The sequence below is a fragment of the Medicago sativa genome, chromosome 8 (genome assembly GCF_051527215.1).
Source record: "Medicago sativa cultivar Bolivia chromosome 8, Bolivia_mono, whole genome shotgun sequence".
NCBI lineage: Eukaryota > Viridiplantae > Streptophyta > Magnoliopsida > Fabales > Fabaceae > Medicago > Medicago sativa.
The window spans coordinates 53528735-53672913 of NC_140756.1; the positions used below are offsets into that span (position 1 = coordinate 53528735).

At 33.8% G+C, this 144179-nt stretch overlaps 2 protein-coding genes, 3 long non-coding RNA genes and 5 pseudogenes across 7 annotated transcripts; 7 read left to right on the forward strand and 3 right to left on the reverse strand.

The window, feature by feature from the left end:
• Nucleotides 1-734: 734 nt before the first annotated feature.
• Nucleotides 735-1488, reverse strand: LOC146899522 (SKP1-like protein 1A pseudogene; annotated as a pseudogene).
• Nucleotides 1489-21944: 20456 nt separating this feature from the next.
• On the forward strand, nucleotides 21945-22683 carry LOC146899523 (SKP1-like protein 1A pseudogene; annotated as a pseudogene).
• A 1056-nt stretch (nucleotides 22684-23739) lies between these two features.
• LOC146899524 (uncharacterized) lies at nucleotides 23740-27167 on the forward strand. 3 transcript variants are annotated; one of them, XR_015022555.1, is made up of 4 exons: nucleotides 23740-24269; nucleotides 24484-24905; nucleotides 26393-26494; nucleotides 26603-27167. It is a non-coding gene; the product is annotated as an uncharacterized LOC146899524 (long non-coding RNA). The 3 variants fall into 3 exon arrangements; XR_015022556.1 differs by having other exon boundaries at nucleotides 24160-24269; nucleotides 24852-24905; XR_015022554.1 differs by lacking the exon at nucleotides 24484-24905.
• Nucleotides 27168-39303: 12136 nt separating this feature from the next.
• Nucleotides 39304-40007, forward strand: LOC146899525 (SKP1-like protein 1A pseudogene; annotated as a pseudogene).
• A 3911-nt stretch (nucleotides 40008-43918) lies between these two features.
• On the forward strand, nucleotides 43919-45499 carry LOC146899526 (methylenetetrahydrofolate reductase (NADH) 2-like). The gene is made up of 5 exons (XM_085736801.1): nucleotides 43919-44432; nucleotides 44628-44688; nucleotides 44787-44869; nucleotides 44963-45136; nucleotides 45314-45499. The coding sequence occupies exons 1-5, from the start codon at nucleotides 44022-44024 to the stop codon at nucleotides 45497-45499; spliced, it is 915 nt and encodes a 304-aa protein (XP_085592927.1). The 5' UTR covers nucleotides 43919-44021.
• A 3771-nt stretch (nucleotides 45500-49270) lies between these two features.
• On the reverse strand, nucleotides 49271-57933 carry LOC146899527 (uncharacterized). Its single transcript, XR_015021789.1, has 5 exons — nucleotides 57647-57933; nucleotides 57409-57479; nucleotides 51311-55907; nucleotides 51073-51143; nucleotides 49271-49573 (listed from the first exon to the last, which is right to left on the reverse strand). It is a non-coding gene; the product is annotated as an uncharacterized LOC146899527 (long non-coding RNA).
• An 849-nt stretch (nucleotides 57934-58782) lies between these two features.
• On the reverse strand, nucleotides 58783-61048 carry LOC146899528 (delta(8)-fatty-acid desaturase 2-like). The gene has a single exon (XM_085738975.1). The coding sequence runs from the start codon at nucleotides 60361-60363 to the stop codon at nucleotides 59014-59016; it is 1350 nt and encodes a 449-aa protein (XP_085595101.1). The 5' UTR covers nucleotides 60364-61048; the 3' UTR covers nucleotides 58783-59013.
• Nucleotides 61049-90091: 29043 nt separating this feature from the next.
• On the forward strand, nucleotides 90092-91113 carry LOC146899529 (uncharacterized; annotated as a pseudogene).
• A 32828-nt stretch (nucleotides 91114-123941) lies between these two features.
• Nucleotides 123942-125102, forward strand: LOC146899530 (F-box protein At1g11270-like; annotated as a pseudogene).
• Nucleotides 125103-126324: 1222 nt separating this feature from the next.
• On the forward strand, nucleotides 126325-128919 carry LOC146899531 (uncharacterized). Its single transcript, XR_015022284.1, has 2 exons — nucleotides 126325-126462; nucleotides 128601-128919. It is a non-coding gene; the product is annotated as an uncharacterized LOC146899531 (long non-coding RNA).
• Nucleotides 128920-144179: the final 15260 nt, after the last annotated feature.

Genomic DNA, 144179 nt, shown 5'->3' on the forward strand with positions numbered 1-144179 from the left:
ACAGAGATAATAGTTATAATAACAGGATAAAGAAATTCTCCCACAAAATCATTAATAAAAATTACATGAAGTTTTATAGTCTCACAGAAATAGAACAAAAACTCAACATCATGATTAACAAGACCATCGGATAGCATCATATTGTTCCAAGACTCTTATCAAACAATTTTGTACTTTGATAAACACATTATATAAAGGTAATAGTTTTTTTCTTGACAGTAACAGAGGTAATAGTTATAACAGGATCCATACATTCTCCCACAAAATCATTATATAAAGAGCATAACATTGCTTCATCAAATCCATGTCCCCTTAATCCCATTATATGAATGAGATATATTGATATCATTCAGAAGCCATGTTTCAAATTGATAGATAATCACGTGCTTAAGACTAATCATTAAAGAGACAGACATATGTCTTTCTATAGAAACAGGTCTCGTATTGATAAAATCGTTCATAACTCAACAAGACGTTCTTGACCAAAAGTTCATAACTCTTAATATCAGGCTGCCAGAAGCTTGTGTAGATATCACAAATTTCACAACACATGGGACATAACTATGCAAGAAATAACAAATTTCCATTTTCACAATGTCAATTTTATAAGAATAATTTGGAACAATAAGGAAAAAAAATTAAAATTCGACCAATAAGAATATATTGTAACAAAACACATCAAGCATATATATGCTTCAAAAGATCAAATTATAACAGAGCAAATTATAACAATATGATAACACAAGAACCATTAACCAAAAACCTTCCAAATATAAAGAAAAGCAGAAATGTTGATCATACTTTGATAAATAAAACGAAACATAACATAAATCCACACATGAAAAATCCTTGACTGAAATTGTAAAATGTTAAAATATAATGGCAAATAAATCCTTGACTAATTTGATGATTTGTTGCATAATCATTCAAAAGCCCAACTGTATTCCGCACGAACTTTCGCCTCTTCCTCCGGACTGTAGTCATTCTCAACATTGAAAATGTCGCGAATCTCCTCGACCGTCTTATCCTTGATAGTATCTGCTACATACTGGCATGTAAGTTCCAGCAGGCTCTTGATATCCAAGTAGTTTGCAGCCAAGATGAGTTCGAAGCGTGTATTCTGATTAACCTTGACGAACTCAGCGTCCCAAGCCTTAACATCATCCTCGGAGGGTTTTCCTTCGGAACTCGTCGTAACCTCAACATGCTTTTTACAATACTCGATAACCATTGCCAAGATCTTGCTAGTTACGTTTGGAAGAGGGATTTCGGTTTTGGCACAGTCGTCCTCGATCATGTGTTTGATCGTCTGCGATTTCAAAGCAACAGCCTCTTCGACCTCAAAGGTCTCACCGTCGGAACTCTTGAGAGTGATCTTCCTGGTTGATGACGACATGATAACTTGGATTTTGATTTTTGTGAAAGCTAAAACCCTAAAACCTAAGTTTGAAAACGATGCGATGAATAAAACCCTAAGTTAGAATTAGAAAACGGTGAAGTGAATGAGAAAAAGAATAGGCGTCAGTACACTATTTATACTGACTGACTAGGGTCGGTCTCTTGCTTGTACTTGGCGAGCAAGAAATTTTGTTTTAGATTTGATATTATTGAATTAATAAATAAAAAAATTGAAGGAAATTTCGAATTAAAAATAATTGTTATCGTTTTCCATCTATACATGTTTGGGCTGAGCTTATCATTATTTCAGTTATACCCTCTTAATATTTTTTTTTTGTTAGTTATTGAGAAAGATAAGAATTTTTATTTATTTTTAAATAAGAAAGATAATTTTTTTTTTCATATTTGGTATATTGTTGATAAAATATAAGTATAACAAATAACATTTATAACTAATAACACGTATAACAAATAGATAAGGGAAAATTCAAATATTAAAACAAAATGTAACAAATTGTATATGTTCGATTTTTTCCTTATCATTTAAAAAAGATAATGGATCAAAGTTAATTCAAATATTAAAAAAAAAATGTAACAAACACAATTTCTTTTGTTACCACACAAAATATATCGTGTAAAAAACACGATATGAGTATATGTCAAGTTTTTTTTCTTTTATCCTTAAAAAAGTTTAACAAATTAGGTCAAGTATAAGTCACTATATATATAATCAATAAGAAAATGATCGAGTAAATGATCGTTATTTTATTATTTAAATTAGGATTAAAGAGAAAAAGGCTGACCAAAAGAGCTGAAAGGGGTTATTTTTTTTATATTTAGTACAAATAACCCCTTTAAACTCTTTTGGACTGACTTTTTCTCTTTCCAAAAACGCCCTTAATTTTCAATACAAATAACACATATAACAAATAAATAAGAATAAATTTAAATATTTAAAAAATGTAACAAACACGATATATGTGTGTGTGTGTGTGTGTGTGTGTGTGTGTGTGTGTGTGTGTGTGTATCCCCTCTTTAAATCACATCTTTGAATCGGATTGACCATGAATGCATGAACACCAACTAATGTCTCAACATAGCACATCTTTTTATGACTCGAGAATTACACATCTTTATATGGCACATCTTTAAATCACACATCTTCAAATAGCACATCATTATATAACACGTCTTTAAATCACATATCTTCAAATATCACATCTTGATATAACACATCGTCAAATATTTTATCATCTAAAACTTTGTATTTTTAAACACGTTTAAATAATAATAAAAAAGATATTCAATATACCTATCATGTTGGAACAAAATGTGTTTAACAATAAACCTTTGAGAGTTTTGATGATAACAAGGTATTAAAAATTGTCAATTGGATAAGCTAATATTTGTTCAAGTGTACAGAACCATAGACAAAATTTGACATCTTAAATAGGTTCTGGGAGAACAAAAAAGAGCTAAGGAATCAACAAAAAGGAAGCTTAAAGCGTCTGAAGAGAAGTGCTCCTGAAGACAAAGTGCTCCTGAAGTGATGACGTCATCAGAAGCAAGTTCATCAGAAGCATCTCATCAGTAGCTAGTTCATCACCATAAGCTGAAGTTCATCAGGAGATGCAAAACTTAAAGCTTCAAGGGTTGTTCAATGGATATAAATTCGTCTAAGCATTGCAGTATACTGGAAGTGTAAAGAAACAACTATTTTGAGAGGATTTGAAGGGATTGGATGCTTATTCTTCAAAAGCGTTCCCAAAGTACAATTGTACGAAGTGTACAACCACTACCTCCACTACTCTGTTTTTGTCTCTGCTACAAGACAAGAAAAACAGCTCTGCCTGCAACGATGTTTCTTCACCATGGGAATGGATTTGAAATTGATTCTTCATAGGACAACAACCATATCAGGCAAAAGACCATTGTTGATTGATCAAAGTTTCAAACGACTCTTTTTGATGTGCTGGCAATTTCACAACGTCTCTTTCACACCTCTATATAAAGGAGTGAAGACTTAGAGATTGGTGTGGACTCAACAACAATTTACGAGTGCCAAAACTCTGCTGAAATTGTTCTGCATTCAAAAGTTCACTTAAAATTTCTTATCAACTTTCATATCTTAGAAATTCTAGAGTCTTAAGAGTCTGTATCTGATTTGTATTGTGAACACCACTGATTGTATATCAAGTGTTCAACCTCAAACATTTTTCTTTGTAATTATGTTTGATTAGAAGTCTCTTGCAGTTGTGCTTGAGCAATAGAAGTCTCTTGATTGTGTTCAGGAGCATAAGAAGTCTCTTGCAGTTGTGCTTGAGCAGTTTGAAGTCTCTTGCTAGTTGTAGCAGTGAGCAGTTGTAATCAGATATTACATTATAGTGAACTCTCCTTGGAAGTGCAAGGGGGACAGGACTACTTCCGGTTTGTGGAAGGAACCTGTATAATTGCTTTGTGTCTTTCTTCTTTCTCTCTCTGTTTTTATCCGCTGCAAGTTAGTTCTGAACATCACTTCAGAAGCAGAATTCTATTTGCTTCTGGTCAGTGTTTTCAGCTTAGGAGAAAACGAAGAAAAAGCTAACACAATTCAACCCCCCTTCTTGTGTTTTTCTCACCTTCAATTGGTATCTAGAGCCTTGGTCTGTTGTCTTAACACTTAACAGCGTAACAGAAAAAGATCTGAGAAAAACATGTCTGGTGATTCCTTCAATGTTGGACCTGCGCACAACATTGCTGTTCCATTTGATTATGGTGACAACAAGAAATCTAACTTTGGAAAGATTCCTAAGTTCAATGGAGATCCTGAAGAATTTTCTTGGTGGAAAACCAAATTCTACAGCTATGTCATGGGTATAGATGAAGAACTATGGGACATACTTGAAGATGGTGTTGGTGACTTGGTCCTTGATGAAGAAGGAGCTGCTGTTGACAGAAAGAAACATATTCCTGCTCTAGAGAAACTTTACAAGAAGCATCATATTATCAGAGGAGCACTTGTCACTGCTATACCTAAAGCAGAGTATATAAAGATGAGTGACAAATCCACTGCTAAAGCAATGTTTTCTTCTCTTTGTTCTAACTATGAAGGCAGCAAGAAGGTCAAAGAAGCAAAAACTCTTATGCCTGTTCATCAGTATGAGTTGTTCAAGATGAAGGATGATGAAACTATTGAGGAAATGTACTCAAGGTTTCAAACCCTAGTCTCTGGACTACAAATACTAAAGAAGAGTTATGTTGCTTCTGATCATGTTAGCAAGATACTAAGAAGCTTGCCTGCTAGATGGAGACCAAATGTTACTGCTATTGAGGAAGCTAAAGATTTAAACACCTTAAGTGTTGAAGATCTTGTCAGCTCTCTCAAATTTCATGAGATAAGTCTTAATGAACATGAGCTTGCTAAGAAGAGTAAATCTATTGCTTTACCATCTAAAGGGAAGTCATCAAAAGTTCTTAAAGTTATTGAATCTGAAGATGAGTCACCTGATGGAGACTCTGATGAAGATCCTACAGAGAAGATGGATATGCTTTCCAACAAGCTTGAGTATCTGGCAAGGAAGAACATGAAGTTTCTGAGTAAGAGAGGTGGATACAAGAGCTCCAAGAAAGAAGATCAGAAGGGATGCTTCAACTGTACGAAGCCTGGACACTTCATTGCTGATTGCCCTGATCTTCAGAAGGAGAAATCAAAGGATAAGTCAAAGAAATCAAGTTTCAAGACAAGGAAATTCAGAAAGCAGATTAAGAAGAGTTTAATGGCAACCTGGGAAGATTTAGACAGTGAATCTGGGTCTGAAAAGGAAGAAGCTGAAGATGAAGCAAATGTAGCAATGGGGTTAGTGGCTACTGAGACTTCAAAAGCAGATCCTGACTCAGACTCTGAAGATGTCAGGTATATTCTAAAATTCCCAGAGAAGAACTTATTGAGTCTCTTAAAGAACTTCTTACACATTTTGAACTGAGAACCAATGAGTTGAAAGATTTAAAAGAAAAATATGTTGATTTAATGAAACAACAAGAATCAACTCTATTAGATCTGAAAGCTTCTGAAGAAGGACTTAGAGGCTTTGACTTCATTTGTAAAACTTATGAAGAGAAGCTCAAGTATCTTTGTCAGAAGCTACAGGAAAAGTGTAATGGAAAGTCTTTAAGCAAACATGAAATTTCTCTTGAGGATTTTATTATATCTGGTATTGACAGAAGCAAAGTTGCTTCAATGATTTACAACATTTACAGAAACATTGGAAAAGGGATTGGATTTTCAAGAGGGAAACCTAATGAAATCAGTCTCAAAGTATGTTGTGAATGCATCAAGGAAGGATTGAAAACCTTCTTGGTACCTGAAGGAGCTAAGTTTGAAATTGTGGTTCAATCAGAACCTGAAGCTTCCAGCTCTAAGGCTAAGATTACTTCAAAGCCAAAGAACTCTAAGCCAAAGGCAATGATAAACTCTGATTCTAAAACTTCAAAGATCAGGATTCTGAAGAGATTAGAATTTGTTCCTCAGAGTCTGTTGAAACCTGAATCTGACGTCCTGAAGTCTAAGTTTTAGAAGAACAAAGCAGTTACTGCTCCTGGGGAATCAAAACCAAAGGTTGTTAAACCTAAGGTAATGATTAACCAGAAGCTACCAAACTTACAGCACAAGGTACAAGAAGTGAAGAGTAAAACTTCTAGTACTAACCTGAAAGGACCCATAAAATAATGGGTACCTAAATCTGAAAATGTCAATACTGCAGATATGTCTAAGAGCAAAGGAAAAGCAAAAATCATGGTACCTAGACAGCGGTTGCTCAAGGCATATGACAGGAGAGAAATTTATGTTCCTCACCCTCACAATGAAAGAAGGATGAAGTGTGAAAATTGGAGGCAACCAGTCTGGCAAGATCATTGGTACATGAACTATTGGTAACTCCTCTATCTCAATTAATAATGTGTGGTTGGTAGATGGTCTTGAACATAACCTTTTGAGTATCAGTCAGTTTTGTGACAATGGTTATGATGTGATGTTTGAAAAGACCAACTGCATAGTAATCAACAAAGAAAACAAATCCATAGTATTCAAGGGAAAATGGAGAATGTCTATAAAATTAACTTCTCTGAACTGGTTGACCAGAAGGTAATTTGTCTTCTGTCAAAGAATGATAAGAAATAGATGTGGCATAGAAGGTTGGGACATGCTAACTGGAGATTAATCTCTAAGCTTAGTAAGTTACAACTTGTCAAAGGCCAACCAGACATTGACTATCATTCAGATGCACTTTGTGGTGCATGCCAGAAGGGGAAGATTGTGAAATCATCTTTTAAAACAAAAGACATTGTCTCAACCTCCAGACCCTTAGAATTACTTCATATTGACTTATTTGGACCAGTTAACACTGCATCCTTATATGGAAGTAAATATGGACTAGTAATTGTAGATGATTACAGCAGATGGACTTGGGTAAAATTCCTGAAAAAGTAAGGATAATGCTTATGATGTATTCAACAACTTCTGCACTCAAATTCAGTCTGAAAAAGAAATGAAAATTTTAAAAGTAAGGATAATGAGCCATTTGAAAACTTTTGTGAAAAACTTGGAATTGTCCATGAATTCTCTTCTCCTAGAACTCCACAAAAAATGGGGTTGTAGAGAGAAAGAATAGAACTTTACAAGAAATGGCTAGAACCATGATTCATGAAAACAATTTGGCTAAACATTTCTGGGCAGAAGCAGTGAATACAACATGTTATGTCCAAAATAGAATCTATATCAGACCTATCTTGGAGAAAACAACATATGAACTCTTTAAGGGAAGAAGACCCAATATCTCTTACTTTTATCAATTTGGATGTACATGTTACATTCTAAATAACAAGCTCTACCTAAAGAAATTTGATGCCAAAGGCCCAAAGAGGAATCTTTTTAGGTTACTCAGAAAGGTCAAAAGCATACAGAGTGTATAATTCAGAAACACTTTGTGTTGAAGAATCAATGCACGTTAAATTTGATGACAAAGAGCCTGGAAGTAAAACTCCAGAGCAAGATGAAAGTTTTGCAGAGATACAAGTTCCTGAAGATACTCCAGAACCTGATCAGATAGCTGAATCTGAAGATAGTCCAGAAGTTGAACCTAACTCAGAAGCACAAGATGAAGTTGCTTCTGATGAAGCTCAAGATGGCTCTCAGCAAGCTACTCAATCCAAGAAGTCATTCAAGTACAAGTCTTCACATCCTGAGGATCAAATCATTGGAAACAAAGAGAGTCCTAGAAGAACAAGATCATATTTCAAACAAGAAGAATCTATGATAGGACTGTTATCAGTTATTGAACCTGCTACAGTTGATGAAGCACTTTCAGATGATGGATGGATACTAGCTATGCAAGAAGAGCTTAATCAGTTTCAAAGGAATGATGTGTGGGATCTGGTACCCAAACCTCAGCATAAGAACATTATTGGAACAAAATGGGTATTCGGAAACAAGTTGAATGAACAAGGTGAAGTAGTCAGAAACAAAGCAAGACTTGTTGCACAAGGTTACAGTCACATCCAACATGAACCTTCTTGAGATTGTAGTCGTTTTCTTTTTATTATTTTTTTTCATTTCCTAGCCTTGCAAACAAAAAATCACATCAGTTTTTTTTAGAGATACATTATTACAATTAATATTAGTAATAATTAACTTATACTCCATCCGTTTCAAAATGAGTTTCGTTTTAGGTGTTTACACACATATTAAGAAATGCAATGATTAAAAGAAAGAGAATGATTATTTTACCAAATTATCCTTATTAACTATTGGTTAGTTTTAAAAGTAATACTTTGGAAGTAGTGTGCAGAGTATTAATTGGAGGGTACAATTGAAAAGAAAAAGTTATTGTTGCAATTGAAACCGAAAGTGACATTCATTTTGAAACAATTTTTTTTAGCTAAAACGACACTCATTTTGAAACGGAGGGAGTATGATATACTTTTTATTTTATAGAATTATATGATTTCTTGGAAATACAAATTTAGAAAACAATCCGAACAATAATGAAAAAACTCAAACACGGTGTACATTGAAAAATAAAAAACAATCAATAAAGTTTTTATAAACATGCGCATAGTGGCATGATTTTTTTTTAGGGAATAGTGGCATTTTTTTTTTTGAAGTAGAGAATAGTGACATAATTTTTTTATCACATAAATACCCTCAATCAATATATAAAAATGGGTTAGGATTAAATGACATTAAAGTGTCAAAGTTAATTTGATGTCAAATTTTAGCCATTGATTGATTTTAATCCAATGATGATATTTATTAAGTTAGTTAAGGTGGTCACGTGATGACCATGCTGCAGTCAAGTCTAAGTTTTTGTCTCCAGGTGGTATTTTCTCTTTCTCTCATATGCTCCCATCGCCATGAGTTAGTGTGTTTTCGATTTGACCACCCATCTCCTCAGTTATCTAAAAAAAAAAAATGAAGGTTATAGATTTGCTACTTGCCTAGTTTTTTAGGTACTATGTTCCAACATAGGTATATTGATAGACGAAACATGGATTCCTCAAGTTCAAGGCATGATGTTTGGAAAAAGGCAAAAAATTTATGTTATACATGACCTTGATCATAGCTCTATAACAATAAAATATCAATAATCAATAAAATTGATAAACATCATTTCCAAAAACAAATACTACATAAAAATAAATACTTCATATATATTCTAATTGATATGTGATGCATTTCTTCTTTTCTCTTGATTGGCTTCCAAGTTCAAAATAAGAATCCGATAAAAGACAAAGAACATATAAACACCAATTTTGAATAAGAAAACACAATAATCTTCACACACACAAAATCACAATAAAAAGTAACATAAGAATAAGAAATGTTAATCAAACACTAAAATAAAAAAAAAAGGAAATAAACAAATAAAAGAAAAGATAATGTGGTTGAAAATGGTTTTTATTATGAGAAGAAGAGGTAGATGAAAATAATGAAAAACAATGTCTATATATAAGAAAAAAATCATGTCATGATCAATTTTGAATGACTAATGAAAAATAAATGAGTCATGATCTATTTTGATTGGCTAATAAAAAATGAATGAGTCATGATCCATTTTGATTGGTTGTTAAAAAAACATTAAATGAGATGAGAAATTTGAAGACACCATGTGTACTTTTCAAAAGAATTAAGGCAAATGTTTATAATAAAGATTATACTGTACATACCAAACAAAAAGGCAAATTAGTCTATGCCTCTTAGAATTACGTTGCAGCGAACCTTATGACTCAACGTAAATTAGTAACTACTGTGTTCATATGCATTGGAAATCAATAATGACTTTTGAAGTACAATAAATGTAAACAAGAGGAACAAATGTGTTCAATGTATTCTTAATATATTTTTTTTTTCAGTTTCTATGAATTATTAATTTATGATTTTCTTGGGACCGAAAATTATAAAGGGATCTCCCGAAAAATTATTATCTTATTATTTTATCGAGTTTTTCAATTTTTTACATTGGCCCAAGTCGGGACCGGACAAATTTATTATTTTAGAGAGTTTATTAATTTACCGAGTATTAAATTAAAGAGTTTCTACTGTGTATGCATATTTTTGAACATGTTTGTGTCTCTATTTTACTTTTTACGACTACGTGACATAATTATGAATGCATAAAATCATACACTTGATTAAAATACATTAATGTATGAAGTGTGAGTTAACGTTCTACATATTGGAAGAAAGAGTAGAATTTGATCAACATATAAATGAGATGACCATATGTCTAGGGCTTTAAGGTTCTGTGTGAAGATGTAGTGTCAAATTAACTTGTGTGATTTCTATTGGCTTAACATGATTATCCAATCCAATGTAGGCTCCGCTGGAAGTCCCGACGTTATGATAAACTCCCAGGATTTAGTATAGTTAATTATGATTTTCCAACTCTTAGGGTTTAGTCTAGTAGTAAAAAGACAAACTTTAGATTTATAGGTTCTGACTTTTGAGCACTGCTAGTATCATTGGAGATAGATGAAAACAAATTCCACACCTTTCACAAAATCAACCTTCGTCGACATATTTTTTTTTATTAAAAATAAATTCATTGTGTTTTTTGTTTTTTATAACTTCGTTAAATATTATACCTAAAAAATCGTTATAGTGCAATGATGATTAAAGAGTTATCCCATGTACATATTTCTTTATAAAATTAGACATAAATGCATTAAAAAAATTGTTATTAAAAGACATTTACATGCATTATGCTATTAAAAGGATGCAACATACTTTAAAAAAAATCAATACAAACTTTACAAAAAATTAGTAAAATTGAAATTTAAAATATCAACGGTTGTTGCTCAAATTTAATTTTGGGAAACATTTCGATTCTTCTTCAAAACTTTGTTATTATTATTTCTATAATTATATCATTTTTCCATTTTATTGGATAATCTTTCCTAAAAAATGTTTTCGAATAATCTGTTTTTTTTATTTTTAGAATATGCTAAAATTTAGGCTTTCATTTTGAATCAAAAAGCTGAGGCTTTACAATTTTAATTTTATTTTCTAAATTTAAAATTAATAAAAAAATCATGACAAAATGTTTAGATGAGTTAGGCTTTGGAAGCTCATTGCAGTCAGAACAAATCTCATGGCTTAAAGTTGTAAATCATTCACTAAAGAAGTCCTCGCGCAAGCACCATAAGTTGAATCAATTACCTTGCAGTTAAGTCAATTCTTTACCAATTGAGTCTACCTTCATTGGTAATGCTACTATTATTAATTTAGTATAAAAAAAAAAATCAAAGACATGTTACCATATTTAAAAAAAAAAAAACATGATAGCAAATATTAATACTAATAATATCATTCAATTCTCCTTTTAAATGTTGTTGTTATTACTATTTCTATAATTATATGTTTTTTCCATATTGTTAATTTTTTTCTTTGGCTTAAATGTCACTTTGGCTCTGTAACTAATTTTAAAATTCAATTTAATCCCAAAACTTTAAAATTGGTCAATTTGATCCATGAACTTATTTTAAAATTTCAGTTTTGTCCCTTAATTTTAATATAAGTCAAATTGATCTCTTAACTTTCTAAGTTAGTGCAACTTGATCCTTTATCGTATAACAAAATCGAACTTTTTTAGTAGCATGAACAAAAAAAAACACCATTAAATAGAATCAAATTTGTATGTAGTACGAACCGATGCAATATCATTTTTTTTAAAAAGGAATAGGTGTAAAAATATGATGACATATTCAGTCTCATTATTCTTAGAAAATTAATAAATGCCATTTAGTGGAAATTATATTGTTCTATATTGTATGATTATTTTTAGGAAAAATGATAATGAGAATTTATTCCCTAAAATAATAATAATAATAATGGGTATTTATGTGTCTTTATATTTTTTGTTTGTTAACTCAATGGCTCCTAAGACCATCCACAACAGAGCACCCGATTTAAGTGCTTAAATCGGACCCTTTTGTCCACATCACTCATTTTACAATAGTACTTAATAAGCACCAATTTTCTCTAACCCAGCACCACAAAAGAAATTACTAAATAGGTTTCACAAATAATTGTATATCATTACATTTCAACAAAAATTTATTTAATTCATTATGATTGATTAAATAGGGTCCACATAAAGTGAAGAGAGATAGGGTGCTTCCATAGTCACCCTTCTCCATAGGCACCCAAATATTATACTCCACAATGAGGGTGCCTATTTAATATGGTGCTAAATAGGTGAAGCACCCACCATTGTGGATGGTCTAAGAGAAGAGTTCAACAGTGAAGTAACTAAAATTCGGGTTCTCCTAAAAAAAAAATTTGATGGAGTTCATAAACAACTTGAGCCAAAATACATGGTTTTCATATTTATTTTTTAAGTTACTATGATTACAATTTCAAAATCAATCAATTTTAATTTTTTAAGTTTGTAGAAGTGTTTTGAAAGAATTGTTTTTCTGTAGAAGTAGGGATGGAACGAATATTGTGGAAAGAATTAAATATGAAATCGATTTTAAAGCATCTGTGATTATAAGTTTAAATAATAGAATGAATGCTCCTTAAAAAAAAAGAATGAATACAAAGATATGGTGTTGTAATATTTTTTCTCTAAAAAAATATAATAATTTAATAATCTTTAATTAGAATATTGTTTTTAATAATAGTATAAATTCATTTAAATATTTCATAAGGATGAAGGAAATAAAACTAAAAAAAAAAATCAAAAACACTATATACTAACGCAAGGTCTTGTTTTTATTTTTTATTTATACGCACATCAATTAATTAACTTTGTCCACTCAAATATCTATTTTTTTTAATTATAAAATATTAGTTTTGTTGTTGTCTGTTTTAAATAAATCAAAGGAGCCATAAAAACTATTTTTTTGGTATATACAAAAGAAAATAGAAACATAAATAGAGATTCGATCAAAAACAAATAATATAGAAACAAACACCAAAAGAAAAATTTAAAAGAGAATATGCATATGCATAGAAAATAACAACATAAGAAATCACAATAAAAAATAACATAAGAATAATAAATCTTAAACAAACAATAAAAATTAAGAAATAAACAAATAAAAGAAAGGGGAACGCGATTGAAAACAATGATTTTTTATGGGAGGAAGATGTAGATGAAAACAATGAAAAATAAATTGTCTCTATATATAGGAAAAAAAATCATGTCATAATCAATTTTCATTGGCTCATTAAAAATAAATGAGTCATGCTCCATTTTGATTGACTAATAAAAAATAAATGATTCAATATCCATTTTGATTGGTTGATAGAAAAACATTAAATAAGATGAAGAGCAAGAAGATGTCACGTGTACTATCACTCATAGATGTATCCTTTTGTATTATATATATATATATATATATATATATATATATATATACTAGTTTGGACACCCGTGCCAAGCACGGGCTAGAATTTGGTTATACTTGACATAGAGAATATTATGTATCATGTATCGATTAAAGCTAAAGATTTGATAAAATAGTGGAGGTTGAACAACAAACAAATGGAAAAAAAAACACATACTTAAACCTTAAAGTTTTGAATGAAGATGTGGTATCATTCTCACCTGTGTGGTTGTTCTTTCTCCAATGTGCCGATCCACACCAGTGATGTCTCCCCTTGAAGGTCCAACGACGGTATCATATCCCGGTTCAACATTGTGGGGGAGCGGTTCTTGGTAGTGGATCACGTATACAGAGACTATGATACTTAGTGGAGAGATGTTAATTTGTCAATTGTGAGTAACAATTTCACATTATATGCAAGAATAGATGTTGAGCAGCATATAAGTATGGTGACTCATATATCTAATATCTTACGTTTGGTGCAATATCAATTTCACTTATATGACTGGTCTTAGTCTAATGTGATGATACAACCCATTGTAGGCTTCCACATAAGACATAATATTATGATGATTTTTTTGTTTCAGTTTTTGGCTGTCATTTGTTGAATTTTTAGCCTTAAATTTTAATTTTTAGATGTCATTCGCTTTCATGCAATTTTTTTATTCAACCTTTGTTACTATAAATTTCTTTACTTTTGGTGTTTGGTGGAATCATAGTGGAAAATATAGATGTGTTAGGTCACAAAATACATGTTTATTAGACAGTTTAAATTGATGTGGTATTTTTTTAATGAGTCTAATATTTTGGTAGCATAATTACCAGCAATCGCCAACACCTTCAACAAATCCATAAACTATCAGTAACTCACTATATTACCTATACTCTCATGGGTAAAACATACTTTCCTTAGTTTGTTCCCTCGTAATTTCTCTCATGTTCAAATTCCTTGTTCATCTTCTTTCTTTTTTTAATTTACTTTCTTTCTTCGCATGAAAGAAACAAACAAAAACACTCCTCTATGAAACCACCACCAACCAAATTTTTTTACGATGTTGTATCTTTGATCTGATCTCACTATATCACATACACAGAGATTCCTAACCTTAAGGGAGATATGTTAATGTGTCATGTGAGTTAAACTTCTCTTTGGATGCAATAATATATATTGAGCAACATATGAATGAATTGATAATATGCCTAATGTCTTGAGGTTTTAGGTGAAGATGTGGCGTCAATCTCAATCTCACTTCTGGAGTTTTATTAGTCAAATGTGATGATTCAATTCATTGTAGGCTCCCTTATAACTACAAATATTACGATGAATTATTTAATTTTTTTATTTTTTTAATATAATATCTTAATTTTTTAATATTCAATATATATTTTTGGATGTCGTTCGATTTCATTCAATTTTTTATCCAACCTCTATATTTCAAATATCTTCATTTTTGATCTTTGATGAGATTGAACAATAGAAAACTACATATATGTTATGATGAGTTGATAAAGTACATGTGTACATGTTTATTAGACATTTTAAATTGATGTGGAGTTTTTTTATTGAGTCTATTTTTTGGTGAAATAATTACTCATAAATCTCGTACTCCTTCAAATAACCCATCAAATTATCACTAACACACTCTTTTCTTAATATTTCCACGGACAAAACACACACTACTTTTTTTCCGTTATCATTTCTCTCATGTTCAAATTTCTTTTTCATATTATTTCTTTTTCTATTTTTCTTTCTTTCTTTTTCATTAAATGTGCAAACATAAATCTCCTTCCATGAAACCACCATCAACCAACCTTTTTTTACTATGTTTTTCCTTCGTCTAGCTTTATTTGGCTATGTCACCAGATCTCAAACGAAGAGAGTCTCACATTTAACGAAGATATGTTAATGTGTCAATTGTTAAGAAATAGATACGTGAGATGATCAATATAACTAATGTGTTAAGATTTTGGTGATGATGTGGTGTCAATCTCACTTTTATAGTCGCACTTAGCATAATGTGTTGTTCTAACCTATTTTAGTCTTCTTCAAAACTCTGAACATTATGATTAACTATTTTGTTAGTTTTTTGATGTCATTTATTTCATTTTTATATTAAATATAAGTTTTTGGATGTTATTCATTTTCATGCACTATTTTTTAATCAATCTATATTATTTCAAATTTCTTCACTTTTGATCATTGGTTGGATTTAACTATAGAAAAATTCTCACGTAGAATGTTGAGTTGACATACTTCGTGCTTATTAAAAAGATTTAAATGTTGTAGTGTTTTCTAATTAGGTATATTTTTTTGGCAAATTAATTACCCAAAAATATCAAACTTCTTCGATAGACCTATAAAATTACCAGCAACTCACTTTATTTCTTATAACCTCATCGACAAATACACAATTCTTTTTTTTTTACCTGTATCATTTATCTCAATCTCAAATTTATTTTTCATCTTCTTTCTTTTTCAATTTCCTTTCTCTCTTCTCATAAAAGTAAGAAATATAAACCTCCTTATATTTAATTACTACCATCCCATCTTTATGACAATGTTGTGCCTTCATTTGACCTTATTTGTCTATGTCACATAATTACAGACGTGGAGACTTGCACACTTGAGAGAGAGATGTTAATATGTCAAATGTGAGTTAAAATTATAATGGAGAAAAGAGAAGATGTTGAATAACATATAAGTGATATGAACTAAAAAAATTGTATGAAAATGTGGTATCAATCTAATTTTTGTGGTTTCTCTTAGCATAATGTTACGATATAACCTAATGTAGGCTACACTGGGAATTCCAACATTATGATAATTTGTTTTGTTAGTTTTGCGTGTTATTTTTTTAATATTTTTAATCTTAACATTTAGATGTTGGACGTCATTCATTTTCATGCAATTTTTTTTGTCAAGGCAATATATATTTTTATTCAACATCTATTATTTCAAATTCCTTCACTATTGGTCTTTGGTGGAATCTGAAAAAGGAAAATTGTAGATGTTTATTAGACATTTTAAATTGATGTTGACTTTTTAATGAGTTTGGTACTTTGATAGCATAATTACTAAATTATCTCAATTTTCTTCAACGTAACAAACCCATAAAATTACCAACAACTCACTATTCTCCCTTACTTTTTCTCTCATGTTCAAATTCTTTTTTTCATCTGATTTCTTTTTCTACTTTATTTTTTCTCTTCTCATGAAATAAATGAGTGAAAACATATCTCTACGAAATGGCCTTATTTGGTTATTTCACCATATCATAGATACAAAGAGTCTCACGCTTAAGGGAGAGATGTTAATGTGTCGTGTGTGAGTTAAACTTCTACACATTAGATGCAAAAGTACATATTTAGTAACATATAAGTGAGATGTGGTGTCGATCTCATCTTTTTTAGGGGTGTGTCAATCTCATTTGTGGGGTTTCTCTTAGCCAAATATGAAGATCCAACCCATTGAAGACTCCCTCATAACTTCAAACATTATGATGAAATATTTTGTTAGTTTTTATATCATTAGCTTAATTTTTTATATTAAATATAAAAAAATCATTTTATTTTTTTGCGTTATTTTAAAATCCTTCATTTTTGGTCTTTGGAGGAATCTAAAAATGGAAAAACGCTAATGTGATATGTTGAGTTGACAAAATACATGCTTATTAAAAAATTATATGATAGATAAATTAGGGAAATAATTTGATGAGTTACATATATACGCAAAACCTTTGATTAGTTTTAGGATTAATTAGAAGTTGACCCACTTGTGTTGTTTTAATTTTTTGTACTATCCGTTTAGGGTCGACCTACACTTTTGCGTGGATTTACTGGGGTAGGTTTATGTCCCCCTAATTTGTATTTGTATCTCCCCCTTTTTTTAATAATATAATATATATAAGCAAAAATGAATAAAGTCTAGTTGAGATGTCATATATTCTCTTTAAATTGTGCTTTTAATTTAGAAAAAAAAATTACAAATATGATATGTAAAATTTACATTTAGATGTCAACGTATATTGAAGGAGGACACAATCGAAAACCAAACTCTCCACTCAACGAAAAAGGGATTTGAGAATTCGAGAAGAATTTCAAATTTTAGAATGAACGTTGAATTTTGAAACAGTGTGAAAATGTTGAAAGTTAGAAACAATATTTTATAAAATAAAAATCAATTAAATAACCTCAATTACCCCCTTCCCCTCAAAAAAGAAAAACATCAATTACCCCTTTAATTTTGTGATATCATCATTGTATGGATATCTTATAGGATAAATGCATAGTTGACTAATGATATGATAAATGTCTAATCTTAAATATCATATTAATGCATTCCTTTCTCACTAAAAACTGAAAATGTACATGCTGATGTGGATTAGTTTGATAACATTTAGTGAGCTTAAGCACCATATATGTACACGTGTACTTTTGCATTCTATGAAGCCAAATCTTTATAATAGAGATTTTTTTTTTTTATATATTAAAACACATTTACGTGCATTTGTTATTTTTTTTTTTGACAATTACGTGCATTTGTTATTAAAATATATGACATAATTTTAAAAAAAATTAAGATAAACATTGTAGGAAATTCGTAAAATTGAAATTTGAAAAATTACCAAGTTATTGATAAAATTTAATTTTAGATATCATTCGATTCTCCTTTTAAATTATATTTGTTATTATTATTTGACAAAAAAAATTCCTTTAGAATCTGGCAAATAGACTTTAATTTTACATAAAAAAAAATTTAGGACACATCAAGGTCAGGACATGTCTCATGACTCAATAAGCACTTACAAAATTTTTAGAGATCCCTTGTCAAAGAGATCTTCACGCTAATAGCGGAGATTGAATCCACACCCTTGGAATTGAGTCAACTCATTATTAGCAAAACCAATTTTGATTAGGAATGCTATTGTTAGTATTAGTAGGGGTGTTCGCGGTGCGGTTTGGTTCGGTTTTAAGGGTAAAAGTTATCTGAACCGCAAGATAAATAAGTGCGTGGTTTGGTTTGGTTCAGTTGACTTTTAAAATAAAATCCAAACCAAACCAAACCAAACCAATCCGGTTTGGATTGGATCGGTTGGTGCGGTTTTTTTAGACAATAATATATTTTTTTTTTGTTTTCAACTTTAAAATCAAATTAAAAAGCTAAAACACAACATATTTTCAGGAATGTTTTAAATTTCATCCAACATTATAATTTTATTTTCATCCAACAATGTTTTCAACTACATAGACCAAATTAAAATGTGGACAAAAAGTAATCCTATTTTGTAAGAAATACAAAAGACTAAAATTTTAATCATTCTCTAAGAGTTCAAGTAGCACATAAATATATTTTTGATAGAAAAAGCAGCAAGGTAGAAACTTAATAAGAGAAAAAATATGTTCTTTTATTAAAGTTTCCATTGAATTTCTATGAGTATTGATCTAGATGATATATATTTAATTAGTTTTTTTTCTTCTTATATTGTGGTTTGGTTTGGTTTGGTTCGGTTGGTAAAATCAAAACCGCAAACCGAACCAAACCATGCGGTTAGGTAAAAAAAATGATCTGAATACATCCGAACCACATGCGGTTTTTTGCGGTTTTGGTTTGGATTGATTCGATTAGCGGTTTTTCTTTTGGATTGGTTCGGTTTTGAACACCCCTAAGTATTAGTAGCAAAAATAGTGAATCAAAACATGATATCATATAATGGTATCATTTAAATAACATTTTTTATCTGACTAAATAGATGAGACATTTAACAGAATCATTTTAATTTAAATACCACATTAATGACTATTATTTAAAGAACCTTTTATTTTTTAGTCTATTATTTGTCTGACCTATTAAATGACAAAGTTTAATATTTATTGGATCAACCCAATTAAAATGACACATAAAATATAATTATTTTAAATTATAAAAATATAAATTTCAAAATTTAATCCATTCAAAAAAAATCAAAATTTAATGAATTTTTTTTTTGTGAATTTGTCAAAAACTTTTTTATGTAAATTAAATATTCCCTTAAAACAAATGAATATAAAACATTAATTAAAAGGTTAAAAGATTCAAATAATTCATTTTTTTTATACAGATAGGAAAATCGAACTATTTGAATTTTAAATGTCTTCCATTTATTTGTTATAATATACTACTTCAATATTTGTTTGTTTCCATCTTTTTTTTTGGTTTAGTTGTTTCCTTTTTGTTTTGGTAGTGTTTAGTTGTTTCCTTTAATTAAGGGTTATAATTAACGCTATCATTTAATTTTTTTTCAGTTTCCTGTCTGATCCACCAAATGAGGCATTTTCATTCTAAATAATTAAATGACACATTTTAACCTTTATATAATCATTCTAATTTAAATGACACATTAATTACTCTTAAATTGCTTTATCATTATATTATCCTTAATAAATGCGAAAATAATTATATTTGAGAACTATATTAAATTATTAAGTATACAAAAATACATGAAAATTTTGTGTTAATATAATTCATTTTGTGTTATATTTGAGAACTATATTAAATGGATTTTTTTCTCAAAAAAAAAAAATCATTTTGGCTTGTTAAAAATACCAAATACGTGAAACTTAGAAAGAAAAAAAAACAAAAAGAAAAAAGGCATGACATTGAGACAAAAGATTGAAAATAATACAATTTTTGATTGAAATGGTGGGTGGAATTGCTTGCAAATGGATGATATTTATAATAAAGGGTAGATAACAAAATTAACAATATTATTTAATAGTCCCCACAAAAAAATTATTTAATAGTAACTATCTAATTGACAAATTAAAGGAGAAAAAGTCATATATTGATTGTCAAATAAATAAGATGAAATGACACTTAAAGGATTGTGTATTATCTCATATATGGTCAAAAGAAATAAAAAAGAAACCATGTATATTGCTCAATGATTGATTGAAGCTTTTGATACATTCTATTGAAGAAACTATGATAAGTGAAAAGCCGTCATAGTAAAACATGATGATTTAAGATGTCTTCTTATTAGAAAAGGTTTGTCCAAATTAGATGATGTGAACCAATTGTATGCAACCTTTATGATGATGTTTAACATGTCCGGAGATGTATTTAAAATCATCAATTAGGATTCATCAAATAAGAGTTCATGTGTAGGATTCATCAAATAAGAGTTCATGTGCAATATACGTTTTTGTGCAAGACAAAAATTCATAAAATAGATATAGATAAAGGCTAAATCAATTTATTGAGATTAGTTTATCGACATATAAATTCATTAAATAATATTCAATAAACCTAAGGTATCTAAACTCTAACATCTTGATTCTATATCAAATACAAAACATTGTCTTGACTAAAAATTATATTGTTGATGTTGAACATCTTGAAGTCGTAGAATGTAGACACATGGTCTCCAATGAGATCCTGGGAAAGTAACATTATCCATTAACAATTAGATACAAATAAAAAAGAAAATCAACCCCATAATCTACGACCAAGTGATTAAACTTCTATGATTTCAAAACACATAAAAAATAATGAAAAAAATAATGATTTGTTGATGGGGGAAGAGATACATGAAAATAATGAAAAAAAATTGTCTATATATAGGGAAAAAAATCATGGCTTGATCAATTTTGATTGGTTGATGATAACTTAATGAGTCATTGTCCATCTTGATTGGCTAATAAAAAAACAAATGAGTCATAATTTAATTTGATTGGGTGATAAGAAAACATTAAATGTGATGAAGAATGTGAAAATGCATGCCACATGTACTTTTGCCCATAGAAGTATGCTTTTGTATTATATAAAGATATATATATATATATATATATATATATATATATATATATATATATATATATATATATATATATATATATATATATATATATATATATATATATATATATATATATATATGAGGTTTGCTAGAACACACCCACTAGTTTTTATGTGGGAGTGTTTTAGCAAGTTATAACTAAAAAGTTAATAAATACACCTTAAGGTGTATGTTGCTATAACACACCTTCTAACAAAAACAAGAGGGTGTGTTCTAGCAAATCCTATAGGGGTTTGCTAGGATACACCCACTTACTTTTTAGAAGGAGTATTTTAGCAAGTGAATAACTAAAAAGTGGTTAAATACACCCTAAGGTGTAGCTTTGCTAAAACACTCCCACATAAAAACTAGTGGGTGTGTTATAGCAAATCCCTATATGGGTGTATATATATATATATATATATATATATATATATATATATATATATATATATATATATATATATATATATGCGCGCGCGCCCGCGCACACAAATAACGTATTTAACCCTTTTTTATTTCTCTTAGTTCCCAGGGTAAGAAAATACGCTTTGCCACACAACCGTGCTTCGATGCTCGGCCCATACGTTGCTAGTTCATATAGTGATATCTTTGCATAAAATAGTTTTAAGTGAAAGTTAAAAAGAATGAATAAAAGTTGGTCTAAATTGATTAGTTTTTTAAATATAATATTTTAAATAAAATTATAAAATAGATTTAAGTGAAAGGTAAAAATAGAATGAATAAAAGGCAGTCTAAATTGAATTTAAAACAAAATCAAATCTAAAACAAAATTTCTTGCTCGCCAAGTACAAGCAAGAGACCGACCCTAGTCAGTCAGTATAAATAGTGTACTGACGCCTATTCTTTTTCTCATTCACTTCACCGTTTTCTAATTCTAACTTAGGGTTTTATTCATCGCATCGTTTTCAAACTTAGGTTTTAGGGTTTTAGCTTTCACAAAAATCAAAATCCAAGTTATCATGTCGTCATCAACCAGGAAGATCACTCTCAAGAGTTCCGACGGTGAGACCTTTGAGGTCGAAGAGGCTGTTGCTTTGAAATCGCAGACGATCAAACACATGATCGAGGACGACTGTGCCAAAACCGAAATCCCTCTTCCAAACGTAACTAGCAAGATCTTGGCAATGGTTATCGAGTATTGTAAAAAGCATGTTGAGGTTACGACGAGTTCCGAAGGAAAACCCTCCGAGGATGATGTTAAGGCTTGGGACGCTGAGTTCGTCAAGGTTAATCAGAATACACGCTTCGAACTCATCTTGGCTGCAAACTACTTGGATATCAAGAGCCTGCTGGAACTTACATGCCAGTATGTAGCAGATACTATCAAGGATAAGACGGTCGAGGAGATTCGCGACATTTTCAATGTTGAGAATGACTACAGTCCGGAGGAAGAGGCGAAAGTTCGTGCGGAATACAGTTGGGCTTTTGAATGATTATGCAACAAATCATCAAATTAGTCAAGGATTTATTTGCCATTATATTTTAACATTTTACAATTTCAGTCAAGGATTTGTCATGTGTGGATTTATGTTATGTTTCGTTTTATTTATCAAAGTATGATCAACATTTCTGCTTTTCTTTATATTTGGAAGGTTTTTGGTTAATGGTTCTTGTGTTATCATATTGTTATAATTTGCTCTGTTATAATTTGATCTTTTGAAGCATATATATGCTTGTTGTGTTTTGTTACAGTATATTCTTATTGGTTGAATTTTTTTTTTTTTTCCTTATTGTTCCAAATTATTCTTATAAAATTGACAATGTGAAAATGGAAATTTGTTATTTCTTGCATAGTTATGTCCCATGTGTTGTGAAATTGTGAATTTGTGATATCTACACAGCTTCTGGCAGCCTGATATTAAGAGTTTGAACTATTTTAACAGCTTTTGGTCAAGAACGTCTTGTTGAGTTATGAACGATTTTATCATGTCGAAAGCATGAGTATTGTTGGTAAAACTATGATAGGTGAGTTGTTGTAGTTGATTCTTCATTATCCTATTGTGTAAGTCTTTTAGGCACCTGAGTTAATTACATTTTCGATCCTTGATTACTACCCCGGTTGCGTATAAATAAGAAGTTCGAAGATAGTTAAAGTATACTCATACTCATATATGGAGCATGATATATGGAGCATTGGTTGCATATTTGCAGAATTGCAGTTTTTTCAATTTCAGAAGCTAATAACATGTCCTTCTTTGTTAAGGGTTATATGTACACTTATCTATATAGAGATCCGCATAAATTATTGCTGGCCGGTTGTGTATATTTTCAGTTTCTTATTGTGGATAGAAACGATTGGCACTAATAGATAGAGACTGTTCATAATTTATGTTGCCTTGCAATAATAGTTTCTTTTGTTGTTTGTAAATAAGAGAACGTGCAACCAACAACCACCAAGGACGAATTGTTTCTTAAGCATGTGATTATCAATTTGAAACATGGCTTCTGAATGATATCAATATACTTCTGAATGAGTAACGAAATTTGTTAAGTTATTAGTATCCCTTAGTTCAATTGTTAATTTTGTGCTCTTTATATAATGATTTTGTGGGTGAATGTCTGTATCCTGTTATAGCTATTACCTTTGTTAACTCTATAATTAGGGGTCTTAGTCTCATTACAAATAGGAACCAGAAAATCACTACTAAAAAAGCAGTGATTTCGGACGGAATTTTCGGACGGATACAATTTTGTCTGAATTTTTCGGACGGATTTGGGACGGTTTGAACGGAGAGAAATTTTTGTCCGAAATCCATCCCAAAATTGTGTGAAAATTTGATGACAGGTTCAAACAGGATTTTTTCCCACAAATTTCGCACGAATTTTCTAAAAAAAGCAATTCCGTCCCAAAACCGTGTGAAACATTGAGACGGATTTCAGACGGATTTGAGGGTTTTTATTTTCATTTTTATTTATTGTGAAAATTTCATGTCCCGCCTGTACGAGTGAACTTTCCCTCTCGTGTACTGCTCTCTCTCTCTCATAACCAATCTCACTCTTTCATAACCCTAAAATCAATTTCACAACCAATTTAGCAAGCTCTTCAATCAATTTCTTCCAAAAATCAGTTTTATGATTTCTCAAGCTCTTCAATCAATTTCTCAAGCTGTTCAAGTTTGGATTCTCTTCTCTTCAGATTTGAGGATTCTCAGTTTCAAGCTTTTCAAGGTATTACTATTCACTCTCTCTATTATAATATGTGTTCTATTCAACAAATCAACCATGTTCCGATAAACTTGTACCTGATTCTTGTTTCGATTTACTGGGTTTATTTTGTTTTACTTATTAGGGTTTTTAGTGTGTTTAACTACCTGGATTCACCTTTATTGTTGAAATATATTGTTGGTTTTTGCTGTTCCAATTGTGGGTTTTGTGTTTTTAGGTGTTGTGTTGCTTCGGTGGAAGCTTTCTTTCATTTAAACTATTTCAGACTTCTAGAGGGATTTTCTGTTCAATTTACTCTGAGATCTTTAGCCCCTGCTCTTTCTTTAGTTAGTTTTGAATTATCCTTTGCATTTGAGTTTATTAGTTGTATGTATATTTGAACAATTATTCATTTTGTAATTGTATGCATTGCATTATATAGCCTAATAATTTAGGAAGTTAATCAAATTGGATATACTTATCTCTGCATCAAAGCTAGACAAACAAGATCAACGGGTGGATTTATGTTTCTTGTTGCTTACAATGATTATTTTCTTTGTTATCTATATTTTATTTTTTTTGAGCTGCCTGTAATTTTGGCTTTAGAGAGTTGTTCATATTGGGATGCCATGATGTACTTTGAAGCAAAGATTGAATCAGGTATATTTTTGCCTCTGTTACATACTAAAGGATTACCAACTTTTGTAAAAAGGTAGTGTTCATTTTCATGCTATAGTTTATGATACTATTCAGTGGGTTCTTTCTCTGTTGACTTAATTTCTATTCATAAATATTATTGAAACTTAGAATTTGAGAACTTGACCTGTTTTGTCTCTCTTGTTACCCAATTATATTAGATTAGATACTAGTCAATTACACATTTTAATTAAATAAAGAGTACATTATCAACATTAATATTACCAATGCTGAGCATCTTATTGAAATGAATGATTATATTTTTCTTATAAAGGGTAACAATCATTGTTTTACTAATATTGTCAACTAGGCTATATTTTCAATATATTTTAGACCAACATGTATATAGCCTAATAACCTGATCAAAGATTGACTTAAGTTGAGACTCATTTTTTAGAATTGGATGCATCGAGTCTCATTTTTGACAGAAGTGTCTATAGCTCATCCCTGTTGTTTGTGAAGTCTGAAACATTGCTTAATATTATACCCATATTCTTGGTGGATTATATTATATGTTTGCCCCCTTAAACATTTTGTTTTATTTGAAATGTGTGTTCTGTTTTTATGTGTATTTCCCCCCTTAATATGTAGGGCTTACTAATCCCATATTCATAACTTAGTGCTGACCTGTTTAAGGGATTAGCACTAATCCCATATTCTGTTAACACTAAATCTAGCAGTTTCACTTACACGCACATGAACCTAATACCATTACATAGTATTAATGAAGTATTTTTATTTAAGGGACTACTGAACCTTCAAATATATGTGTACAAATTATTTTTTGAAACGGGGTCAGTTCACAGGAACTCTCCGCTTAAATGTATTATTTCATAACTTAGTGCTGACCTGTTTAAACTCTAGCAATTTCATAACTTAATGCTCGTGCAACAATCTAATGTTTGAAATTGTTGTGCTTTCTTCTGTCCTTAAAAACCTTGTTTCTCTTCATGTTAGGTATTAGGTTAATCTGTTCTTTTGAGATGAATGACAGGGAAATTATTTAACATTTGTTTGTAATACAACTTTCAAAAAGTACTCCATATTATATTATCAAAAGGGCGTTAAAGTATAATACATAATAAATATGATATGCTTCAGTTAATTAGGTTGTAATGACATCATCATCTCATGAGAGAAATCTGCCTCTCATGCTTTTCATGAATGTGAATTGATGAATATTGTACTTCAGGCAAATTAACATATGCTTGGTAAATGAAATAATAAATTGACCTTAAACTATTGTTCAGACACATATAAAGATAAATAAAAAATTATGTGAGCATTAGAAAGATAATGTACTATAGTCCTGGTGAATTAATATAGTAATTGATTATTTGTTGATAGTATTGCATGACTTCTGGATTTTCTGTGTATTTGTGTCATGTGACCCCATTAATTTGTGAACAACATATTGGAAATTTTCTCATTGAAGTTATGGAAAATTGTAGGAGAATGAAACAGGAGTCGAGCCTCCTGTGGAGGAGGTCTTTACTCATTGCCATATTAAAAGGGATAAGACATGGGTTGATAATAGAGCTGAGCAAGCCTATGTAAGTAGTTCTTTAACATTACAAATTTAATTTATCTATTATTTAAGTTATAATAATAGAGCTGAGAAAGGATAGGTTTTAAATGATTAACAAAATTCAAAATTGCAGGGAAATTCTAAGAAGAGAAAAGCATAGCTTTTGGAAATATCTATGTCTCAAAATCAAGAGGAAGAAGCATGGTCTTCTGAAACCCAACATAATATGCCAGATGACTTGACTATTTGGAAAGAAGTAGCTCCCAAAGGTAAAAAAGGGAAATTATATGGTTTAGGTTCTATAGGAACAAATGCTTCGAAGTATACTATTGGTTCATGCTCAAATGCCTTTAAGGATAAAAACATAGAACAAGAGCTCTTAAAATGGGAAGAAATGGCAAAAGAGCAAGAACGTATAAAGGGAGGAAAAAGAACTCTCTCTTTACCCTTTGGCTATTTACTTTTTGAGGGCAGTTGTTGTCGCACTTGTCCCTGCTGGTTCAGTTGAGTGTGTAGTGTATATGTTTGTCTTGTGTTCGAGTATGTCATCTTTTGAACAAAGTATTACTCAAATTTGTGTTACTTTACTTTCTTGTATTGACTAATGAACAATTTTGTCATGTTAGTTTGTGATATATTGTGCTAGAACATTGAATCTAGTTCGTATAATTTTATTTTAGACAATGAGCATTTGTTTACTCTTGAATTATTATTTATTTTTATTTGAGTCTAGTATTGTATTATCGAATATAAATTTTAGAATTTGAATTTATCTCAAACACATTAAAAAAAAAATCTATTTGTGGCAATTCTGTAAAAAAAAAATAAGGTTATAATCTCGTCCGAAAAGCGTGGTAAATATTTTAAAGCAAATTAAATTATTAATTTTGCTAGAAAATTGTTGGAAGTTTTAAATGAATTCCGTCCGAATTTCGTAGAAAATTTTACCTTAATTCCGTCCGAAATCCGTTGGAAATTAAACTTAATTCCGTCTGAAATCCGTTGGAAATTAAACTTAATTCCGTTTGAAATCCGTTGGAAATTAAACTTAAGTTCGTCTGAAATGCGTCCGAAGTCTATTCCAATATCCCACGGAGAAAAACGTGTGAAATCCGTCTGAAATATTTTTGGGACGGAATTTGGGACGGAATTATGATTTGCGACGCGGCTTTTTCGGACAGCGCCTTATCCGTCCGAATTCCGTCCAAAAACACATTTCCGTCCGAAATCCGTGGGAAATTTCCGTAAATTCCGTCCCAAAACCGTCCGAAATTCTGTTCGAAAATGACCGTTTTTTAGTAGTGAATAACCGGCGTGTTGCGTGGGTTATAGTAGAAATAATATTAATAAATTCTATTGTTGGGGTTACCGCAATACCGGGCCTCTGTACTGTATTTGTCGTTTTTCGCCCTTATCATATACCTTGTATGACATAGGAGCTATGCATATATATGTTGTTTAAAAAAAAATTCAAGGAAGGTGGTTTCTTTTCATAACTTTTGAACATAAATAAAATAAGATCATGTTAATGAATAACGATAGAAAGTTTAACCTCTGAAATTATTGCAACAGATGTTATCATAGAAAAAATTATTGTTCATTATGCTATCACATGCACATGAGACAGAATTACAGCATACATGTCATTTTTTTTACAACTGCTCTTCTTTAAATAATGCCTCTCAAGTCTCAACCCTAGGAATTTTCAAAATAGTTGTCAATTTTTTTACAAGAGCTTGTGCCTTTCATCCAATAAATATATCCTGAGGTTATTTAAAAACTTAAATACAAATTCATCTGAAGAAAACATAAGGCTAAAAGGAATATCATGCATTACCATTAACAACTTTATAGAACATTTTCTGTTACTTGTTTCATTTTCAATTGTGCTGCCATTCTGTTCCTCATGCTTGTGAAATCGATCCTGATACTGCACATGTTATCGATGTACCATCACCATCCCTAGTAAAATGGCGCAAAGCCTTAAACAGAACAGTACTCTTTTCAGTCTTCTCCCCACAGGTCAAGGCAACCACTCTGTCGATTAATTTTACTCTTGTTGTCCTTCATTCGCAATATCAATTGAATAAATCATGTCTGGTGTTAAATTTTCTTTCTTGACTATATATATACTATTGTGTTTGTAATATCCATGTAATTCGTTTACACTTTGATTTTTGTTTGAATTGTAATCTATGTTTCTTCTCATTAGTTTATGAAAGGAAAAAGTCCTTTTACAAGGAAGAATACATTGCTATTCCCGTAAACGATGCTACTCATTGCACGATGAATGAGATGATTCTTTCTTGGAAGACGATGGTATTACGCGATTATCTTTTATTTATTTTTTGCTGAAAATGAATATGATCTATTCAATTGTGCGATTATCTTTTATTTATATTTTCACATGTGACTATGATCTAACACATAACTCTGTCTAAGAGGCATTTGTTTGAGTTGTGTGCCATTCAACTACTTAGAATAAATCATGTGTCTCAACAATGCATACATAAAATATCTTCATTTCTAGTTCAAAAATAAATTTCAGTTCGACGAAAGGATCAAAATCGCACAATTGTAATTAATATTTAGAAGATCCAATTTGATACCATGAGAACTGCATTTTGTTTGGATTGATGGAATGGGACGGAATGAATTGAAATAAAGTGATATGGAGTGAAATTTTCCATTGTTTTCCGACAAGATGGGAAGAATAGTAATAATAACATAGGAGAGAAGCCTGAATACCTGATTAGTAACTTGGCAATAAAAATGATATTCCAGCTAAAAGGACTCCAAGAATAACAATATAGTTACGCCTTAAGTTAGACTCCAGAATCAATTCATGGCTTAAAACCAATAATTTGGATGTGGGCAGTCTTAATATTCTTGTAATTTTATTCTCTTATTGCTTGCTGGCCTTCGAGCCACTTTGTGTTTGCATCATTGTATAATCTTCCCTTGGGGCTTCTTTTAATGAAATGGAATTTATCTTCATCTTGTCTTTATTTTGTCAGAATATGTCTCTACTATTTTGTCATAGTATTTTTGCATCAATGCTTTTTTAGGTTTTGTAACTTCTATTCTTCTTTTGGAATTCTCACCCTTGTGGACATAGTCCGGCGGGCTTGCGCTACCTTGATGGACTTGAGTAAGGCAATCATGTAAGGAGCCTTTTCGAGGAAGCATGATCGGCCAATTTTTAGCTTCCCTTCCTCTTCAAAGGTAAAATTTTGTTCGAGGTGAACGTTTTCTGAGCGCGACACTCTCCCTTGGTAGTGGCTACCCGTCTAGGGGGTCTGCTCTTTACAGATCCTTCCCTTTATCGTCTAGTCATCACCTTTGTTTTTCAAGGGTGAGTTTAGCCTAGGGAGTTTTTAGTGACTTTGAGTCTTTGTCTTGGCATTCCCTTCGTTTTCGAGAGAAACGACCAACTTATATAATGGTCACCGTTGTTTCTATTGCTATATGTCTTGATTTGCGTTCTAGGGTTTGTTTTTAGCTTTATATTGGAGTGTGAGCTTCACTTGTCGTACACAAATAATGATAGCGTTTCTTTTGAGAAAAGCATTTAATTTTGTTAATAGTTGGAATGGGGATATTACAGTTGGTCTTATATAAGAAAATGCAAAAGCAAAATACAACATAGAATTGAAATTGAACTAAAGTAGTACTTAGCTATATTAACGCTTGAGCTTGTCCGTGTTCTAAGTCCTCCGAATGGACTTTTTGACAAGTGTTTCCGGTGTGTATGCTCCTTTCTGAGTGTTTGTCGTGACCACGTACGGTCCTTCCCAGTTCGGGGCTAGCTTGACTTCTATGGCATTCTTCCCTCCGACCTCAGCTCGTTGTAGGACCAAGTCTCCAGGAACAAAGTCCCCGGGCCTTAGTTTTTTGTTGTATTTTATCGTTGTCGCCTGCTTGAAGGCAACTTCTATGAGGGCAGGAAAGTTTCTAGCTTCAACTATGAAATCTGTTCTGGACCGGTCAAAGACCTAGGCCCAATTACTTAGGCCCAATAACAAACCAAGCCCAAATGCTGCATTTGGCAATTTACTCGCAACACACCCCTTCTCCGCGAGGGGAGTGCTCGGAACAACTGAGATTTGTTCAAACGAACAGTAACGTCACTTTCCCACGTTCCCGCGAATATCTCACCGGTGGTTACACTTCCCCCGATTTCGTAACCGTCGGAGATATGTGTGCCATTACAATGGCTCTACATTCACCCACCTCTATAAATAGGAGGCTCCCCGCAGCCTCCAAGGTAGAATCTATTTCCCTCTCAAACCCCCCATTCTGAACCTCTATTAACTTGATCGTCTGAGTGTCTGTAGGTACACACCCCCCCCCCCCCCCCCATTCGGTCCAACACTCACGGAAGTACTCTCACCACCATGAACCACCACATTAAAGAAAGCACCAGCAACCACTTTCAGATCAGGTACGATCAAAATCCATCTTTTCAAGTAATGCCTTTGTGTTAGTTGTTTCTTTTGTAAAAAAAAAATTGGATTTGTTCAATGCCTCTGAAGTTTTGATGATAACAAAGTATTAAAGTTGGATATGCTAATACATGTTTAAGTGTTATGACCATAGATTAAAATTTATCAAGGTTTGAACATATATGAGAGCATCTGAAGCACAAGAGAAGCTAAATACTTTATGGAAGATTTGAAGAAAGGTTAATCAGAAGTCAACAATGTGATCAGAAGCGAATAGCTCATCCAGAATCTATTGAAGACTAGACTCTGGATCATTAGACTCTTAGTCACCCAGACTCTGAGGACTTAGAAGCCACATCAACTTTGTCTTCTTCTGAGAAAGGTTGCTTTTAGGATCTGATCAAGTACAGTTTGTCTTCTCAAGAATCGTGTGCTAAGTCAAATTCAAGAAAAAAAAAGAATCAAATGGATAATTCTATTGGCAGCAATAGTTTTGAAATGTCATTTCAAACAGCATTAACCATATCAGACAACATTCCAACGTTTTGATTTGATAGCTTCTCAAGGACTCTTAATGCACTGGAACTTCTCCAACGTCTCTCAAATCATTCTCTGTATTAGGAGATGAGGACTTGAAGAACATAAAAAGACTTTGCAGTTTTTACAATTGTCATTACTCTATCAAATTCAAAAGCGCATAAACAATTAAGAATTTCTTAACAATTTCATATCTTAGAAATTCTAAAATCTTAAGAGTCTTACTCTGTTTTGTCATTGTTTACACCTCTGATTGTATATCAAGTGTAAAACTAAACAATCTTTTATTTGATTAAGTTAGATTGTAAGAAGTCTCTTTCGGTTGTGATTGAGCATTAAAAGTCTCTTTCTTGTGTGCTTGAGCATTTGAAAGCTTCTTGCTTGTGTGCTGGAACATTTGTAATCTTTAATAATTGAAGTTAAAATTCCTTGAAGGTACAAGGGGACTGGGCTTTTGAAGTTTCTTGCTTGTGTGCTTGAACATTTGTAATCTTTAATAATTGAAGTTAAAATTCCTTGAAAGTACAAGGGGACTGGGCTTTTGAATGATTATGCAATCAAATTAGTCAAGGATTTATCTGCCATTATATTTTAACATTTTACAATCTCAATGAAGGATTTGTCATCTGGATTTCTGTTATGTTTCGTTTTATTTCTCCGCTGCATTTAGATTCTGAACCTTACTTCAGAAGCTGAACTCTATCAGGTTCTGAACAGTAACTTTAGTTTAGGAGAAGAAAAAGAAACCAAAACTCAACCCCCCCCCCCCCCCCCCCCCCCCCCCCCCCCCTCCTTGTGTTTTTCTCACCTTCACAAACCTCTTTAATCCTAATTTAAATATTAAAATAACGATCATTTTCTTATTGACTATATAGTGCAATATACTTGATCTAATTTGTTAAACTTTTTTAAGGATAAAAGAAGAAAAAAAAACTTGACATATACTCATATCGTGTTTTTTACACGATATATTTTGTGTGGTAACAAAAGAAAATTATTGATATATCATGCCCGTTTGTCCTCTCTTTCTACTGCACTAACGCATGTGATTATTTTATTATGTTTGTTTGTATAATTTTGATTAAAATTATTAAATATTAATGAAAATTATTGATATATTGATTTATAAACAAAATATTGTCAAAGCATATAACAAAATTATTTTTGAACTCAACATATTTTAGTTTTTTTTAAAAACTAGGGTGTTGCAAAGAGCAAACAACCCACAAAAGATAAAATAATGATCATTTATTGTTCATTCTTATAGTAATTAGTAACATCATAACATAAATGTATACATGACATGTTATGTAAAAGAAACAATGTTATGATGACGATAAAAGAATATCTTTAAAAACTACATTTTTCGTAAAGTCTTCATCTTCTCCTTCTATTTTCCCTTCTTTAATGAGAACTTTTGCTGAATTTTAAGAAACTCCTCTTGATAAAGCTACATATAATTGACCATGGCTAAAAACATGTCGTGGAAGATAGATTCCGACATTGAGAATGGCCTGCCCTTGTGACTTATTTGTTGTAATAGCAAAACTTAGTCTAACAGGAAACTGTTTTCTACTAAGCACAAATGGAAGGCATGAACTCACATTTATTTTTAATTTAATTTTGGGAAAGAATGTTCTTTTTCCAGCATTGCTTCCTGTTAGGATTTCCACATCCAACATATTCTTAAATAAACCACGACATAACAATCGTGTCCCGTTACACAGGCCATATCCAGGGTCTATGTTTCGCAACAATCAAATGTGCACCTTTTTTTACCTTTAAAATATGTGGTGGGATACTTCCTTGAGCAAACACCTTTTTTACCTTTAAAATATGTGGTGGGATACTTCCTTGAGCAATTGAGTTTAGGAATTTTTGTTGATATAAGTTATGAGTATCCCCTCAATCTCGTCAAATGACAACAAATTATGTTATTCTCCTGGAAACTGATTGATAATTAATATTTAATATAGTGCTAACAAATCTTTTTCTAAAATATTTTTAGTCCTAATCTTTTTTTAGAAGATTTAAAGTCCAATCTTTAACATTATTTTTTTCTCACGTTTGTTACTAATATTTTTTTAGAGGATTTAAAGTCCAATCTTTACCATTATTTTTTGTTCACGTTTGTTACCATTGATCAAAGGCTAAGAAAGAGTAACTTATATTAATAAAATAATATGAAAATACTGTTTTTTGTGAAAGTAATAAAATAATATGGAAATACTGTTTTTTGTGGAAGGGATGTGAAAATACTTGGCAATCTTTATCGGTTGTATTGAGGGGAACAACACAAATGTACAACATAAAATTGGCTGGTAAAAAAGTAACATGAGTTTTTGTTTTGTGCTAGTTTTTTTTTTTTTGAGTTTGATATGTGGTTAACGGAGGTAAAAGAGGGTTAACGAAGTCGATTAGTGACATGGATTAGTAATCCACGAGTTATTTTATAATTGACTATGATCTAACACATAACTCTGTCTAAGAGGCATTTGTTTGAGTTGTGTGCCATTCAACTACTTAGAATAAATCATGTGTCTCAACAATGCATACATAAAATATCTTCATTTCTAGTTCAAAAATAAATTTCAGTTCGACGAAAGGATCAAAATCGTACAATTGTAATTAATATTTAGAAGATCCAATTTGATACCATGAGAACTGCATTTTGTTTGGATTGATGGAATGGGACGGAATGAAGTGAAATAAAGTGATATGGAGTGAAATTTTCCATTGTTTTCCGACAAGATGGGAAGAATAGTAATAATAACATAGGAGAGAAGCCTGAATACCTGATTAGTAACTTGGCAATAAAAATGATATTCCAGCTAAAAGGACTCCAAGAATAACAATATAGTTACGCCTTAAGTTAGACTCCAGAATCAATTCATGGCTTAAAACCAATAATTTGGATGTGGGCAGTCTTAATATTCTTGTAATTTTATTCTCTTATTGCTTGCTGGCCTTCGAGCCACTTTGTGTTTGCATCATTGTATAATCTTCCCTTGGGGCTTCTTTTAATGAAATGGAATTAATCTTCATCTTGTCTTTATTTTGTCAGAATATGTCTCTACTATTTTGTCATAGTATTTTTGCATCAATGCTTTTTTAGGTTTTGTAACTTCTATTCTTCTTTTGGAATTCTCACCCTTGTGGACATAGTCCGGCGGGCTTGCGCTACCTTCATGGACTTGAGTAAGGCAATCATGTAAGGAGCCTTTTCAAGGAAGCATGATCGACCAATTTTTAGCTTCCCTTCCTCTTCAAAGGTAAAATTTTGTTCGAGGTGAACGTTTTCTGAGCGCGACACTCTCCCTTGGTAGTGGCTACCCGTCTAGGGGGTCTGCTCTTTACAGATCCTTCCCTTTATCGTCTAGTCATCACCTTTGTTTTTCAAGGGTGAGTTTAGCCTAGGGAGTTTTTAGTGACTTTGAGTCTTTGTCTTGGCATTCCCTTCGTTTTCGAGAGAAACGACCAACTTATATAATGGTCACCGTTGTTTCTATTGCTATATGTCTTGATTTGCGTTCTAGGGTTTGTTTTTAGCTTTATATTGGAGTGTGAGCTTCACTTGTCGTACACAAATAATGATAGCGTTTCTTTTGAGAAAAGCATTTAATTTTATTAATAGTTGGAATGGGGATATTACAGTTGGTCTTATATAAGAAAATGCAAAAGCAAAATACAACATAGAATTGAAATTGAAATTGAACTAAAGTAGTACTTAGCTATATTAACGCTTGAGCTTGTCCGTGTTCTAAGTCCTCCGAATGGACTTTTTGACAAGTGTTTCCGGTGTGTATGCTCCTTTCTGAGTGTTTGTCGTGACCACGTACGGTCCTTCCCAGTTCGGGGCTAGCTTGACTTCTATGGCATTCTTCCCTCCGACCTCAGCTCGTTGTAGGACCAAGTCTCCAGGAACAAAGTCCTCGGGCCTTAGTTTTTTGTTGTATTTTATCGTTGTCGCCTACTTGAAGGCAACTTCTATGAGGGCAGCAAAGTTTCTAGCTTCAACTATGAAATCTGTTCTGGACCGGTCAAAGACCTAGGCCCAATTACTTAGGCCCAATAACAAACCAAGCCCAAATGCTGCATTTGGCAATTTACTCGCAACACACCCCTTCTCCGCGAGGGGAGTGCTTGGAACAACTGAGATTTGTTCAAACGAACAGTAACGTCACTTTCCCACGTTCCCGCGAATATCTCACCGGTGGTTACACTTCCCCCGATTTCGTAACCGTCGGAGATATGTGTGCCATTACAATGGCTCTACATTCACCCACCTCTATAAATAGGAGGCTCCCCGCAGCCTCCAAGGTAGAATCTCTTTCCCTCTCAAACCCCCCATTCTGAACCTCTATTAACTTGATCGTCTGAGTGTCTGTAGGTACACCCCCCCTCCATTCGGTCCAACGCTCACGGAAGTACTCTCACCACCATGAACCACCACATTAAAGAAAGCACCAGCAGCCACTTTCAGATCAGGTACAATCAAAATCCATCTTTTCAAGTAATGCCTTTGTGTTAGTTGTTTCTTTTGTAAAAAAAAATTGGATTTGTTCAATGCCTCTGAAGTTTTGATGATAACAAAGTATTAAAGTTGGATATGTTAATACATGTTTAAGTGTTATGACCATAGATTAAAATTTATCAAGGTTTGAACATATATGAGAGCATCTAAAGCACAAGAGAAGCTAAATACTTTATGGAAGATTTGAAGAAAGGTTAATCAGAAGTCAACAATGTGATCAGAAGCGAATAGCTCATCCAGAATCTATTGAAGACTAGACTCTGGATCATTAGACTCTTAGTCACCCAGACTCTGAGGACTTAGAAGCCACATCAACTTTGTCTTCTTCTGAGAAAGGTTGCTTTTAGGATCTGATCAAGTACAGTTTGTCTTCTCAAGAATCGTGTGCTAAGTCAAATTCAAGAAAGAAAAAAAAGAATCAAATGGATAATTCTATTGGCAGCAATAGTTTTGAAATGTCTATTCAAACAGCATTAACCATATCAGACAACATTCCAACGTTTTGATTTGATAGCTTCTCAAGGACTCTTAATGCACTGGAACTTCTCCAACGTCTCTCAAATCATTCTCTGTATTAGGAGATGAGGACTTGAAGAACATAAAAAGACTTTGCAGTTTTTACAATTGTCATTACTCTATCAAATTCAAAAGCGCATAAACAATTAAGAATTTCTTAACAATTTCATATCTTAGAAATTCTAAAATCTTAAGAGTCTTACTCTGTTTTGTCATTGTTTACACCTCTGATTGTATATCAAGTGTAAAACTAAACAATCTTTTATTTGATTAAGTTAGATTGTAAGAAGTCTCTTTCGGTTGTGATTGAGCATTAAAAGTCTATTTCTTGTGTGCTTGAGCATTTGAAAGCTTCTTGCTTGTGTGCTGGAACATTTGTAATCTTTAATAATTGAAGTTAAAATTCCTTGAAAGTACAAGGGGACTGGGCTTTTGAAGTTTCTTGCTTGTGTGCTTGAACATTTGTAATCTTTAATAATTGAAGTTAAAATTCCTTGAAAGTACAAGGGGACTGGGCTTTTGAATGATTATGCAATCAAATTAGTCAAGGATTTATCTGCCATTATATTTTAACATTTTACAATCTCAATGAAGGATTTGTCATCTGGATTTCTGTTATGTTTCGTTTTATTTCTCCGCTGCATTTAGATTCTGAACCTTACTTCAGAAGCTGAACTCTATCAGGTTCTGAACAGTAACTTTAGTTTAGGAGAAGAAAAAGAAACCAAAACTCAACCCCCCCCCCCCCCCCCCCCCCCCCCCCCTCCTTGTGTTTTTCTCACCTTCACAAACCTCTTTAATCCTAATTTAAATATTAAAATAACGATCATTTTCTTATTGACTATATAGTGCAATATACTTGATCTAATTTGTTAAACTTTTTTAAGGATAAAAGAAGAAAAAAAAACTTGACATATACTCATATCGTGTTTTTTACACGATATATTTTGTGTGGTAACAAAAGAAAATTATTGATATATCATGCCCGTTTGTCCTCTCTTTCTACTGCACTAACGCATGTGATTATTTTATTATGTTTGTTTGTATAATTTTGATTAAAATTATTAAATATTAATGAAAATTATTGATATATTGATTTATAAACAAAATATTGTCAAAGCATATAACAAAATTATTTTTGAACTCAACATATTTTAGTTTTTTTTAAAAACTAGGGTGTTGCAAAGAGCAAACAACCCACAAAAGATAAAATAATGATCATTTATTGTTCATTCTTATAGTAATTAGTAACATCATAACATAAATGTATACATGACATGTTATGTAAAAGAAACAATGTTATGATGACGATAAAAGAATATCTTTAAAAACTACATTTTTCGTAAAGTCTTCATCTTCTCCTTCTATTTTCCCTTCTTTAATGAGAACTTTTGCTGAATTTTAAGAAACTCCTCTTGATAAAGCTACATATAATTGACCATGGCTAAAAACATGTCGTGGAAGATAGATTCCGACATTGAGAATGGCCTGCCCTTGTGACTTATTTGTTGTAATAGCAAAACTTAGTCTAACAGGAAACTGTTTTCTACTAAGCACAAATGGAAGGCATGAACTCACATTTATTTTTAATTTAATTTTGGGAAAGAATGTTCTTTTTCCAGCATTGCTTCCTGTTAGGATTTCCACATCCAACATATTCTTAAATAAACCACGACATAACAATCGTGTCCCGTTACACAGGCCATATCCAGGGTCTATGTTTCGCAACAATCAAATGTGCACCTTTTTTTACCTTTAAAATATGTGGTGGGATACTTCCTTGAGCAAACACCTTTTTTTACCTTTAAAATATGTGGTGGGATACTTCCTTGAGCAATTGAGTTTAGGAATTTTTGTTGATATAAGTTATGAGTATCCCCTTCAATCTCGTCAAATGACAACAAATTATGTTATTCTCCTGGAAACTGATTGATAATTAATATTTAATATAGTGCTAACAAATCTTTTACTAAAATATTTTTAGTCCTAATCTTTTTTTAGAAGATTTAAAGTCCAATCTTTAACATTATTTTTTTCTCACGTTTGTTACTAATATTTTTTTGGAGGATTTAAAGTTCAATTTTTACCATTATTTTTTGTTCACGTTTGTTACCATTGATCAAAGGCTAAGAAAGAGTAACTTATATTAATAAAATAATATGAAAATACTGTTTTTTGTGAAAGTAATAAAATAATATGGAAATACTGTTTTTTGTGGAAGGGATATGAAAATACTTGGCAATCTTTATCGGTTGTATTGAGGGGAACAACACAAATGTACAACATAAAATTGGATGGTAAAAAAGTAACATGAGTTTTTGTTTTGTGCTAGTTTTTTTTTTTTTTTGAGTTTGATCTGTGGTTAACGGAGGTAAAAGAGGGTTAACGAAGTCGATTAGTGACATGGATTAGTAATCCACGAGTTATTTTATAATTGGCTAACAGTAAGAACAATTCATAAGGAATTGTGTGTAAGTTTTCTACTTAAATTAAATTTATTATTATTTATTTGTTACAAGTGTTATTTGTATACTTAAATTAAATTTATTATTATCTATTTGTTACATGTGTTATTTGTATTTAAAATTAAAAATAAAAATTAGGGGTATTTTTGGAAAGAAAAGTGCAACCCAAAAGTGTGCTGAATGTTTTTCTTTATATATAGTATAAAATATAGTATAGATTAATTCAATATCAAATCTAAAACAAATTTCTTGCTCGCCAAGTAGGAGAAAGACCCTAGTCGGTATAAATAGTGTACTGACGCCTATTCTTTTTCTCATTCACTTCACCGTTTTCTAACTTAGGGTTTTATTCATCGCATCGTTTTCAAACTTAGGTTTTAGGGTTTTAGCTTTCACAAAAATCAAAATCCAAGTTATCATGTCGTCATCAACCAGGAAGATCACTCTCAAGAGTTCCGACGGTGAGACCTTTGAGGTCGAAGAGGCTGTTGCTTTGAAATCGCAGACGATCAAACACATGATCGAGGACGACTGTGCCAAAACCGAAATCCCTCTTCCAAACGTAACTAGCAAGATCTTGGCAATGGTTATCGAGTATTGTAAAAAGCATGTTGAGGTTACGACGAGTTCCGAAGGGAAACCCTCCGAGGATGATGTTAAGGCTTGGGATGCTGAGTTCGTCAAGGTTAATCAGAATACACGCTTCGAACTCATCTTGGCTGCAAACTACTTGGATATCAAGAGCCTGCTGGAACTTACATGCCAGTATGTAGCAGATACTATCAAGGATAAGACGGTGGAGGAGATTCGTGACATTTTCAATGTTGAGAATGACTACAGTCCGGAGGAAGAGGCGAAAGTTCGTGCGGAATACAGTTGGGCTTTTGAATGATTATGCAACAAATCATCAAATTAGTCAAGGATTTATTTGCCATTATATTTTAACATTTTAAAATTTCAGTCAAGGATTTGTCATGTGTGGATTTATGTTATGTTTCGTTTTATTTATCAAAGTATGATCAACATTTCTGCTTTTCTTTATCTTTAGAAGGTTCTTGGTGAATGGTTCAACATTTGTCATGTGTTATCATATTGTTATAATTTGCTTTGTTTGAAACTTTGTTCAAACACCTAAACTGGCTTCTATAGTTATTTAGTGCAGTATTGTACTTATCAATATACCTCGTTCGTATAATGTGTTTAATTAAGGGGAGATTGATTTTATGATGCATTATTGTTATGCTATAAGGCATCCCTTACTTCAATTTATAATTTTGTTACTAGTTGTCACCTTTGATTATTTGTTTTATCTATAGTACAAAATTGTTTTGATGCTATCCAATGGTCTTGTTAATCATGATGTTGACTTTTTGTTCTCTTTCTGTGAGACTATAAAACTTCATGTAATTTTTATATAATGATTTTGCTCTCTATTGAATCTATAATTAGGAGTCTTGGTTTTGCTATAAATAAGAACTAAAAATGGTCTTGGAACACAAACATAGCTCCTACTTAACCTTAAAATGATAGTCAAAGCTAACATTGCTACTTAATACAATCTTCAGTAGACTCTATAATGATCAACACACGAGTTTCAAATCCTCCAAGTAGTAGCAATAAACCCCTGCACTGAATGCGACCGACACGATTCAACTTGTTTTAGCAGAAACAAAGGCTGAAGATCCAAATTCAACTAATTAGTTCCAACTTCCAAGTAACTCCCAAAATCAACTACAGATTTGTGTATCACCATGAATTTAAGTTGAGACTGCATTTGCAAACCATTCTAATTTCTAGAGTCATAGTTGCATGTGCCTTTAAAGTTCCATAAAAGAAGCTTCATGATCCGGGCTTCATTTGGCGGTTGTTCAAGTTCTGGTTTAGTATTCATATGGCAAGATAATTTTAATCATTAGAATCAATAGATGTAGATGATGCAGGTTGGTAACATAAGTATAAATTATCAGGAAAACAAATCATGAGGGAAGTGCCTAATTGATTCTCAAATCATCAACAGCAGGCAGAGTATAAACCTAGCATGTGCCTTATTTATTGGTAGGTGCCCTTCCTTCATCAAAAAAATTTGAAGGAAAAAAATATTGTTTGCATAAGTTTTGTTTACCCCGAATGAATTTTATCGTGCTGTGAAAGTTAAAATCTAAATTTACATGAGAGTGCTTAAAACTGTTTGAAAATTGTTGTATACACATTAGAGAAGGCTGAAACACACCTATAAATTACTCAAATGCCCCCTCGGCAGTTAACTGCCGCAGAAATTATCCGGCGGTAGTTAACTGCCGAAATTCCAATTTAATCCATCGGCACATAAGTGCCGTGGAAATCATTTGAAAATCTGCAAGCTTCCTGGAACGATTGGCATAAAACGAGCAGCTGCAGAGAGATGGGGCATCACCACCACAGCTCTAACGTCCGCCGCCGCAGTCATCTCCGACGGTGGTCCTTTGTGGTTCCACCTCTGGTTCGGACTACGACGGAAAAATCCTCCGTCATCACACCTAACTCATGGCTATGTCAGAAACAAAAAACTTGTGTCAATTTTCTTAACAAGTTTCTGATGCCTAAACACGGAAACACAAAATCCGTCATCACACCTGAGGAATTCACAACTGAACAGTTTTCTTCAATTCATTTTCCAATTTATTTGTTTCAATGAATCTAATAGAATTTACAATCTTTAATTTGTGTTTGGAGGTGGATTTTGTTGTTCTTCTTCTATTACCTCTTGCAAAGTGTAGCACAGTGTTTGATTTGGAAGAAGAAGAAAAGTGAAGTTTGTGGTTGTGAAAGAAAGAAAACAAAAAAAGCGATTGAAGTGGAAGAAGAACACGTTTTTTTTTTTTTCCTTTTTCTCCTTTTTTTCATTCCATCGGCAGTTAACTGCCGAGGTTTTCCTCGGTAGTTAACTGCATCCGGTTTCTTTACAATTCGGCAGTTAACTACCGCGGGGGCTTTTCGTCTTTTACATGTGTTTTTCAGCCCTATCAAATGTGTGAACAACAATTTTCAAACTATTTCAGGATACCTCCACTTTTATTGTGTTTACTTGTAAAATTGTTTCAGAAATTGGACAAACCCGAGTAAGGGACAAGAAAAAAAAATTGAAATTCTTGTTCCTCGTTAAACTGTTTCACAATTTTTCGTCTCAAGTACAAGTAGTCTAAAATACTAAAATAGTCTTTTTTTCCACAAAAAATTGTTCCGTTAAACTTTAAGTATTGGACAGAACAACACAACACAAGGTATAACAGTAGAAACAAACTTTTTTAGTATTGAATAATATTTGGTATGCGATTCTTGATGGACAAAACTCATAAGGTTTAGAAAACTTGTACTTGGGACAAAAAAGTGTGTTGTGGTTTATTAAGGGACGATAATTTCATTTTTTGCACTCTCATTTGTCTCCAGTTTGTTCAATCCTTGAACAGTATTACAAATAAAACATTGTACAACTAGAGTTATGACCTTTCATTTTTTAGCGGATCAAACACTCCTTAAAAGTTTGTGCTAAGTTGTTTTGCCTCATGCTACTTTGTCTTGTGTCGTTTTGTCCCGTACTTACCTCTTAGAAAATCCAATTCTCCCTTATTGTCGCATGCAAACAATAAACCACGTTAGGCCAAGTCATATATCTAAAACAAATGGGGGAAAAGGGGCCTCATTTGTGAAACATATGGAAGGTGGTTTTTTCCTCAACTATTGAACATAAATAAAATATAATGGATAGGTCATAGAGTATGAACCTTTGTCATCGCCATATTTCCTCATGGTTAATACAAGGAAGCAGAAGTTAAACTTTCTACCATTAACATTTGCTTTGATATGAATTATAATTCTACTATATATTGCTATCCTTCCAGGTACAGCACTTTACCTTTATTCTGTTTGTGATTGGCTGAAAGTGCATGAACTTCATAAAGTTATTTTTAGTAAATGTAAATTAAATATATCATTACTTTTTATAGAAAAAAATGATTTTGACATTCAATAATTTAGAGATTGTTTTTAGAGATTTTATCAAATAACATAATCAATTTTGTATTTGTTTGTCGTAATAACAATCACTTCTTTGAAAAAATTATTTAATTTGTTTGGATAAAACGATATAATATGGATTTTTTGTTATAAAATTATCTTCATCTTTTGATACTTATTTTCTCCCTTCTCTAGAAAAAATATTTTTTGAAAAGCTACCGTAATATATTTTCATTTAAAGTTGTTTTTAGATTTTTTGTTTTTAGACACAAAATGGTTAAAATATGTTGAGATGTCAAACGATTAGGATATGACAAAAAAAAATTATTGTTGGCTATCAACTTTCATAATTAGAGATTATAGGAAATTTGTTTTGATTGGGATTAAGATTAAGTTAGTTTATTCTTTAAAAAAAGATTAAGTTAGTGTGAAAATTTGTTTTGATCGGATTAAAATATCAAAATAAAAGTGATTTTTACATAAAATAATTTAGAGTTATTTTTTAGAGATTTAATGAAAAATCAGAATCTACTTTGCGTTTGTTTATCGTAATAAAAATCATTTTTTTTTAAACAAATAATTTAGTTTGTTTGAATACAACTATATAAAAGCGATTTTTTGTTATAAAATTAGTTCAATCTTTTAAATCATATTTTCTCTTTCCTCTAAAAAAATCTATTTAAAATTAAGTTAATTTATTCTTTCAAAATTATTTTAGTTTGTTTTTTAAGGAGAGAAAAAAGAGGGGTGTGGTTGAACCAAAAGATATAATTTTAATAGGTGTCAAAAAATTAAAAAGGGTAAGATTGTATTTTTGTAGTTTTAAGTTTCATCTTCCCTCCCATCTTCACAAATCCTACATCTATCGCACAAGCCTCTTTTTCTTGTTATTCTTCTTCTTCATCCACCCATCGTTTTGCTTTATCATTCTCTATCTCTCTCCTAAGGTACGATTTAATCATTTTTTCTTTCTTTCCAATTCAATTATCATTCTCGTTAATTAATTTTGGTTTTGTTAGTTACTTGATTCAGGGTAAGTAAACAAAAAGCGAAAAACAAAAAATGAAGGTGATAGAGAAAATTCGATCAGCTGCGGCGGATCCAGACAGAGTACTATTTTCCTTCGAGTTTTTTCCACCGAATGCAGAAGCCGAAGATGGAGTGGACAATCTATTCGAAAAAATGAACCGAATGGTTGCACACAATCCGTCATTTTGTGATATTACATGGCGAGCTGGAGGAACAACTGCTGATCTGACGTTAGAGATCGCAAATAAGATGCAAAATATTATCTGTGTTGAGACTATGATGCATCTTACTTGTACTAATATGCCGGTGGATAAGATTGATCATACTTTGGAGATGATTAAGAGTAATGGGATTCAGAATGTGCTTGCGCTTAGAGGTGATCCGCCTCGTGGACAGGAGAAGTTTGTGCAGACTGAAGGGGGGTTTGCATGTGCGCGTGATTTGGTATGGTTTTTTTTTTTTTTAACTCAAGAATGATTTTGATGATTTTTTGCACTTTTTTGTTATTGTTTTAGATGCATGGTTGGTGATGATATGAAAAGGAATTTTGTTTTTTCTGATGATAAAACCTAAAACCTAAAATTTGACATACTTTTCTGGTCTTGAGGCTTGATTTTGTGGATGCTGATGCTTTTGTAGGTTCAACATATCAGAAGCAAATATGGTGACTACTTTGGCATTACAATTGCTGGTTATCCAGGTTTGTTGCTTATGTTATCATTTGTTCAACTTTATTATCGCTTTCTTCTTCGTGCTTTTTGTTCCTCTTCTCACCATAAATATTGTCTTTCTCTTCAGAGGCACATCCGAATGTTATAGGAGCTGATGGGTTGGTTTCAGCGGAAGGTTATCAAAGTGATCTTGCTTACTTGAAGAGCAAGGTCAGAATGCACCCTTTTTATTCATCAAAAGTTATATATTCATCAAAGGTCAGAATCACACAATAATAGTAATCGCTTATGTTCCTTTTATAGGTTGATGCTGGAGCAGATTTGATTGTCACCCAATTATTTTTTGACACTGATATATTCCTCAAGTTTGTGAATGATTGTCGCCAAATTGGGATAACTTGTCCTATTGTGCCTGGCATTATGCCCATTAACAATTACAACGGCTTTATCGGCATGACTGGTCTTTGTAAAACAAAGGTAAGCAAAAAAATGTTATATAGATCTTCCAGCATTAAGTTTTCTAAATATTCTATTATCTCACTTAATAGTTAAAGATTTGTTATACGTTTTCTTTTTACTCATGTATTTTGTTAGTCAATGTAATGGATTGTAATTACTAATTGTAATATATTGTTTCATTTTTAATGAATATAGATACCTGCTGAGATAATGGCTGCTTTAGAGCCTATCAAGGACAATGAAGAAGCTATCAAGGCTTATGGAATACACCTGGGAACTGAAATGTGCAAAAAGATTATGGCTCATGGAATTAAGACACTGCATCTTTACACGCTAAATAAGGAGGAATCTGCATTGGCGATTCTAATGGTTTTCTCCTAATTCATGCAACTTCTAGCTTATGTTATATCCCAAATATATTTCGAAACATTGAATCAATCAACCCCATATATTTCACGTCAGCGTTGTATTTTTGTTTTTGGTTGTAGAGGCTTCAGAGTTTTGATAATTCTTTGCAACCCGGGTCTCTTTTTTTCTTTATTTCTTTCTCTATTTCTCCCCTCTATTAATGAGATGTTTGAAATAGTTTATCAAGAACTTATTGTTGATTTATCACTTGATACAAATATTAGTAACAACTTATGATGATATGTTTATTAATTGATTTTGAAGTCATAAAACGTCTGCATGATTACCTTTTACTTTTTTCCTTCAAACTCTATAAAAGTGTTTATTTGATCATTTAATTCTAGAGGGGCAGGTCCATAGGGTGCTTATTTACACACTTATGCACGTCTTCTAAAGATCAGACAAATATATTAAGAAGCTTCTTAATATATTAGTCCTTTATGTCAATGGTGAACTTTTTTGTGTATTGGTGTGTTAACTCACGCTGTGCGTCTTTTTAAATATCTGACAGTATTTCATTTTCTCATTTCTCATCTCAAATCTCCGAAAACTCTCAAATCAACCAAATCTAAAATTTCTTCAAGTTCAAATCAAACAACACTCCAATAACAAGTAAGTTTTCTAAATCAAACACCATTAACCTTTTATGTTTATATGTTAGATTTCTCTTCTTAAATTAATTTTTTTTTAGTTTTAGGGTTTGTTTAAATTTTGATTTTTTTTTTTGGCAAGAATTGATACAATGTTTACAAGTAAATGACTTATATTGCTCGATCGTTTAGATGTTTGCATGTTTATGTTGTAGTTATGAGTTTTAGGGTTTATGTATAATTTGCACTCCAAGTGTTTGATGAAATGTTTGAATGAGTTTTTCATTAATTGTTTAATTTTTTTATGGTGTAGATGTAAAACAATGGCTGATTTGTTCAATATTTGCATACGCTTCAACAGTGGAAATCCTCAGTTGTTCAAAGTTCGATACATTAATGTCACGTTAAAAGGTCTGAAGGATCAACTGAATGAAATCAACCAATGACTCAATCCTGGAGACACAAGGAGGGTGGAAAACATTCGGTATGAACGTCCAATGTTACACGAGGGGAGAATATGGTTCAGTCGGCTAGAATTAACATACGACGACGACGTGAGAAGCATGTTCTCGAATTTTTGTCAGCACAACATGTTTGTGTGGATTGATATGTTTGTTACGTTGCTGAGATCGCCTAAAGATATTCTCAACAATTTGATTCTGCCAGAATCGATGATTATGTTTAGGTAGCATCATTACTATGTAATGTCTTTATTTTGTTGGAATTTAAGTTTAATTCTTGTTAGTTTGCTGAATATGTCGGTGTTGAAATGTCTTATACTTAGTGTTGAGATTTGGAAGATCCTTTGAAAAGTCAAAGAATGAAGAGAACACAACATGTATTTTAGCAAATAAACTTATATATGTTTTCATATCGAATTCTCTTGTATAAGATGAGTGTGATGTAAAGGAATGCACCTCTATGATGTTGTTTTGTGCTTGATTATGCTCCTCTGTCAATTGAAACTTGTTAGTTGGAAGTGCAGTAGGATTAAGTTCAAAAGAATGTATTGGAATGCATTCCTTTACATCGCTACTCATCTTATATGAGGGAATTCGATGTGTTAACCTCTATTTTTAATTAGGTAGAATACATGTGTTGTGTTCTCTTCATTCTTTTGAATTTTCAAATGATGTTGTAAATCCCTACCCGAGATATAAGACACTTCAATGCTGACATTTTCGGCAAACTTTCAAGAATACAATTTAAACCCAACATCATGATGATACCACATATTTAGGGAGAATGTAATGTAACTTAGATGAAATTAAAACTAAATAAAATTATGTATTTTTTGAATTGATTTCGTGTACTTGTGCAACTTATTCGAATTTATTCAATACACAATTTTATCCAAATTTATTCAATACGCAACTTTATTCAAATTTATTCAATACCAAAATGCACATCATATCAAAAAACATAAAAAAAAAAAAAATAAGACAATACACGCGATTACATTTAATCTTCTCCCTCATCGCTTAAGTCAATTGGGTTGTCCTCGACAGTTCCTGGGGCACCTGCTTTTGGCTGGGGACCAAAATAACACGTCCGTCCGTTCCTTCTCATCTTGTTGAAATTGTATACGAGCACATTCGCCTTGTTTTTTGTTCGGATCCTTCACATTCGATATTGTGTCATGTCACAGTGGTTTTTGATGTATTCTTCTCACCCTCCTTTTTCAACTGAACATCACTCTGTTTCTGAGACATCTCTACGCAATGTAAAAATCAATGGTCAAAACCTTGTCTAATCCTAAAAATTCTACCACAAATACCCAACAATTTCAAACAATTTCTAACAATTTCCAACAATCTCTACCACAATTCAATCAATTTTACTCTAATCAACATCTAACAATTCAATCAAATCATAAACATTTAACCCTATAAAATAAAAAATCAAAAATAAAAAAAAACATAAATATGGGACAATTTATCCAAAAAAATCTAACAATTCAATAAATAAAAAAAGCCAATGTAATAGGATAATAAGCAGTTACTTGATTTTGTGATTGTAATTAGCGTTGAATGACTTAAGGTTGGAGAAAATCGCAACAATGGCTCTCAATACCGCAACAATGAAATTTTGGAAATTCTTATGATGTTCTTTTGTTTTTATAGCAGAACCCCGCAAGTTAACTCATGTTGACTTAAGTCATACGTCGAGCGTGAGTTAACTCATACGAGGGTATTTTGGACAGTGTAGTTGGGAATGAGCGAAACTGAATGGAAGAAAAGCAATTTCCATTCTTTTTAGGCAAGGGGCCCAAAACAGATGTCAACACTTAAATGAAATTGCTAAAAATTGCCATAAAGATGGTGAGAGATGCAAGTAAAAGCTGGAATGCCACCTTGCCAAAGAAAAGTTATGAAACCTACACGTTATTATAGCAAAAAATTGGAGGAATCGCAATAATTTTGTTTTATTACTATCATGATACCGACAGTGTGATTCCATGGAGACGAATTTGTTTTCAACTACTCCTATTCAAGAATATGTCAGATATTTTTTGTCAAAAAAAAATAAAGAATATGAAGATATTTAAAAGTTTAATTTCATATTTTGTTAGATTATATTTATTTTACATGCGCCACTAATATGTTGTCACATCAATTAATTAATATGATAACTCGTTTTTTTTAACTCGTAAATTAATGTAAGTGTGACAATACATCATTAGATGTATGTTTAAAATAACTTTACACTAACTGATCATAAAAATTACGTCTTAAACTCTTATTTTTTACCAAAATTAAACTCGAGTTATGTAATAGTAAAAGGTTAAATTTGAAGAGGGTGATACTTATAGAAAATATGATAAAATTAGTTAAGGATGGTTAATTAGTTATTAGTATGGATGAGATTAATTAGATATATAACCAAGGAGAATAATGTTCTATGTTTAATAGCATGCCAGTGAAATGAGATATATGTGAACAAGAAGAACTCATGAAAGAGAATTCTATTAATCTACTTTGCTCAATTGAACTTTTGACTCTTCAAGTAAGTATTGCAATTTGGCAATTTTGATCTCTTATTACTTCTTTTTTTAGGGGATCTTATTGTCACGACCCAAAATTCAATATCGTGACCGGCGCACGAACTAGAGCATCCTAGTCCGGCAAGCCTATTGACAACACTTGACAAACTATAATTTAAACAATTTTCAAATTTACTTTCACTTAAAATAATATCCAATGAAATTTCGACAGAGTATCCTCTGTATTTTGAATACTTTCCAAGATGTGAATCTTGTCTATATATTTGTATTATCAGCAGAATCTTAAAGTGACATAACTAGATGTTTGTGCAACTCAAAACAAAACATTTCTAAACTACCAATAGCTGCAGATACATCGACCATACAATTTATACATAGAGGAGACCTACCAAAAGAATGACATTGACAGATCTTTAACTCTGCTACAAGCTTTCTACGCACTTGACTTTGAATCTGAAAAAAAATGTAAGAAGAAGGGGTAAGTCACAAAGACTTAGTGAGAGACAACAACCATCACCACCTAGAAGGGAAACACACAAGGGCACGATTATTTATTTTTTCTCAAATCTAACTTTTACTTACAAGGCTAGTAACCGTATAAAATATAATAATTTCTCAGTCAAGTGTACCACTAAAATTCATAAAACTTTGTAAATTTATCAAACCAAATAAGAATATATCAAAATTTCAATGTCGTCGAGAGGTGAAACCAAATCCACAACTTTAAAGAAAATATAGAAATCAATTATAATGAAAAGGAATCGAGATAATCAAATCCAAATAGAATTTTAAAAATCGGACTTAATGAAATGGAATCAAAATAACCACTTCAAAGAAAATATAAAATCATATTCAATTTCATAATACCAAAATAATCAACTTTAAATAAAGTATAGCAATCTAGCTTTAGTTGGAAATAATCAAATGGATGAATCGAGAACTAGCTCCATCTCGTTGATAGCCCTCTCCTCCTAATGGTGGCCTTTCCATAGGGGCGGCTCCATCTAACGGATAGCTCTTTTCTCTCGACTCAAAACAAAATGTTTTTAAAGTATAATAAACTCAATTTAGTGAAAATAATCAAAATAGGTGAATCGAGAACTAGCTCCATCTCGTTGATAGCCCTCTCCTCCTAATGGTGGCCTTTCCATAGGGGCGGCTCCATCTAACGGATAGCTCTTTTCTCTCGACTCAAAACAAATGTAAAACATTTTCAATTAGGTAGTTTACCTCTCGTTGATAGCCCTCTCCTCCTAATGGCGGCCTATCCATAGGGGCGGCTCCATCTAACGGAGTAACTCTACCTAATTGAAATCACATACTAGGTGCACCTAGGTCGTCGTCATTAAACCATAATTTTCAAAGCAAATTCTCAACACGTCTCAAACCATATTTTTTCATCATATCAAATCAAAATATGTATCATCAAAACTCAATTGAAAATCTACCACTTGTAGTCATAAATAAATCCAAATCAAATCCACGTCGAGTACATATTAATACCAAAATCTTCGAAAAAACACAATTCCGAAACCATGCTTTAGTACATATCAAAACTAGTCAAAACTAGCTTTTAGGAACATATCAAAACTAGTGCACAAAATATATGCAATCAAATCTCCATTTCAAATCCAAAACTTTGTAAATCACAAGTAGCGTCAAAGTGAGTATATATTAATATCGAAAGTTCTCAAAACATATATCCCAAAACCGTATTTCTCTATGTCTCAAAATTCATGTCATAATATATGCAACCAAACCTCAATTTCAAATCTTTTACCATGCACATAGAGTATAGTTAAATTTGATGACTTTGAAATTATGTAACAATGACGAGAAAAATGTTCAAAGGGTGTGTTCCCCAATTTGATAAACACTTTAACATATAGAATCATCAAAATATCGATAATAAGGATAATTAAAATAAATGATAATGATTGTCATCAACTCACAGTTATGATAAATTGCATAAATTTGATCTCCAACCGCTACCAAAAAGACATACAAAGCGGCTGCTCCATATCTGAGCATCAGTAACATTTTCCAATATTAGAACATCATTCTAAAACTTTTATATCCATAAGTAACCATAAAATCCCTTAATTATATACTCTTATCTCTAAATTAATTTCCAAAACAGTCTACATATATCCAAAGATACATTATTCAACATATAAATTATAAATTTACCTCTCAAAGAGTCTTTATGAGCAACTACCAAAGGGTGGGTGTTCTTCTCCTTCCCTAGATCATTAATCATAACCCCAATTTACTATCCAAAAGCACTTGTATAATTATGAGATTGATTTACCAATTTGTGCAATTTTATTCAAGATGGCATGGTTTGTAAGGAAACCGATGATTTAAATGAGAGAAGAAGAAATGAATAAAAATGGTGTGGTTTGGTAAATGATGAAAGTGAAAGAAGGAAGGAAGGATATGGAAAGTTCTCGAGAGAGAGAAACAGAGAAATGGGTGTGTGTTTGGTATCCTTTGCAATATATATATTTTTTATTCTATTGTATTATTTAATTGTTTATTTATTTATTTTATTTTATTATTTTTTTTAGTAAAACGGTGCGTTTCATTCTTCCCCCCTTAAGAAAATTCGTCCTCGAATTTTAAGTAATACTAGCTTTGGTTTCAAAATAAATAAGCATGGTACGCAACATCTCTTCAAATTACCAACTTGTTTCTTCACCGATCGGCCCTTACCATAGAACCATTACCGAAACATTATTCTTTGAGCATAACATCTCTCTTTTTTTTTTTTTTTTTTTTCTACAGCTACTGCATGTTCAATGTATGACATATTCTCATCCAACTGCACATCTCCATGGCTATTCACATTAGAAGGGTCATAAAGGTACTTCGAAAAGCATAGAGATTTACAAGAGCATATGAACTCTCGAGAGATCCAGTGGAAATACCCAACTATAAGCTACAATCTTAAATGTCCCAAACAACTTTGGTCTTATCTTGTCGTTCTACTACACCGCAAACTCCTTTCACTAATGAGGCTCGTAAGAATAAATGTTCTCCAACTGTGAATAGAAAGGAAACACCTCTTATCAATCTAAGTCCTTTGCCTACTCTAAGTTATTACTTAACGATCTATGATCAATTTAACCCTTGAAATAACATCTTGAATCAATTTTCTCCAACTTCTAACCAGCCTATATAAGGATTACACTGCCTACAATACAAAGCCTCCAAGGGTAACATCTGAACACTAGGTTGGTAACTATTGTTATATCCAAAATCCATCTTAGATAAATATCAATCCTAAATTCCTCAAAGTTCAAGAACAAAAGTGCGAAGAATATCCTCTAGGATGTGTATAACTTTCACTAATTAAGAATCATTCTTAGGATGAAGGTTGTACTGAGATTCAAACAGGCTTCCAATTTAAATTTGAAAGACTTCCAAAACAGAGCAGTAAACTAAGCCTTGCTCATAAAACATCGTAAAAATCAACTAAGAATTTTATAACTTTACTTTTTATCACATTACCTACCGTATTCACCAAGTTCGACTCTTGACCTTAAGCCTTCTTGGCATCCTCAACTAAGGTGGAACTAATTTAAAAGTGGATAATAATTCCTTTGAATGGTCAAGCTTAATTTAATTCCACTTTCCTCGGTTCTTGAAATCCTCTAACTATAAGCCTCTTCATTTATGATATCTAGATTGTCCATGAATTTCTTATTCAAAGCTTCTACAACAACATTAGCCCTTCTGGGGGAAGATTTAAGATCGAGTAATCGCAATCTTTCAAGAGCTTCATCCATTTTCTTTCTCTTAAAATGTAAATCACACTGCCGAAAAGTATACTTAAGACTAATATGGTTGGTATAACTCACACAAGTCTCTCTATATAAGCAATACCTCCAAATCTTATGAGCTAAAATGATTGTTGCTGCATCCTAATCATGTGCAGGATAGTGTGGATCATGTCTTTCTTTACTCTTAGAATAATTAAGAATGTCACCTCTCAACAATCTCAACGCTCCTAAAGGAAAAATAATTTGGGCGAATAAAGCTCTTATTGAGAAAATCTTATAGTTAATCCCTTAGCAACTAAAGTTTTGCTAAGCTATTCGATAAAGAGGTATGGATGTAGGTTGGGTGTTAGGAACCAAACCTATAAAGAAATCAATCTTCCTATCAAGTGGCAATCCAGGAAATTCATCATTAAAAACATTAGGAAACCCACACGTTTTATGAATTTTTTTTTTTATAATTCTTCACTGACTTGTATATCCATAGTAAGTACCAGTTATCCTTAACAACCTCTTGGCAATAACTTGTTAACTCCTAAATCCGAGGTTAAATGATAGAAAAGTGATTACCATGTATCTAACTCTCACTACCCTGTTATAATAGACTACGGTGGCATGTTGGAAGGGCAACCAATTCGCACACAAAATCCTAAATCTATAATAACAAGACTGGTGTTAAAGCATTGATTAGTTATATCGTAGCTGCCAAAGACGATCCCAACTGATATGACATACTTAACCACATTAAAACAATACTTTACCATCTTTAAAACAATTTCTAGATTGAAATGAACCAATGCAGAACATAAATTACTCTAAGTAAAAGTTGATTATCTACAAGCCCCATAATCGAATCTACGACTCTGTACTGCACCTAAAGGTTTGTCTACTGCAACCATCCCCATTGTGATATTGATATTTGTTGTCCTAATTGACTAAACATAACTTCATCATCACGTTAAGAATAATCACTATACAATCATTCAACTCATTTCTTGTGAGATTCTAGTTTACTACATCCTTAAGGTTTTGTTGTCTAATATGAAATGTCAAATTTGAAACCTCCGCAAAATATTACAATTAGATCCAGCCAGAATCCAATTGAATACTCCCTAAATCCTTAAAAGAACCACTTGACACACACCTACTCTTTGAGAGAATGTGGAACGTTTGTTGGAAGCTCTGTAAAACGAATTTTCTACTCTAAAATTAATATATCCTCAGTTTCGATCTCTCATACCCTTGAGAGAATCCATCTCCAACACTATCTAGAAGAAAATGAACCATAAACCACCAAGAGATCTAAATTCATTCTAATAAAGGTGATGCCACTTATTTTCGACATGTCAAACTATCCAACTAGAAATATGCCACACACTCCAACTGAAAAATATGTCAACTTCACTTTCCTTATATTTTAGCATCTTAATTTCCTCCATAACCTCTCTAGACCGTCAATGAAACATGAAGAGCTTTCATCTGAACTAAAACCAAAACGTAAGAGGTTCAAATTTCATGAATTTTGTGAAAGTAAGCTCAACCCCTCTATTAGGAGTAGTCGTTTGATGCTCACCCAATTTAACTTCTCGATGGACGACGATATTTCTCTATCATTCATTATGCTGATGCTGTTAATTCAGTTTTATGAAGTTCTGCACCTATGAAAATTCAGTTTTTTTTTTTTTTTTTTTTTTTTGACTCATACAATTCTTTAGATGAAAAATTTATGACTTTGCCTAATAGCAGTAGAGTCTCAGCCTAAGCCATAGGCACAGTTATCTTAAGACCCAATCTCAGTCATATTCCATGTCTATTCAAATTCAGTCAGTGCTTTGTTACAACACATTGGTATTTTCATTGGGTTAGCTCAATCAACTTGTTTGATATAGAACACCATGAAGGATAAGGAGACTGGCAGAGTTAATGTCTACCAAAGTCTGTACATACTGCAATAAGGCCTCTTCACAGCCTGAGAATGACACCGCTGTTCTTGATCATGTACCTAACAGACGCGGAGATAAGGAATTTCTCTCTTATTAGTCACAAGCTCTCAATTGTAATTCTGCTAGTTAAATACTGCCTCCTTGTGACACCATTAGCTATCCTAATAATTTTAATTCTACCGAATGCTTAGTTTGTCCTTTTTCTAATTATTTCAGTTTCAAAATTGTAATCTCCTTTATCACTTAGCTTAGATAGTTAGAATTCAGTTTTCACTCTTTTGTATTCACAGCTTCACTATATTTATAATCTGCATTTCATTTTGTTATTATTCATTCTTCGACATTCACTCCACGTCGGTCTTGCCTACAACCTCAACCTCTTTCACGAGAGTCTTAAGATTAGGAAATAGACCCAGAACGAACCAATTTCCCTTCTAGTGTTGTATGGCATCCTCACCAAATGAAAAAAAAATTGATCAAAAATATGACGAGACGACAAAGAAAGCGAGACAAAAGAAATCACAGGATTGGACAACAAGTGAGATTACCATAGAGTGCTAATAGCTTTTTGCAAGTAAATGGTGCCGCGGTTCACAATTTACTAACAAAAATCCATTACTACTCTATGTCTGCAGCTATTAGGACCTACAACCGTGCTCTGATACCAACTTTGTCACGACCCAAAATTCAATATCGTGACCGGCGCACGAACTAGAGCATCCTAGTCCGGCAAGCCTATTGACAACACTTGACAAACTATAATTTAAACAATTTTCAAATTTACTTTCACTTAAAATAATATCCAATGAAATTTCGACAGAGTATCCTCTGTATTTTGAATACTTTCCAAGATGTGAATCTTGTCTATATATTTGTATTATCAGCAGAATCTTAAAGTGACATAACTAGATGTTTGTGCAACTCAAAACAAAACATTTCTAAACTACCAATAGCTGCAGATACATCGACCATACAATTTATACATAGAGGAGACCTACCAAAAGAATGACATTGACAGATCTTTAACTCTGCTACAAGCTTTCTACGCACTTGACTTTGAATCTGAAAAAAAATGTAAGAAGAAGGGGTAAGTCACAAAGACTTAGTGAGAGACAACAACCATCACCACCTAGAAGGGAAACACACAAGGGCACGATTATTTATTTTTTCTCAAATCTAACTTTTACTTACAAGGCTAGTAACCGTATAAAATATAATAATTTCTCAGTCAAGTGTACCACTAAAATTCATAAAACTTTGTAAATTTATCAAACCAAATAAGAATATATCAAAATTTCAATGTCGTCGAGAGGTGAAACCAAATCCACAACTTTAAAGAAAATATAGAAATCAATTATAATGAAAAGGAATCGAGATAATCAAATCCAAATAGAATTTTAAAAATCGGACTTAATGAAATGGAATCAAAATAACCACTTCAAAGAAAATATAAAATCATATTCAATTTCATAATACCAAAATAATCAACTTTAAATAAAGTATAGCAATCTAGCTTTAGTTGGAAATAATCAAATGGATGAATCGAGAACTAGCTCCATCTCGTTGATAGCCCTCTCCTCCTAATGGTGGCCTTTCCATAGGGGCGGCTCCATCTAACGGATAGCTCTTTTCTCTCGACTCAAAACAAAATGTTTTTAAAGTATAATAAACTCAATTTAGTGAAAATAATCAAAATAGGTGAATCGAGAACTAGCTCCATCTCGTTGATAGCCCTCTCCTCCTAATGGTGGCCTTTCCATAGGGGCGGCTCCATCTAACGGATAGCTCTTTTCTCTCGACTCAAAACAAATGTAAAACATTTTCAATTAGGTAGTTTACCTCTCGTTGATAGCCCTCTCCTCCTAATGGCGGCCTATCCATAGGGGCGGCTCCATCTAACGGAGTAACTCTACCTAATTGAAATCACATACTAGGTGCACCTAGGTCGTCGTCATTAAACCATAATTTTCAAAGCAAATTCTCAACACGTCTCACAAACCATATTTTTTCATCATATCAAATCAAAATATGTATCATCAAAACTCAATTGAAAATCTACCACTTGTAGTCATAAATAAATCCAAATCAAATCCACGTCGAGTACATATTAATACCAAAATCTTCGAAAAAACACAATTCCGAAACCATGCTTTAGTACATATCAAAACTAGTCAAAACTAGCTTTTAGGAACATATCAAAACTAGTGCACAAAATATATGCAATCAAATCTCCATTTCAAATCCAAAACTTTGTAAATCACAAGTAGCGTCAAAGTGAGTATATATTAATATCGAAAGTTCTCAAAACATATATCCCAAAACCGTATTTCTCTATGTCTCAAAATTCATGTCATAATATATGCAACCAAACCTCAATTTCAAATCTTTTACCATGCACATAGAGTATAGTTAAATTTGATGACTTTGAAATTATGTAACAATGACGAGAAAAATGTTCAAAGGGTGTGTTCCCCAATTTGATAAACACTTTAACATATAGAATCATCAAAATATCGATAATAAGGATAATTAAAATAAATGATAATGATTGTCATCAACTCACAGTTATGATAAATTGCATAAATTTGATCTCCAACCGCTACCAAAAAGACATACAAAGCGGCTGCTCCATATCTGAGCATCAGTAACATTTTCCAATATTAGAACATCATTCTAAAACTTTTATATCCATAAGTAACCATAAAATCCCTTAATTATATACTCTTATCTCTAAATTAATTTCCAAAACAGTCTACATATATCCAAAGATACATTATTCAACATATAAATTATAAATTTACCTCTCAAAGAGTCTTTATGAGCAACTACCAAAGGGTGGGTGTTCTTCTCCTTCCCTAGATCATTAATCATAACCCCAATTTACTATCCAAAAGCACTTGTATAATTATGAGATTGATTTACCAATTTGTGCAATTTTATTCAAGATGGCATGGTTTGTAAGGAAACCGATGATTTAAATGAGAGAAGAAGAAATGAATAAAAATGGTGTGGTTTGGTAAATGATGAAAGTGAAAGAAGGAAGGAAGGATATGGAAAGTTCTCAAGAGAGAGAAACAGAGAAATGGGTGTGTGTTTGGTATCCTTTGCAATATATATATTTTTTATTCTATTGTATTATTTAATTGTTTATTTATTTATTTTATTTTATTATTTTTTTTAGTAAAACGGTGCGTTTCACTTATATTACTTTAGAATGAGTGAATTGAGTCTCTAGAGTCTATCTCCATTTTCATTTTTTAGGTCTCCCATTAATTTTGACTAAACCAAAGCATGTGTCATTTTTTCCTAACCAAAAAATAGTTTTAAAACACACCCTGCAAACAAGTTGTTGAATCCGCCTCAGGCCTCTAAGGTCCCTTGCCCATGTGATGTTGGTGGGAAAAGGAATATTGAACATACAGCAAATGAGTTTATCTACAACATGAGATCGAAAACCTTTGGGATTGTTTGCTTTGGGGCCGCATAAGGTCTAAAGAGGAAAACGAAAAGATATATATGTGAAGTGTTTCGTGGCACACCTTTATTGACTAATGTTATATAACATTGGTATCTTAATAGTACACAAGTGGCGTCCGCTGCATATAGTAGTAAGTAGGGGACCAGTTTTAAAAATGGAGGACTAAAATCGTCAAACCAAAATGTCTTAGGGTCAAAAATGCATTTAAGCTTATTGATTTCAATAATAGAAAAACGAATGAATTAAGTTTCAATATTCAAGATTTAGTAAGATTGAAACATTCTGCTAAATAACTGCCAATTGAAAAAATACACACTACAAATATTTAAGGACTTCCTATGGTTTTTTGACCCCACTTGGTTTATGAAGATTTAACATGATACAAGTTTGAGAAGAGTTAATAATAACAACCCTATATGTCCTTTGAAAGTTGAAACACAACCAATAAAAGAACAGAGGTAATAAGAATATGCAAATATAACCTGAAATTTTTTTGTTCAGATGTAGGAACACATAAAACAGTGATCATACCATCAATTATTACAACAAAACATACCTAATAAAAGAGAGAAATTGAATTCAATACACAAAGTTTAACATAACATACTGAAAATAACATAATGTTTGATAATAAAAAAACTTGATAATCTTCTCTTCACAGCACAAAATCCACATGCTTTCATCTCAAGCTCAGCCATGAGTATTAAAAGCTTCCCACAACAAGTTCTGTGGAGCAGAGTTAGTGAAATCCCTTGCCTGCAATGCAGCAGTCCTTAAAGTCTTAAGAGTCCAAAGATTTGCCTCAACAAATGACAAACTTCTGTAAGGCAAATTATGCTTCTTGCATAGATCAATCACCAACGGCGAAACCTTCCTCAATTGAGCCCTAGGAAGCCTTGGAAACAAATGATGTTCAAGCTGAAACTGCAAACCACCAAAGAACCAATCCATCCATGTTGAACAAGTGATATCCAATGTTCCAGCTGTTTGTTTCTGAAACCAATCGTTTCCGCTTGGTGGACCAAGATACACGTTTGCAGCGAAATGGTTCAAACAGAATTGAAGATGTTGGATGGAACAAACAACAAAGCAAGCAAGAACAAACATGAGCCTTTCTGGCCAACTTGGGAGGGCCGACAATAGCAGAGGGAACCAAGTCCAGAACACAGCGATTCCCATGATGTTGTAAAGCCTATCAGGAACATTTCGTGATGGCGAAAACAAGAGCAAAAATGTTTGAAGGTACAAGTTAAGCCTTGCAAAACACAGGACAGGGTAAAAAGTGATATGCTGGTAACTGATAAGAAACCTTGACAAACCATCAAACTTTAGCTGTCTATCATAGAAATAAGATTTGATCGAACCAAAGAATCGCGATGAGACAGCAAAAACAGGGATATGCTGCAAATCAGGATCATAATCAAGACTATTGCAAGCAATATGATGAGCATTATGAGTCCATTTCCACCAAGCAATACTTATACCAGTCATACAATTACCACAAATAATTTGTGCTAATTTGTTAAAACTTCGACTCGACATAACTTCATAATGACCAGAATCATGACCAATATAAGTACTTTGCATCCAAAGCAAACCCAACAACATACCAGAACCTAAATGAGCCCAAACACTTGTACAACCAACAACACCATAAACAACAATAGCAAGCATAATAGCAACAGATGTTAATGTGAATAAAGTAACATGTTCTTTCTTTTCAAACAAACCCATTTTGACAAACTCAGAAACAAGTCTCCTATAATCTTTAGAAACCTCAGATACCTTAAAATCCTCAAGGTAATAGCCAGTGAAAAACTGGTCAAGATGTTTCCATGCTGAACCAGGATGATATGCAATGAATGCATCAGTTACATCCTGACCAGCAAGATTCAACAAAACAACCTCTCCACCAGGATGTTTTTTAGCCCAATCTGAAACATTGTAAACCTTACCCTGAATTGAGATCCATAGATCCCCTTCTTTGTCATGCTTTTTCAGTTCCTCAGATGTTATGTACTTCTTCTTCTCAACCTCCATGATAATGCCAACACCAAACACAAACAACCCAGATGAGAAAAACAAGAGAAAATTACAAAACTCGTAAAAGGGTATCTGAATCTATGATTTTTTATCAGATCCTGCAACAATGTAAAAAAAATCTCAAAACAAGGTAACGCCTTTAATGGTTGTTTTTGAAATACAACCAAAAAGGGTCCTTGAAAAATGTGTGTGTGTTTTTTTTTTTTGTGCAGAGATCTAATCTAATAAAATGAAATGACCCTTTTCTTTTTTTCTCTCTCTCTCTGTTTTGTGTGGCTTATGGTTATTCTAAAGAGTGGTTTTTGATATTTGAATGAATGAATAAAAGAAGAGACTTATAAGCAACGTTAAAAAGTAGTAACGATAATTAGGCTTAAGCCACGCTGTTAACAGCGGCAATTTCGTGGCTATAACGAACGGAAAAAGGAATATGATTGGTTGAAAAATAATGGGTCAATGGGAAAATTGGTTGTTAGTGGTGGTGGATTGTGGGGTGTAGGTTACATGTTAAGAACAATGGGGTTGTAATGTAGAGGGTTGTAACTTAGGATAGAATCGAATTTGAAGATATTTTTGGGAGAGAACGCGTTAAGTAATGTGACTGAGAGTGACGCTGCTTCCCATGTGGGTTGGCTTTGTGGAGAGAGAAAGAGAGGGACTTGTTGCCGTTTCGGTTGTTTTGATTTTATTAGGAGGGAGAACCAACCACGTTTATAAAATTAATTAATCATTTCTTACTTTATAATTTAAAATATTACTCTTCCGTTTTAAAATGAATGTCGTTTTTATAATTTAAAATATTACTCATCCGTTTTAAAATGAATGTCGTTTTAGGTGTTTACACATATATTAAGAAATATGATTAAGAGAAAGAGAATGGTTATTTTACCAAATTATCCTTATTAACTATTGGTTAGTTTTAAAAGTAATACTTTGGAAGTAGTGTGCAGAGTATTAATTGGAGGGTACAATTGAAAAGAAAAAATTATTATTGCATTAGAAACTGAAAGCGACACTCATTTTGAAACAAATTTTTTTGGCTAAAGCGACACTCATTTTGAAACGGAGGGAGTATAATATTATTAGGATATTCATTTGTTCAAATTGATAGAATACAATAACATATCTTCGTGAGCTTAATTCAGTTGGTATGGACAATACATAAAGAATACAATAACATGATCAACATTATTAAAAATGTAAATGGTGAATTTGCAAACAAACCCACAGCAACCAATTTAATAGCATACAACGATAAAATATCTACAAATAATACAATAGAATCAATCACTAGAATATACATGCTTCCGGATTTGCAACATTGACTTCCAAATCATTGATTGATTGAATATGTGATTGACTGAAGTTGATATTTCAATATGAACCAAACGAACATCACAACAAGACACAAAATCAAACAATGTTACACAAAACGACGAACAACACAACACCGCACTCAAACGAAGAAATCACAAAAAAACACCAAAGAAAAACTTGATATATGTGAAAATCACTTATTTAAATCGAAAGAAATGAGAAAAAAGATGCAGATGGATGATTTTAGGTCAAAAATGACCTAAAACCACCTCACCTCCATAAGTGAAAGAAAAAAAAGAATTGAGAGAAGTTGAAATTTCTCTCGCTAACAACTGTTAATATTATAATAATATAATATTGTTGTATATTTATGCATATTTTCTTCGATAATAACGTCCGAAAAAATCATGTATTGAGTTTATGTGGTTAATTAACTCCACCAAAGACTGTTCAGAAGAATTTATGTTTAATTTTTTAGTAGAAGAATTTTTTATCAACTTTTAATTACATCACGGCCGAACTCTGTATTACAAAGATTTCTTTACTTTGAGAATCCGACGGTTAACAAAAAAAAGAGACCATAAAAAAATGAATAAATCAATCTCTAAAGTATGGTATTGTTGCTGCGATGTTGATGTACATAGACGTGGGTTTGAAGGTGGGATTTCATATTTCTCCTGCATAAAAGTATGTGAGTTTTTTTTATTAAGTACTCTTTGACTAAAAATTCAGGGAGTTTAATTACTATATAATTGAATAAAAATAGAATAAATCAACAGTTTGTAATTTTAGGGAATATATTCGATTAGAAAAAAAAAATTAGAGTAAAAGTATATTTATATCTTTCTTTTTTGACAGTTTCTAGAAACATATTTTTTTTTGACAAAAAGTTTCTAGAAACATATATTAATCCATATTTAAATATGGGAAATAATCCATTTAAATTTTATCCAAAAAAAACGTTGATATTTTATGCACAATTCTTGTGTTAATCCATATTTAAATTAGCGAAATAATCCATTTTTAAATTTTATCCAAAAACAAAAATCGTTGATATTCTATGCACAATTCTTGTGTGCAAGGAAAAAACAGTTGGCGTTCAATTAATATTATTTATTTATTATTTCCTTTTCAAAGAAAATACTATAACTTTTTTTTTAGACAAACAAAAATGGTATATATTAACAACTGTGGTTTACCCCGCACAAGGTGTGCAAGAGGGAGACCACCCAAGAGTATTTACAATAAAAAAGTGCCACACAAAACAAAGCACCAGCTAAACAATCAAACAAGCAAGCAAAAAAACACTAGTGGACGTCCATACAAAGGAGCGGTTGCTTCCACCAGTCATGATAGCTGTAAATAAAAGTTGTCTGTTTTGACTTTAACCATGAAAAGGACATCAGCTTGACCTTTTCCAAGAGAGTAAGTGGCGACGATGCCATGTTTTTAAACACACGGTCATTCCGTTCCTTCCAAATAACCCAAACCGAAGTAAACCAAATAATCCTGAAAAACAGTTGTGTAAATCTAGGCAAACCAGGCATATTAATAAATTGGGTGAAATGTTGGTTAAGATCACTAGGTGAAGCCGAAGATATGCCCAGCCACAACCAAACCAGATACCAAAGGGATCCAAAAACATCACATTCCAAAAATAAATGCGTTACCGTTTCAATACTCCCACAACCAGACAAACATGTCGCGTCTTCCTGAGAAAGAACCCTCCGTCGAACCAGATTGTCTTTGGTTGGAAGTCTATTGCGTAATAGGCGCCACACGAACACAGACACCTTCGAAGGAATATGCTGATGCCAAACGTCGACCACTTGAGACCTGTCTATCACATCAGTCGAAGTAGTAAGGAAGCCGTATGCCCCCCCGCACCGAATAGCCATGCATAGGGTCCAACAGCCACCTCCAAGAGTCCTCAACATTATCCTGTAAAACAATATTATGAAGTAACACAAGACACTCCCTCACACTTTCCTCTTCCCACGCCAACAAACGACGACGCCACACCCTCTCCCTCCCTTCAACCGCCTCTAACTCTCTCCTCATCTCCTCCACCGAACACTCCTTGTCAACAGACAACTCAAAAAGAAGGGGAAATTTTAGTTTCAAAGGAATTTCCCCAACCCAAATATCATGCCAAAAAGAGGTCCTCCTACCATCACCAACAACCCTTCGAATATTGTTATCAAACCAGTGACCAACACCCTCACCCACCCCATCACGAATCCTAGTCAACGACCGCCACCAAACCGAGCTATGTCTATCTCCCTCTTTCAACCGCCCCCCTCCTCACCATACCGAGCTTTAAGAACACGGTAACACAGACCCTCTTTATCCACCAACATCCTCCAACACCATTTACCCATTAAAGATAAATTAAAAACACCTATCCTCCTAACCCCCAACCCTCCTTCCTCCTTTGGAGCGCAAATAGACTCCCATTTTATCCAGGCAATTTTCCTAAAATCCTCACATCCCCCCAAAAAAAAAAAATTAAAAACAGATTCGATAGAAGAAATTATACCTGCAGGGGCCTTGAAAAAGGAAAGAAAGTAAACTGGAAGAGAGGATAGGACAACTTTTAGAAGGACCAGACGACCACCAAAAGATAGAAACTTGTGATTCCACGACGACAGGCGAGAAACAATGCGGTCGATTACAGGTTTCCAAAAAGTGAGTTTCCTAGAATTGCCTCCGATAGGCAGCCCCAAGTAAACAAAAGGAATGGTGCCTCTTCGACACTTCAACATCATAGCTGCCTCCGATAACCAAGAACCAGGGATATTTACACCAGTCAACATGCTTTTATGAAAATTAACTTTGAGACTCGACAACTTCTCAAATAAAAGCAACACCGACCTTATTGTGCGAACATTCAACCAACTTTTTTCACCCATGATTAAGGTGTCATCCGCAAACTGAAGATGTGTCAATCGAACCTCAGATTCAGCACCAATACTATAACTTATTGTGGGTGGTTGAGCATTTTATGTTTACAGCTTTTTATTTCAAACAAATATCTAAAATAATTCCCTAAATAAAATCCAAAATAATTTCCATTGAATTATGAATCGTGGACAACGGAACAATTTCGATCGATGATGGGTGTAAAATGACATTCAACATTCCTACTCATTTGTTCAAAGTTTCGGTTCTATTGGGTGACAATTTTTCCGGTGACATTTAGTTTTGGATGATCAGTTTGTTGTGTTTTTGTGTATCTTTGGATCTCCACTATCGTGGAGCAACTAAAAAGTTTTCATAATATCTACCATGGTGTTATAACTACGTAGGTTTAAAAACAATATATATATGTATTATTATTGTTATTATTTTGAGTGAAGGCAAGCTTAGGTCATTTCATCATTAATAATTAAAGAGTACATATTAACATGAACATAATCAAAGATACATGGGTTAGGGTGAGATAGAGATGCTCTAGCTATGGTGTGAGCAAACTCTATTTGCTTGCCGCCAAGTATGTCTCACAACATACGTCTTAGGAACTGACAAAAGATTCTTACACATAGTAATTATATCACCAATCTCATTTTGAGGTACTACCGGAGAATGAATGATATCCACTATAAGTTTACTGTCAGCCTAAAATATAACCGATGTCATGTCTCTATTAATAGAAAATGTCATGGTTTCAAGACGACCTAATGCTTCAGGTGTGAGAAAATTATTCAATATTATATGATATAGAACACACTTACTTGTCGGATTGGATGCCATGGCTGAGTCTTCCTTTGCCTTTCACGTGCTCCGGTTCTTAGGGTTGTCGATGGGGCAAACCACTAATGAGCGTATTATCAGAGTGATGGCAAAGGGGACCTAGCCTTTCTATTTATAACCGTGCAACCCTAGGCACCACCCATCATGGGCCTAACGTTTGGGCCTACACTATGTTTCTACACAAATCAGATTAAGTGCCCAAAAGCCCATTATTAATTGATCACTTTTATTAGGGCCTAAGCATCATCAAATGGATCACAACATCAGTCCGTTTTTATTAAAACCAAAACCAACAATTGATTGTAGCCCACAAAATATTAGAAGAAATTCTAACATTCTCCCACTTGGGCAAAATCAATTGTGTATTTTAAAAATAAAATAAAAATAAAAATTTAAAAAATAATTTTTGAAAACGACTCTCGGACTGATAACAAACTTCCTAACGTGGCCACTACATGATCCCATGATGCAACACTTAATAAAGACTCCGTCCAACTACGAACTGAATGATATCGAATCATGGCGGTAGTTATATCCTTAATTGATACAACACCTTCCATGGTTACAAATATCGCCAATTCCGTCGACTAGTCATCTGTGTAGAGTGTAGCAAGAAATGATATGTCAACGTGATCATCGACCATACTATCATTTTCATTGTCGGTCCTCAATTTCTCTCAATGCCTTAAAGCCAGAGAAATTTATTAAATCTCTCTCAAATGCCTTAAAGCCAAAGAAATTATGTGATTTCTCTCAAATGCATTAAAGCCAGAGAAATTATGTGGTCCACGGAAAACCACATCGCCTCAGCTCCAAAATAGTGTCGATCACCGGCGTAGTGATCCCAATGACACTGAGCTATAATATTTCATATTTGATACATCCATACAATCATATAAATTTTATGGAAAAATTGACTTTATTGATAACAAGACAATTAAATGAAAGTTCTACATCAATAAAGTTCTACATCAATGTATCAAATAACAGTAATTCAACATTCGAACTACAAACAAAATTTAAACTCCCACTAACCAAGAACATTAAAAGAACTCACTACTCCCATATTTTCAACATGACTCTTGAAAACAATGGGCTTGAGCCCCTTGGTTAAGGGATCAGCCAACATGGAATTTGTGTCAATGTGTTTCACCACTATATTTCCCTCTTTAACAAGATCTCTAACGGTTAGATACTTCAAATCCAAGTGATTCGACCCACTAGAAGTTTTGTTATTCTTTGTGTGGAACACTGCAGCGCTGTTGTCACAAAAGATGGTTATTGGCTTGTCAATGGAGTCAACAACACGAAGTCCTGTCACTAGATTCTTTAACCAAACAGCATGAGTAGCGGCAGTATAACAAGCAATGAACTCTGCTTGCATAGTTGAAGAGGCAACAAGAGTTTGTTTCTTGCTCTTCCAGGATATTGCCCCTCCAGCTAACATAAAGATGTATCCAGAAGTTGATTTCCTGTCATCAGGGCACCCACCAAGATCTGAATCTGTGTACCCTTCGATCTCCAGGTTGTCAACTCTCCTGTATGTCAACATGTACTCTTTAGTCCTCTGCAGGTACCTCATCACCTTCTTGGCAGCTACCCAGTGATCATTCCCAGGATTTGACTGATATCTACCTAGGACGCCAACTATGAAAGCGATATCCGGTCTACTGCAAACTTGAGCATACATGAGACTTCCCAAGATACTCGCATAAGGTCTATCATTCATTTCTGCTCGCTCAACCTCATTCTTTGGACATTGCTCCATACTTAATTTATCACCTTTGACAACAGGAACTTCACCAGGTTTACAGTTCTGCATATTAAATCTTTCTAAGATTCTATTAATGTAAGCCTTTTGAGATAATCCAAGCGTGTGACGCGATCTATCTCTATGAATCTCAATTCCTAAAACGAAAGAAGCCTCTCCAAGATCTTTCATGTCAAAAAATCTTGTCAGTGTCTGTTTTGTCTCACACAGTAAACCAAGATCATTTGAAGCCAACAATATGTCATCGACATACAACACAAGAAAAATAAATTTGCTCCCACTGACCTTAAGGTATATACACTGATCAACTTTATTTTCTTCAAAACCCAAAGATGTAACCACTTCATCAAACTTTAGGTACCATTGTCTAGAGACTTGTTTTAGGCCGTAAATTGATCTTTTCAGCTTACAAACCAAATTGTCATTTCCACCAACATGAAAACCTTCAGGTTGATGCATATATACTTCCTCGCTTAGATCACCATTTAGGAAAGCTGTCTTCACATCCATTTGATGTAATTCCAAATCATAATGTGCTACAAGCGCCATAATGATTCTAAAGGAATCCTTTGTGGACACAGGAGAAAAAGTTTCATTGAAATCAATACCCTCCTTTTGTGTGAAACCTTTTGCCACTAATCTAGCCTTAAACCTTTCAATGTTGCCATTAGCATCTTTCTTTGTCTTGAAGACCCACTTACAACCAATTGCCCTACAATTGTCAGGTAACTCAACAAGCTCCCATACTTTATTTACTGACATGGATTGCATTTCTTCATTCATAGCATGTTTCCACTTCTCAGATTGAGGGCACGTCACTGCTTCGTGATAACACTTTGGATCAACAATATCTCCTATATCAACAACATCTTCACTGAGATAAACTAAAAATTCATCTCCAATAGTGGGTTTCCTTTGTCTAGTAGATCTTCTCAAAGGGACAGCTTCATTAGGCTCAATTTGTTGTGGTATTTCATTCTCAATGGGAGCATCTACATCACCATCATCATAATCATTCTGAGGAGCATCTTCATTACCAGCTTGAACATTTGTCTCTGTTGAAACAATTGGCAGAGACAAACTCACCGATGATGGTGGACGAGTGTTGTTTTCACTTGATGGGACAATAGGATCAGCTACATCAAGCTCTAAGAATTTTGCATTTATAGATTCCACAATTTTTGCACCACCTCCAGAACAGTAGAATCGATATCCCTTAGCACGTTCTGGATATCCAATGAAAAAACAACGACTTGTTTTAGGATCTAATTTCCTTTGAAAAGGATCATAAATCTTTACTTCTGCTGGACAACCCCACACTCTAAGATGGTTAAGACTTGGCTTTCTTCCTGTCCACAGTTCAAAAGGAGTTTTTGGGACAGATTTACTGGGAACTCGATTCAAAATGTAAAGGGCAGTTTTCAAGGCTTCACCCCACAAATATTCAGGCAAGTTACGTTTACTCATCATGCTTCTCACCATGTCTTTCAGTGTCCTATTACGCCTTTCAGCTACACCATTTTGTTCAGGAGTTCCAGGCATGGTGTATTGTGGAACAATTCCACAATCCTGCAAGTATGAGGCAAATGGTCCCATATGTTGTCCTGCAACACCATGTTTGCCATAATACTCTCCACCACGGTCAGACCTTACAATCTTGATTACTTTTCCCAATTGTTTCTCTACTTCAATTTTAAAAATCTTAAATTTATCAAGAGCTTCAGATTTCTCTTTGATCAAATAAAGGTAACCATATCGGGAAAAGTCATCAATGAAGGTAATAAACAACTTATTGCCACAAATTGTAGGAGTTAGGGGTCCACTAATGTCAGTGTGGATAATTTCTAAGAGTTCAGAACTTCTAATTGCACCTTTTCTAATGGTTTTGGTGAACTTGCCTCTAATACAATCTACACAAGTACCTAGATCATCAAAATCTAAGGAAGGTAGAATATTCGCTTTGGTTAATCTCTCAACCCTTTCCCTAGAAATATGACCTAGACGCTTATGCCACAAGGAGAAGGAATTTTCCTCAACCTTAGATCTTTTAGCAACATGATTTTCAACAACAAAAGATGAAGCAAGGTTATTTGAAGACAAAGACAATTTATATAAGCCATCAACTAAAATTCCAAAACCAATAACTTGGGAGTTTAATGTCATACTTATTTTTCTACTACCAAAAGTGAAACTGAAACCAAGTTCATCCAACAAAGAAATAGAAATAAGATTCCTTCTAAAAGAAGGTACATAAAAGGTGTTTTTCAAAACAAGTTCAAAACCAGAATCTAAAACTATGCTGACATCTCCCACTGACTCCACAGCTACTGCTAGATCATTTCCTACCCTCAGTGTTCTTTCCCTTGGACTGGGCTTTCTCAGGTTTCTGAACCCCTGCAAAGACACAACAATATGGGTTGTTGAACCACTATCAAGCCACCAACAATCTATAGGAACATCAACGAGGTTAGACTCAAAACAGACAAGGGCAAAGTTATTACCTTCAGACTTTTGCTTATTTTCTAGGTAAGCTTTCAACTTTGCACAATCATGTTTCTTATGACCCCTCTCCTTACAAAAGAAGCACCAACCGGATTTCTTAAACGAATTTGGATTAGGACCTCCTACAAAGTTGTTATGACATGTGCCTGGTTTCTTAACATCCTGACCTTTGTGAGAAGCATGAGATGAGTTTTTGTTTTTCCAGTTATTCTTGCCAGAACGGGGTTTGGAATGGACAGACAGCAAGGCTAATGCATTCTTTTCATTCTTAAGTTTCTCCTCCTCAGCTACACATTTAGCAATAAGATCATTCACAGTCCAGTCTACCCCTATGGTGTTATAGGCAGTCTTGATTTGGGTGAAATCAGCAGGAAGGCAATTCAGGGCATGTCCCACGATAAACTTATCGTTCAGGTCAATCTTGTGGTTTTTCAGCTTGCCTTGAATGTGAACAATTTTCAGAATAAAATCTCTAACACCACCCTCATCATTATCATATTTTGCATCCATTAACTTTTTCAACAGACGGCCAGATTCAGCATTGTCAGACACTGTATACCTCTCCTTTAAAGCATCAAGGAATTCCTTAGCAGTGCACTCCTCAGGCAAACCTCCAAGAAGATGCTCGGAGATAGTCCTTTTGATAGCAATTAGGCTTAACCTGTCAGCTCTCACCCACTTAGCAAGACGTTCTCTCTGTTCAGCAGTACTCTCAGCATTGACCACAGGCTTATCCTCACGTAATGCTATGTCTAAGTCAGCAATCCCCAAGGAAAAATCTACATCTTGCTTCCACTTCTTATAATTCGACCCATTCAACATTTCGATGGAAGCAGAACAATTGTTCACAGAAAAATTCACTGTAGAGACAAAACATGAATGCATTATAAATAAATAAATCATATGACAAGATATAGCTCAAAATTAACAAGCTATCACAATGAGGCCAATACAATAGTACAATCACCTTTGGGCAGAATGTACAAACTAAGGTTAAAACCCCAGTCAAAACCTCAGGTAAGTTAATCAATGAGCATGTATTGAATTCAGAAATTTGTCACCTTTGGGCAGACAAATTCCTTAGTTCAAAACATTCTCCAATAACTTATCCCAAATAAATTTTTAATTGTAAAATGCAATAACCACCTTTGGGCAGGAAACTACATGTTACAATTAAAAACATTCCTCAAACTACAAAAAGAAATTTCATTAATCAATCAATATAGGCGGTCCCACTTTGGTGGTAACGGCCTATATCAACGCAAGAAATTCTTTTGCATAGGAATCAACAACTCTTGTCAAAATACGACACAGAAAAAATATGCATTATTTAAATGCATCTAGACTGGTCAGTATCATTTCAATTCGCATTCATCATAATTTTGTTTACTACAGGATTGCTGAACAATTCAATAATAGTGTATAGGGAACAAAAAATTAACTCATAATCATGAGTCATTAATTAGGGAGAGTGAACAGTTCTGTTGAACTCCGAATATTAAATTCTAATTTTCCAATATACTTTTCTATTATGTAAATATTATAAAACTGTTTAAATAAACATATTAATGTCAAATAATTTACGGAAAATATTTACGCAGCGGAAAAAAATGTGAAAAGTATATAGAAAAATCAGAAATTTAATTTCGAGATCAACGCAAAAAACGGAATCGAATTCGGACCTACAGGGAGGTCACACTCGCCTGCACTCTCTCTGGGTGAGAGTGGGCTTCGCATGAAGATGAAAACTTCATCTTCAACCTCTGGCGGGTCAACCCGCGACCAGAAACCGGGTCGGGCATGGGTTTGAGCTTTGAAAACGGGTTTTCACTCAAAACTTAACGGTTTTATGCGATTTTTGATGGGTTTCGACCGGAATTCAATTTCCAATTCACCACACACAAGAATCGCAAGGAAAAGGCAACATAATCATGTTATTGAATACAAAAGAGAACCGGACATATTTCATGAAAAAACAACATGAATTCATGAATCTATTTTCAAAAGAAAAATATGGTTTTCAATGATAATCGAATTTCTAATCGTTTGGTAACAAAAGCCCCAATTAATTTGAATCGAAATCATGAATTCATATTTCACATAAACCCTAAAAGTTTTAATTGATTTTATTCGAAATTCTCTCTCTACAGACAACGAAAATTAACGATTTTGATCTCATTGAATTCGTATGATCATAATCTACAAAAAATCTTTGAGTTGCATAAGCCAATTTTCAACGAATCATGAGATATTAATTTTAGGGATCATAATTTCGAACAAAATCAATTAACAATTCAAAACAAGTGATTATTAGGGTTCTAAATCATATAATAGTGGCTCTGATACCACATGTGAGAAAATTATTCATTATTATATGATATAGAACACACTTACTTGTCGGATTGGATGCCATGGTTGAGTCTTCCTTTGCCTTTCACGTGCTCCGGTTCTTAGGGTTGTCGATGGGGCAAACCACTAATGAGCGTATTATCAGAGTGATGGCAAAGGGGACCTAGCCTTTCTATTTATAACCGTGTAACCCTAGGCACCACCCATCTTGGGCCTAACGTTTGGGCCTACACTATGTTTCTACACAAATCAGATTAAGTGCCCAAAAGCCCATTATTAATTGATCACTTTTATTAGGGCCTAAGCATCATCAAATGGATCACAACATCAGTCCGTTTTTATTAAAACCAAAACCAACAATTGATTGTAGCCCACAAAATATTAGAAGAAATTCTAACATCAGGTTCAGGTGGAGAAAAATTAGACATACCCGTGATGAATTGACTTGAAGAATTGCGGAAACAAAAGGTGTACCCTATGATTGTATTGTTGTTAAAGAGGGCACATTCCACATTGCACTTCAAAGTTGCTAGTGGCGGTTTTGTCCAGGAAGGCGTAAGTTGAGTACTCTTATCAGGTTGCCTTGCTCTTTCTATGCAGCTCCATTTGGTGAGATTGTTTTTGGCTCTTTGAACAATATGGGAGGGTAATGAATCTATTCCTTCCCAAAGATTTTAATTGCGATTTTTCCACAGGCTCCAAAAGAGTGGTAAAATTGTTTGCCATAAGAACCAATTCAGGCACACTGTTGTCAAGATGAACCAGAGCCCAACATTTTAAGGCTTTCTGGCAGACAAAAAATATATGGGTATGTTTTTCTGCCATAACATTGCAATGGATACATTGCATCTTCACACTGAACTCCTTCTTGTGCGAAACTGCAACGTGTAGGAAGGAAGCAATGAGTTGCACACCACATAAAACTATGAGCTTTAGGAGGAATTCGCTTCTTCCAAACTAGATTCCAGTTTCGATCAGCTTCGATGTTGTGAGACATCTCAGATGCTGCCATAGTCATACAATCGTTATAGGCCGATTTCACCGAGTATGCACCATCTATCGTGTGATTCCATACATATGTATCCTCAGGATGTCTTTCGCAAAGAGGAATGGACAAAATAATAGCAACATCTGTAAAATTAAATATTGAATGGATGAGCTCAGAATTCAAAGAGACCAAATTTGGATTTAGCAGATCTTTGAGAAATAGCTCTTCGACATTCGACGGTGGTGGCGTGGATTGTAACAGCCTAATTCCCGACGATAAATATTAAATAATAAGAATATATTTAATAATAAGGATGTTACAAAACTCGACATTATTCACAAAATAACAATAAAATGTTTTCTTTTAAAATAGATCCACTAGAGGAGAAGAAAATTATCCACTGATCACATTAATAAATCCATACTTGCCGTTCAACAATCATAAATATAAAATAACCAAGTTTTCCAGATTTAACTCAAAGTGTAATTAAAAATTAAATCGTCAACTCCGATTATCATTCTCATTATCATCATAATTTAACCATCAACACTCTCATCATCATTATAATATAACATCATCATTTCCCATCCTATTTATTTATTTACAAATACCTAATATCGATGGTCATCACTCTCTGTCACAGTTATATGATTTCTCATCATTACTTTCTATCGACCATTTATATCACCATCTTACCTCTTCATTAATCCAACCCTTACATGTGACTCATTTCTACGTCAATATCCCTCTATTTTATTTCATTATTCATCTTCCGGACATACTCTATTCTCTCGTCTAGTCTAGGCTCTCTATATACTTTATTGCTCATAAAATACCATATTCCTCATTCTTAGTCTCAAGATGTTTTCTTATTCATTATCATTACATAAAACATTCCCTCTCTAGACAACTAGGTTCCTCCTCACCATCGTCCTTATCTCTCATACTTATTCTTCTCATTAAAGTGACTTTATATCTTATTACCTCGTTCTCACGTTTGTCGTCATCTATGCATCGACCATTCTCCTAACCTTAACTTCATCTTAATCTAAAGTTATTATCTCATCTTATCTTCACTTTCGACTTCAATTTTCCTCACTAAGACTTCATTATAATTTAAGGTTTTATTTTCTCGATACTTATCGTTATTATTATCGTCAAATATTATAACTATTACCTCTTATCCTCTTTTCTATTCATCTTACTCTCTTCTATTCGATTTCTGTTTTATTTATCGCTATCATCATTCATATCATCTTTCATTACCAAATACAATCTCCTTATCTCCCTTAACATTTCGTCTTAATGACCCTCTCATCGTCTACAATCATCTAAGTTTGACTTCTATAATCTTTACTCATTTTTACACCTTATACGTTCTTCTCTAACATTCATCTTGAGTTTTTTAACTACCTTGACTCGTTTACTCTTTAGCTTAGTAATATTCCTATACTCATTATTGATTTAAGCAGTTTATGTTATACATTCATCGGTTACCAGGAAGGTACCTACTTCATATTCCCTCTCATCATCGTCATTTTCACTTCTTTATCTCTTTCATATTTCATACCCTCTTAATAGACTTACCACATTAAACATTTTAAATATCCCAAGGGATCACTCTCGTCGTTACCACTCCATAGTGAACTACCTATCTATATCTCTTCTACTTCTTCTACTACTTAAACTACTTCACCGTTTTAGACTCGTCTCTAATTTAAGGGATTTATATTTCTCCTAGCCATCTACCTTAATCGTCTCCCTTGGTCCCCCTCCTATCATTTTATCTCCCTCCTTATTTCCATGCCATCTTTAACATCATTAGGTTCTCATAGGTTACTATCTTCAGTTTATATTTAGACTTGCTTTTATCTTGAGATAACCGCTTCTAATTATGCTCGAACACACTCCCTCATCTAGATATGTAGTTTAGCGGTCCCTACTTTTAAGAACAAGTTTAAGAACATTTAAAGTGGAGAAAAATGCATTTTTAAGGTTTTTAGTCTGACAAAATCGTAGCCCGATTTTCTAAAATTGTGGCATAATTTTTGTCGAACCTAAAACACCAAAATCAGGTCAAAATTGTGGCACGATTTAGGAAAATCGTAGAACGATTTTGACAGCATCAGAACATATTGGTTTTGCGATTTTCTACTATGGGAGCTCCCCCAAGCTCTGTTTTTAATCCAAACTGACCTAAATCGTCTCTAAACATCACCACAAGGTTAACCTAACATTCAAACACTAATTTCCCTCTAAACTATCCAATTATACACTCCTTTTTTGTCTTAAGTTTTCAATCTAAAACCCTAACTAGTTTTCCTCCATACTAATAATTTAATGACTTCATTACTTTCACTCATCATTCCCTCAACACCGACTACATCACCACATCACCATCAATTTAAGAATTATGCAAACCCCGTCAAAGATAAAATACCCTAAAGTGTAGAGATTCTCCCCCCTTACCTCGAATTATTCCAAAATTCCGATTTATGGTTTGACATTGTTGCCGCTAGGGTTTCTCGTCTTATGCTCCTCTTTTCTTTCTTTTCCACATTCAACAATAATGGCCCCCTAACCTCTATGTTTTCCTATTTATATTCAGACCGATCACTCGTTGCAATCCTTTTTCTCTTCATCAAATTATCTTTTTACTCCATCCCTCCCCCGCTTATTTAAAACTTATATATCTACAACTCCCGATTTTATTATTTTTATTTAATTTCAACCCTTCATTTTTATTTAAATTCTCATACTACTTCTCAATCATCATCAATATTCCACTTTCTCAACAACAAAATAACACTTAACACCCCATGAAAGATATTCAATAAATATTCGTAGATATGTGACCTCATGTCATCATGGGATGTCAGCTATGCGCCGGTTGGGTGTCTTAACTTGGTTATGTTATCTTGACAGCGTCGTGAAGACGTTACAACATGAAAGAACTTATTGTTTGTGTCTCCCTCCTTAAGCCAACAAAATATTTGAGCGTTGTTTATAGTAAATGTCTTATTGGAGGAAGAGGGCTACTAGTTTTCTTTGCAAATCGATAATATGTGGGTTTTCCAAGTCGACTGAGTTAAAGCAAAAAGCTTCAATATGTGAACACAGCCGCTGTTTGCGTTGATTAAATTTTGGCAGATTAAATTTGCTCCAAATTTTCATGTCTTCAATACAGTAACCAAGTTTAGTAACACTGTTGTTGAAGGGGTAAAGGTTCCAACCATTCTTGACAGTATGCGTTAGGTCAGACTCAAGTAACCATGAATTGTTAAAACGGAAACAACTATGAGGAGTCCGCCGAGGGGCCGGTTCAAGCTGGAGTAGGAGAGGTGTATGATTTGACAAGGGAGCCACTAGAGTTTGGAGAGTAGCTTGAGGGAAAATGTCTCGCCATGGTACGGTGAACATTGCTCTGTCAATACATGCTTCTTTTGCCTGGTTTGTGCCAATACATTTGAACAAAGTAAATTGGTAGCCGTTAAGGGGGAGGTAACAAAGGTGGCACTCATTTACCTCTTCTTGAAAGCCTTGAATTAGCCAAGGCGGTCGCTCAGGCCCACCTCTCTTTTCAGTTGTAGATATGTGGTCGTTAAAATCACCAATGATACACTAAGGGTCAACTAGGATGCTGCTAAGAGATCGAAAGCGATCCCAAGAATTCCTTCTCTAACCTTGTTCACAGAAGCCGTAAAAGGCAGTCAAGTGCAATTTACCTTTAACAGGTTCTTGGATGGATAAGTCAATAAATTTTTTAGAATAATTTGTGATAGAGCAGTTGGCATAATTATGCCAACGAATAGCTATACTGCTACTTCTACCGATACAATCAACAGAAAAATGTTGATCAAAACTAATGAAGTACTTCAAACTACAAATTTTATTATTATTACATAAAGTCTCAATGAGGATAATGACATTCTGTTTATAGACACAAACGAGATCTTTAATACAGGGAACTGCATTGACATTGCCTAGGCCACGACAGTTCCAGGCTATGATATTCATGATTGCCGACCGGCCTGCTTGCTAGGCTCTGCCTATAAAAAAATTATCAATAGAAGATTTGGGGCGCTATGTTGAGTTGTGTCCATTAGGGTGTAGGGAGGTGGAGGATTTGCGGCCTGATTTTCTAGTACAACTTGGGTCTTCATTGCAAATAATTCCTCCCTTGACCGTTTCAACTTGGTTTGAATGATGGAATCATTTTCCTCCTCCATTAAAGTCATATCATGAGGGGACAACTATGTTATTTTCCCTTTATTGATCAGTGGCGGCTGAATTAAATGAGGGTTCTTGAGTAAACCAGCAAGTGAAACGAACTAGATGGCACTTGAATTCGGAGTTAATGTAGAGTCGTTACTGTTCCCAACATCATCTGTAACGGTTTCGGCTACTGCTTTACCCACGGCTGACACTGGCGACCACTCTTGACCCTTTCCCCATAATCATTGTGATCCTCTCTATGCATTGCGCTATTTGGCAACTCTTACATCAAGACCCAAATGGCGTACACCATCATCTGAAACAATAAAGTAAATCTTGTCGCAATAGTCCTCAATATGGCGAAGCATATTGCAGTAGTAACAAAAGTTTCCCAATCGTTCGTATTTGAAACGAATAGTTCTTGTTGGAACATTAGTGTGATGTTGGAAAATAAATTGGAAGATTAAACACCAAGTAATCATACTTTGATCTAATGTTGTGTGAATTGAAAAAATAGAGTGTGGGGGTCCCACATAAAATAGAACACACACATTAGTAGTGTTTAAATTGCGGTATTTAATTTTAAATACTTAATAATGATAAAAATAATAGTAATTATTATTTTTATTCAAGAATATCACTTCCCATAAATTTAGCTTATGGTGGTTGTGATAAGAATAAGAATTTAATTAAATTTCTTATATTTCCTTCATTCAAATCCAATAGTTTGTTTCCTCCACTTTTGTGGATTTGTTTCTTTTGATCTTATCCACAAGTGTTGTTGAATTGATTAACGGATAAACTTCATTTTAATTTTATCCATTAAGAGTAACTTTTGTCGCAATTTGTGCTAAAACAGTTACAGAATCTCTATATAAATAGAGGACTCCACTCAGTTCAAAAACACACGAAATCGCACAGTTGATGCTTCCTGTGCGGTTTCTCTCTTCTCCCTCCGACTTGTGTTAACAAGTTTCTTCTGCTTCTACTCCTTTTTGTCCCTTCGGAATTAAGAGTGTTCTTAAGACCAAAGTCCCTTTTCGGTTTAATGTCCCTTCGGAATTAAGAGTGGTCTTAAGTTCATAGTCCCTTCGATAATATATGTCCCTTCGGAATATAGAGTTCTATTAAGATCATAGTCCCTTTCGTAATAATAATGTCCCGTCGGAATTAAGAATGATCTTAACAGTATATAAATTATTTCAATAAATTTACTATTTAAGGAGAAATGGTGGTATCACCATATTTGAGTGGTCGTAGTACCATATTGAAAGTTTGGAGAACTTAAAGGTTAGAATGGTGGAAACACCATATTTGAGTGGTCTAAGCACCATATAGAATGGTAATAATACCATATTAAAGTGGTTTCAGTATATTTGAGTGGTCTTAGAATCATATTTGAAGGTGTAAATCTCGAACGATTTTCTACAGTGCAGTAGTTAATCGAACAGTTGTAGCTGGGCTTGTTTTATCCTGGAGGTGGCGTGGTTGATAGTCTACCTTGCACAACTTTGGGTAGTGCCACGAAACGTCTTAAAGAGAACGACCTGGTCGTGACTCAACCTAGTAACAACTTCGGTAGATAATAGAATTTGGAAATTCAAATATAACAGTTTGGAAATCCAAAAACAACAGTTCTTGAGTCTCCCCCTAGTCTTTTGACTTTTTTTGTCGTTTGAGGGGATTGGTGACATCAATGAGAACACGAATAAGCATGTATGCCCGGAGATGGTCTATGTTGTTCTTGGTATCATACTATAGGAAATCGCCCATGAAGTTTATGAGATCCTTCCCCACCTTTTTTTTGCCATAAATCATGTCGGGAGAAGCTTGAATTACATTCTTCTCCCCTCTTATGTTAAAAGTTATAGTAAACTACACCCTCCTCCTATGAGAGTAGTTTGAATTACACTCTCTTCCCCTCTTATGTTAAAATATAGACACTTCCCTCCCCTGAAAGATGCTTGAATTACACTCACATTCCCACTCATGTTAAAATATACATTTCCATCCCCTCTTATTCAAAACATATTAGAAAATATTTCACTCTCATCCCCTAATAGAAGCTTGAATTACATCCTCCTCCTCTCTTATGTTAATCTACAGTTTACTCCTTTAATAATTTTTTTTATTTCTAACAATCTAGTAAAAAATAACAATCTAACACACTTTGAAGAGAAATAGTATTGCAGGTCCATTTTAATATAATTAAAGTTTGAATGCATATTTTTCGTTATTTTTCATTCACAATTTCATTAACATATAGTTTTAAACCCCTATTATAAAATATGAAACTGCACAAAATAAAATTAAAATACGTAAGAAATTATTAAAGTTAATAAAGTATGCTCATTTTAAAGTGAATTTTATACCCTAAATTTTAAAATTAATAAAAAAATTAAATTTAATAATCATTGACATTTTAATAAGAAAGAAATGAATTTATTTTTCTTAAATGATGGTTCAAAATTTGTATACATCATAACAATATTTATTTATGTTAAAATAAATTTAAGTGTAGTGCATATTTAATTATTAAGGAAGATGGTTGTAATTCAAGAATCTCATAAGAAATAAGAGTATAAAGTTTACTTTTCAAAGGAGAATATTGTAAGCATATTCCTTCAAAGATATCTCTGTTTGTGTGGCGCCTCCTTCGCAATAGACTTCCTACTAGAGACAATTTGGTGCAGCGGCGTGTCCTTCAGTTACATGATTCGGCTTGTGTGCCTGGTTGTGGTGAAACAGAATTCGCTACTCATTTGTTTTTAGGATGTGACACTTTCAGTTCGCTTTGGGGTCATATGTTGCACTGGTTGGGTATTTCTTCGGTTTGCTCAGGTGACATTCGACATCATTTTAATCAATTTACTAATATGGCAGGATTGCCTAGAGCCACTCACTCTTTCTTGACAATTATTTGGTTTGCTTATGTTTGGGCTATTTGGAAGGAAAGGAACAATCATGTATTCCAAAATACGGTCTCAGATTCTTCTATTTTAGCTGAAAAAGTTAAGTTGAATTCTTTCTTGTGGCTGAAATCTAAACAGGCAAATTTTAGCTATAGTTTTCATCATTGGTGGAAACACCCACTTTTGTGTATGGGAGTTCATGTGTAATATGCTTTAGCTTCTACTGGTGCTTTCTGTTTCCAGCACCTGGCTGTTGTAAATACTTTGGGTTGGTTTGCCTTTTGCATGTCTTGTGTAGGGTAATCCAACTTTATTTATAATATATATATTTTTTTTGTTAAAAAAACAATTGTATAATTGAAGCTTCTCTCAAGAGAGATGGCAATGTAATTTACTTTACTCTATTTTTTTAAGGGTTCATAAATACAACAGTCTATTTTGAAAATAAAATATTACCACATGGAAATGCAAAAAGTGGAAGTGGTTTGTGATCAGAAAATTCGCTTTTAGCAGTTAAGAAAAATATGTACAATATAATAATTCCTCGACATAACGTTTGTATTTGAAGTGGCTTATATTTTAAAATGACTCTAATCTCAAAAGGTGTATACCAATATGCTTCCCATTGGAATGAATTGAAACTTATAAAGTAAGAAATAATTGGATTACACGTTCTGGTCGACAAGTCTCCTAGAACCTTGAAGCATTCTAGGTTAATTGGTCCCTTCAATTGATTTTTGTGTATTCTAATATAAGATTCCGTTGATAATTCCTGATTATTGGAAACCAATTACAATGGGACAATGACAGAGTCGAGCTCAATATAAATTATAATTTTATTAAAAAGTTGAGTTCAAAGACAACACACCAACAGATTAATTATTTTTATATAATTATTTAATATTTTATTTTGATGTTACTTTAATATTATATTGTTTCTAATAATTATTTTTTATATAATTATTTAATATTATATTGTTTCTAATATATATCAACAGATTTTATATAGTAAATCTAATTAGATGGGTTTCTAAAAATATTCTGTATTGTTGCAGTGTATAATCTTTAAACTTTTAAAATATATAAAAATTATTGGAGGCTTAAATAGGTGGTTTACATCGACATATGTTATGTTTGATTTTGACTATAATTATTGGAGTCTTAATTCTCTTTCTTTTTTAATGATTGTTACTTAGTTGTTTTTTTGCTTTGGTCATTCATTCTTGTATTGGATCGCTTCTAATCTTTGTAACTTTCCGATGTCTTTTCAGACACATCTTGTGCTTATTTTAACCTGTTATATATATATATATATATATATATATATATATATATATGGGTTTTGCTAGAAGGCATCTATGAAGGTGTCTTTTAGCAATCCACATTTCAAGGTGTGATTTTCACTTTTTAGTTATAAACTTTGCTAAAAGACACCTTCATAAAATGTGTCTTTTAGCAAAACCCTATATATATATATATATATATATATATATATATATATATATATATATATATATATATATATATAATGTTCTTTTTTAAAAAAAAATAAAAATGAAATATATAAATTAATCATAAGAAAATTAACTATTAATATTCAAAAAATTATAAATGTAATATTAATTATTAACCTTAAATAAATTATAAATTACCAATTCTCGTGATCTTCACTTAGTTCGTACTGATACAGATTTTATATGTAGGGGCTTAAGTTTGAACCGTGCTTTTCCCATTTATTAATCTTATATAAGGATGTATTTAGAAAAAAATTATAAATTATCAGACATGTCTAATATAAAATCTTATCTATTGCCTCAACATGGATTGAGTCCGGCGAAATGAATTCGATTTTCACAATATAACATGTTAAATTTGAGTCTTAATTGAAAAGATCTCAATATTTACTGTTGATTATGTCTCAGATAAAATTATTTTTAATGAAGGAAACCTATGAAAATTTAAAAAGAAAAATATATTATATATCGTGGGACATATGATGCCCAAAACAAGTGATATTTAGTCCTTATCAGAGGTGTCCTTTTATAGCATATACCACCTCAAGTGACGGATGATATTGTACACCGTCTACCGTCCTTGAAAGGTCAAAAGAAGCTGCTCTAGATATTTTTATGGATATCAATATTTTTTGTTTTGAAAGAATTTTTATGGATATTAATGTTGTAAACTAGTTTTCACATAATAGATTCTTTTTATTTTTATTTTTAAGTATTTTAGTAGTTAAAAATTCACTCTTTAAAATAAATAAGTAGAGAATTTGTCATCGTAAGCTTAACTCAGTTAGTAGGGAACACTACATAAAATATATAACGTCTGGGGTTCAAACCCCGACCACCATAAAAAAAATAAGTAGAGAATTTAATGTTCAAACTCTAGTCTCGGCATGTTAAGATATTTCCACCAACTGAAGTATGTCAAGGAGACATAATTTTTTTCTATATTGGTTGATATATTATCGTGCACGTGAAAATATCGTTGGGTTTATATAACTCAGAGCAAAAGACGTGATTATAGAATGTTACCGTGACCTCAGCTAAATAAAAACAGAAAATTGCTGTTCACACATTTGAGAAGGCTGGGACACACATGTAAAATACGCTTTTGCCCTCTCGGCAGTTAACTGCCGAGGAAAAATAAACCCGGCTGCAGTTAACTACCGAGGAAAACCTCGGTAGTTAACTACCGAGGAAAATGAAAACTCAAATTATCATCATCATCTTCCTTGGTTTACACTGTTTAATACTCTGCACCGCTATATCAAACTCTTGGGTTGTGTGACTGCGAGAGAGATCACTGCAGTTGCTCACACTTTAGCCATGATGGCTGCAAACATGACTTGCTTTCAGGCGGCATAACCGAAAGGAAAACAATTGATGAAAAAAATTGTTAAATCCTTTGAAAGGCATCGTTAAAATCCATCAAACTCATCCTTAAATCCTTGACAAATTATCCATGAGTTAAATCTCCTCTCTTTTTCAGTTTGTTGTCTTTTTCACTTATAGTTATCCCAAATCCTTCAAAGACAGTTGATTTTGAAATCCTTCACGTGTTTGATGCTTTTTTTAATCAATTTTAGGCATGAAGGAAAACAATAATAAAATAAACTAGCAAACAAAACCCAACAAACAAATTCATGTGATGATGATGATGCAACCCAAAAAACAGTAAACGCAAACAGCAAATCCATCAAACGATAACAGCAACGATAGAGTTTTCATTTTCCTCGGTAGTTAACTACCGAGGTTTTCCTCGGTAGTTAACTGCAGCTGGGTTTATTTTTCCTCGGCAGTTAACTGCCGAGGGGGCAAAAACGTCTTTTATATGTGTGTCACAGCCTTATGTAATGTGTTAACAGCAATTTTCATAAAAACACTCAGAATGTTAATTGTGTACCATGAAGCCATCGTTATAGAGTTTATCTATAATTGTACAGACTATTTAATATGTATAATAGAACAACTTGCCCTTAAAAAAAAAATCATAGAACACCTAGGTATATTAACGGTTTTTTCTTTAAAAAAAAACCTTTTCTTTAATAAAATTCTAGGTATATTAATTGAGCAATGCTATATCTCTAGAAAAAAAAACATCAAGAATTCTTCAAGAATAAAAAGCAACCAATCACAATGCACTATTTGCCACAATTCAAGGAGGTGTGGCTGAAAAATAGGAAGTGGACAAATAAATCATGCAATTAAAACTTGCCACATGTGTCTTGAAAAATTCTTGATGCTATTTTTCTAGATAAATAGCATTTTCCATATTAATTTAAGAATAACCGAGAATAACGTGGCTTTGTCCCGAAGCAATTGGCTTCCAATATATCCTGGAAAAAACTATTCAATCAGCAACACTCCTTCATAAATGACTCTAATCTTTTTGAAGAAATTAAAATGAAATTATATAAAATCAATTAGAGAGAAAAAATAATGTTACATCAGAATACGATATAAATCACCAACAAGAAAGCAAAGAGAACGGCCACAAACATAAAAGAGGATGAGAACGGCCACAAACATAAAAGAGGATTTATTCACCATATGTGGTAGTTAAAAGTAAAATTGATGTGTTTCGCTTTCAACCATTCATAGGATTGCATCTTAATTTTGCCAAACAACTGCCGGATAGAATCATATTTATTCTTGACGGTTCTTGCATTTTTTTTTCTTTCCATAATGCACAAACTTATGAAACCAAATTAATAGGATAATGCCACGTTTGTATTTAGAGAAGTGGCCGCCGAATTGAATTAAGCGATTTGAAATACGATGTGAACCATGACGAATCCTAACCAAGCATAAACAATGACTCAAACTTGACGAAAATAGTCGTAATGAAGAAAAAATGAGTCGCGACTTCTAAATTAACACACGCTCCCACACAAGATTGAGCAGTAGTCAGAATCATCCGTCTCTTGAACAAAATGTAATTTGTTGGAAGGCGGTTGAGAGGAAGACGCCACAAAAAAAAAAGACTTCTAGAGGAACATTTTGATGTCAAAATACAAGGTTATCATCAACGATGTTGTTTTGAATTGTTGTAAAAAATTGTAAGCCGAACTAACAATATTTTTTTTGAAGAATGCAAACTCCACAACCACCTATCAATAACACAATCCTACAAAATAATAGAATTCACCAGAGCACTACACTCCCTCAGTTGCTCCTCCTCGTAAGCCCATAATCTCATACGCCACTTTCAAACCTCACCTCCCTCACCCTATCCTAAATGATTCATCTTAGCCACTATCGCCATTTTATTATAAAAACCTCAAAAAGACGACTAAAATAATAATCTCTTTCAAAAGATAACTATCATTTTAATCGTAAAACCAATTAACAAACTAGTCGTTCTGCTAATACAGTTCACAACCATGTCCTTTGTTAATTTTTTTTCATTAGTTAGTAATCTTTATAAATTATGATCATTTATGAAATTACACTCAATTTAAGTCTCTCACAATTTTCTCTCTTTGCTCTTATTTTTACACAAAAGTTTTCTGATATTTTAACATCACAATTTCATCTTTTAGTTTATGTATCATTAAAAAAAATCTCTTTAGTTTATGTCAAATGTATCCCATTCAATATAATTATCAACAATTTTGTAGTATTTTATGCAAAACCACCAACACCCTAGTTCTCAAAATTCCCAATTTTTGTCACCACCAACAAACTCCACCATATAATCTTCTCTAATTTTTCTCTCATTCTTCTTTCACTCAAATGGATCCAAATAGTTCAAAATACCTTAATAATCTCTTTTGGGAGTTGATAGAAGAAGAACTCATGGACAACACGGATGAGGAGTTGTTGATGCCAATGCTTGAGATGAAACAACAATCAGAAAGTTCTACTAGGCCCAGATGAAGAAGAAAAGCTGTGAAGAAGAAGAAAAAACAAAACTATTTGCTCAACATAAAAAATCGACAAGAAAAGATGTATAACACGTTTGGTGTGCTCCAATCTGGATTTGCAATTATCCGCGGCCCATCACGTGCTTGAATATGGAAACTCTCAAGCATATAATTTATGCATGCATCATATTACATAACATGATTGTTGAAGACAAACGACACACATATGAAGATGATTTTGATTACTCATAATGTGAATAATGATGATGTCTCAACAACTGAAACATCTAACCGTCCTCATCCTAATCTTTCAATAACATTACAAAAGACATCAAATCTTCGTGAAAAACAAGTTCATCGACAACTTCAAGCAGAAAGAGGAAAACTAATTTTTTTTACTACTATTAAAATAAATGGATGATGTAATTGTTAATGTGTGTACCTAAATGCAAAATATTTATGTATGTAATCAAGTAAGTCTTGGCCATCAATAACTCATTTCTCTATATTCAGCGTCTGCGAGTTTCATTACTAAATTTTTTGAAATAAAATAAAAAAATTCTCTCATGTTTTCTTCATTTAAAATATCCTCATTTTTCTTGAATAAAAAATATCGTCGTTTAGTCTAGAAGTCCTAACTCAACTGACAAATGTCGAAATGGCAAGATCGAACGTCAAGATCCGGGTTCGAACTCGAAACCTTACAATTGTGTGTGAATTTTAATTTCAGTGGATTACCACTTCATCTAAAGAAAAAAAAAATCGTCGTTATTAAACAAACATCTTTATGTTTCTACATATTTTGAAATTGAAATACCTTCCCTTGTAAATAAAAAAAACCACTTTGCCCTTTACTTTTGTAAGATAAGATTCCCACTAGACACTATGCTCATAGAAAAAGATCTTAATACATAAAAGACATATCTTTTTTTAGGCTATAAGACAAGTTAAATGGCATATCTTAAAAGAAGTTTGCTTGCATGATGACAAATGTGTGGCCACAAGGTCAATTGTGCCGTTGTGAGCTGTCAATTTTTGTTGATAAAGTCTTTTCGATGGGAGGATGGTTGGTCGGGACGGATCCATCCACGTACTTAGATTGGAATAAGTATAGTCAAATTAAGTGAGGGTCAATTGATTTCGTCCAACCTAGTAAACTTGCGGACCAAAACGGTTCAATACATCTAGTATGTTTATTTTTTTTGTTTTTTTGAAAGATAGTATGTTTATTTTTTGAGAGGCATATATATATATATATATATATATATATATATATATATATATATATATATATATATATATATATATATATATATATATATATATATATATGAGTCAGGATCCGTTGACACCAGGTGTCAACGGTTATATTGACACCAAATCTCATCCATTGAATTAATTGATCTAATGGTATGTATTTATTTCCTAAATCACTGACATGAGGTGACCCGCACACTAGTTACGCTCACGTCGTCTTTAATGCTTTCAAGAATGAACATGTTCGTTTCCCCCCACCGATCCCAGTAATGGCAACAATTCAATTTAATGGGTTTTCATTTATCAATTATCAAAACCATAAAATTTGTTAAACTCCCAACAATCTCAATTTTATTTTTTTTGAGGAAAGAACAATCTCAAATTTTAACTTTAACCAAAACCAATTAATTTGGAACGAATTAGGATACTACCTGGTGGCATTTTAATTAACCATTCAATCATGGTAAAAACCTAAAATTATAACAAATGGATTCAAATATGTCCCAATTTCCCCACCCAATTATTGCTCCCAAGGGGTGTTGAATCTTCATGATTACTTTGATATAATTAAGCATCCTATAGATATCGGTATTTTCTTGCAAAATTTAAGGAGGTTTTTCGGCTAATACATAAGAAATTTGATGAAATTTAAAATTCAAGAATCATGAAATTTCTACCTCCAACAATGGCAAATGATGGAAACATCATGGATAATAGAAGGAAGAAATGAAAAAAAAAAAAAAACATTAAGAGGTTGAAAACATGAGGTTTTAGGGAAGAATGTGAATGAGATTGATGAGAGAGAATATAATAAATAGTCTTAAAAGTGAGATATAAAATATTGAATGCCCACGTTAAGATTTTGATAAATAATTATTGACCTTTAGATTAAGAGAAATGAACGCTTAAGATTTGGTGTTAACGAATTCGTTGACACCTGGTGTCAACAGATCCTGTCTATATATATATATATATATATATATATATATATATATATATATATATATATATATAGAGGAAATATAGATATTTTGTTTGATTTTTCTCTTTTCTATTTTATTCTTTGTATAAAAAATATCAAATTTTGGTGTAAAGGTTTTTTTTATCCAATTTTACCTTTTGTTTAAACTTGAACATTACCATTTTATTTGGTCAAAAAAAAATTACCATTTTATTGTTCTTTTTTAATTATGTAATTTAACTTTTTAATTAATTAAATAAAATTTAACATCTTCTATTTTTTTTATCGATAATCAGAAAGATGAGCAGGAAACATTTCTTGATGCTAGTCCCTTTAAAAAAAAAAAATGATGAGCAGGAAACATTTCTTGATGCTAGTCCCTTTAAAAAAAAAAAATGTCTTGATGCTAGTCATTAATATTTTTTTTATAGAGTAATCCATGTTTTAAAAAAATTAACATATAAAAATATTTACCAAATTTTAAATATTTTTCTCTGTCAATTTTTTTAAAATAAAATAAAATAAAAATATTTAAACAATTATATTTGTGTGGTTATGTTAATAATACACGAGCCTTCTGCCCACTTTGGGCCAAAGTGCTGGTAGGCTTAAAATTCGGGTGTAACTATTAACATATCCTTTTATTTAAAATAATTTTTCATCGTCTGAAATTTTATTTTTCGACGGTAAAAAATTGTTCAAAAATTTTATCCCAATAGTTTTATCCCAAAATGACTAATCCATTTCAATTGCTCATACATAAACTATTGTCATTGGGTGAATTGGAAAAACTTGACTAAGCCCAAATCTCAAGGTGGTTTAGGCATTCATACAGCTAGGAATACAAACATTTCACTACTTGGCAAACATATACGGGACATTTTACACCAACCACAAAAGTTATGGGTTCAGATGATGAGGAACAAATACATGTCTGATACTCATATTTTGCATTCTTCTTTTAAGCCTGCTGATTCTTGTACATGGCGTGCTATTGTGAAGGCAGTGGAAATATTAGGGCCAGGTTTAAAACGTATAGTCGGGAAAGGACATATATCTGTCTGCTATGATAAATGGATATATAATGTCTATCTTTGAAATGTTGTGCCATATGTTGACATTAGTGACACAAACCTTCGTCTTTGTGATTTGTTTGAAAATGAAGTTTGAAGCTTCAACAAACTCTATACTCAACTTCCTTCTTTTTACCAAGATTGTATTCGTAGCATTACCATTGATAGCGACGTTGATGATAAACTCATTTGGAGTAGGTCCCCCAATGATATATATTCGGCCAGTCATGGTTATAGATGGTTAGATCAAAATTCAAATAAAAAAGTGGTGACCAATACTACCTGGAGTTGGATTTGACGGCTTCCAATTATGGAAAATCTGCGGCACTTTTATTGGTTAGTGATGCAGGGTAGTCTTCCTACCAATTCATTTAGAGTCTCACTTCCCCTCACCTTCAATACTTCTTGTCATAGATGTGGTGCTGCTGTTGAGAGCGATTTGCATACTCTACGGAATTGCCTAGAGCAATGTCTATTTGGATGTATGTTTATCCTACCTATCCTAACAATTTTTACATGCAGGATTTTCAGCTTTGATATAAACATCATGCTACAATGGAGGCAGATACTAAGTTCATAGTAATTTGTTTACTTGGAATTATGTCAACATCATAATCTCTTATCACGCCTCTATGGTTTACACTCTTGGCACCACTAGTAAGCATCATGTGGTCTGTCAGGTTCGTTAGAATCTCCCTCCTGAAGGCTATATTAAGATCAATGTAGACGGTTCTTCCTTTGGTAATCCCGGTAATGCAGGTTTTGGAGGTCTCTTGAGAAATGATATGGGGAATTTGGATTCAAGGATTTTTTTTCTTGTGGTAGAGCTTCTAATTTACTAGCTGAACTTTCCACTATTTGGAAAGGACTTCAAATCGCATGGAACCTTGGGTATAGATCTATAATCATAGACTCAGACTCTAGGGCAGCTTTGGATCTTATTGCGGATACTAATCATAATGATTTTTATCCTCATGCAAACTTACTTTCTCTCATTAGGAAGCTCTCTTCTCTTCTTGGGTGGTCTACTTTAATCATAATTCGAGAGAAGGAAATGGATGTGCTGACTACAGGGGCAGATGTACATTGAAGCATGGTGTGGCAGTTGCCACACCAGATTCTAGCCCAATTTTTATTTATTTTTTATATGCATAACAGAAGGCACTTGAAGTTAGGGAAAGTGGAAAACACACACAAACAATACAAAACGCGTTTCTTCTTTTCTCTACTCTTGTATAGTACCATTGTTAAGGTAATTGTAGAAGTGGGGGATGATCTCTCGTTTGATAAATTTGGTGAAACTGTACTTTTGCTTGATGTGCTTCAATCATTTGATTTTATCTTCATGTTATATATGATGGTTGAGATTTTGGGAATTACAAATAATTTGAGCCTAGCACTACAAAGACGTGATCAAGATCTTTTAAATGCTATGTCACTTGTTAATGATACCAAAAAACAATTACAAAAAATGAGGAATGAGGGGTGGGAAGATGTTATATCCAGGGTTGTAAAAATTTGCACTAAACATGATATTGATGTACCTGATATGGATGCACCATATATGGAAGGAAATAAACCTAGGCGAGTCCCTCCGGTTTCTAGTGTTTCTAATTTGCATCATTATAAGAATGATTGTTTGTTTAGTGTTTTAGATTTGCAATTGCAAGAGCTTAATGCTAGGTTTGATGAAGAGAATACCGAACTTTTACAATGTGTTTCATGTTTGAGTCCTGCAAAGTCATTTGCTGCTTTTGATGTGAACAAATTATTGAGGATGACTGAGCTTTATCCAAATGATTTTGTAGATGTGTCGGAAGTGGAGTTGCGCAGACAACTTTAGAATTATGTTAGAAATGTTAAATCTGATCCAAAATTCGCAAAGTTGAAAGGGCTTTCGGATCTTTGTGCAATACTTGTGGAAACAAATAAGTGCAAGACATTTGCTTTGGTTTTTAAGCTTTTGAAGTTGGCTTTGCTCTTGCCAGTTGCAACTACAAGTGTTGAACGTGTTTTTTCAGCTTTGAAGATTGTGAAGAGTCATTTACGTAACAAAATGGGTGATTAATGGTTAAATGATCGTCTTGTAACTTATATTGAAAGAGATGTTCTTTTCACAATTAGCACTGATGTTATTCTAGCTCATTTTCAACAAATGGATGGTAGACGATTTTCATTGTAATTTGCATCAAACAATGTTATATATTATTTTTAGTATAATTTGTATTATAGTTTCTTTAAAAAATTTGCCACACTAATATGATATGTCTAGATCCGCCCCTAGCTGACTGGTTGACCAAATTTGGTGCTAAAAATGTTGATTCCTTAAAGGTGTGGATCTCTCCTCCTCCTCAGCTAAATATCGCTCTGTTGGCGGATACCTCTGGGGTATTTAGACAGCGAATTACTTAGTTTTTTTTTTATTGTTTTCCCCTTGATAAAAAAAAATTGCTCATACATAAAAAATTATATATATATATATATTTTCAGTTGCACACTTTAATTATTACTTGTGTCATTATCAATTCAATATATTCCACTTTAATTGATTTACTAAAAATTTCATTAATCTTGTGGATGTTTTAAAAGTTTTTTCTTTTTGCTGTTTAATATTTTAAAATTTAATCAGCCTTAAAAAGACCTCTAATTTTATTGTTGTTAATTTTTAGGCTAAAGTGCAACTTTGGCCCCCTATCTTTTAAAAAGTTGCGATTTTGGCCCCCTAACTTTGAAAACTACAATTTTGGCCCCCATGTTTAGGGAAATATGCTCTTTAAACCCCCTAACATAAGGGAAATATGTCTTTTGACCCCTTATCTTTTCAAAATGTTGCGATTATGACCCCTTATCTTTTCAAAATGGCCCCTTTTTTTGGACACGTGTCGCCTTCTCAGCAGTTTTCAAAGTTAGATGGCCAAAATTGTAGTTTCCAAAGTTATGGAGCCAAAATCGCAATGTTCCTGGCGCCTAGCGCCCATATATGGGTGTTTTTCACCCATTTATGTTCCAAACTGGGTCTTGCTGTAAACATGAAAGTTTTAGATAATTTTTTTAGCTTTCCGATGGCTTTTGTTTGACTTGAAAACGATTTTTGGTTTTTGAGTTATAATGAAAATACTCTAAGGAGGTCTTACTGACAATATACCATGTTTCCTGTTTTTGCGTCTTTTTCACACGTTTCTGTTTTAAATTGGTCTTTGATATAAACATGAAAGTTGTTGATAATTGTGATATCTTTCTAGTAGCCTTGGATTGACATGAAAATATGTTGTGGATAATTTATTATGTTTTTTACAAAGATGCATGATGAATTGTTGATGTTTAAATACGATGTTATATGATGTTGTTTATGATTGATGAATTATGATATTATCATGCGAAGTCGTTGTTGTTGTCGTTGCCGCTGTTGTCGTCAATGTCATTAAGGTTGCAAGTTGTTGTCATTCTCGCTGTTGTTGTCAATGTCGTTAAGGTTGTAAGTTGTTGTCGATGTCGTTGAAGTTGTTGGTTGTTGTTGTATTTTTGTTGAGTTCATGCATCATCATCAAAGTTGGGGGCTTGATGCCCTGTTGAATGCATAGTCATTCATATATAAAGTTGGGGGCTTGATGCCCTGTTGAATATATAAAGTTGGGGGCTTGATGCTCCGATGAATGCTTAATCATTCATACCAATGCTCTATAAGTTGAGGGCTTGATGCCCTAATTGGTACCACATGCATAATACGTTGTCAAGTTGATGTAGTTGTCATTGCATTGTCGTTGTTGTTGGGTTATCGATGCTGTTGTCGTGTTGTCAAGTTGTCAATATAATTAATGAGTTGATAATGTGAAGCATTAACGTTGTATAATTGTAATTTATGTTGTTAAATATGTTATTATTTATGTTGTTAAATTCTGTTGATGAATTATATGCTTATTATTATTGAATGTGAATCTCACCTCTTCTGTTTGAATGTTGCCTCTACGTGGGTAACGTGCAGATAACCAGGATTAGCTGTTGATGTGAGTTGACTCCCTCACGCGTCGTCTTAGGGATGCTCTGATACGTAACGGGATGGGGATCTTTGCATTGCTTCCTTTTGTTACGTGTCTTTATGATTTATGTTGATGAACCATTGAAATGGAATGTTTAATAAGTTGTTTATGATGTTGAGGCCTTTAGTGCCAAGTATTTGTTTATAAAATTTTAAGAATTTTTCCGCTGCGACGTATTCGAAATTATTGACAGCAGTCGTTTCAAATAAAGAGTAGATTTTAACTCTATTTATATTTTGAAGAACGAAATGTGACATCCTGTTTGTGATGAACTCTGATTTATTTTATAATATTTATATGTTGGAAAAACGGGGTGTTACAACTGTGCAGTTGGTCTTATCAAACATCACATCATAACCATTATCACAAAACTGACGGATACGAAAAAGGTTATGTTTAAGACCATCTACTAGCCACACATTATTAATAGATATAGAAGAGTTGCCAATAGTTCCTATACCAATAATCTTGCCAGCTTGCTTGCCTCCAAATTTCACATTTCCTCCTTCTTTCATTGTGAGGGTAAGGAACATAAACTTCTCTCGTGTCATATGTCTTGAGCAACCGCTGTCTATGTACCTTTACCTTTGCTTTTCCTTTGCTCTTAGGCATATATGTAAGATTGACAATTTCAAATTTAGGTACCCATATCTTTATGGGTCCTTTGAGGTTAGTATTAGAAATTTTACTCTCCTTCTTTTGTTCCTTGTGCTGGAAATTTGTTAGATTTTGATTACTCAATACCTTAGGTTTAACACCTTTTGGTTTTGGTTCCCAAGAAGCAGAAACTGTTTTCTTCCTCTGAAACTTAGGATTTAAGATACCAGACTCTGGGTTCATCAGACTCTGAGGTACAGGTTCTGATCTCTTTAGAATCTTGATCTTTGGAGTCTTTGAATAAGAGTTGGTCATTGCATTAGGCTTAGAGTTCTTTGAGTTTGAAATATTCTCAGTCTTAGGTTCTGATTGAACAACAGTTTTAGACTTACCACCTTCAGGTACAAAGAAGATTTTCAACCATTCCTTAATGCATTCACAACATGCTTTGAGACTGATTTCATTAGGTTTCCCTTATGAGAATCCAATCCCTTTACCATTGTTCTTGTAAATGCTATAAATCAAAGAAGCTACTTTGCTTCTGTCAATGCCAGATATAATAAAATCTTCAAGAGCAATTTCATGTTTACTTAAAGGTTTTCCATCACACTTTTCTTGTAGCTTCTGACAAAGATACTTGAGCTTTTCTTCATAAGTTTTACAAATGAAGTCAAAGCATCTAAGTCCTTCTTCAGAAGCTTTTAGATCGAATAGAATTGATTCTTGTTGTTTCATTAAATCAACATATTTTTATTTTAAATCTTTCAACTCATTGGTTCTAAGTTCAAAGTGTGTAAGAAGCTCTTTAAGAGACTCAATTAATTCTTCTCTAGGGATTTTAGAATATACCTCATTTTCATCTTCAGAGTCTAACTTAGGTTCAGCTTCTGAAGTCATAGTAGCTACTAAACCCATAGCTACATTTCCTTCATCTCCAACTTCTTCCTTTTCAGACACATATTCACTATCTAAATCTTCTCAGGTTACCATTAAACTCTGCTTAATCTGCTTTCCGAATTTGTTTGACTTGAAAGTTGATTTCTTGGATTTCTCTTTTGATTTCTCCTTCTGAAGATCAGGGCAATCAGCAATGAAGTGTCCAGGCTTCTTAAGTTGAAGCAACCCTTCTGATCTTCTTTCTTGGAGCTTTTGTAACCACCTCTTCTGCTCAAGAACTTCCTTTTCTTCTTAGCCAAATACTGAAGCTTACTGGAGGGCACCATCTTCTCAGCAGGGACTTCATCAGAATCTCCATCAGGTGATTCTTCTTCAGATTCAATGACTTCGAGAGCTTTAGATGACTTTCCTCTAGATGGAAGAGCAATAGATTTTGTCTTCTTAGCAGACTCAAGCTCATTGAGACTCATTTCATGAACCTTGAGAAAAATCACAAGATCTTCAACACTTAAAGTGTTTAAATCTTTAGCTTCCTAAATAGCAGTAACCGTAGGTCTCCATCTAGAAGGCAAACTTCTTAGTATCTTGCTCACATGATCAGAAGCTACATAGCTTTTCTTCAGTATTTGAAGTCCAGAGACTAGAGTCTGAAATCTTGAGTACGTTTCCTCAATACTTTCATCATTTTTCATCTTGAACAGCTCATACTGACGAACAAGCATAAGAGCCTTTGCCTCTCTAACCTTCTTACTACCTTCATAGTTTCCACAAAGTGAAGCAAACATTGCCTTTGCAGTAGATTTGTCACTCATCTTCATGTACTCTGTGCGAGGTATGGATGCAACAAGGATTCTGTAACACCCATACGAGACGTATCTAGAAAGTCTAGCATGTGCGTTAGTTTAGTATTGGATACATTAAAAAAATTTACAACATTAAAACTTCGAATGAATAATTTTATACAACAAATGTGTTTGTACAACATAAATACTACTCCACTCTTAACAAATATACTATATGCAACCTTGAATATCCATACATCCTACAGCGGTACAAACGAACACTTGTCGCATCATCCATTCGGCTACTAGCTTGCTAAACCAACCTGATATCTGAAACAAAATAAGGATTGGGATGAGACATAATGTCTCAGTGAGTTCCACCTAATCCTAGGCTATAGGCAACCACGGGGGAAACCTACGGTCACCACGTGTCTAATTTACAACCTGACGGTTGATTATATGTGTGTGTGGACTTGCATACTTAGACGGTTGTGCATACTAGGGCCGTCATAATTCATCTTACTTGTTATAGGCTTACTATCATACGTGTCATGGCGGTCAAGGGAACCTAAGACCACTATGCCAAGATACGGTAAACGCATCGAGGTCTTCGAGTAACATATTCATGACACCATCCTAAGCCGGACGATTAGGGAAACCTAAGAACGTCATCGGCTTCACATTCTTTACTTGTCCTAATCATAACTTGTACTTAACATAAACATACATGATCGTAACATATCATACATAATCGCGTCTAAGTTCATTATTCATTATGTTAGCGTTGAACAAACATTATTATCTTGGTTCATTTTACGGATAGTCCCGGGTGGAGTAACCCCGAGAACAATCCCATACATGACCGATGTACGTACATCGGACTCCCTCGGTGTCGTGCGGGTCCCTTGCGGCTTAAACCGTTCCCCTTAGGTCGAGAACCTCCCGTATCCCCCTAGCGTGGATAACAAGAGACACGAGCACCTACGTCTTGCTTATTTCAGTGACATGCGGGTCCCTTACGGCTTGAATCGTTCCCCTTAGATCGAGAACCTCTTGTATCCCCCTGATGTGGATAGCAAAAGACATGCCACCTACTTATACTTGTCTTGGTCTTGTCGTATACATAAATTAAACATGTACATACTTGATCGTTTACCTCGGAACCTTAATCGAACCGATTAGTGGTAAACTCTTACTTGTTCATATACATACCTAATCATGGTGGAGTTATTGACTAATCAACCCACACTTATCATGCTTACTAACTTATTCTTGTTCATGTGCGAATATATAATTCGCATCCTATCATTCTAGGAATTCATACTAACTTGCTAGTTCTCGACGACTATGTCGAGGTTCTAGTTTTCCTTTGCTTAATGATTTGCTTGCTACCCGATTCAAACATAAAATTCTCATTTACCATGCTTCACCATACTTGTCACATACTCATTTCATTATAAAGAAATCTCCTTTCAAAGTTTAACAATTAGGATCTTGGTTTGAGGGGTTTATTTCTCTTAAAAAGACTGCACAAGAAAAACCGCTCGCGAAATGCCGAAACGACCTGAGGCGAACAAAACAATGGGTTCCCCCACTGTGTTGCTCGCCTAGGCGAGTAAAATCACTGGGAAGGCGAGCTCTTACTCGCCATGGCGAGTTGGGGGCGAGCAGGACCCCCTGTTCGACCTTCTAGCTCGCCTTGCGAGCAGTTTACTCGCCGTGGCGAGCTGTGACAGTCCAGCAACTTCAAAATTGATATTTTTGACTTAAAAACCTCAAACCAAGCATCTCCAAGTGCTATATGACCCTTAGGATCATTAGAAACCTATAAAAACAGTCATGGAACAAGTACATACAAGTATAGCAAGCATGGCAAGAAAAGGGGCAACTAACTTACACTTAAAATCCTAGAATTCATATAGTTTTCTTACTTGAATGAAACACATAAACCAAGGGTGGTAAGCTATCTAAGGAACTCACCTAATGATTTGAATTTGATCCCCAAGCTTACAAGCATCAATCACCACTTTCCATCTTCCAACCCTAGCTTGATCCTTTTACTCCCTTTGTTCAAACCACTTCCATTTTGATAATCCTTCTTGCAAACTAAGTCACCTTTGTTCTTGACCATAGAAAAACCATTCTTAAATCAAACTTGAAGCCATAACCTAACCAACTCAAGCTTCCACTTATCCAACAATAAACCCTAGCTCCTTGATTCAATCAACCACCAAAACCTCTAATCAATCCATAGTTGTTCCTTGCTTACTAAGTTGCTAGCATCCTTGCTTGACTCCTCTTCTTAAACAAACTTGGAGGAATTGATGATTTGAAGAGAAAAGGAGAAATGAGTTTCTAGAAAGATGAAAAAGATATTCAAACCAAAACCCATGAAGCATAATCAACATAAGCTCCCAACCAACAATCTAAATCCCTATCTTCTAGTTCAAGACCAAACCCTAGGTTGAATCTTTTCTTGAGAGGAGAAATAGAGAGGGATAAAACAAAATCTAAGTCTTATTAAGCTCAAAAGATCATGAGGGAACTTAACTTAGAAGCTTGCCATGAAAGGAAGAAGCTTTGGAAAGATTTGTGGGAGGAAGGAGGAAAGAATGGCGTGAGAATGAAGAGAGAAGGAGGAGAGAAAGTTTTGCCAAGCTTAGAGAGAGAAAGAATGAGTGAAATGAGATATTTCTGGCCCCAAATTAATTAAATACTCCCTTGACATGAAATTACCAAAATACCCCTTGTCTTAAGCGTTTTAAATACGACTCTGAGGCTTAGCCCGTATCTGACTGTCATCACTTAAAAAATATTCTCCATAAACTTACTTTCCTTTTTATTAATCTTATGGCGCGATCGACGGTAATATTCCGACACTGACAGGCGGGATATTACATTCTACCCCCCTTAGAAAAATTTCGTCCTCGAAATTTAGAGATTACTTAACATGTAACGAGCTCAATCATAACATCTTAAAATAATCTTTGCATCGTCGGAACCATTCTTCTCATAGTATTAACTTAACTTAAACATCATGAGCCAAAACTCATTCTTACGGCATATTGTACCAGATATCTCAGATCCATATCTCACCTGCTCAGGGTAAAACATTTATATGGGTAGCTTATCACTATCTGGAACACTCAGAATTTGCCTTTCAACTGGAGTCTAACTAGAATCCAGGTTTGCCCTGCAGTGCTCAATTGCATCAAAATATCTTATTGTGTAAACACTTAGCTCATACATACTTTTCCTTATATAACTTGAGGCACTTATCTCTTACCTACATTACTTACTATACGATTCTACGAATCCTCTTTCATAGCCTTAAGAAAAATCTTCCGATCTTATTATGATGTCATGCACTAGGAACCATCGGTAACTCATATATCTTGACATGGAGAAGCAAATTTAAATTTTACCATGAAACTCGTCGTCTATAGACCAATCTTTGGTTCACATGCTCTTAAACTTTCCGATTTAATATGCTTACACTTGAACATTCTTATCATAAACTTGTACGCCTCATAAATCATTTCTCTTTTCTTGATAAAACTCTTAAACTTTTGGAAGTGGACTCCTTTCTATTCCTTCTTAACTTATGTGTATGCCTCCGACACGCAATTCTGCATAACTTAATCCATGTAGGATCCTTGATTCACATAGCAACATTTAGCTCCCTTATTTCTAGAATACTGAACTTCCATCTTATCCATCACAGACTGTATAAGTCTTATTACTTAACACCTCAAGAACCTTTCGCTTGCCTCATGATGCTTCTCATGAAGCTTCTTTACTGTTAACAACTTTACCGATTTACTTCCGTTGCGCTACTCTAATTCCCACCGGTTGTCTTTAACCAATACTCAAAATCATAGAGGCGAGTGAAATTTCATGTTCTTTTTCTTACGCTTTATCAGCTTCTTGGACTCCTCTAAATACCATTCATGTGGCATCCAATGTCGCAACTTGCTTTCCATAAGGCCTTGTTAAATATAATCTCATGATAGACTCACCGTATCCTCATAACACTTCCTTATGGTTGAACTTTACATACTTAACTTTTATTCCTGAGCAAATCTCAAATTCCCATAGCATGCTTATATTGCACTTCGTCCATACCTTTCATGAACATCCTACTTGCATCTTCGTCTCTCGCATGCTATGCTTTGCTTAATCTTACTAATACTAACTTATTAATTTTTCTTCTTGGAGAAACTTCATAAAATTTGCACACAGATCATTGGTGTTGATGTTTCTTTATTATATATATAAAATATTGAATTTTGGATCTCGGTCGTTACCATAAAATTCATGAAACGAGTTGATAACACAAAAATGCCATCAAATCTTGTTTCGAGTGTTCAAATTATTTTTCATGTGTTGTAACCGACCGGTACCTACAAAACTTCCATTTAAAAATTTATGAACACCAATTCCAATCATCCATATGCATATATCTTTTCTAAAATCTTATAAATTTCACAAATATTGAAATTTGTCATGATAACGAGCCTTAGTAAATTAATTAAGCAAATCATAGATTCGAGGGGTAATTAATACTCCACAAAACCTGAGAATCCTGTGATCAAACATAACTCTTAACCACTTTAACTTCTTACTTCATGTCTTCACGTCCAATCATATACCGGGACCTCTATATTCTTTAATCTTAACTCTTCTTTGACCCTTGACATATTAATTTCCAAAGTTACCTTAACCGTATTGATTTTTTTTTTTTGTTAATAGTTGCTCATGCCTTTTTCCTTTGAAAATCTTAGGATGTGATATGCATTCATTACTTGATGTCATAAAAAGGTTTTCGTTGCATAATAAGATTGTGAAGATAACTCCCCATTAGCTACTATAGATCCTAGGAACGAATTGACAATTTTTGAAAACTCAAATTTCGCTCCAGGTTCACTATTGGCGAGTTCCTTCAGCTCAATTTTCCTAAAACATTATTCACATAAAAAAAATTTCTATTTCTCAAGTAATCCAATGCATATCATTCATTCCTATCATCGTAAAATATTATACAATATATGCACGGCAATCATCAACCTATTTCAATACAATTCTTGGCACGTCGGAAATCAATACCTTAATCTTGATAACCCAAAACTTTCACTTGAATCATTAATTTCCTTCACATATTACTATTCCTGAGAGCTTGTTGTTTCCGTCAACATATGTCAACTTCTCACTATCCTGTAGCCTTGTTCTGACATTCCAGAATATCATAAACCTGTTCCAACAACAACTCTTACCGAATCTTTCGGTCATGATTAGTTATATATCCAACTTCTTCACTTACGATTACACGAAGTATCTCTAACATCTTACCCAACATTGTCTTAACGTTCCTTATTAACATACCTTACATTTTCGGAGGATTCACACTTCTACTTGTTTTGTTCACCGGCCACCTTTTGGCACGGTCAAACTTCTTCATCACATACTTCGCTCCTCCTGGGTCCTATTCAGCTCTCAGGCATCCATTCCAATCGTTAAATGCTAAATTGAGTTGATCAGGCTCAACTAACATCAACAAATAGAACATTTACCCGGAACCCAATGGTCCCACTTCCTTAGTTGTAACTTAATGACCCAAGGCACGGTCTGAATCGACCTGCTCTGATACCAAATGTAACACCCATACTAGACGTATCTAGAAAGTCTAGCATGTGCGTTAGTTTAGTATTGGATACATTAAAAAAATTTACAACATTAAAACTTCGAATGAATAATTTTATACAACAAATGTGTTTATACAACATAAATACTACTCCACTCTTAACAAATATACTATATGCAACCTTGAATATCCATACATCCTGCAGCGGTACAAACGAACACTTGTTGCATCATCCATTCGGCTACTAGCTTGCTAAACCAACCTGATATCTGAAACAAAATAAGGATTGGGATGAGACATAATGTCTCAGTGAGTTCCACCTAATCCTAGGCTATAGGCAACCACGGGGAAAACCTACGGTCACCACGTGTCTAATTTACAACCTGACGGTTGATTATATGTGTGTGTGGACTTGCATACTTAGATGGTTGTGCATACTAGGGCCGTCATAATTCATCTTACTTGTTATAGGCTTACTATCATACGTGTCATGGCGGTCAAGGGAACCTAAGACCACTATGCCAAGATACGGTAAACGCATCGAGGTCTTCGAGTAACATATTCATGACACCATCCTAAGCCGGACGATTAGGGAAACCTAAGAACGTCATCGGCTTCACATTCTTTACTTGTCCTAATCATAACTTGTACTTAACATAAACATACATGATCGTAACATATCATACATAATCGCGTCTAAGTTCATTATTCATTATGTTAGCGTTGAACAAACATTATTATCTTGGTTCATTTTACGGATAGTCCCGGGTGGAGTAACCCCGAGAACAATCCCATACATGACCGATGTACGTACATCGGACTCCCTCGGTGTCGTGCGGGTCCCTTGCGGCTTAAACCGTTCCCCTTAGGTCGAGAACCTCCCGTATCCCCCTAGCGTGGATAACAAGAGACACGAGCACCTACGTCTTGCTTATTTCAGTGACATGCGGGTCCCTTACGGCTTGAATCGTTCCCCTTAGATCGAGAACCTCTTGTATCCCCCTGATGTGGATAGCAAAAGACATGCCACCTACTTATACTTGTCTTGGTCTTGTCGTATACATAAATTAAACATGTACATACTTGATCGTTTACCTCGGAACCTTAATCGAACCGATTAGTGGTAAACTCTTACTTGTTCATATACATACCTAATCATGGTGGAGTTATTGACTAATCAACCCACACTTATCATGCTTACTAACTTATTCTTGTTCATGTGCGAATATATAATTCGCATCCTATCATTCTAGGAATTCATACTAACTTGCTAGTTCTCGACGACTATGTCGAGGTTCTAGTTTTCCTTTGCTTAATGATTTGCTTGCTACCCGATTCAAACATAAAATTCTCATTTACCATGCTTCACCATACTTATCACATACTCATTTCATTATAAAGAAATCTCCTTTCAAAGTTTAACAATTAGGATCTTGGTTCGAGGGGTTTATTTCTCTTAAAAAGACTGCACAAGAAAAACCGCTCGCGAAATGCCGAAACGACCTGAGGCGAACAAAACAATGGGTTCCCCCACTGTGTTGCTCGCCTAGGCGAGTAAAATCATTGGGGAGGCGAGCTCTTACTCGCCATGGCGAGTTGGGGGCGAGCAGGACCCCCTGTTCGACCTTCTAGCTCGCCTTGCGAGCAGTTTACTCGCCGTGGCGAGCTGTGACAGTCCAGCAACTTCAAAATTGATATTTTTGACTTAAAAACCTCAAACCAAGCATCTCCAAGTGCTATATGACCCTTAGGATCATTAGAAACCTATAAAAACAGTCATGGAACAAGTACATACAAGTATAGCAAGCATGGCAAGAAAAGGGGCAACTAACTTACACTTAAAATCCTAGAATTCATATAGTTTTCTTACTTGAATGAAACACATAAACCAAGGGTGGTAAGCTATCTAAGGAACTCACCTAATGATTTGAATTTGATCCCCAAGCTTACAAGCATCAATCACCACTTTCCATCTTCCAACCCTAGCTTGATCCTTTTACTCCCTTTGTTCAAACCACTTCCATTTTGATAATCCTTCTTGCAAACTAAGTCACCTTTGTTCTTGACCATAGAAAAACCATTCTTAAATCAAACTTGAAGCCATAACCTAACCAACTCAAGCTTCCACTTATCCAACAATAAACCCTAGCTCCTTGATTCAATCAACCACCAAAACCTCTAATCAATCCATAGTTGTTCCTTGCTTACTAAGTTGCTAGCATCCTTGCTTGACTCCTCTTCTTAAACAAACTTGGAGGAATTGATGATTTGAAGAGAAAAGGGGAAATGAGTTTCTAGAAAGATGAAAAAGATATTCAAACCAAAACCCATGAAGCATAATCAACATAAGCTCCCAACCAACAATCTAAATCCCTATCTTCTAGTTCAAGACCAAACCCTAGGTTGAATCTTTTCTTGAGAGGAGAAATAGAGAGGGATAAAACAAAATCTAAGTCTTATTAAGCTCAAAAGATCATGAGGGAACTTAACTTAGAAGCTTGCCATGAAAGGAAGAAGCTTTGGAAAGATTTGTGGGAGGAAGGAGGAAAGAATGGCGTGAGAATGAAGAGAGAAGGAGGAGAGAAAGTTTTGCCAAGCTTAGAGAGAGAAAGAATGAGTGAAATGAGATATTTCTGGCCCCAAATTAATTAAATACTCCCTTGACATGAAATTACCAAAATACCCCTTGTCTTAAGCGTTTTAAATACGACTCTGAGGCTTAGCCCGTATCTGACTGTCATCACTTAAAAAATATTCTCCATAAACTTACTTTCCTTTTTATTAATCTTATGGCGCGATCGACGGTAATATTCCGACACTGACAGGCGGGATATTACATTCTACCCCCCTTAGAAAAATTTCGTCCTCGAAATTTAGAGATTACTTAACATGTAACGAGCTCAATCGTAACATCTTAAAATAATCTTTGCATCGTCGGAACCATTCTTCTCATAGTATTAACTTAACTTAAACATCATGAGCCAAAACTCATTCTTACGGCATATTGTACCAGATATCTCAGATCCATATCTCACCTGCTCAGGGTAAAACATTTATATGGGTAGCTTATCACTATCTGGAACACTCAAAATTTGCCTTTCAACTGGAGTCTAACTAGAATCCAGGTTTGCCCTGCAGTGCTCAATTGCATCAAAATATCTTATTGTGTAAACACTTAGCTCATACATACTTTTCCTTATATAACTTGAGGCACTTATCTCTTACCTACATTACTTACTATACGATTCTACGAATCCTCTTTCATAGCCTTAAGAAAAATCTTCCGATCTTATTATGATGTCATGCACTAGGAACCATCGGTAACTCATATATCTTGACATGGAGAAGCAAATTTAAATTTTACCATGAAACTCGTCGTCTATAGACCAATCTTTGGTTCACATGCTCTTAAACTTTCCGATTTAATATGCTTACACTTGAACATTCTTATCATAAACTTGTACGCCTCATAAATCATTTCTCTTTTCTTGATAAAACTCTTAAACTTTTGGAAGTGGACTCCTTTCTATTCCTTCTTAACTTATGTGTATGCCTCCGACACGCAATTCTGCATAACTTAATCCATGTAGGATCCTTGATTCACATAGCATCATTTAGCTCCCTTATTTCTAGAATACTGAACTTCCATCTTATCCATCACAGACTGTATAAGTCTTATTACTTAACACCTCAAGAACCTTTCGCTTGCCTCATGATGCTTCTCATGAAGCTTCTTTACTGTTAACAACTTTACCGATTTACTTCCGTTGCGCTACTCTGATTCCCACCGGTTGTCTTTAACCAATACTCAAAATCATAGAGGCGAGTGAAATTTCACGTTCTTTTTCTTACGCTTTATCAGCTTCTTGGACTCCTCTAAATACCATTCATGTGGCATCCAATGTCGCAACTTGCTTTCCATAAGGCCTTGTTAAATATAATCTCATGATAGACTCACCGTATCCTCATAACACTTCCTTATGGTTGAACTTTACATACTTAACTTTTATTCCTGAGCAAATCTCAAATTCCCATAGCATGCTTATATTGCACTTCGTCCATACCTTTCATGAACATCCTACTTGCATCTTCGTCTCTCGCATGCTATGCTTTGCTTAATCTTACTAATACTAACTCATTAATTTTTCTTCTTGGAGAAACTTCATAAAATTTGCACAAAGATCATTGGTGTTGATGTTTCTTTATTATATATATAAAATATTGAATTTTGGATCTCGGTCGTTACCATAAAATTCATGAAACGAGTTGATAACACAAAAATGCCATCAAATCTTGTTTCGAGTGTTCAAATTATTTTTCATGTGTTGTAACCGACCGGTACCTACAAAACTTCCATTTAAAAATTTATGAACACCAATTCCAATCATCCATATGCATATATCTTTTCTAAAATCTTATAAATTTCACAAATATTGAAATTTGTCATGATAACGAGCCTTAGTAAATTAATTAAGCAAATCATAGATTCGAGGGGTAATTAATACTCCACAAAACCTGAGAATCCTGTGATCAAACATAACTCTTAACCACTTTAACTTCTTACTTCATGTCTTCACGTCCAATCATATACCGGGACCTCTATATTCTTTAATCTTAACTCTTCTTTGACCCTTGACATATTAATTTCCAAAGTTACCTTAACCGTATTGATTTTTTTTTTTTTTTGTTAATAGTTGCTCATGCCTTTTTCCTTTGAAAATCTTAGGATGTGATATGCATTCATTACTTGATGTCATAAAAAGGTTTTCGTTGCATAATAAGATTGTGAAGATAACTCCCCATTAGCTACTATAGATCATAGGAACGAATTGACAATTTTTGAAAACTCAAATTTCGCTCCAGGTTCACTATTGGCGAGTTCCTTCAGCTCAATTTTCCTAAAACATTATTCACATAAAAAAAATTTCTATTTCTCAAGTAATCCAATGCATATCATTCATTCCTATCATCGTAAAATATTCTACAATATATGCACGGCAATCATCAACCTATTTCAATACAATTCTTGGCACGTCGGAAATCAATACCTTAATCTTGATAACCCAAAACTTTCACTTGAATCATTAATTTCCTTCACATATTACTATTCCTGAGAGCTTGTTGTTTCCGTCAACATATGTCAACTTCTCACTATCCTGTAGCCTTGTTCTGACATTCCAGAATATCATAAACCTGTTCCAACAACAACTCTTACCGAATCTTTCGGTCATGATTAGTTATATATCCAACTTCTTCACTTACGATTACACGAAGTATCTCTAACATCTTACCCAACATTGTCGGAACGTTCCTTATTAACATACCTTACATTTTCGGAGGATTCACACTTCTACTTGTTTTGTTCACCGGCCACCTTTTGGCACGGTCAAACTTCTTCATCACATACTTCGCTCCTCCTGGGTCCTATTCAGCTCTCAGGCATCCATTCCAATCGTTAAATGCTAAATTGAGTTGATCAGGCTCAACTAACATCAACAAATAGAACATTTACCCGGAACCCAATGGTCCCACTTCCTTAGTTGTAACTTAATGACCCAAGGCACGGTCTGAATCGACCTGCTCTGATACCAAATGTAACACCCATACTAGACGTATCTAGAAAGTCTAGCATGTGCGTTAGTTTAGTATTGGATACATTAAAAAAATTTACAACATTAAAACTTCGAATGAATAATTTTATACAACAAATGTGTTTGTACAACATAAATACTACTCCACTCTTAACAAATATACTATATGCAACCTTGAATATCCATACATCCTGCAGCGGTACAAACGAACACTTGTCGCATCATCCATTCGGCTACTAGCTTGCTAAACCAACCTGATATCTGAAACAAAATAAGGATTGGGATGAGACATAATGTCTCAGTGAGTTCCACCTAATCCTAGGCTATAGGCAACCACGGGGAAAACCTACGGTCACCACGTGTCTAATTTACAACCTGACGGTTGATTATATGTGTGTGTAGACTTGCATACTTAGATGGTTGTGCATACTAGGGCCGTCATAATTCATCTTACTTGTTATAGGCTTACTATCATACGTGTCATGGCGGTCAAGGGAACCTAAGACCACTATGCCAAGATACGGTAAACGCATCGAGGTCTTCGAGTAACATATTCATGACACCATCCTAAGCCGGACGATTAGGGAAACCTAAGAACGTCATCGGCTTCACATTCTTTACTTGTCCTAATCATAACTTGTACTTAACATAAACATACATGATCGTAACATATCATACATAATAGCGTCTAAGTTCATTATTCATTATGTTAGCGTTGAACAAACATTATTATCTTGGTTCATTTTACGGATAGTCCCGGGTGGAGTAACCCCGAGAACAATCCCATACATGACCGATGTACGTACATCGGACTCCCTCGGTGTCGTGCGGGTCCCTTGCGGCTTAAACCGTTCCCCTTAGGTCGAGAACCTCCCGTATCCCCCTAGCGTGGATAACAAGAGACACGAGCACCTACGTCTTGCTTATTTCAGTGACATGCGGGTCCCTTACGGCTTGAATCGTTCCCCTTAGATCGAGAACCTCTTGTATCCCCCTGATGTGGATAGCAAAAGACATGCCACCTACTTATACTTGTCTTGGTCTTGTCGTATACATAAATTAAACATGTACATACTTGATCGTTTACCTCGGAACCTTAATCGAACCGATTAGTGGTAAACTTTTACTTGTTCATATACATACCTAATCATGGTGGAGTTATTGACTAATCAACCCACACTTATCATGCTTACTAACTTATTCTTGTTCATGTGCGAATATATAATTCACATCCTATCATTCTAGGAATTCATACTAACTTGCTAGTTCTCGACGACTATGTCGAGGTTCTAGTTTTCCTTTGCTTAATGATTTGCTTGCTACCCGATTCAAACATAAAATTCTCATTTACCATGCTTCGCCATACTTGTCACATACTCATTTCATTATAAAGAAATCTCCTTTCAAAGTTTAACAATTAGGATCTTGGTTCGAGGGGTTTATTTCTCTTAAAAAGACTGCACAAGAAAAACCGCTCGCGAAATGCCAAAACGACCTGAGGCGAACAAAACAATGGGTTCCCCCACTGTGTTGCTCGCCTAGGCGAGTAAAATCATTGGGGAGGCGAGCTCTTACTCGCCATGGCGAGTTGGGGGCGAGCAGGACCCCCTGTTCGACCTTCTAGCTCGCCTTGCGAGCAGTTTACTCGCCGTGGCGAGCTGTGACAGTCCAGCAACTTCAAAATTGATATTTTTGACTTAAAAACCTCAAACCAAGCATCTCCAAGTGCTATATGACCCTTAGGATCATTAGAAACCTATAAAAACAGTCATGGAACAAGTACATACAAGTATAGCAAGCATGGCAAGAAAAGGGGCAACTAACTTACACTTAAAATCCTAGAATTCATATAGTTTTCTTACTTGAATGAAACACATAAACCAAGGGTGGTAAGCTATCTAAGGAACTCACCTAATGATTTGAATTTGATCCCCAAGCTTACAAGCATCAATCACCACTTTCCATCTTCCAACCCTAGCTTGATCCTTTTACTCCCTTTGTTCAAACCACTTCCATTTTGATAATCCTTCTTGCAAACTAAGTCACCTTTGTTCTTGACCATAGAAAAACCATTCTTAAATCAAACTTGAAGCCATAACCTAACCAACTCAAGCTTCCACTTATCCAACAATAAACCCTAGCTCCTTGATTCAATCAACCACCAAAACCTCTAATCAATCCATAGTTGTTCCTTGCTTACTAAGTTGCTAGCATCCTTGCTTGACTCCTCTTCTTAAACAAACTTGGAGGAATTGATGATTTGAAGAGAAAAGGGGAAATGAGTTTCTAGAAAGATGAAAAAGATATTCAAACCAAAACCCATGAAGCATAATCAACATAAGCTCCCAACTAACAATCTAAATCCCTATCTTCTAGTTCAAGACCAAACCCTAGGTTGAATCTTTTCTTGAGAGGAGAAATAGAGAGGGATAAAACAAAATCTAAGTCTTATTAAGCTCAAAAGATCATGAGGGAACTTAAATTAGAAGCTTGCCATGAAAGGAAGAAGCTTTGGAAAGATTTGTGGGAGGAAGGAGGAAAGAATGGCGTGAGAATGAAGAGAGAAGGAGGAGAGAAAGTTTTGCCAAGCTTAGAGAGAGAAAGAATGAGTGAAATGAGATATTTTTGGCCCCAAATTAATTAAATACTCCCTTGACATGAAATTACCAAAATACCCCTTGTCTTAAGCGTTTTAAATACGACTCTGAGGCTTAGCCCGTATCTGACTGTCATCACTTAAAAAATATTCTCCATAAACTTACTTTCCTTTTTATTAATCTTATGGCGCGATCGACGGTAATATTCCGACACTGACAGGCGGGATATTACAGATTCCTCTGATCTTGTGATGTTTCTTGTAAAGTTTCTTCTGAACAGGAGTATGTTTCTTTCTATCAATAGCAGCTCCTTCTTCGTCAAGGACCAAGTCACCAACACCATCTTCAAGAATATCACACAGTTCATCATCTAATCCCATGATGTAACTTTACATATTGGTTTTGCACCAAGAAAGTTCGTCAGGATCACCATTGAACTTTGAAGCTTTGCCTGAGTCAGATTTCTTATCATCAGTGGTACCATAGTCATACTGAAAAGCATTGTTCCTTTCAGGAATGGGAACTTCACCAAACATATTTTTCTCAGATCTTTCTCTGTTACACTATTATGTGTTAAGACAACAAACCAGGCTATGACACGAATTGAAGGTGAGAAAAACACAAAAGGGGGGTTGAATTGTGGTTTCTTCTTCTTCTTCTCCTAAAATGAAGTCACTATTCAGAACCTGATAGAGCTCAGCTTCTGAAGTGATGTTCAGAGTCTAAAAGCAGCGGATAAGTAAAGAAAGAGGAAAGAAGAAAGACACAAATCAATTATATAGGTTCCTTCCACAAACCGAAAGTAGTCCTGTCCCCCTTGCACTTCCAAGGAGAGTTCACTAAAATCAATATCTGATTACAACTGCTCAAAATAGTAAGAGACTTCAAACTACTCAAGCACAACTGCAAGATATTTCCTATGCTCAAGAACACAATCAAGAGACTTTCTATGCTTAAGCACAACTGCAAGAGACTTCTAATCAAACAGAATTACAAAGAAAATGTTTGAGGTTAAACACTTGATATAAAATCAGTGGTGTTCACAATACAAATCAGATATAGACTCTTAAGACTCTAGAATTTCAAAGATATGAAATTTGATAAGAAATTCTAAGTGAACTTTGATGTGAAACAATTTCAGCAGAGGTTTGACACTTGTACAATTGTTGTAAGAGTCTTGCCAATCTTTAGGTCTTCACTCCTTTATATAAAGGTGTGAAAGAGACGTTGAAAATCTGCCAGCACATCAAATAAGAGTCGTTGTAGAAGCTTGATCAAATCACCAATGATCTGCTGCATGATTTGAGGTATTGTCCTATGAAGGAACAATTTCAAATTCATTCCAAGTATAGAGGAATAACAGTGTAGTCACAGTTGTTGTCTTGTACTATTGCAGACACAAAACAGAGGAGTGGAGAAGGTGGTTGTACAATTGTACTATTGTTCTTTTTCCAGCGTTCTTTAGTGGATAAGCATCCAATGCCTTCAAATTCCTCTGAATTAGTCATTGCTCCAGGCTTCCTTTCCTTCTGCGTACATAGGCATGATAATAACATCATTTGACAAAATTATGAAGCTTCCATACTTTCAGCTTCTAATAATCTTCAGAACCTCTGATGACGTCAGCTTCTGGTATCCAACTTTTGATGAGAGCGCTTCTGATGATGTCAGCTTCTGATGATCTTCAGAACCTCTTGTCTTCAGATGCCTCTTTTCTTCAAAACCTTCCTTGCAACACAAGATTCCTTGTTGTAAATTCCATTGCTCTCATTTGTTCTTCAGAACCTATACTTGAATTAAGGACACTAAAATTTCGTCTATGGTCTTGCACACTTGAACAAATATTAGCATATCAAATTGCCAATTTTTAATACCTTATTATCATCAAAACTCAAAGGGTAATGTTAAACACATTTTGTTCCAACAATAATCTATCTGTAACACCCTAATTTTCTATTTTTAATTAATACAATGATGTTTAATAGCTTGAGTTTTGATTAATATTATTGTCGATGCTGCTTGTGATTGAGTATTATTTTATTGTTGAGAAAATAGAAATAATGACGTGGATTGGGAGGTGGTTTGATAAAATTTAAAAGGAACGAGGTGGAGTGTCCTAACAAAATAAATAAAGAAACATGGGTGTAGAAAGTAAGATTATAATAAGTGGGGGAGGGGAGAAGTAAAAGAGTAGTGCGGAAAGAAAGACAATTATAGCCAATAGTGAGCCCAAATATAAATAGGAATATTTGGGATTAGAAATCAGTTTTGCTGATCAGAGAAAAGGGAGAAGAAAAGCAGAGGGAGAGAAGCGGAACCCTAGTGCAGCAACATCGAGTCAAACCGAAGGTTTCTACGGATTCGAGGTAAGGGGGAGAATCTCTTCATCTCTAGGGTTTATTATTTTATTGTGGGGCTGTAAAGATGTCAGAGTATGAGTATTGTTGTGATGACAATGAGATTGTTGAGAGATTATAATTTGAGAGAAATAACCTAGGGTAAACTGAACCATAGAATTGAACGATGAAAAGAGTGGATAATCAGGTAGGTTAGTGAAGAATTAATGTTCTAATGATAGGGTAATCATAGGGTGATGATTATCGACGATTTTGGTGAGTTTATGGTCGAAAGACGAAGCCAAGGAGGCTCTCATGGTGGAAAATCGCAGAAAAATCTGTGATTTTTGCATAGTCTGATGCTGTCAAAATCATGAGGCGATTTTACAAATTATGAGGCAATTTTGACAGCAAGTATCAAACAACAATGCTGTCAAAATCATGAGGCGATTATCCTAATCATGAAGCGATTTTGACAGCAAGTGTCAAAAACAATGTTGTGAGATCATTTCATTTGTACTTTGCTATTTTTAACACCCTTCGCCCATCTAAAATTATTGTAGGACCAATATAAACATCGAATTAAGTTATGTAAGTACAGTAGTTAAGCAGGAGAAGCATAATTAAGTGTTGTTTAGAAATGATACCTGTTGGAAAATACATTAATTGTTTATTTTCCTAGGATGTTGTTCCCTATGTTATTTTCTCTAGTCAAGTCTAGAGAATTCTATTGTTATTTTTCCAATGTTATTTTTCCAATGTAACAAGTTTCTAGGCTAGTCTAGAAGAACATTAATTGTATTCTCTCTATAAAAACCAGCCTTTGGCTGAGGAATAAACCATAAAAGTATTCACCCATTATCTTTCAATATGGCATCAGAGCTCCCGGTGTTTGGGGGTCTCGCTTCCGCATAAAAAAAAAAAAAAAAAACCTCTAATTAAGCCACTGTAATTATAGGTACTTGTGTTGTACCTACACAAGGTGGCTGTTTGTTTCTCTCTTCTTTTAAAGATGGCAGAGGTTATTCATGATAAAATGTTAAACAATCCTTGGTGTGATTACTGTAAACGTGAATGGCATACGCGTGAAAATTGTTGGAAGCTCAAAGGCAAACCTCCTAACTGGAAGAAGAAAGGTGATTGTGCATTTCAGGCTAGTAATTCTGATCAAGGGCAACAATCCTCTTCAACTCAGCTTCAACTCACTACGGAACAACTAGACAAGTTGTACAAACTCCTCGAGTCTCCAACTCTTTCTTGCTCTATAACAACAAAAGGTAATTCTGCTTTTCTTAGTGTCAGTCCTAGTCATGCTTGGATAGTAGATTCAGGTGCCTCTGACCACATGACAGGTGAATCCACTTTGTTCTCTTCATATAGTCCATGTGCAGGTAATCAAAAAATAAAAATTGCAGATGGCTCTTTTTCAGCCGTTGTAGGTAAAGGGTCAGTTGTGTTGTCTCCACTCTTAACTCTTGAAAATGTCCTTCATGTTCCAAACTTATCATGTAATTTAATGTATGTCAGTACATTAATTGAAGATAAAAATTGTCAAATTAATTTTTTCAGATCTCACTGTGTCTTTCAGGATTTAAACTCGGGGAAGATGATTGGCAGTGCTAAGAAGAGTGGAGGACTCTACTACCTTGACAGTGGATCTGCATCACAACTACCTTCAAAAACAATAAGTTCCTGCTTTGAGTCTTTTTCTGTTTTGAATAATAATGATGACAACATTATGTTATGGCATTTACGATTAGGTCATCCTAGTTTTTGTTACTTAAAACACTAGTTTCCTAAGTTATTTCATAATAAGAACTTTTCTTTGTTTAAATGTGAAGCATGTGAATTTGCAAAGCATCATCGTTCCCAATTTCCAATGCAGCCTTATAAACCATCAAAACCTTTTTCTATCATTCACAGTGATGTTTGGGGCCCTAACCGTACAAGTACACTTTCTCTCAAAAAGTGGTTTATCACGTTTATTGATGACCATTCAAGAGTATGTTGGGTGTACTTGTTAAAAGGGAAATCCGATGTTTGTCAGGCTGTAAAGGATTTTATTACAATGGTGCAAAACCAATTTCAAACAAATATTAAAGTCTTTAGAAGTGATAACGGCAAAGAATATTTTAACACTATTTTGGATGATTTTTTTCTTAAAAATGGGATTGTACATCAAAGTTCATGTCCCAATACTCCTCAACAAAATGGAGTTGCTGAAAGAAAAAATAGGCATTTATTGGAGGTTGCTAGAGCCTTACTTTTCTCAAGTAAAGTACCAAACTACTTGTGGGGCGAAGCTGTTTTAACAGCTGCATATTTAATTAATAGAATGCCTTCCAAAGTTCTCAACTTTCAAACCCCAATTAATACTTTCAAAGAATGTTTTCCTAGTACTCGTGTTTCAACTGATTTGACATTAAAAATCTTTGGTTGCACAGCCTTTGTTCATGAACATAAAACTGTTGGAAAACTTGAACCACGTGCTATAAAATGTGTTTTTGTTGGATACTCCCCAACCCAGAAGGGATACAAATGTTTTGATCCAAAAAACAAGAAAGTGTTTGTCACTATGGACGTTACATTCTTTGAAAATAAACCTTTTTTTGATGACACTCATCTTCAAGGGGGGGATATAAAGGAAGACTCGTTTCAAACTGAGGACATGAGTTTTTCAAATAATTTGTCTTTGCCTATATCACAAAGTTCTAAGACTTATACTTCTGCACCAATAGAAAATGGACATGATTCTTTATCTGATCCTACTCCTGTTATGAGTAAGGTACTTGGTGAATCCGAGCCTACATTTTCTCATGTAGAAAACAATGAGAATCTTGAAGCACTTGATAATGATGATCTAATTGAAATGCCACAACATAATGAGTCACTTAAAGAGAACATATTTGAACTTGGAAACGGGATTTGGAAAGGGGAGGTTTTTGTGAAAAAGCACCACAAAGAAAGGGATGAGTCCACATCTCCACACTGTCATGAATCTGAACCGGGGAATAATCAACCTCCTAAGAAAAGGAAAGGTAAGTCTATCTCTGTTTTTGAGAGTCATATTTTGTATCCTGATATAGATGATCCTGTTGCCATTAGAAAACCTGTTAGATCTTGCACTAAACACCCTATGTCCAATTTTATATGATATTCAAATTTGTCTTCATCCTTGTCTGCCTTCACCTCAAAATTGTCTAGGGTAGAAATTCCAAAAAATGTACAGGTTGCTCTAGAAATTCCAAAGTGGAGGGAAGCTGTATTTGAGGAGATGAAAGCTCTTGAAAAGAACAAAACCTGGAGTGTCATGACATTACCAGATGGCAAGAAGACGGTTGGATGCAAATGGGTGTTCACTATGAAGTATAATTCAAATGGGTCAATTGAAAGGTACAAGGCTCGCTTGGTGGCTAAGGGATTTACTCAAACCTATGGTATAGACTACTCTGAGACATTTGCTCCTGTTGCAAAATTAAACACTGTCAGAATTCTCTTGTCTCTTGCTGCTAATCTGGATTGGCCTCTACATCAATTAGATGTTAAGAATGCCTTTCTCAATGGCAATCTAGAAGAAGAGGTATATATGGACATTCCTCCTGGTTTTGAAAACAAATTTGGATCAAATGTATGCAAACTAAATAATTTTTTTTATGGATTAAAGCAGTCTCCAAGAGCTTGGTTTGAAAAATTCACTCAATCCATGAAGAAACAAGGGTACATTCAAGGACAAGCTGACCATACCTTGTTCACAAAGTTCTCCCGCGATGGAAAAATCGCTGTCCTGATTGTTTATGTTGATGATATTGTCCTTACTGGAGATGATACAGTAGAAATGGCAAGAGTAAAAGAGAAATTAGCAGTAGACTTTAAAATCAAGGACTTGGGATCCATGAGATATTTTCTTGGTATGGAGGTTGCTCGATCAAAGAAGGGTATTGTGGTTTCACAGCAAAAATACATTTTAGACTTATTAAAAGAAACAGGAATGAGTGGATGTCGTCCAACAGATACCCTTATGGATCCTAATGCTAAACTTTGGGGAGAAGGCAGTGTTCCTATTGATACTGGAAGATACCAGAGATTGGTTGGGAAATTGATTTATTTGTCGCACACCAGACCTGATATTGCCTTCTCAATTAGTGTTGTAAGTCAGTTTATGCATTCTCCTTTCGAGGAACATCTTGAGGCAGTCTATAGGATACTGAGATATTTGAAGGGAAATCCCGAAAAAGGCTTACTTTTTAAGAAGACTAGTGAAAGAAATGTGTCTATCTTCACCGACGCTGATTGGGCAGGTTCAGTCACAGACAGAAGATCAACCTCTGGATATTGTACCTATGTTTGGGGTAATCTTGTGACATGGAGAAGCAAGAAACAAGGAGTTGTAGCAAGAAGTAGTGCAGAAGCAGAGTTTAGAGCTATGGCTCATGGTATTTGTGAAGGATTATGGATCCAGAGAGTCCTAGAAGAACTTAAGATGAAAATTGAGCTTCCATTAAAGTTATACTCTGACAGTAAAGCCGCTATTAGCATAGCTCATAACCCAGTTCAACATGATAGAACCAAACATATTGAGATTGATCGACATTTCATAAAAGAGAAGTTAGATGCTGGAATCATATGTCTACCTTTTGTGACTTCGAGTCAGCAAACTGCAGATATCTTGACCAAAAGCTTGGCAAGACCAACCTTTGAGCATTTAATAGACAAGTTGGGCATGATAGATATCTATGCACCAACTTGAGGGGGGGTGTTGGAAAATACATTAATTGTTTATTTTCCTAGGATGTTGTTCCCTATGTTATTTTCTCTAGTCAAGTCTAGAGAATTCCATTGTTATTTTTCCAATGTTATTTTTCCAATGTAACAAGTTTCTAGGCTAGTCTAGAAGAACATTAATTGTATTCTCTCTATAAAAACCAGCCTTTGGCTGAGGAATAAACCATAAAAGTATTCACCCATTATCTTTCAATAATACCTTTAGAGCAATGGTGAGTCCAAGATAGTTCATGGTAGTTAAAAATGACAAAGGTGGGTCTAAGATAATTGTGAGTTAGAAGGATATAAAGTTAAAATAAATGAAGAATAAGTTGCAATCGTTTAAGGTAATCAATGATGTAAAGGGAAGTAATGATGAGAGATAAACACCTTAAGTTAAAATGAAAGAAGTAGTATCTAAATGGAGGAGTGTGTTAGACATAGATAGAAGTGATTACCTTGGGATAATAACAAGCTTAAATATGAACCGAAGATAGTAGCCTATGAGAATCTAATGATGTCAAAGAAATCTTAGCAATAGGAAGTAAAAGATGATAGGGAAGACGCTATGAGGGATATTAATAGAGAGGTAAACACTTAAACTAGAATGGAGGATGAGATATACTATTAGGGTGAAAGATGTGGTAATGGAGAGAACGGATGACGAGAGAAGATTCTAAAATGCAGTGATGCATAACGAAGGGATGTGATGTGTACATATGCTCGTATAAGATGATGATTAATGATGACAAGATACTGTCGTATGGTGAAGATCTATGTTGAGATAATAATTGATGAATGGTGATGATGAATGGTGTAATAAATGATGTTTGTGAATGACGAGTAATACCCATGACGTATCTTGTTTAGGGTGACGAGTAAATGATGAAGTGGGTTATGTTATGAGTAGGAGTTAAAACATTGGGTAAGGTCGGCGATGATAATAATAGTGAGAAAAGATATCCAGTTAACTAAGGGTTATAAGACGAGAATTTAATAGAGAAAATAGTGTGGGTACGTGGTGAGTCTAAAGACACACGATTTAGCAAAAGGGGGTATAAGATGATGATAAAAGGGGATATAAAGTAGGTGCTCTTCTGAGTAACAGATGAGGTTATAAATAATCTCCTTAAACCAATAATGAGTTTAGGAATACCGTTAAGTGAAAGAGTAAAAGAGCCAAGGTATTTAAAGAACTTAAGATGAATGTTAGATAGTAATGTATAAGGTGTAAAAATGAATAGAGAATATAGAAGTCTAATTTAGATGATTGTAAAAGATGAGTGGGTTGTTAAGACGAAATGTAAGGGAAGATAAAGTGTTGTATATTAAGTAATGAAAGATAATAGGAATGATGATAACGATGAATAAGACAGGAATTGATTAGAAGGGAGCAAGATGAATAGGAAAGAAGATAAGAGTTAATAGTTATAATGGTTGACGATAATAATAACGACTAGTATCGAGAGAATGAAACCTTGGATTATAATGTAGTCTTAGTGAGGAAAGTTGTTGAGGTCAAAATTAATGATAAGGTTTGATAATAACTTTAAATTAGAACGAAGTTAAGATTAGGGGAATGGACGATGCATAGATGACTACGAACATGAGAACAAAGTAATAAAATATAAAGTCGTTTTATTGAGAAGAATAAGTATGAAGGACTTAATGACGATGGTGAGGTAGGACCTAGTTGTAAAGAGAGGAGAAGTTATGTGTAATAGTAATGAACAAGTAAACATCTTCAGACTAAAAATGAGGAATATGGTATGATATCAGAATAAAGTATATAAATTGCCTAGAATAGATGAGAGAATAGAGTATGTTTGTGAGATGAATAATAAAATAAAATAAAAGAATGTTGACGTAGAATGAGTCATGCGTAAGGTGTGGATTAATGAAAAGAGAATGTGGAGATATAAACAGATGATAGAGTAATGACGAGGAGTCCTATAACTGTGACAGAGAGTGATGACGACTAATATTATATATAGTTAAAGAAATTACTACGATGGGAAATAACGATGTTATATTATAATGATGATGAAAATGACGATGTTTATGTTGTTGTGATGATGATAATGTTGATGGTTAATTTATGACGATGATGAGAGTGATGATGTTTATCTATGATGGTGATGAGAGTGGTGATGATGTTTTGTGTGCTTGCATTAGAGTCGTGCATTTTAGGGGAAGACTTGCATTAATATGTGGGTTATGTGATTAAGTGCATACGTGTAATACTTGTTGAATTTAATTCTTTACGTTCATATAGAGTCTAGAGCATGGTGTCGTGCATTGATGACGAGAAAAGTCCAGTAATATACCTCTGGCAAATTATGTAGGTGAAAGTCCAGTAACATACCTCTGGCAAATTATGTAGGTGAAAGTCCAGTAGTATAACTCTGGAAAAATGATGAGTAGGTGTGGTACAACATTCATATAGGTCGATAGGAGAGTCCATATGCATATATATGATGATGATTTGTGCTTGGTGGTTTCAAGTGTGAAAATGATGTGCTGTAGTGATTTGTGAAAAGAAGAGATTATACATAATAACTATTGAAGGTGAAGATAAGGTGGAGATTATATTATTTTGATATTTATTTAATATGCGTGTTTTTCCCAATTATTATGTTATGGCAGGATTTCTCACCCCTTATTTTGTTGTATTGTTTTTTGTATGGTGGTTGTACCTTGAGTACAGATACACAAGTTGACAAGGAGTAGCTATGGGACATTTTAGAAGGTGGAGATAAGGGGATGCCCTCCATTTAGTTCTGTTATTTAGTAGTTGAATAAGCATGTAGTCGCTACGAGCTCTGATATTGTAACACTAGGGTTGGGGATGACGATTTAATTTTTAATTGCAGTTTGAGTTGGATCTTGGAAACTTTGTTATTTTCATATTTATGATTATTGAACGACATGTATGAATTTGTTAATGTGATTAGTGAATAATTTTCTTCCTCTCCAGTGGATTTATTTTAAAAGAAAAATATTTTATTTTATTTTGTGATATAATGCCGAGTTTTGTAACACCCTTATTATTTAATAATTATCGTTGGGAATTAGGGTGTTACACTATCCGAGTCTGATGTCGTACCGGATGTTGAAACATCCCATAACCATCATGTCAATGCTCTTGAAACCGGTTTTAAGATTTCCCAAACTTATGCTTTTATGGTTCCTCAACCTGATATGGTTAAAGATCAACCTGCTGATGGGTTGTTAATATTGAGGTTCTGAATGTGATCGAAGAAACTGATATTGATGATCTTCCACTTGGCCAAGCTTTCGATCATAATGTGCCTATACGAGAACTGATCCTGTTCCTAACTAGTTATGTATGGATGTGCATTATGCTGAGCAGTATTATATATGATAATGCTCATATCTAGTTATTACTTTGTGAGTGTCTAAATCTGTTGTTGCTAATTTCTAATATAGTGATACTGAGAAAGATGTTGAGAATGATATCTTGGACATCATGTTCCCTGACAGGAAGAAACTTTGTTGGAAGAGGATCTCTGTGAACGTTCCCTTTGTCCTATGGATATTTTGTCTTTCACTCTAAATTCAGTGTATTGAAGTAAAAGTATGTGCTTTAATGAAGATAGTTACTAATGATGGTAAGTGCCATGAGAAGCTGGATTTTGGTAATTATGATCTATTTTATCAAACAATGAAGCATGATGAGATTTATGTTATGAAGCTTCCAATAGTTCTTTCTGGTTATAATCCTTGAGAACTTTCTGATACAACACCATGAGATTGTGAGGTCATATGAACTCCAAAGCAAAAGGGAGTGACTTTGACTTTTGACTATCGGCCTTATGTCGGACCACATGTTTCAGACATTGTGATCTTTGTTGGTGTGGTATGTCTCCTATGATGTTATCTTGGTGGTAGCAGCTCTAAGCACTATATGGTAGTAGATATATGTGCACTTATGTACTATGACTCCTATGACTTGCTACTTATGCCATGATACTTCTACTCTGCACTCCGTTATTCTACCCCAGTACTCTATTTCTACATTTTAAGCTTGATGTTTGTCACATTTTATGGCTACAAAGGGGGGAGTAGGATATGTTATGCATGTTGTCATGACATGTTATATATGCATGAGTTCTGAAATTGAGGGGAGTAGCTCTATTGGTATGGTAAATTATTATTATGCATGGTTCTTAAAGTATTGCCTGAGGGGGAGCATAATTTTTTTTTCTGATCTACCATTGAGGGGGAGTGTTGTATGTGTTTACTAGCCTGATGATTTCTTGATTAGATAATTAATGCTAGTATGTTCTTAATGACTGAATGCATGTGGGTGTGAGAGTTCTGGTAAACTGATGTCTTATCAGAAGTTCTGACATCCTAATTATTTGAGGAATTTATTTTTTTCTCTGATGCATTCTGTGCGGGAGTTTATTTCTCCCTGGGCTGATCAAATGATATAAGCTTATGAGAGTTTATTTCTCTCTGTGGATTTTATTTCTCCTGAATATATATATTAGGCTGGGTTCTATTCTATTCCACTGCATATGCCTCTGATGTGCTGGATGATGTCTCAACATGTCCATCTGTGCATTATTTTTAAAGTTCTTCTTTTTAAATAATGTTGAATTTCTTCTGTTATCTTCTTTTGTGCTAAATTATTATGTTAAAGTGAAAGAATGTATGACCAAATGATCTCTTGCTCTTTTGTCCTATCTATACAAGTTCTTGGTATTTTGAAGATTCATGCAAAGATTGTTTTAGCCAAAAATTTGCCAAAGGGGGGAGATTGTTGGGTTTGTAAACATCTGATGGCTACATTTTGTTAAAATAATATTTCTAGCAAGATGTCTTAACATGTTGGTACGACATCATAGCGTGCCTTGATCCGCTTACTTAGAGATTTATTTTAAACGTGAAGATTCCTGAATATTCTCTGAAGATTTGATTCACGTGGATTGCTGCCCAAAAAACGTGTGATTGTAGAAGCTGCAGAGGTCGGTTTATGCATTACCGTATTTCCTAAAATGGATGTCATGACATTTAAGGAAATAATATATTTGCTCCTAGAAAATTTTGAAGACTGAATATATGATTTGGTCTGCTGATTCTTTAGCCTATGACGAAAATGCCCATGTTGTTGAATGGCTATATAAAGGAATCTCAAATTGTGAATAAACTAAAGCCGTAATATCAAAGAAAGAGTCTTTTTGGGTTTTGTGTCTCTATTAAGCCTTATGCTTTATTGTATACCTCTCTGGTTGCTGCTATTGATTATCAAAGCACAAAGTCGGTTTGATGTAGTCAAGTTGTATATGATCAAAACCGTCGATTTGTAAAAGAGTCTTATTAGGGTTTCTGAGTCCTTGATGTGAGCCACTCTTGTATCACGTTGATGCATAGAGCTAGACTGTAGTTGAGTTGTAAAACTCTGAATCACTCAAAGCTTGTAAGAAAGAGTTGATTCTTTGTCTAGGAGAGTGTCTCCATTTCCGTTACTTTAAGGACGGTCACTGGATCTGTGACTAAAAGGAAGTGAGCAGAGGTTCTCATATCTAGCACTAGTGAGAGTCTTGGGTAGAAATTACACGGGTAGTGATTAAGTGAGAAGGCAGTGAATTGCGACTGTTCACATGTGAACCGAGGGTGGTTAACACAGTACTTTGAATTGATACTATTTCAGTGAATTTCCTTCCTGGCTTGTTAGCCCCCAGTGTAGGTGAGGTTGCACCGAACTAGTTTAACAAATACTTTGTGTTATTTCCTTCCTGCACTTTACATTAAGTTATTTATTATTGTTATCTATGCTGTTACGATGTCATGACATAGTAGTTCGTCATTTCTGATGTCCTGGCATCGTATACGACATTTGTCCTCTACGATTCCATAATTTCTCTATCATATTTTATAGAAAGGAACGCATGGAGAGAGTGCTCAAAGTGATATTAACATGGTGGAGGAATTTGTATTTTGGATGTTCAAGTCATGGATTCTACTTCATCTCAGTTTGGATTGGTTTTCAGTAAAAAAAAAGTCTGAATTCATGAAATCTTCATTGGTTTGGTATAGATCGGTTTTTAGAAAGAACCCTTTGATGCTCTTTACTCGAACTCTTCAGCGCTCCTTCCGACAATTGGAGCCCCTTGAACAAAAGAACTTTAGAAAGAATCCTCAATACCCCTGGAGGTGGAATGAAATTACTCAATTCACTTTAAATCCTTGATTCCCAATCAATATCCTTGAAAGCAATCAAATTATAATCCCTATACCGCTCTACCAATCTATAACTCAAAGGACCACAATGATTCCTTGAAAAAGTGTTTAATCTCAAGAACAAATGGACAATGAGCTTTGGAAACCCTAGATAGAATAGATGCAAATGATTCATTAGTTTAGGTGTTACAAAGAAGAGGTTATATATAAAACAGGGTGATAAGTGCAATATTTTGGCTAAAAACAACAGGTGAATTGATTTACTTAATGTGCGAATCAACTCAAACAGCAAAAAGACAAGCAAGATGAACTATGAAGATTTATATGTATTAGACCAAATTTGAATCGATTTAGGAGACCCAGGAAGCAGGTTGAAACGATTTAAACTCTTATGAATCGATTCAACAAGTCAGAGAGTTTCCATGAAACGATTCAAACTAGTTTGAATCAATTTAAGAGTGATATGCATCAAAAACACATGAAACGATTCACCCCAAGTCAGAGACTATCGGTGAAACGATTCAAGGCAGTCTGAATCGATTCAGAGACTATCGGTGAAACGATTCAAGGCAGTCTGAATCGATTCAAATGCCAAGGAAAAAGGTTTAATTTGTAAAAACGATATGCAAGGCACCAAGGACACATATGACACAGTGAAGCATGGATTGCTAGGTGCTTTAACATAAGTATATGCTATGATACAAAAAACAAAACAATCACCAAATAAAACAACTAATTTACATCATTTAAGAACCGCTAACTACACCATCAAAACACAAACCTGAAGTGGATAATGGCCCAATGGAATGGAGACTCCAAAAATAGGCCTAAGTGACCCATAATGCATAGCAACAGCCCCTAGAATAATAAAAGTACATACATCTTACCCTTCTAAGTTACAAGGCCCAATTGTTTGATCCAAAGTCAAAGCAGGTCCTTGTTAATAATCCACATGATCTCAACCATAACATCAAGCACAGATTCTCCATCTCTACTCCTTTTGTCCTTCATTCGGGTTCCATAAGGATAAAAAAAAAACATAACGTAAATCCTCAGCTAACCCTTTAATTAGTTTCATTGAAATCAGTCTCTTCGTCGGAGGAGGTAGAAAAACACCTAGCACATCAGAAACTGATGTGTTGGCTCCAGAATGAGCTACAACATCACAAAAGGAACGCCCTTTCCTCACTAATAAACAAATTTATGGTCTAACCTCTTCCAGATGTCTTATCAGATTTATATCATTTTAAATGAAACACATTCCAAAAATAAAATGGTTTATGGCATAGAAAAAAATATTTGAGAAGTTTTTCTGTCGAAAACTTCCCTGACAACTTGTTATCATCCATGCTATACTTAATGGATGATGAATTTATTTTTATACTCTAAATTAATATGTTAAAATGAACCCCATTATTTTATTATAAAATTGGAATTTTTTAATTTTGATAGTAAATTATCGTAAAATAGGTATTTTTATTTTTTATAGTAAAGTATCATAAATTTTGTATTTTTGGGATAAACATAAAAAATAATCTAAAGCGAATATTCTATCTCATTCTTAGCACGAAAAACTACACAAACCCTTTGCTACTTCTGTTTTCCACCTCTTTGCACAAAGCACTCATTCGTGTTAAGTTCAAGAACTATCTCCATGGATCCAAATAATGCGATTAGGGTTAGTAGCACCTATATACCAAATGATTTTGTTTTCTCAATTCTCTCTAAACTTCCTGTTAAATCTCTAAGACGTTTTTCTTGTGTTCGCAAATCATGGACTCGTCTATTAGAAAACTGTAATTTCATCAACATGTTTTGCAAAAATCTCGATTCTAGATCTCATTCACTCGATGATGATATTTGCGTCATTCTAAACCAGGTTGTACTAGATCCTCTTCACTGTACATTTTATCTACTTTCTGGTGACAGGTTTGAGAATAAAGTGAAATTGGATTTACCACCTCCATTTCATATTCAACATAATCGTGTTAGTGTTATTCGAATTTTAGGTTCGGCTACTAATGGAATTATTTGTATCTACAACTGTGATAATCATACAATAGCAGTATTGTGGAATCCTGCTACTCAGGAAGTTATGGTCATACCTCCCAGCCTTGCTGAATTTAAGCGTGAGTTTATCACTAAAATTACTCTTCATGGATTCGGATATGATCATGTTAGAGATGACTATAGTGTAATTCAACATGTATGTTATAGTAAATTACATCGTTTAGGTGATGTAATACCTCACCCCTTTTGGGAGATATATAGTCTAAAAAATAGCTGCTGGAGGAAAATCGATTTTGATATGCCAACACGTAATTGGATTTATAATAATGATTTGTACTTGAATGGAATGTGTCATTGGTGGGGTAAAAATAATAATTTGGTGTCATTTAACTTGTGCAATGAAGGGTACTTTATTACACCATCTCCCTTTGAAGATGTGCATGATACTTTAGATATTCACTTGATAGTGTTAATTGGGCATGTTGCTATGATATCTTATTCTAAAAAGGCCATATCTTTCCAAATATCAATTTTGGGTGAATTTGGTGTTAAGGAATCTTGGACTAGACTCTTGTATTTTCAATGTTTGTCTTGCATTGAACAACCTATCGGGTCAGGGGAGAAGGAAAATATATTCTTTACAAAAAAAGATGATCAACTAGTTTGTTTTGATTTAACTACTGGAATGGTTGAGGAGATTGGTCTTACAGGAGAAATTTTATGGAGTCAGACGGTGATTTACAAGAAAAACCTTCAATTGATTGGAGAAATAGACAAGTAACTTTCTTTTCCATGCCATTCATGAAGTTTTCACACTTCAGGTTTAAGAGTCAAGTTCTTATATGCAAACTGGCTTTATCAATTTTATTTTAATGCTTTATTCTCTATCTATGACTTGTTTTTCAAGTTTTTGTTTCAATTGTATGAACAACCTCTTCTGTCTATTTTGTTATAATCATTTGAACATCAATCTTCTTGTGCATTTGCAGTTCAATAGGCAAGAATAGAGTTTTCATCTTTACAAAAAGTGATGATATGTAACACATATGTCTTTGCCTCTGTATGTTTATAGTAAACAATATTATATGTTTTGATTTCTCTGGCCATAATGATGACATATATGTTGGCAAACTTTAATTTTGTAAACATATTAAGTTTAACCATTGTAATAGATGCTTTATATATTGTTTATCTATTATATAAAACAAACAATGGTGTAATTATATCCAACTTTATCGATGTTTTAATTAACATATAATTTTTGATAATAATATGGCATAAGGAGTTTTGATAAATTTTAAATAAAATCACTTGCTAAAATTATGCACCAATGATGTGCAGTAGAAACCTCCATTTGTTTTTTGTATCCAATCTGAAATATGATTGCAATGAAAGATGTGATATGAGTTTTGAAGTTTGTTTTGTTGTTTTAGAAATCAATGTGATATTCGAAGTTGCATATTCTATATTCCGCTACTTTTTTTTTTGGGCATATCTTGTTACCTGAATTGCAAATATTTAGTAATGTGTTAAATTTATTATGTCATGGTTTTGTTCTTTATTGATGATATTTTTAATTCTCTTCATGAATATGGTCTTTATTCTGATAATTTGATGGTTGTGTATTGAGCGAACATAAAAAACAACGGCTGATTAGGACGAAACAAACATTTCTTTTCAATCATAATTCTTTTCAACATATCAGTTAATTTTGTAATTCTTTAATTATAAGAAATAAATTTGTAATTCTGATTTGTACCTTACCCAATGATATTGGTTTCACTATTGTTGATAAATTGTATCTGTAATATTTGCTTTCACTAGTATTGTGGTAATATTAAGAGACGGTAAATTAGTATAATAGTTACTAGTGAGTTGTGGTTTAAGAGAAGGTAGTTATTCGTCATTTTGACGGTTTAAATGTGTAGTAACTCGGTGAATTAGTTAGTAAGAAAATTGAGCCCATTTGAGTAGTGACTATATAAACACTAGTCTTATGATAAAATTAGGCCATACCTTCATTTACTCATTTTTACAAAACATTTGAGATAGAGGTAGAGAGAGAAAGGGGATCTAGAGGAGAAATAAGAGCTAGAGAGAGAAAGCTTGGGGTTGGTGGCTAGGCGCTAAATTGAAGTTAGGAATTGGATTCTTGAAGATTAGAGGTAAGGGGGATAGTCTCTTTTCACTATTTAAGCTATAATCTCTTAATTTCACTTTATGGGTTTAAGTGTTTTTGTGATAATTGTGACTTTTTATGGTTTTGAATGATAAAATTCGTGCTCCTATTTCATGTGAAATTGTGGGTATGATAAACTTCATAAATATGGTGTGTTATGTGCTTAAAACTCATGGTTGTTGTTGTTGATAAGTTGCTTTGGTGATTTTTGCTTAAATTGGTAAAAATGAAGTTGTTGTTGATTATTGATGAAATTGTAAGATTATGCTTTGAGTGGTGTTATGTTATGTTGTTGGTGATGATTTATACCTTGGGTGTTGTTATTGGTGAAGTTGTGATTAAGTTGTTGTTTTAATGATTTTTTGAAGAAAATGGGTCATTAATGGTGAATTGTGATTCTTGATTATTTGTGGTGAATTGTTGATGTTGTTGTGTTGAGATGATTTAGTTGAACTTCTGTTTTTGTTTATAAGTTTTGTTTGTGAAAGATTTTGGGAAGAAACTTGGGTTTTCATACGAAAAGGTAGTTTAAGTGATTTTGGAAAACAAGTGGTTATAAGTAATTTTGAGTAAGCTATTTTCGGGATGGGATAAACTTGAATTTTTCTGTAGAATGTGATAAAGCTAAGAATTACGGACTTATAGAAGAAAACAAAAACGGCACCGAAAAACGGAGTTATGAGCAGGTTTTTACGCGCGAAAACGCGCGAGTGTGTTTTGCTGTCTGATGCAAAACGCACGGTTTGGTACATAAAACGCATGGACCATGCATTTTTGTCTGTCAGAACTTCGATTTTTGCGTTTTTTAGCCTTTTTCACCCTTTTTTGTTTTGAATTGGCTTTTGGTGTAAACTTGAAAGTTTTAGATAAAGATGTTAGCTTTCTAATGACTTTGGTTTGACTTAAAATTAATTTTTATATTTTGAGTTATGACATAAATACTACAAGTAGGTCTTGATGCAATTTTACGAACATTCAGCATAACTATTTTTAAGTGAACCCAAAAGTCATGGTTTGATCCCAAAACCTCAAAACTTGATTACTAGAGTTAATTAGGATGTGTAGGAGTAATTTAACCTATGATATGATGGATCAAACTTGGTTTTATTTTGAAAATGAATTGGTTTTGCAAAATGACAAAATGAGACGAACTTAGATGAATTTTGGTATTTATCGCAATTAGCCTATGAAACGTACATGTATATGCTACTGCACTCATATGTGAATTGTGTGTATACTCTGTTGAGACATTAGAACTTATTTACTTTGAATTTGGAGAATGTATCGGAAAATGCTAATTTTCATAAACTTGGAGGAACGAGCTTTCTTAACTGTGGAACTCGAAATTTGCTTTATATTTATGATGTTAGTGTATAATAAGGATGAATTGATGATGATTGATTGTCTAATATGTTGAACGTTAAGATTTGGAAGGTTGTCCATTTTTGGTGTATTAAGATGGTTAGAACTTGTCGTTACTTGAGTTGAATGTTGTTAATGATGACGACGACGATGTTTTATGTTGTTGATATACTACATGCAAAATGAAGATGAAATTGATGGTGAATGCATGTACGTAATGTGAAGGTTAAAAATGATGATAAGTTGTTGTTGAACAGGTGCATAGTGAGTCATATGTTCATGCATCATAAGTTAGGATATTTATATCCAAGGAAGATGTTTAGGATATTTATATCCAATGAAGATGATAGAATACTTTGTATTCAAAATAAAGATGATTATGATACAGATGTATATAAGGTGACGACCTTGAGGTGATCGGTACCGCATCCATATAGAGTCGTGTCTAGGTGCATAACATACATTCGGTAAATGGTGAAATGTGCCATGTTTGCTTATATGCTCGGTGACTAGTTGAAATTTGTGAAACTTGGTGACATATGCTTGGTGAAATTGGTGAATGTGTGAATTGTGTGGATGTACTTGTGTTGTATTATGCTTGTATATTTTGTGGATTGCTAATGATGTTGAGTGACTTGAATTTTGTTAAATCAATAGAATCTAATTATGTAATTATGTTTCATTTGATTATGTTTAATTATGAATTGTGAACTAACCACCGGTGGTCGTTTGGTTGACCATCTACCTTATTTGTATGGATAGGTAGACGACGTGCAGGAGTAGTTGCTTTGCATTGGTGAGTTGCTTGAGGAAAGCTCGGAGCTTCCTCATTTACTGCTTTTTCGGAGTCTAGTGTGTCGGCTCTGATTAGGGTGTCTTTCTATTTGGAGTCTTATGACTATTTGATGTTTATCACTCAGTTGTTGAGTTGAGATTTTATATTTGGTGATGTAGTATGATTTTGAGACATGGCTACTTAGAGATGTTTTACTGATTCTAGTTGTGATGACGTTTTTATTCCGCTGTGATATTTTGAGAAAACTATTAAATATGCATGTTTGGTGATTTATTGAAGAAGTAACATCTAGATTCTTGATATACACCATAAATGCATCGACGCAATAGGAGGAGATTAGGCAAGACAGAAACATACAAATTAGGATAATCCTAACTGTAATGACAATCAAAGTTCTTACAAAGGTACAATTATGTCAAGAATCCTATAAGAGAACACGTCAATCAAGTAGATCCCTGCCTTACATGTTTATCTTTGCAATTGCAAAGTAAAAACTAAGAGTTTTGAGTTGTAACTTATTAATCTTGTATTGAACAGAATTAACCATATGATGTCACTATTTTTTTTTTGTCAAAATAGCGGAACCGTTTCATAATTTGCAAAGATATTTTTTGGTTTACATAGTGCGGTTCTAGCTTTACTTCTGGTCTAATATTAAGAAAAAATTGAAAAAAAAAAGTGTTAATGACACATCCCATCTCATTGATGGTTGTAAGTTTGTATCGTTCAAAATTCAAATACGATACGACTTGAAGGACAAAAAGTCGCCAAGAGAAAAGCAAAGAAGCCCACAAAATATGAAAATTAAGGTTAAGCTTTATGATATTCTTCCATTTATGCAATAAATGTGCTACAAACCCAATAAAATATAGCCAAAAACTTCATTTTGTTACAATATTGATATTGACTAAACATTGTTGGCATGCATTTGCTCAATATGGAAGCAACTCAATTACGTAAAATTGCTAGTTTGGTCATAGGTGAATTTCAAAGATAAAGCTTTTTTATATGACTTCTATCAATGGGAAACTCAACTAGTATGTTTTGGAGTGGGTTTTGTTGTAAGTTAATTTATTTATTATTATTATTTTTTATTGCGTAGAGGGCCAAAACGCCCAAAAGAAAAAATTACAACTTAACTAGACGAAGGATGGTGACCCATGTATGGTTAGCAACTAACAAGTGCTTAATTTGAGTCAGTCACGACTCATAAACCATCAGATTTGAAACCATGCTGCCAATAATATTAGCTAATGCATCAACATAGTAATATCTTTGCGAAAAGAGTGTTGCACTTTCACCTCCCAATCCAATTATAGCAAGTGCCTATTCTTTTGAGCCAAACCGCGTCTAATCAGATTAATCACCTCTCCATTTGAAGCATCATAGTCACAAATTTAAAGCATCATAGTCACAGTTAAAGAATCAACAATCAACTCCACCAAATTGAAACCCAACCATGACATACTATAACTTACCTTTTAGTTTTTTTTTTGTCGAGTAGTCTAGTGGTTAGAGAAATTTACCTTAAAGATGATTGGTCAAGTAGTCTAGTGGTTAGAGAAATTCACCTTAAAGATGAATAAGTTGGGTGTCTGGGGTTCGAACCCCGGCCCCTGCACATATTGTGCATTATCCCTTACCAAATGAGTCATGGGGACACTTTATTCTTGGTTTGGTGACACCGTTTAATTTGGTGCTTTTATGAAATAAATAACATTATAACTAACACTACTTGCTTTATGATCATGAGTTGATATATATATATATATATATATATATATATATATATATATATATATATATATATAATGAAGCTGCTAATTTACACCCACCTAAACACATTAAGGTGTAAATTAGTAAGCTACATCTATCTAAAATCATTAAAGTGTAAGTTAGCAACCTACACCCACTTGATTATTTACACTGATTTTTGTAAATATTATCAAATTGTTTACACTTTCATCATTCTAAATATTGTTTCCTTAAAAGTTTGTCTCACATATACTATCCTACATAGTTTTTTTGTTTTATTTTTTCGGGATTCCTGTTTTTCGTTTCTTTTGTTCTTGACAAAGTCACTAAAGTAATATTTTTTGGACTAATTAATATACTACTATTGACAAAAAAGAATACTAGCTTGAGGCCTATTAATTCACTGTGTGAAGGAATATTGGAGCTGTAGCAACAACGATACAGAGAAAGGGGAAAATAAAACACGCTAGATTATTGTTGTTCTTTTTTTGGTTACCAAGATTATTGTTGTTATGTCAAACACGTTATTTTGCTGGTGGAGTTCTTCGTGGCCATGATGGAAACTGGATAACGGGGTTCACTCATTTTGCAAATGGTGGGGATGCAATCTTGGCGGAACTTCGTGCTATTCAACTTGGGATTGCAACTTGCTATGACCTCGGTTACATACACTTCATTTGTGAGAGTGATTGTTTGGAAGCGATAGACCTTATTCTCAATGTGACAAATGTCAGTTTGCATGTGTATGCCTCTTTGTTGCTAGAAATCTCAGATGCCTTGCACCATGGGGACTATCAATTTAGTTCACATTTCAAGGGAACAGAATATATGTGCTGATTTTATGGCTAAGAAGGGTGCCCATTCCGCTTTTTCACATCACTGGGATCGTCCTCCAGATGGACTAGAGTCTCTCCTTCTGAAAGACAAACTAGCTATATAGTCTTTAGTTTTACCTTGTTTTTGTTTCTTTTTGCTTTGTTACCTTGTAACACCACAGAAAAAAACACATTATTTTGTTTTTATTATTGAATGTTAAAGTGAATTTACGAAACTAACCTTTTATTTCAGGTGACTTGAACAGTAAATATTGGTTTTAAAAAAAATGGATATACTAACCTTTTATTTCAGGTGACTTGAACAGTAAATATTGGTTTTTAAAAAAATGGATATAGCTTGCTAATTTACATCTTTAATATTTTTAGATGGGATATATATATATATATATATATGAGACAGGATCCGTTGTCACCAGGTGTCAACGAATTCGTTGACACCAAATCTCAACCATCAATTTTTTTTAATCTAAAGGTTCTCATTAACTCACTTAAACTGTGCATCATCTTCCCTTTATTCCTTTTCGCATCATCTTCTCTTTCGCATCAACGTTGTCGGCTAAACTTAATTTCATCGTCTATGAAAAATTGATTTAACTCAAGGGAACAATTTCCATTCAATAATTGTTCACGAGAACATCTCCTTGGAGTCACACTAACATCTATGAGTTATTTCCCTATCAAGTGTATCCACCAACAACAATTCATATTATTTTGTAGACAGAACTAATTGAACAATCCGTTGATGAAAAATTATGATATGACATGGGATTCCACTATTTTGATTCAGTGAATTAATTTATTTAAGGTTTACCGGTGACGATGAGAACATATCATGGACAAAAAATGAAACAAAATAACGTGTGGAATTGATTTGTAATTGCAAAAGGGAATTAGGTTAGGCATATTTCTACTTTAATCTTTGGTTAAATTCATCTACGCCACTAATCAAATAGTGGGTTTTTAATTTCTGAGAGCATCACATTAGATTGATGAAAGAGATGATAGTGCAAGTATACACAATGTAGAAGGAGGTGATAATAGACGATAGAATGAAGAGGGTGAGGGTTCACATGCACAATTTAATCTACTTCTAGGTATAACGTTAATGAGAGCCTTTAGATTAAATAAAATCGATGGTTGAGATTAGGTGTCAACCGTTGGCACCTAGTGTCAACGGTGTTGGACTTTTTCACTAATTAAGTTATTTATTTATTTAAATAAATAAGTGGTAAATACCCACTAAGTGCACATAGTGGTAATTATCCATTTATTAGAAAACGGTCTTTATTCTTTCCCTTAAATTTAGTAACTGCCCATTATGAGTGAGTGGGGAGCAGCTTTATTTTGCACGTTCAGTAACTTCTTGATGGCAGAAGTTATATAAAGGAGTGCACTTCATTTGTTTTGGTTCCCTAAGCCTAACATCTCTATTGAGAAGACTTACACCATCAAAGTGAGATTGTGGAAGGTTTAGAAGAACCTCAACTTCTTCAAGCAGAAGCAATGGCTGGAGGTATGCCTTGATCCTTTAATTTAAGTTTCCGCTGTTTAAGTAGTTATTTCTTTTATGTTTCATAAGAAGTGACTTACAAACGGATCCTGACTCATATAGATATATATATATGTAAGGGATATTTTGACTCCCTATAGACTTACTCCAAATCTTGACCATTATTAATAATCAACCTAAACCATTGATTGATATTAGAATTAATGGTCAAGATTTGTAGTAAGTCTATAGACTTACTCTTGGAGTTAAAATATCCCTCCTCATATACATCTCATATTATATATATTTATTGGGCATTTAAAAAAAAATACTGCTATAGAAAATAGAAAATGCATATTCACATAAAACACACGAATGAGTGTAACATCTGAAATGCTATTCATCTTCGACACCAACGGTGGCTTCTTGTAACAGTGTTATACAACTACTTTTTTTTTATTTTACTGATTACGTCTATATTTTCTTCATTAATTTTAATTAACTCTTGGCTGTTCATTGTAAAAAAAATAAAAAATATCTAGGCTATTAAATATGGTTATTCTTTAATTTTTTTTCCCTTAATTATGATCAACTATAGGAGAAGACATTCCACCATCAAAAAATTATATGAAAGTGAAGAATTCCCAACCGAATATACTTAAACTACTTTTCTCTTAGTTAAAAAGTTTACAAGTGTTGACCAAAAAGAAATTACATGTGGATGAGTCCAAAAATAAAATGACAAGTGTTTGGAAATTCAAAATGTCTTGGATATCATATTTGTTGAATTTGTGCAAGAAATTTGGTCACAAGGGTCTTGTGAGTTAGTATCCTCTCCATTTAATCGATTATCTATTTCTTTAATTTAAAGAAATAACAACACAAAAAATCTTAAAAATAATTAAAGATATTCAATGATAAAACTTACCACCTATTTTTTGTATCTATCTCTTTCATAATGACTATCTCCATTTATGATCTCAATTAATTATTCAAAACCAAACAGAAAAGGAGAAAAAGAGAGTGAGAAATATTTCACACTTGTGTTCTCAGCAAAGAGAAAGAGAGAAAATGTATCAAAACCAAAAAGATAAGGAGCCATATTGTTACACATTAGTTGTAATATCCCGCCTGTCAGTATCGGTATATTACCCGTTGATCGTGCCAGAGGAATTAAACTCATGGAAGGTAAGTTAATGGAAATATTTATTATGTTATGTCATCTTAATACGGATGAAGTATCAATGTCATATTAAACACGCTTGAGGCAGGGGCATTATGGTAATTGCACCCCAAAGGATATTTATTTGGAAAAGGCCCCAAAATATCTCATTCTTCAACTCTTTTCTCTCTCTAGGTTTTTGGCAAAAGATCCTCCTCTCCCTTCTCTCTACTCTCACGCTCTCCTTCTTCCTTCTCTTCCTCAAATCTTCATCCTCTCTTGGCAAGCTTTTGGATTATGTTTCCTTAAGATCTTTTAAGTTAAGGGAAGCTTGAACTTTGTTTGATTTCTTCATTTCTCCTCTCAAGGATGGATTCAAAAAGTTAGGGTTTGGGTTGAATTAGAGGCTAAGGCTTTTGATTGATGATTTGGAGCTTATGTTGATCATGTTGCATGGAATTGGAGAGTTAAGCAAGAAACAACCTTGAGGTTATATTGGAATCAAGAGCTAGGGTTTTGGAGATGAAAGTTTGAGTTGGATTAGGAACTTGAAGGTTGATGAACAAGCAAAGATTATTGTGTTTTGGAGTGCAAGAAAACAACAAGATTGGAAAGGTATGAACTAAGATATGCAAATGGACCAAGCTAGGGTTTGGAATGGCTTGAGCTTGGAACTTGGAGCAAACACAAGAAACTTGTTTATGTGAGTTCCTTAGATAGTTCCCACCCTTGGGATTATGTGATTTAAGCTTGCAAGAAAATATAATTATTTAGAGTTTATACATAAATATTGTTATCCCTTTTCTTGTCATGCTCTCAATACATGTAAATACTTGCTCTAAGAATGTTTTGCAGGTTCTAAATGATACATAGAGTCATGGCATGCCTTAGGATACTTTGTTTTGAGGTTTTTGGATTAGAACATCATTTATGCAGGGCTGAACTGCATCAACTCGCCACGGTGAGCATGGAGCTCGCCACTGCGAGCAAGAGCAGCAGGAGGTGGTGTTTGCTCGCCACCAGCTGGCCACTGCGAGTGCTAGGCGAGTGAGCAATGGCTGCTGCCCTGTTCGCTCGTCTCGCCTTGTTGTCGTGCTCCGGTTCGGCTTTCACTCATGTAAGCTTTTATAAATATAAACCCCTCAAAACAAGACTCCAAGGCATAGGTTTTTAAATGTTTTATCGAAAGCAAAGCAAGTATTTATTTATATTGGAAAGCATGACATATGAGAGAAATATTTGTTTCATGATCGGGTAGCAAGTTATATTTCAAGTAAGGGAATGAACTAGAGCCTCGACTAGTTGTCGAGAATTAGAATGTTAATCATGAAAGCTGATGTAAGTTAGATTGCGAAGAATATTTCTACGCCCATGAACAAGTATGAGTTTCCCGCTAATCGGATCAATCAAGGTTCCGAGGTAACATGTAAGCATGAATAGGTTTAATCTTTCACGATGTTAAGACTAAGATTATTACCGCATGGCGGTGCTCGTGTCTCTTGTTATCCACGTCAGGGGGATACGAGAGGTTCTCGACTCAAGGGGAACGGTTCAAGCCGCAAGGGACCCGCACGACACCGAGGGAGTCCGATGTACGTACATCGGTCATGATGGGATTGTACTCGGGATTACTCCACTCAGGACTCTCCATAAAATGAATCAAGATAAAGTATGTTTGTTCAACGCTAACATAACAATAATGAACTTATATGCGATTATGTATAATATGACTATGTTTATGATCACGAATGAACTCATGCATGATTATGTTAAGTACAAGTACAAGTTAAATAAAGAATGTGATGCCGTAGATGATCTTAGGTTTCCCTAATCGTCCGGCTTAGGTTTGTGTCATGAACATGTTACAAGTAGATCTCGATGCGTTTACCGTATCTTGGCATAGTGGTCTTAGGTTCCCTCGACCGCCATGACACATAAGATTATAGTAAGCCTATAACAAGTAAGATGAATTATGACAGTACTAGTATGCACAACCGTCTAAGCATGCAAGTCCCCACACACGTATAATCAACCGTCAGGTTGTAAAGTAGACACTGGCGACCGTAGGTTTCCCTTGAGGCTGCCTATAGCCTAGGATTAGGTGGAACTCACTGAGACATTATGTCTCATCCCAATCCTTTATTGTTTCAAATAAACAGGATGGACGTCAAGCTAGTTGCCGGATGGATAATTCAACAAGTGCTCGTTCGTACACGTTGCGGTTTGGATATGGATTTCAAGGATGCATTTGTTATTATTTTAGACAAAAGGTGTTGTATCATTTTGTACAAACGCGTATTGATGTATAATATTCATTCGAAGTTTTTATGTTGCAAATTTTTAATGTATCCAGTACTAAATTATCGCACTTGCTAGACTTTCTAGATACGTCTAGTATGGGTGTTACAGTTGGTATCAGAGCAGGTCGATTCAGACCGTGCCTTGGATCATTAAGTTGCAACTAAGGTAGTGGGACCATTGGGTTCTGGGTAAATGTTTTAATTGTCGTTGCTAGTTGAGCCTGATCAACTCAATTTAGCATTCGACGATTAGAATGGATGCCTGAGAGCTGAATAGGACCCAGGAGGAACGAAGTATGTGATGAGATGATTTGAGAAGTAGAAACTCGAAGTAAGAATAATAAGAGTTTAATCGTGCCAAATGATGGCTGGTGAGCTAATCTGATTAAGTTTGTTTTCTCCGGGAATGCAAGGTAAAGTTAAGATGGATTGATCCGACAACGTCGGGGAAGTTGTTAAAGATATTTTGTATACCCGAAAGTGAAGAATTTGGAAATGTATAAGAGTGACCGGAAGTTCCGGTAAGAGTCGTTGTTGGAGCAGGACTGTGTTATAGAAAGGAAATATATATTTCTGGAATGTAAGTACGAGGTTACAAGATAAGAAGAAGTCGACATATGTTGATGAAATTTGGAAGTTCTCAGGGTTAAAGGTATGAGAATGAAGCCAAAGATTTGAATGCCCAGATAGGATAAGGCTCTAATGTTGGAATGTCGATCGAGTCGACAGAGAACAAGTCAAACCGTTCACAGCAACGAAGTCAAGATTTTATGTGGATATTTTATGGTATCAGGATTAAGGCAATAATTTCTGATGTGCCGAGAATTGAATCGAATGATGTTGAGGTTTGTCGTGCATATGATATGAATGTTTTAATGATGTTAAGAATGGATAATGTGCATTGGATTGCTTGAGAAATAAGATTTTGTACAACTGAGGTGAAGAAACTTGCCAATAGCAAAATTTTCGCTAATAGCGAAATTACTTTAGATGATTTCACTGATAGCGAATATGGGGCGAAATTTTCAGTTTTTTTTCGAAAACTGTCAGTTCGTCTCTAGGGTCCGCAGTGACTATTGGAGAGTTGTCTTCACAACCTTTTTGCAATAACACTTTTATAACAACAAGTAACGAATGCACATTACATCCTAAAGTTTTCGAAGGAAAAAAAAAACATGAACAACCATTAACGGAATCGATTCAGTTTAAGGTAACTTTGGAAATTAATGTGTCAAGAGTTTAAAGGAGTTTAGACCAAGAGCTTAGAGGACCCGGTATATGGAACAGATGTTATGGACGTGAAGACAAGGAGTAAGAAGTTAAAATGGATAAGAGTTATGTTAGATCACAAGATTCTCAGGTTTTGTGGAGTAATAATTACCCCTCAAATCTATGATTTGCTTAATTAATTTACTAAGGCTCGTTACCATGACGAATTTAAATATTTGCAATGTTTATAAGATTTTAGAAAAGATATACGCATACGGGTGATTGGAATTGGTGTTCATAAATTTTAAATGGAATTCTGTAGGTACCGGTCGGTTACAATACATGAAAAATAATTAGAAAACTTGGAGCAAGAATTGATGACACTGTTGTGTTATCAACTCGTTCCATGAATTTTTATGGTAACAACTGGGACTCAGATTCGATATTTATATATATATATATAAAATAAATGAACATCAACACCAAAGAACCGTGTGCTAATTTATGGAGTTTTATTCAAGAAGAAAAAGTAACGAGCAAGCATTGGTAAGATTAAGCAAAGCATAGAGTGCGAGAATACGGAGATACAATGTTGAATGTTCAAGAAAGGCATGCATGAGTGTATGATGAGTCGACTATGGAAATTTAAGATTTGCTCAGGAATAAGTTTAAGCATGGTAATGATACGACAGGAAGTCTACTAGTAAGTATTTAGAGTTCAGCCACAATAAGGTAGTATGAGAATACGGTAAGTCTATCATGAGATTCTATCTAACAAGGCCTTATGAAGAGCAAGTTGCGACATTGGATGCTACATGAATGGTCTTAAGAAGGGTTCAGGAAGATGATAAAGTGTAAGAAAAGGAATCAGAAGTTTCACTTGTCTCAATAAAATAGAGTATTGGGTAAAACCAGCCGGGTGGAATCAGAGAAGCGCAACGGAAGTGAACCAGTTAAGTTGTTAATATTAAGGGAGCCTAATGAGAAGCGTTATGAGGCCGGCGAGCAGTTCTCGAAACATTGATTAAGTAACGAGACTTTTGCAGTCAGTGATGGATAAGGTAAAGATATATGTATGTGTATTCACCTAATTAAATAGGAGAGGTTGAAGTCACTATAATGAAGTAATCAGGTTGCTTATTGGTGATGTCGAGCATGTACAAGAATTGCTAATCGGATAGAAAGAGTACGTGTTCTGACAAGAGAAAATACATGTAAGATTCAGAAAGTCCTTTCTTGTGATTCAAAGTGATGATCAAGGCATCATGTGATGTGATCGGTATCTGAAGAATAAGTGCCATACGGGTAAAGGTAACAATACCCAAGCAATGTTTGAATATGATGTTCTGAAGAATCCAGTTCAGTATTCTGGAAATAAGGGAGCTAAATATTGATATGTGGATCAAGGATCCTACATGGTCTAAGTTATACAGAAATATGTGTCTGAAGCCTACATATAGTTAAGAAGGAATAGAAAAGAATACACTTTCGAAGTTTAAGAATTTAATCACGGAAGGAGTTACGATTCATGAGTTATGTATGATAAGATTCATACTCTCTGATTCCATGATTGTTAAATGATGACAATACTTGCTTGAATGGTGCCAAACCAAGATTTTTCAACTTTTAAAGTGAAAATGGGTATTAAGGGACTTGGAAATGAATTATTCTAAAAACATGATATTTTCATTTTTTTTTTTGTTGAAACCGATGACACATGCCATAAGTGAGTAAGTTCACTTAAGACGTGCGGACTTCCGGACCAACTCATCAGTGGCGAGCTTGGGCGAGATTCAACCATTTTCAGAACATAGAAACTCGTACTGTGGTTCTGTAGTACCGTTATCGGTTTGGATTCAAAATGTTTTCTTTAAAAGAAATACATGTATTCATTCCAAGGATCCGTATACCAATGTTTATAAAATTTCTTAAAGCAAAATGATAGAACAATTATCGTTATTATCTAATAGTGTGTGGCATTTGAAAGTATGTAATGCACAATGGAAAATAAAGTTTGATGAAATGGATAACAATGTTTTCAATAAGGACATCTGAGACGTATAAGTATATGATAAGGATATTCAAGAGCAAATGGTTTTAGTCGGAAAGTTTAAGAGCATGTGAACTAAGAGACTGGCTGTTGAATGTAAAGTATAATGGCAAAATTTAAAGTCGCTTATCCCTGCTAAGTTATATGAGTTACTGATGGATTCGAGTGCATGAGATCATAATAAGATCGGAAGATTTTCCTAAGGCTCTGAAAGGAGATTCGTGAATCGTCTAGTAAGTAATGTAAGTAAGAGATACGTGTCTCAAGATTTCATAAGAAAGAGTATGTATGAGCTAAGTGTTTACACAACAAGTTGTTTATGGTGCAACTGAGCACTGCAGGGCAAATCCTGAGTGTTCCAGATAATGATAAGTTACCTATATGAATGATTTACCCTAAGCAGGTAAGATATGGATCCGAGATATCTGGTCCAATATGCTGTAAGAATAAGTGTTGATCATGATGTTTTAAGTTAGAATAGGACTATGATAAGAATGATTCCGACAATGCAAGGATCATTTCAAGATGCTATGTTTGAACTCGTTACAGGATAAGTGGTCTCTAAATTTCGAGGACGAAATTTTTTAAGGGGGTAGAATGTAATATCCCGCCTGTCAGTATCGGTATATTACCTGTTGATCGAGCCAGAGGAATTAAACTCATGGAAGGTAAGTTAATGGAAATATTTATTATGTTATGTCATCTTAATACGGATGAAGTATCAATGTCATATTAAACACGCTTGAGGCAGGGGCATTATGGTAATTGCACCCCAAAGGATATTTATTTGGAAAAGGCCCCAAAATATCTCATTCTTCAACTCTTTTCTCTCCCTAGGTTTTTGGAAAAAGATCCTCCTCTCCCTTCTCTCTACTCTCACGCCCTCCTTCTTCCTTCTCTTCCTCAAATCTTCCCAAATCTTCATCCTCTCTTGGCAAGCTTTTGGATTATTTTTCCTTAAGATCTTTTAAGTTAAGGGAAGCTTGAACTTTGTTTGATTTCTTCATTTCTCCTCTCAAGGATGGATTCAAAAAGTTAGGGTTTGGGTTGAATTAGAGGCTAAGGCTTTTGATTGATGATTTGGAGCTTATGTTGATCATGTTGCATGGAATTGGAGAGTTAAGCAAGAAACAACCTTGAGGTTATATTGGAATCAAGAGCTAGGGTTTTGGAGATGAAAGTTTGAGTTGGATTAGGAACTTGAAGGTTGATGAACAAGCAAAGATTATTGTGTTTTGGAGTGCAAGAAAACAACAAGATTGGAAAGGTATGAACTAAGATATGCAAATGGACCAAGTTAGGGTTTGGAATGGCTTGAGCTTGGAACTTGGAGCAAACACAAGAAACTTGTTTATGTGAGTTCCTTAGATAGTTCCCACCCTTGGGATTATGTGATTTAAGCTTGCAAGAAAATATAATTATTTAGAGTTTATACATAGATATTGTTATCCCTTTTCTTGTCATGCTCTCAATACATGTAAATACTTGCTCTAAGAATGTTTTGCAGGTTCTAAATGATACATAGAGTCATGGCATGCCTTAGGATACTTTGTTTTGAGGTTTTTGGATTAGAACATCATTTATGCAGGGCTGAACAGCATCAACTCGCCACGGTGAGCATGGAGCTCACCACTGCGAGCAAGAGCAGCAGGAGGTGGTGTTTGCTCGCCACCAGCTGGCCACTGCGAGTGCTAGGTGAGTGAGCAATGGCTGCTGCCCTGTTCGCTCGTCTCGCCTTTTTGTCGTGCTCCGGTTCAGCTTTCACTCATGTAAGCTTTTATAAATATAAACCCCTCAAAACAAGACTCCAAGGCATAGGTTTTTAAATGTTTTATCGAAAGCAAAGCAAGTATTTATTTATATTGGAAAGCATGACATATGAGAGAAATATTTGTTTCATGATCGGGTAGCAAGTTATATTTCAAGTAAGGGAATGAACTAGAGCCTCAACTAGTTGTCGAGAATTAGAATGTTAATCATGAATGCTGTTGTAAGTTAGATTTCGAAGAATATTTCTACGCCCATGAACAAGTATGAGTTTCCCGCTAATCGGATTGATCAAGGTTCCGAGGTAACATGTAAGCATGAATAGGTTTAATCTTTCACGATGTTTAGACTAAGATTATAACCGCATGGCGGTGCTCGTGTCTCTTGTTATCCACGTCAGGGGGATACGAGAGGTTCTCGACTCAAGGGGAACTGTTCAAGCCGGAAGGGACCCGCACGACACCGAGGGAGTCCGATGTACGTACATCGGTCATGATGGGATTGTACTCGGGGTTACTCCACCCGGGACTCTCCATAAAATGAATCAAGATAAAGTATGTTTATTCAACGCTAACATAACAATAATGAACTTATATGCGATTATGTATAATATGACTATGTTTATGATCACGAATGAACTCATGCATGATTATGTTAAGTACAAGTACAAGTTAAATAAAGAATGTGATGCCGAAGATGATCTTAGGTTTCCCTAATCGTCCGGCTTAGGTTTGTGTCATGAACATGTTACAAGTAGACCTCGATGCGTTTACCGTATCTTGGCATAGTGGTCTTAGGTTCCCTCGACCGCCATGACACATAAGATTATAGTAAGCCTATAACAAGTAAGATGAATTATGACGGTACTAGTATGCACAACCGTCTAAGCATGCAAGTCCCCACACACGTATAATCAACCGTCAGGTTGTAAAGTAGACACGTGGCGACCGTAGGTTTCCCTTGAGGCTGCCTATAGCCTAGGATTAGGTGGAACTCACTGAGACATTATGTCTCATCCCAATCCTTTATTGTTTCAGATAAACAGGATGGACGTCAAGCTAGTTGCCGGATGGATAATTCAGCTAGTGCTCGTTCATACACGCTGCGGTTTGGATATGGATTTCAAGGATGCATTTGTTATTATTTTAGACAAAAGGTGTTGTATCATTTTATACGAACGAGTATTGATGTATAATATTCATTCGAAGTTTTTATGTTGCAAGTTTTTAATGTATCCAGTACTAAATTATCGCACTTGCTAGACTTTCTAGATACGTCTAGTATGGGTGTTACATTAGTATGGACACCCGTGCCAAGCACGGGCTAGAATTTCGTAATACTTAAGGGAGATGATATTGTGATGTATCAAATGTCATTTAAAACTTAACATTGGATAAAAAGAGTGCACATTGAACAACAAATAAGTGACAAAATACATACTTAAGTCTTAAAATTTCGAATAAAGATGTGATATTTCTCTCACTTAAATGACCCCCCTAAATATACAAACATTTGATTTTAGTTCCCCTAAAAGATTCTTTAGGTTTTTAGTCTCTCCAAAATTTTTCCATCCATAAAATTAGTCCCTACTTTTCAGTCAGCTCATGTCTAACCTTTATATTTTTTAATAAAATTTTCCAGAAATGGGTAGAATATTATGACAAATATAGGTACATAAACCTCCGTATTTGTTTTTTTATTTATAATTTTTGTCTCTCTTCTCATGAAAGAAAGGTACATAAATCTTCCTTCATGAAACCACTACGTACTAACCCACCTTTTTTACAGATGGTGTGCCTCCGTTTGACCTTATTAAAGATTTTGAACAACATATAAGTGAGACGACTTATTTACCTAATGTCTTAAGATTTTGTGTGAGGACGTGACATCAATCTCACTTGTATTGTACATTGCGATAAATTCTTTGTTAATTTTTACATATCATTTATTTAATTTATATATCTTAAGCTTTTGTTATGCCTTTATCTTATCTTATTTGGTTACGTTGCCAGATCACAGATGCAGAGAGTATCACATATAAAGAGAGATATGTTAATATGTCATATGTCATATGTGAGTTAAAGTTTCACATTAGATGCATGAGTAGACGATAAGATGCATATAAGTGAGACAATTCTTATACCTAATATATATCTTAAAGATTTGAATAAAAATGTGGTGTTAATATCACTTGTGTGGTTGCTCTTAGTCTAATGTGATTATCAAACTTAGCATAGACTCCGCTGAAAGTCCCAACATTGTGGTGAATTCTTTTGTTCATTTTTGGATGTCATATGCTAAATTCTTTTATCTTAAATTTTAGTTCTTGTACGTATGTCATTCACTTTGGTGCATTTTTTTCTTGAACCCTTGTTATTTAAAATTCCTTCACTTTTGTTCTTTGGTGGGATCTGACAATAGAAAAATGTAAATGTGTTATGTTAACAAAATATATGCTTATTAGACATTTGAAGCGAAGATGTGATATCAATCTCACTTATATGGTTACTCTTAGTCTAATATGATGATTCATCCTAGTGTAGATTCCCCCGAAGTTCCAACATTATGATGAATTATTTTGTTTGTGTTTGGATGTCATTTTTATCCTAAAATTTAGTTTTGAGATGTCATTTGGTTTCATACTATTTTTTTTATTAAACCTTTATTATTAAAAATTCCTTCACATTTGCCCTTTGGTGGAGTTTTTTTAATTAAGTCTAATTTCTTGGTAATATAATTATCCAAAAATCTTCAACTCTTTCAACAAACTCATTAGATTACCAACAAATCACTTTATTCCTTATACTCTCACAATCAAACCATACACCTTATTTTTTTCCTTATCATTTTTATCATGTTCAAATTATTTTTAAATCCTTTTCTTTTTTCTAACTTCCTTTTTCTCTTCTCATGAATTTTTTATGGTGTTTGTTTTATTCAATAAAAACATCAAATGTTATACCTGAATAGTCATTAT

Bases quoted from the DNA above. Each gene is read 5' to 3' on its own strand.
- LOC146899528 (XM_085738975.1), bottom strand. From the start codon at position 60,363: ATGGAGGTTGAGAAGAAGAAGTACATAACATCTGAGGAACTGAAAAAG.
- LOC146899526 (XM_085736801.1), top strand. From the start codon at position 44,022: ATGAAGGTGATAGAGAAAATTCGATCAGCTGCGGCGGATCCAGACAGA. The intron at 44,433-44,627 runs GTATGGTTTTTT...ATGCTTTTGTAG, and splicing joins TTGCATGTGCGCGTGATTTG to GTTCAACATATCAGAAGCAA. The intron at 45,137-45,313 runs GTAAGCAAAAAA...TAATGAATATAG, and splicing joins CTGGTCTTTGTAAAACAAAG to ATACCTGCTGAGATAATGGC.